Raw genomic sequence first — 121,896 nt, 5'->3', positions numbered from 1 at the left:
CACCTGCAGCCAGGCACTGCGGGGCACAGAGCTCTGCCTGGGGTGGCTGTGGTTGGGGGGGGGACCCTCTGCAGGGATCCTCCTTGGGGACCAGGGACCCCGCATGGAGACTCTCTATGGGTCCCGGGAACGCAAAGACCCTTCGTGAGGACCGGGAACCGTGCACGGGGACCCTGCTCTCCACGGGGGCCAGGGGCCCTGCACGGGGACCCTCTGCAGGGACCCTCCCTGTGGACCGGGCACCCCGCACGGGGGACTCCTCCCCGCGCCCATCCCCGCCGCAGGACTCCCGCAGCCTGGTCCCCTCCCCGGCAACCCCTAGCAGCGGCGGGCAGCCCTGGGCCGGGACCCCGGCAGGGCAGCAGCCGGTAGGCGCCGCCGCGAAGCCGCGGGGCTGGGCGCGCTGGCACCGCCCCGCGCAGCGCCGAGCACCGCCCCGCAGCGCGCAGCATGGGCGAGCGGCGGCCGGCGGCGGGGGGGGCGGCCGCCCCGCGCTGAGCCCAGCCGCTCCGGCCCGGCCCGACCCCAGCCCGACCCGGTCGCAGCAGCCGCCCGCCGCATGTCGGGGCCCGGGGCGCAGAGCCGCAGCCGGCGGCTGCCCGGTAAGTGCCCGGCCGCGGGGTGCGCTTAGCGGGAGGGGAGGGGGGCACCGCACCGGGCGGGCGGGCGAGGGCTCGGGCTGCCCGCATCCCCTCGCATCCTCCCCGCAACACCCAACCGATGCCCCCTGTAAAGCAGCCATGCCCCCCCTTCAACCCCCGGAGCCCACAGCCCCCCCCCAGCCCTAGACGCCCCCGAGGCCCCGCTGCACCAACCTGCTGCGCCGGCACCGCTCCCCGGGCTGCTTTGGGCAAGGGGCTGCCCGGGAAGCTCGGTGCCTGGGATGGGGATGCTTGGGGGGGGCATCTGCCTGGGAAGCGGCTGAGCTGGGGGACCTGTTGGGCCATGGGCTTGTTGCGGAGTGGCACCGGTACCCCTCGGAGCCCCGACGTCCCCGGGAGGAGCGGATCCCCCCGCTCCCGCCGGGGGAAGAGGAGGCTGAGCAGAGCAAACACATCAGCGAGCGCGGCAGGGTGAGCGGCAGCCGGGGTGACAGGGGGCTTGCAGGGGGACAGCCTGCCACGGGTCCGTGCCCGGGGTTTGCACGCCGTGCCTCGGGCACTGCGCTGCCCTCCTGGCTTTCCTGTCCTCACGCTTCTTTCTGCACGAATCGAAGCAGGGCCCTGTAAACAGCAGGGTCTTATGACAGCCTCTGCTGGGGAAGGAGCTCTGGGAGGCAAGGATATTTTTAGTGCTGAGACGCAGGGGATTTGGAGATCGCTCGGAGGAGTGCGGGCGATGAAACCATGGCACAGACAGGGGTTACAAGGTGCCATGTCCTCCCTCTCTAGTTCCCCCCCCGCTTTTCCCAGCAAGAGGCTCTGCCAAAACCACTGCCTCCCTCGCACTCGCCTGGTGCACTTCCTCTCGCCGGGGCTACAGTTATTTTTTGCTGTGCTGCAACACAAGGTCAGATGTGCCGATTGAGAAAAGACCGTGCAGGGAATTCATGCTCAGGTGGCCGGCATGTCCAGGCATCCTGTCTCCGCATGGCCTGACCCTGCACGATTCTCCGGGGCATTCTCAGCTCTCCACACCAGCTGCTTCTCCCAAGGCTAAAGGAGCTGAAAGCCCTTGGGATTTACCCTTGTCCCGCAGCAGTTTTGCTGGGGCAGGGTGACAGGGAAAGGCTTGCGATCTCTGCAAGGCTTCCTGGAAGATGCTGTGGCAGCCGAGGAGCTGCATCTTCCCCCCACCTGAGCTCCTCGCAGCACTGCACGCAGGGACCAGGAGAACAAGGGACAGCCCAGCAAGCCGGGCAGCGGTGGGTTGCCCTGGGCCGCTCTGGAGGAGCTGGGTCAGGGTATCGGGCTCTGGGAAAGTGCAGGGAGAAGGGCAAAATTTGGCTGCGCCAAATCAATTCTTTCATTCACCAGGGAACTGGCCCATGCTTGGAGCGACCCCTCGCTTAAACTCTGCTCGCCTCCCCATCACCCCCTGTCCCTTTCCACAGCCCAGATTGTTTTTCAGGACCTTCTTTAAATCCCTTGAAATCTCTGCAAGGTATTGCAGAGCCGTGGCCTCAAGAACAGGCCATCCTCATCCTCTCTTGGCCTTGTGCCTCCACTAACAAGCCTTCTCCCACCCCCAAATACACCCCTCCTGTTCACCGGCACGGGGGGGGGGGGTGTACTGGGATCCCATGGGCCAAGGAGGAATGAAAAACGCATCCCCTCCCAGTGGAAACGCAGCCAGACAATTGAAACGTGCTCCGCTCCTGGCCCGGACACTGGCTGGAGAGCACCTTCACTGGTGCTCCCAGCACCCTCAAGCCCTGTCTGGCCCTCACCTCATGCTGACTGCACTCCAGGAATTGCTCCTTTCCCAGCCCGCTTCGGAGAGGGTGTGGATGGGAGAGCTCGCAGTGGTTTCCTTCGCAGCCAGCCCTCCCATGCCTTTCCCCACCACGGTGGCGGCCATGAGCCCACGCCATGCGAGGGTTGGCTCCTCGGCGTGCCCTGGCAGGGCAGAGGGACCAGTGGGGCCAGCGTCCTCGCCCACAGCCCACCCTGTGGGCAGCTGCCTGGGAGCAGGTGAGAAGGAAATCCCTGCCTGCACCTCCTGGGGGGGATCCTGCCCTGCCCTGCCCGCCCAACCTCTGCACCAGCATTTGGCCCTGGTTCCTCTCCGAGCTGCGCTGGCTAATAAGCTGTGAGAGCCGGAAGGATTTGAAGGCAGCGGGGAGCTCCGTGCCGTCGCAGCCGTGCTGGGCAGTTCAGCCAGCGGGGAAGAGCCTGGCTCTGAATGCTGATAAGCCTCTGGCCCCTTGGCTGAGCGAGCTGTAGTAATAACCATGACAATAGTAATAAAAGCCAGGCCACCAGCAGGTACCGACAGATCCCCCACGGTGCACAGGGGCCGCATTGTGTGTGCGAACGTGTCCCGCGGTGGGAACATGCCAGCCGGATGAGACAATCCCCACGACTGACAGCCAGGGAGTGTGACTGGCCGTCACATGGGGAAGGGCCGCGGCAGGGAATGCCGCTCTCCTTTATTTCCCCAGCGAGGGTTGCTGAGGAGCAGCTACACTAGCAGGGCTGTTCACTCCCCCCAGGCCCGGAAGAGCCCCGGGAGGGGGGGAAGGCTCCGTCCCCGACTCTCACCGCGGTCATGGGTCAGGCAGGGCCGAGCACAGCCCAGCTGCCGTCTCCCGCTGCCGGCGTTCTGTACATAATGGGATCTCAGTGCTCGTGCCCGACTCCCTGGCGAGAGCTCGAAAACAAGTTCATAAACAGGTCCTGCTAATTTCTCCCCCAAGAGAAATCCCGGCGCCCACAGGAATGCTGCCACCAGCAGCCGTCCTGACTCTCCCCAAGCACCCTTACCTCGAGTATCGGTCACGTGCCGGGGCAGAGATGGGCAGCGATAACATTAATGTCACGGATCAGCCATGCTCACGGCACTCAGGGCAGCGCCTGCCAGCATTTTAGTTTATTTTGTATTCGCACTGCAGGAGGATTTAGAGACCCTCCTCCTTACCTCCACACTGGGGTCCCTTTGGGAAGATGCCGCACAGAGAGCCGGTCTGTCGCCCTGAATCTGGGCACCAGCATGGCCTCTGCCCCGAGCCCAGCTTCCCTACAGCTGGAGCCTGATGGGCTCTCCTCAGTGTGGTGAACCGCGACAGTTTGCTATGGATTTGGCATGGCTGGGCTGGGGGGCAGAGCTCTGCCTGGGACAGACAGGACAGGGCTGGCTCCAGCTGCTGAAGGCAGCCAGCTCCATCATCAGTGCCCCAGTCACCCCCTCCTTGTCCCTGGCTCCGTTCTTTTTTGCAGATAGCACAGGGGAGGCAGGAGGTTTTTGCCTTACCCCAGCAGCACTGGGCTGCAGCCACCGGTCAGCCTCCTGAGGAAACCTTCACCAGCGCGGTGCATCCGCCACCGCAGCTGTTAGCCGCAGCGATGCACAGCACGCTGAGCCTCTGCACCAGAGCAGGCGCCCAGTGCTTAGGTCAGACATACCAAGGCAAAGGCCCCTTCAGGCAGCCAGGATCACCACCCCAGGCATCGCAGGAAGGCGCTGAGCAGCTGGAAGAGGCCCAGAGCCTCTTCCAGAAAGCGTGTGGTGACTGGCCCTGAATCACCACGCTGCATCCCCGCACTGTGCTGCAAGCAGAACCTGGCCTCCTTGGGCAGGGACCTGCAGACGATGGGGTTTAAGCTGAAGGATGCCCCAGAAACGGGGTGCAGAGGAGCCCTGAAAGGGCTCTCAGGAAGATGTGACACTGATCTCCAGGACATCTCACCAGGCCCACCGCCTCTCTCCCATTTGGGTCCTATGCTGCTCTATATTGCTGACAGCCAGCCCCGCTGCTGTCCTCGCCCCGCTCCTGCCAGACAGGGTGGGGATGCTGCTTGCTCTGTTCCCTCATCCCCAGCCCAGAGGAGCGGCGGGTTTGGGCCATGCTCAAGCAGAGCAGAGGATGTTTGTTTGGTTTCCTTGGTTACTGCACTGCCTGCTCCAGTAATCACATTTTCCTTGTGCCGACTGGGCCAAGAGTAGCAGAGAGGAAATCTGGAATGGCTGAGGTCAAACACCAGCCTGGGAACAGCCGGGGCCACGAGCCGCGGCCCCTCTGTGCCATTTGGGTCCTTGCCGTTGCGGGTACCCAACCCAAAAGGGAGGTACCAGGCCTAGGGATGCAGCAACAAGCTCCTTTCAACAACAGCCCAAGGGCTCTCATTACTCCCTCCCGTGCGAGCCGGGGACACAGGCACCGGCGTTGAACTGCGAGAGGAATTACAGGAATGAAAATGTTTGTGCAGGCAGAAGCCAAGCTGGCTGTGCAAGCGGGGGATGTGAATGGAGGAGCCTGCGAGCGAGGGTGCGGCTATATTTATAGCGACAGTGGCGACAGGGGTGCGCGTGTGCAGGGGTGACAGGGTTGCTGATGCCTTTTATTCCTTATGCATCCCTCAGCCCAGAAAGCCTGGAGCACTAACGCCAGTTCTTGTCCCTGAGAGTTTCCACTGCTTATTGGAAGTGGAACCCTCTGTTTTGTAGCAAGGAAACTGAAACTTGAACATGTGCAAACCATGGCTGATCTCATAACAACACCCTTTCCCCTCTTGATAACTCACTTCAGCAGCTGTGAACATAGCATATGAGCTCCCCACTCCTGGCTGCCATGCATCTCGGAAGCAAGATCTGAGTCTCCAGCACAGCAAGTGCTGATGATGCTGCTGTTACGGCGTGTAATATCTATTCACGATGACCAAATCAATACGTGCTGGTAAAGCACGGCCATACCGCGTGAGCTGGGACAGGCAGAAGGGCTTGGACTGCCCTGCCTGGTCCAACCCTCCTCATCTTTCTCCCCAGCTGACATGGAGCAGGCGCAGCGGAGCCTGGATGCAGAGCAGATGCAGCAGCAGCAGCTGAAACTACGGGACCGGCAGAAGTTCTTTGAGGAGGTTTTCCAGCATGACGTGGATTTCTTCTTTCCTATGTCTCACCTGCAGATAGAGCATCGGAGACGTAAGCGCTGCAGGCACTGGCACGGGGCTGGAGGTGTTTCAGGGCACAATGACATGGGCGTTAGAGATCAGTGGGACATCCCCAGTCTAAAGGCAGCCGGGGACACGCATGTCCTGCACTGAGACAGGACCACACACGCTGCGTGTGGGTGTGCTGTGGATTACTCACACCACTTAACTGAAGTCACTGCACATGGGTACCCAGGCTGGCGCCCTGCATAGCCACTGGCTTCAGACAGGCTCCTCCAGACAGCAGTTTGGAGCAGGAACAAGGACTGCAGTGAGGCAGCAGGGGGCTTCCAGAGGGGTGTTTTAAGGAAACGTGATTTTCCTGGGGGAATCTTACCAGCAAGTGGAATTCAGTTCCCCACAGCAAGGCTGTTCTTGCTCGGGGGTTCTGCCTGCACAGGGCTCACGGTGCCCTTTGCCTGGCACTCACCTTTCCGCTGGCCTCTGTCTCTGCAGCTCCCTTAGGCAGCATTTCCTCCATGGAGGTGAACGTGGACATGCTGGAGCAGATGGACATGATGGACCTGTCAGACCAGGACACCGTGGATGTGTTTCTGGGCTGTGGGACAGAGGAGAGCAGTGTTGCTGGGCCCCTGCCAGGTACGTGCAGTCCAAGCCTTTTGCGGGCTGGGCTGGGAGCCCTTCCAGCCCCCAGTGCCCACACTGCCTTTTTCCTCAGCCCTGGCCACCTGCGTGCAGATCCACACACACCCGTACAAAGACAGACACTTGGTGCTGGGATCTGTGAGGTTGGAGGGACCATGCCAGTATCCACCTCCACAGCCCAGAGGTACAGACCCTTGTATATACGCACTGCAGAAGACAGGAGACCCCAGGCACTTTCCAGTGTCTGTGGGGCAAATTCTCTTGTCCTCAAGACCCCCTGGAGCAGCCAGTGTCTTGTCACGATTTCCCAGGTCCCCACTGCATACAGAACTCACTGGGCTGAGCAGGAGCCAGACCCCACCTCCCAGCCAGACCCCAGGGAGCTGGGCTTGTGTCCTGCAGGGAAAGCCTGGGGTGCCAGTACCTTCCTCCCCACACACGCACGCTGCGGTGATTCACCGAGGCCAAGCCAAACGTCTCCTTGCCTGCTGCAGCCAACGGCCTCACGCAGCATGGCTCCGAGCCGTGTTTCATGCGAGACAGAAGAGGCTCCACTGCCAAAAACGGGGAAGGAATGGGCGGCATTGCCCAGAGCCAAGCCGGGGGTGTGAGGTAGGGAGCAGGGGAGCAGCCGGGAGCGGTTGGGGAAGCGCAGCCTGCCAAAGAATAAGTGTTGGGGGGGCTCTCCATGAAGTCTAGGGAGGAAGAAACCTCCAGAAGCCTTTTTCTTCCTTCTCTTACCACTCTTTCCTCCAGGGGCAGATGCCAGCCAGTGCTCAGAGGAAATCACCCTACAAGTGCCCAACACAGCTGAGAGCAAATCACGCATTTCCTCCACGTCCTCTGTCTCCACGGATCTGAACAGCCTGGACACCAGCGAGGAGGGGGCCGAGACCCCCGTGGTGCAGTCGGATGAGGAGGACCTGCAGGAGGACAGTCCCAAAGAGCAGGAGGCAAGAAGCTAGCAGCCAGCTCTGTCCTGCTCCCAGCCTCCTCCATACGGACCTGCCAGCCCGGAGGAAGGAAAGCTGCTGGCGCTCAGTAAACCCCATCCTGGACTGCTGTCCTGCAGGAGGGGAGAGATGGTTTTCCCCTCCTCTCCCTCCACAGGTTCTCCTGGCAGCCAAGGGAGAAGGAAAGGGGTATTGTAGATTCCCAAAATTAACTCTTCAGGCTTTGCTGCTAACACTCCCTGCTTCACTCCCCCGAAATGCTCAGCCATCCCACAGCCCCACCATTCCCAGAAAGCCATCCCTTGGGATCCCAGCTCCCCTCATCCTACTGACAAGAGTCATGTCCAGACAAGCATTTAACGATGGCATACAGAGAAATAACACTCCGATCTAAACAAGCAGCTGGTGTGTGTGTTATTGGGAGAAAACAGCACTGGGGATGAGGGTTAGGTGGGGGTTGTAGGAGGGAGAGCCGTGTAAAGCCAGTGTGCTAAGGGTGCAACGCAGAAGCAAATGAAGCCTCCTGTTGCACAGCCCAGCTCCAGCACAGGGACGGTTCCTGCGCCCAGGGTGGGAGCAGACCGTGCGGACCTCAGCAGAGAAGGGCGGTTGTTAGAGGAGCAGGTCATCACACCCAGCCGCTCGGGTGCTGCCTCCAGGAGGGAGAGAGCCAGCAGCTGCAGTGCAGACACAGCTGATCACAGCAGGGCTGCTGGTGACCTGTAACTCCCCGCCATGAGCACACTGGGGGATTTCCCATGCAAATGGGCTGAGTGGAGAACATCAGCACACGCAGCACCAGCAGCCGCTGCTCCCCCAGCACAGCATGACGGCAGCAGCCCTGGCTTGTGGCTGCTTTAGGAGCATGAAGGAAGAGCGTTCAAAATGAAGCCACTTTGCAGCCTGCTACACTTGCTGCCTGCAGGACAGGTCAAGAGGAGTCAGCACAAAGCAGGCCAGAGGCCCGCTGCCGCTATCAGTGGCTGCAGGCCAGGAAAGCGCTGTCCCTGCTCGGGCTGCATCAGCACAAACCCTGTCACCCCCACGAGGAAAGGAGTCTGGGAGATAAGCGACAGAACGCTCTGCATCCTGGCTGCTTCCCAGGGGGTGTTCAGACCTTGCTGCACGCCCTCCTGCACCAGCCAACCCTTCGTGAGACCGGCTGGAGCACCCCAGTTATTTGGGAATGACCAGCCAGAGCGGGAGGCGTTGTGAGCTCCATCGGACTCCCACCCCCAGCGCTGCCTTGCTGCGGATGCAGTTTGCTTCCTCCTGGGGTGGCCCCAGGCTGGCCGGGGCTGGCAGCCGGTGGAAGCAGGGTGCTTCCGGATGGCTCTGCGCCCGGAGATAGACGCTGCCCTCCGGAAAGGAGACGTCAAGGAGAGAGGGAGAGCAGACAACGGCGGGAAGAGCCGAGAAGAGGAAGTCACCCCGGGGACGGGCACAGTCCTTGCAGAGTCCTCATGCACAGCAAAGCCTTGCAGCGAACCACCCAAGCTCAGGCCGCAGAAGAGCTTCCCCAATTTTAAAAGCCGGGGTAGGGAGCCTTCGGGGAGCACCCCACAAAATGGACGCCCTCGCTCGGATGCCGGGGGCAGTCGCTGCCCGCTGCTCTTCCTCGGCTGGGCGCAGGCACAGCCAGGTGGGCGCTTCGCCGCCCCGGGCCGGGGCAGGCTCCAGGCTTGCTCCTCGCAGCAGCTCCTCGGCTCCCCGGCCGGCTCCAGGGCCCGTGCGGCGGGAAGACCCTGCGGCCCCGGGCCGGGCACCCACAGTGAGGGAGAAGGCGAGGCCGGGCCGGAGCTGCGGAGCCGCGTCTCCATGGCGACCCCGGAAGCGGCCGCCATTGGCCGGCCGGGCCGGAAGCGGAAGTCGGCGGAGGGGCGGGGCGGCGGGATGCTGGCGGCGGCGCTGCTGCTGCTGCTGGCGGCGGGGCCCGGGCGGGCGGACACGGGGCGGGCGCGGCGGGACGCGCTGCGGGAGGAGCTGCTGCTGAGCCCGCTGCCCGCCGGCGACGTGGCCGCCACCTTCCAGTTCCGCACGCGATGGGACGCCGACCTGCAGCGGGGCGCAGGTAGGGCGGGGCGGGGCGGGCCGCTATTGGCTGGGGCGCGGCGCAGGGGGTGGAGCTATTTCGGGGGTGACAACGCCACGGGATGGATTGCTTTGGCGTGATGACGTTACCGCTTTAGGGGATGACGTCAGAGGCGGGGGTGCTGCGATGAGCAGGAACAGGGCAGAGCGAGGCTATGGGGGCTGCAGTGACATCAGCATGAGGCGGCTCGGCGCGCTGATGCAAGCGGGCTGCGTGTGACGACGCAACGGGTAGCGCCAGGGGATGACGTGTTTGGCCAGGCCCTGGTGTGACGTCAGGGGAAGGGCCAGGGGGATGAGATGGCCGGGGCAGGGGCTAACGCTGCCAGCAGTCTCTCACTACAGGCTCTTCCCGAAGGCGCTGGGGCGGCTGGTGGCGGCGCTGGGCGTGCGGGAGCTCCACCTCGCCCTCACCCAGGGCTTCTGGCGCACCCAGGCCTGGGGACAGCCACCCCTCCAGGCACCCGCCGGCGCCGAGCTCTGGGTCTGGTTCCAGCCCACCGTCACCGAGTAGGTACCCCAGCACGAGTCTGTCCTTCCATGTCCCCTCCGCAGCCATCGCTCCCGGGAGCTGTCGCCCTTCTCACATGAGGCAGCCACGGTGTGTGCGGGGGCCTCCTGGGTTGGAAAATGTCCGCTGGAATAAAGAGCCTGCAACCCCAGGAGCAGCTCTAAGGAAAAGCAGAACGTAGCCCCGCTCAGCGTGTGGGGCAGGATGTGGTGCTGAGGGCAAACCCTTGTTCACTAAAGGAACAAGTAATTCCCCTGTGGGCTCTGTGATGACAAACCCCTCGCTGTGCTAATATGATGGGGTTATATCTTGACCTCTCATCCGTGACTCACTTCCTTTGACTCCCATCCACTACCTGTCATCATCTCCCTTCGCACACAGCCCCTGTTCAAGCTGCAGCAGCTCTGCATGGACTCACAGAGTTCTCTCCTCCCTACAAGTGGCCCATTCCAGGTCTGCTGGTCAGGTCAGCCTTCAGAGCTGCACCAAGGTGTTGCTTTAGGTCTTACAGCCCCTTCCCCATATACCGCACGTCACCTCCCGCATGCTCCCGGCTCCCCCTGCCTCCCCCCTCACATACCAGCTGCACCCACTGCTGGGTCCCTGGCTGTGTGAAGCCCTGCCAGCCCGGGGGCTGCCCCTGCGGTGAATGTCCCCCAGATCTCATGTGTTAGAATGAAATACCAAGAGAGGGGGAGAGTGCATGACCAGCAGCCTCTGCCTGCAGCTCCTTGCAGCTTCTGAAAGCCAGCGTGGTCACCCCGGTGTATTTATTGAATGTTACTGACTTAACGCTTGTTGTTCCGAGGATTCGAGCTGCTGAGTAACCTCTGGTATCTGTTCTCACACAGCGTTGACAAAGCCTGGAAAGAACTGAGTAACATCCTCTCGGGAATATTCTGTGCTTCTCTCAACTTCATTGACTCGACCAACACAGTAACTCCAACGGCGTCCTTCAAACCCCTGGGCTTAGCCAACGGTGAGCCTGGCCTGCACGTGGCTGCCTGGCTCTGTCCTCTCTTGCCTCTAGCTTTAGTTCTGCCCTGTGCCACTACAGGGAGTCTGGGCGCAGGTCCTGCAACGACTCTGGGTCTGGGGTGTACAAACAGGGTCTGTTAACCTCCTTCTGGAAGCATTTCCTCTCCCTACGAATAAGGCTTGGATTTGAACAGAGGAAACCCACAAGCAGTACATGGCAGATGCTCCCAGGCCCTCAAATGTCTCTCTGAAAAGTATTTTACAGAACAGTGAGGACTAGAGGATTTAAGGCACTCATGAAAAAAATCTGCTAGAATATACCCTTACCTATTCTTTCCAAATCACTCTGAATGAGTGGGATCTGTTCCTGATTGAATTCGTGGCATTTCGGGCATATTGAGAGGGTGGTGGGCCGTGGGGTACGCTGCAGGGTGGAACAGGTCTGCTTCTGCTCTCGTGCCTGTAGCAGAACCAGCCTGTTGACCCTCCACCTCCCTGCCCAGGGACAGATCACGATCTCCTGCGATACGCCGTCCTGCCCCGGGAGGTCGTCTGCACAGAGAACCTCACGCCTTGGAAGAAGCTGCTCCCATGTGGCTCGAAGGTAACGGCAAGTCCCGCTGCCTCCTTGGGCCACTCGCGGTGGAGCTGGGTTCCCAACAGCAGTCTGGGAGCATGCACTGGGAAGTCTCAGCAGGGCTTTTCTCTCAGTGGGAGCAGGGAACAGACCTGGAGCTGAATTTCTCCTTTTCTCCCTGCAGGCTGGACTTGCTGTGCTGCTGAAGGCCGAGCGCTTGTTCCACAGCAGCTACCACTCGCAGGCAGTGCACATCCGCCCCGTCTGCAGGGTAAGCGTGAGGCTCGGGGCTCCCTCCCTCCTTTTCCCCCAAGAGAAAATCAGAATCCTTCTTGTGGCACTGCAAGGTTTGCCCAGCTCCCCTGCAGTGGGTTCACTGTGTCTAACGCAGCTGTAGTTCTGCTTCTCTGGTCTTGCCTGTGTCCCGACGGGATTCTTGCAGTCCTTGTGGAGTTCCAGCTCCCTCCTGGTGTCCTTCCTCTCCAGGAGGTGTGATCAGAGCTGCCTCTCTCTTATCCAGGATGCCTCTTGCCTGGCTGTGTCCTGGGAGCTCAGGCAGACCCTCACTGTGGTCTTTGACACCTTTTCCAGCGGCCAAGGAAAGAAAGGTAAGCTCGGCGGCAGCGCACTGTGGTCCTCGAGTGCCCCCAGCCTGCAGCACTTCACTCCATCTGCCGCTGCCTTTGCTTCCCACAGACTGGTCCCTCTTTAAGATGTTCTCTCGCACACTTACTGACGCGTGTCCTCTGGCATCGCAGAGCAAAGTCTACGTTGACATCTCCCCTAAGAACAAGGTAATGCTCACAGACCAGAGAACACTCCCTGCTCCCTCAGTTCAGCTGCTTCGTGTAGCTCTGAAACATCCTCGCCTCCACCGCCTGCACGGCCGGGCCCCCCAGGAGCCCTCTGGGGCTAACGAAGGGAGGTGGTTTCCTTCCTCTGAGGAGGGCTGCGGGGATGAGCGTGGTGGTGTTAGTAAGAGCGCCGAGCTGGCTCTTGGGTGGGAAAGCTCAGGGCCAGCCGGAGGGGCTTTGCCCAGCGCTGCCAGTTACTTCAAGGGGCACTTTTCCTTTCACGGTCCATTTGCTTTCTCAGGAAAAGGAGTTGCTGGAAGTGACCCCCCCGCCAGCATCTCTACACGAAGCTATTGTCCAAGGAGACAAGAGAACCTATGCCGTCTATGACCTGCTGAGCCCCTCGCTCTTCAATACATCTCGCAGCCTCAACGTGCAGCTGAAGTGGAAGCGGCCCCAAGACAGCTGTGAGCGACCAGAACTTCATTCCACCTGCACCACTGGTCAGGGCTCCAGGCCTAAAAACCACCTGGCATAGCCACGTGCTTTTCTCTTTTGCAGCGGAACTGCCAATACCGGTACTCCATGCTCAGCGCTATGTGAGCGGGTACGGGCTGCAGACCGGAGAGATCAGCACGCTCATCTACAACACTCACCCGTACCGGGCCTTCCCCGTGATCCTGCTGGAGACTGTGCCGTGGTACCTGCGACTCTATGTGCACACTCTGACTATCGTCACGAAGGGGAAGGAAAACAAGCCAAGTAAGTAAAACCTCCCGGGAGCACATGCCACCCGGTTCCCTTGGCACAAGCGGCTCATTCCAGAGATGGTTTAGTCCCTCCCTTGGGCCCCAGTGATCACTGGGAAACTGGACTGGGAAACAAAACATGTTAGGTTGTTTTCCTAGCCTTCAGTTCAGCACTCACAGCAGATGAGATTTCAAGTCTGTTTTATAAGAGGCACACGGATGGTGTTTCATAATCCTACAAGGGTCTAAACCAAAGTGAATTTTTGTAGTAAAGGAGGTGCAATTTAAAACTGATGACTGGGTCTTATTTTGCATTTGTACCTTTCCTTATGAACATCAGACTTTCATGGGTCATCAACTCGAAAGACCAGCCAGATTTAGCTTTAACACATGCTTTTTGCTACCTCTGCATTTTCATTTGCCCAGAAAACCTCTCCCAGGATAGTGGAAGCAGGAAAACCCACCTCGTTTGTCCAGGCAATGTGAGATTGGACAAGGTCCCCCTGGTGCCACTGACACATCTCTTTGACGTTAGGTTATATCCACTACCAGCCAGCCCAGGACCGGAGACGGCCTCACCTCTTGGAAATGCTGATCCAGCTGCCAGCCAACTCTGTCACCAAGGTCACAATCCAGTTTGAGAGGGCCTTATTGAAGTGGACAGAGTACCCGCCTGACCCCAATCACGGCTTTTACGTCAGGTAACGACATACCTCAGCTCCTCATCCCCTTCTGGGCCTTGTGTAGGACTTGCTGCCCAGGTCTCTGGGGACGGGAGAAACTCCTGCCGTCCCTTTGCTGGCAGGACTGACGCTAGCACGTCCTTTGTCTCCTTAGTTCATCTGTGCTTAGTGCCCTGGTGCCCAGCGTCATTGCGATGAAGGACGTGGATGTGGAGCAGAGCCCTCTCTTCACCTCGCTGTGAGTGTGCCTGTGCTGGGGAGCGGGGCCGTACCGCAGTGCCTGTGGGCTGCTGGCCGCTGTCATCCCGAACGGTGAGCATGAAGCAGCAGTCCTGTGCGGGCTGACGCTCCCTTTCCTGCTTCCGCTCTCCAGGTTTCCTTCTTCTGATGGCTCCAGCTATTTTGTGCGCCTGTACACGGAGCCGCTGCTGGTGAACTTGCCGACGCCAGACTTCAGCATGCCCTATAACGTCATCTGCCTGACCTGCACCGTGGTGGCAGTGTGCTACGGCTCCTTTTACAACCTGCTGACCAGAACGTTTCACGTGGAAGAGCCGAGCCGGGGCGGGCTGGCCAAGCGGCTGGCCAACATCATCCGCAAATTCAGGGGGGTGCCCCCCCTCTGAGAGAAACCAGGGCAGCCGGCGCTGGCCGCGGGGCTCCGTGGGGAGACCCAGGGAGCAGAGCGCTGCTGCCTTTTGTCTTTGCTGGAAGCAACCTGCTCCATTTTGCTGCCTGGGACTCCGAGGTCCAACAAGCTGAGAGATCGCTTCAGTCGTTAGGATGGGAAACAGCTCTAAGCCCATTGACTACTGAACTGCACTGCTATGGGATTGGGAAAGGTGTAAGACTTCTGTTTGGGAGAGGGGTAACTTATGTGCTGGGAACGATGCTGGAAGTAAACTTGAGCTGTTTTGTACATTTGTGCTGCTCCTGGTTGGTTTTACTTTCTCAGCCCCACAGGCAGAGTTGACCCTGTAGGACTCCGTGAGCTCTAAGACTCTAGCACCGTACCCGAGTCAGCTGGGAGGACATGCAGACGTGGTAAAGAGAAGGGGTGATCTGCAGTGAAGAGATGGGTTCATATGCTCTACCATCTCACCTTCCACAACTGCCACATTTCACAGCTCCCTCCTAATTAATTGTTGGCCATGGTGTACGTCTGTCCCCTCAGCCATGGCAAGGGTTTATTTTCTCTCTCAGGAAGAAGCTTCTCTTGCTCCCAGCTTCTATTTACGGCATTTTGAAACTCTTCCACCTGCTCACCCCTCTGCTGCAGCACAAGATCCTCCTCTGCCTCCTGGGTATCATTTCTGCATGTCTGCCCGACGGCTCCCCTGCACCCACGGTGTCCTAAAGCTGCGCGGAGCCTCTGGGCTCAGCAGACCCCGAGTGCTGAGCTGCGGCCAGCCGGGCTTTGCTGGTGGGCGGCAGCCTCAGCCCTCCCAGAGCCCTGGGCTGGGAACGCAGGAACACCGGCACCACTGTGCTCTTCAGCTATCTTCATAAAATACAAGGTACCGCCTTGCTGCGGTTCACACAGAGCAGCGAGAGGAGGCTGGTGGTGCTGCTCGGCTTCCAGCGGTGCTGTTTTCAGGGGTACGTCCTTTGCATCTCGGATGTGGCTTTTGTGATAGGAACAGACAACTGCCTACAACCAGCTAAACAAAGCACAAGGAAATCATTAGAAGAAATATTCCCCAGAATCAAAGCAAAGCACAGCCAGAGGTCCTTTAAAAGCTTCCGCTTGAACAGAAAGACCATAAAAACCCCATCGCCTCCTGTCCCGCACGGAACAGTCTGTTCCCGCCGGCCTGGGATTACCTTTGCCTTCCCTACTGGAGATGCCCTTCTCTTTGCAGTTCCTTACAGGTGCACTCCACTGGATGGCTCCGTGCAGCCTGCAGAGCTGCTGAAATACGTTTGGGACGCTCTCTCTCTGCCCCGGGGCTGGGAGCTCACGCTGCTTTCAGGCACAGGACTGCTGCTGCAGCTGCAGCTCCGCCAGCCAGGCTTCAAGTGCAAAACTGAGTTTCTTTACAGAAAACTAGAACTACAACCAAATGAAACCTGAGCGACCGCGCGGCTCCCACAGCAGTGCGGGGGCAGGAATCTCAGTTTGCAAAAGGATTTGGGAGACCTCAGGTTGTTTCAGGTTGGGTCCAGGATAAATCCTGCAGACTGCAACCATCAGCGTGTGCCGAAGCAGCTCAGAGCACCCGAGGTCCCCCCAGCCCAGCTCCCCGGGCGAAGCCTGCGTACCGCGGGCATTAGGTGGGATCCGGCAAAGGCCCCCGAGCGCTGAGGCCAGCACCCATGGATGCAGCTGGCACCACAAGCCAAACCAGCCAAAAACAGCGCAAGAAACATAGCACTGCTGCAAACCTGGCTGTCGCTTCTGCAGGAAAAAAGGTCCCTGTGCTGAGGATGATGAGGTCAGCCTGTGCCGGGGCTGGCCGGGAGCTGCCACGGGTAAATGGTGCCACAGCTGGCATCAGCCAAAGGCTTTGGGGCCATTCCCATGCGGTGCCATAAACCAGGAATTTAAACAGCCCATAAAGAGGTCATCCTGGAATAACGGCAGCAGGAAACCGTCCCAGGCTGGATTCACGCCTGCCGGGCCATCGAGGGAGTCGGTCTTATCACATCCATCAAATGCACGGGCCAGCCACGCAGAAAACCCTGCAGGAAACGCGGGTGGCCCTGCAGCCATGGCTGGGTGAGTTTTAAATGGCTGGGAAACCCCAAAATCTTAACGTTTGGGGTTTTTTTCCTGGGCTATTTCTCTCCCTTCCCTGTTTGGCCTCCTTGGGAGCCCAGCCGGAGCTGGGCACAGCTGAGCTGTGCTTGTAACCTGCTGCTGGGTGTCTGCAGAGAGAAGGGCTGGCACTGGAGGGCTTTGTAGCAGTCCGGGCTTAGCTGCCAGCCAGCAAGCGGTGTCACAAATAAGTGTTCAAGGGGAGAGGAGCCGTCTCGGCTCTACCGCTCTTTGAGACACAGCACCAGGAAGGGTGCAGGTGCCCACCCTACTGCAGCACGGAAAACCGGGGCCCCTCGGGGCTGGATGGGGCTCAGTCAGCAACAACAGCGCGCTGCCGTGCGTGACAAGGAAGTAGCATGGAAGCAAGCCTAAAAATAGTACGCAGTGGCACGCAAGAAAGCATGGACTCTGCGTGCCACACAGTGCAAACACTGCGAGCATGTGAACAAGGACACGTGCCAACTGCATGCGAAGAAAAGCCTGCAAACAGCATGCAACCACACGAACGAAAGCATGCAAAAAGCAGGCCACGCTGCAGACTCATGCAAGCTGCATGCAAAACTGCAGTGCCCTGCAACCCGCGAGAAAGCATGCGAACAGCCCGCGAAGGTCTATGCGAACAGCCTGCCAGCAGCACCTGCACCGCGCCAGCTGCCTGCAACGGGCGCGCAAGCACGCACGGCGCAACGCCTGCCAGCGGCGTGCAACCCCCCTGCGATGCCACGCAAAACAAGCCTGCCACGCGGTGCAAAGAAGCGTGCAAACAGTACTTGAAATTAAAAAAAAAATACATAGAATTTCGTAAAAAGCAAGCGAGCGCTCAAACTCCACCACCCGAGGCCCGGCCCCCGCCCCCCCCCCCACGCCGCCTGACCCCTCCCGCCGCGCAGGCGCACTGCCCGCCCCCACCCGCCCGCCGCGCAGGCGCACTGCCCGCCCCGCGGGGCTGCCCGCGGCGCCGCCTGACGGAGCGGCGCCCCCCACCCCACCCCACCCCCGGTCGCCGCCGCCGGAGCGCGGCCTCGCGGCGGAGGTGCTGCCCGGCGGGGCCGGGCCGGGCCCGGGACAGGCGGGCGGCGGGCAGCCGCGGCTGGGTCCTGGTGGGACGGCGGCGCCCTGTCGGGGCGCGCAGGCGGCGGGCGGGGGGCGTCCCCCGGGCGGCGCGGCCGGCTCCGAGGGCGGCCTCTCCCTTCCCTCCTCAGGGCGCGACGCGGACGGGCCCGCGGCGGAGGCGGCCCCGGGATGGCGGCGTGAGGCGGCGGCACCGCGCCGTGAGTACGGGCCGCGGGTGGGGAGGGGAGCGGGCCGGGGCCCAGCTGCCTCCGGGCCGGCGGCGGGCGCAGAGGAGCCCCCGTGAAGCCATCCGCATCCCGCCCGGCCTCGGCGCGGCGTTCGCGCTGTCAGAGGGCAAGCGGAGGTCTGCCGGAGCTGGAGGTGACAATTCGCTAACTGGGGGGACCGGGAGGAAGCGCTCGGGGGGGTTCCCGGTGCGGTGAGGGCGGGAGAGCCGCGCTCGCGTAGCCAGGCGTGCGTGGATTACAATGGAGCCGGTTTCAGCCCACGGTGAGCGCGCTTAGATTATTGCCAACCTAACATGGAAATAACACCACTGTGTGCTTCCCCCCAAGACTCTTTTTTCCTCCCCTCTATACCTCAGTTCTCACAGTCAGGCACATCTCACGGTTCACTCTAGCACCTTCCAAAAGCAAACCCAGGCCCGTTTCTCCCCAGAGCACGACAAGTCGGACATCCTTTTGTCCAGCAGAGAACACGGCACTCTGCTGCGCCTGGCCAGGCACCCTCCCTGCGACCCTGCGGACGCTTTGAGCCAGTTGCAAAGCGAGTTTACCAGCCGTTCTGTCCTGTGAACGTTGCTCGTTACATCCCGAACATGCAAGTGCAAGAGAAGATGAAATACAGTGTTCTTAAATGCAGTCCACAACACACTGAACTCTCCTATACTTCACTACCCCTGTACTGAAACATTATAATTGATCTCGCAATACTGTCATAGTGGAGTAACTTTTGCCTTTCCAACCTGTATGCTATAGCTCCCCAGAACCCCTTACTGATACTGCATTTTTGTCTCTCTTTACTTGAGACACAGAAAACTGGCCTTTCTCAGGCTGGACTCAGACTTCTGAAGCCTGTCGAAGGTACAAAAGGTAGAGAAGAGATCCAAATTAAAACTAAAAATAATTGTATTTTTCAGGGAACTTGCAATGGGCCTGGAATTGATGATCTTTGGCAGTTAAACAAAGGCAGAGGGCGGGAATGAGGACTACTGAGAATTAATAAATTAGTACAAATGAAAGGAGCGATACTTCAGATGACAACTGTCGATATTGGCATCTGTTCCCACCACAGAGCTGGCTGACTTAAGGCTCTGCTCCTGTGATTTATTGCGCAGAGAAATAGAGATCATACTGCTGCCTTCCTGCTCGCAGGTGGAGGTTTGTTAGCCCTGGTGCTGTGAGTGCACTGCACTGCCTCTGGATACAGGCTAATCAATTCCCCAATCAGTAAGGAAGCTCGGAGAGCAGCTACGGAAGCGGTGAAAAGAGTGGCTCAACAGAGAGCCTCCGCTTTTCATGTAATGAGTTGCTTTGGCTTGTCTCTAGCTTGAGAAATCAGAACACTTCGTAACCCCGAGGCTTGGTCAGTCAAGGATTTGCTGCTCTTTTGGAAACTGTTTCCAATTATATTGCAGCATTTCTGAGTCTACATCAAGTGTTCAAGGCATGAACTTATCAAAGACTGGGGTAAGGCCTTTGCCAAAAATTGAAGACTCACTTTTTCCAGCTGAGTCATACCAGCAGATAAAGCTTTAAAAAAAATAGAATAAATAGCAGCCAGGCCAAAAAAAAACCCGAAGAAGTTAAATCCCTGATACTGCAAATAGGTCTTAAAGTTTAAACCATTATGGTGTGGGGTTTTTTTGGATTTTTTTTTGTTTGTTTGCTTTTTTTTTTTAAAGAGAGAGGGTTGGCATCTAGAAAGCTGGTCTGCTGTTGCTTTTCTTAGCTGAACTCCTCAAAGTCATCACTCAATGGCTCTTTCATCTCTTTTTTTTTTTCCCCCCATGCTTTGGATATTGTGTATTTTTAGCAGCTGTTTTGGATGCTACGTGGTATTTGAGAGTTGGTTTTGAACATATGCTGGCACTGCCCACACACCTCAGTTCAAGTTACATGGTTGTGACAGGGTTTTTGATTTAAACAATTTTAAGCAAACTGTACTACAGGTGAGCCTTATAGGTAAGAAACTCAGTGCACTGTGTAACTTGAGAGATTTTTATCTAGACACTGTGGCTTTTCATTCCAAGCAGAAACTTTGGCTTCTGGGAAAGGGGGAGATTGGCACCACTTCCCCCCCCATAAAGAGGTTACTCAGTCTTTTATTGCAGACCTTTCGGCTGCCAGCCTGGGTGATTCTTTCTGTAGTATCCACTGGGGAAGTTCCCTGCGGACAGTACTGGTGTAATAGCTGCCTTAGTAAGGTCTGAACAAGCTTACCTTTTAAGTGCTTAGTGAAAGCCGGCTGATTATTCTCCCCTGTCAGGGTAAATGGAGTGTTAAGGAATTAAGACATTCTTGAGAAAGGTACAGACTTGGTGTTGGCATACTGATGTATAAAACCTATGGTGTAGGAACACCTCTCAGCCTCTTAATTGCCAGATTAGCTTGTAGAATATCAAGGAACAGCTTCCTTGCTCCTCAGATGGATTTATTCTAAAATGTGACTGAACAATTGCAAAGCGCTACAGACTTGCGCTGTGCTACTCGTTTTTGACTTGTGGTAATTAAAGTTTTGTTTCTGGCTGGGAAAGGTGTGCCGCTGCCCTTGCACTGGAATTTGAAAATCCTCCCCACAAACCTGTGCCAGTAGGACCTGCTGGTTTTGAATGGTCTTGAGAGGGAAGATGACAGAAGGAAGGGCTGTGAACGTGATGGAAGCCGATTAATAAGCATGTAGAAAAGTATTGGTGTTTGCTTACTAATGAGGTGCACAGGGAACCTCCTCAGGCTGCTCCTCTGCCTGCAGGAACTGGCAGGGAGGAGGCTCCGGCAGCACATGGAGATCAGATGGAGCTGCCGAGCGCTGACTGCGGGGAGAGCAGCGAGAGCGTCGCCTGCTCTCTGCTGCTGAGGGATCTGAAGGTGGCTCTAAGAGCTGCGGAGGAGCGAGAGGAGGCAGTGGTGGTGCGATGAAAAGGAGCCGTCTGGTAAACAGGAGTGGCTGCCAAGTCAGATGACTTGAGCAGGAGCACGAGAGCAGTCTTGAGGATAGCAGGACACCCGGCTGGCTAAGGAAAGAGATGAGTCAGGCAGGGGAGAACAAGAGCAACTGGTTGAGGAAAAGCAGGATGCGGTTGTGAAACAGGGAGCTGGTAGAAATACTGTTGGGTGACAGGTTCTTATTTGCTCTGGGACGTGGTAATCTTTAGCTTGGATCATGAGGAGGGGACAAAGACAAGGTCGGAATTTTTCATTTGCAAGTTTCACCTTGCTTGAGAATCTAGGCAAAACTGAATATTGTTATGGCTTCAAGAAGGGACTGCCTATCCTGGGCACCAAGGGGAGCGATAGCTTCTGGCTCAGTAAAGAGTTGATAGCAGGAGATGCTGTTTCTCTTTGATCGATAGCGTGGAAAGAGAACTCTGTCTCATTGCCAGCTGTATAAAGGAATCTCCAGTGAAGAGCTAGGAAGAATATGTCTCTTACTAGTAGACAGTCCCTCGAGGAAGATAGAGCTGCAGAGGTCTCTGGTAGTAGGTACCTATCTAGGATCAGCTGTGGGATACAGCAAAGGGTCTTCAACCTTTAACTGGTGGGTAGCGAAGGGGCACATGAAAATACAAGCAAACTGACTACAGATATAAGACTAACTGTTCGAACATCTGCATTTGTTAAAGTCCAAGAGATTTGCAGATTGAAGGGCGTTGGCATTGAAACTTCGTAGTAAAAATAATCACTATTAAATGGTTCTTTATTCTGCAAAGTGGTTGCATTGATTGCCACAAGCAACTGGCTCTTCCAGGAAATACCAATATTTAAAAATGGGTAACTTATTCTGAGATGGACTTGTGTGTGTAGGAAGTATTTAGGTAATGCTTACATGCTTGGAATGAACTCGCTGTTTAGAGCATTATCGCTTAAATCTTTGCCGTGGTGAGGAGGCCAGACCGTGGAGTTAAATGCAGCTACGTCACAAATTATAATTATATTCTTAAACTGTAGTCAGTTGTAAAGTTTGGGGGCTAAAGGCTCAATAGTGACATGTGGCCTTATTAAAGCTGAAAGATTTATGACATTAGTCCTGGAAGACTCTACAGCTTTGTTCCAGCCTTGTGCTTTTCTGACAGACACATTGTCTTAGGTTGTTTTTTATCAGTTTCTTTACTCTAGAGACAGAAAGCCCAAAGCAATTGTCTGTAGGTGCTTTAAAGCTTCGAGAAGGGGTGACCCAAAGACTGCAACACGTGTCCAGCTACAGAAGTCAAGCTGATGTGATGTCAGGGCTGGATCTAGCAAAAGTATGACATGATGTTTATGCAGTGATTTGTACTGCTCAGTGTTGGGAGCACTTGGGAGAGAAAGGAAACTTCAAGGAAGGAACATTTCAGGAGGATTAAGGCGGCTGCAGATCATTCATTTGGTACAACTTTGTTGTATTCAATGCAATCTGAACTAAAAAGTTGGGTGGTGGGGTTTAACTACCTTTCTGTTCAAATATTTGTTGTTAAATCTTTTCTTTCCATTCTTCCCCTTGTGAAAAAGTCATCTAATACTTCTGTGGTACTATTACTCCAGAAAAAACTAAGCAATTCACAAAGGCTAGCAGACATCATGTTTTGTTATGAAATTAAGTAATCCTTATTTCCAGTTTATAGATGGGGAGAACAGGCTTGGGACTAGACTTGCCCTTAAAAGACATGAGTGAGTGACCTACATAAAACAGGACTAACATTGGGAGTTTTATTCCTTTCACTTGACTTTATCCATATTGCAACGTAAAATAACTTCTTCCTTATTCTTTGGCTGCCTAACTGCAGCTTAGTTTTACTAATTGAACCCCAGCTGCCCTCTCTGCTGGAGAACAGTCTCTTGCAGGGGCGCCAGCACAACATACTTTCCCCAAATCTGTTTGCCCTCGTGGAGATTTTGGCCTGCATTCTCTGTCACTAACATTAAAATAGATCCTGCTGCTAAGAACACAGTGGATGGCAGCATGCTTCTTGCCTCTGACAACAGAGCCGGTTGGTACCTACGAGCTTACAGAGCTGTAAGACAAGCCTGACCTCCGTGGTTTTTTGGAAGAGAACCATGTGTGATTTTCTCTTGGCTTTTCTGTCCAATCCCTCATTCTCCCTCCTTTTGCCAGGAAATCCCCTCTCCTGCCATCAGGAGCCAGAGGAATGTGCTGTTTGTTTACCTTCTCACTCCTTCATCCTACTAACCTTCCCACCCCTCAGATGTAATCCTAACAGGCTCGGCTCAGCCCTTCATCCTTCTGACAAAGCACGACTCAGTTGAGTATTTTCAGATAAAAGGATTGCTGCAAGAAGCTGTTCTGACCAGGGTCTGCTTAGTGGGGGTGAGGCCGTGGCATTCCGCAAGGCTGGGGCTGTCCTTTCGCCTGTCTTTCTGTGCCCTGGCTGGCAGCTGCTTTGTTCAGTGTCGCTGCATGTCATCATGATGTGCTACAGGATAGCAGGGAAGAGCACGCTTCCCAAGCTTTTCCCTTTTCCAGCATTCCCCTGCGTGGTTTTGCCTTTTTGGGCTAATAAGCTAGGAGTCTTGATGTACCCGCTTCTCATCCCTACTGCATGAACTGAGGGAAATCTTCCCTCTCAACAGTACTGATATGCTGACCTGCTATTGCTATTCCAGACTGCTAAACTCCATTCTTCTGTTCCCTTTCAACAGTTCTGGCTCCGTAAAAACACCTGTAAGGCATTTATTATTTTTAAAGCCATCTGAAATTCTGGGATGAAGATGTCTGAACTGCTTAGAAAGAAAACAACCCCACAGACTTAGCGTAGTTGATGTGCTTGCTAAAGGTAGAAGCTTGTTTTCTGGACTTGTAGTCTGCCACCATCCCTAGTTACAGAAGCCCTTAAACCAGAAACCCTAAACTGTTTCCACAGGGTTTTATAATAATCCAAATGAGGAAATCCAGTGTTTACAGCACTTATGGAAATTGCCATTTTGAAACTGTCCCCTCTTTGATCTATTCACATACTTTTTCTTATCTGACTTTAGCTGATTGGCAAGGATTACAAATCCCTTAAGCAGGGACTGTCCTTTGTTTTGCAGCCTGGACAGCGTCGGGGCTTGCCTGGGTAGCTACATGTATAGCTTGAATTTTACGCCCTGCTGAAGACTTTATAATGGGTCTGTGCCTGGGGAGGAAGCAGTTTGTACGCTTAACAATTCCTAGACGCTTCTTGCACTAACGCTTCCTTAACACTTCTTTGTAGCACCTAATAGTTTACCCCTCAGTTGCATTTCTTTATACCATCACTCAAGTCTTTGGACAATCTCGGATAAATATGTGCATAGGGAAGGCTGCGGCAGCTTGTTTTCCGTTGTTTTCCCCTCTCCCTTTCTGTTCCTGCACTGTGCTAAAGAAAAGGATCTCTCAACTGTTAGCCTGGTAAAAGCCTGAGAAACAGAGCGCATAAGGGTATACTTCTACACCAGCAATAGATCATCGCGTCCCCAGCCACGTGGTTCAGGAGGCAGGAGAGTTTCCACCAGCTCTGAGACACACCAGAATTTAGTATTGGGAGTTCAAGCATCAGCGTACGATGCTCGGGAGTAAATGAAGCTGTATGGGAAAAACGCCTGTTGATCTTTTTGCTGTTTCTCTGACAGTCTGACATTTTACCCCTCCCTACAGAACAGCCTGACCACCTGCCTGCCGGAGGAGCTGCTGGAGACTCTTTTGGAGCACATCCGATCGCTACTGCCACAAGGCCCAGCCAGCCAGCCACAATGTACTGCCTTCAGTGGTTGCTACCTGTCCTGCTCATACCCAAGCCCCTCAACCCAGCGTTGTGGTTCAGTCACTCAATGTTCATGGGCTTCTACCTGCTCAGTTTCCTTCTGGAACGGAAACCTTGCACGATTTGTGCCTTGGTCTTCCTGGCAGCTCTATTCCTCATCTGCTACAGCTGCTGGGGGAACTGCTTCTTGTATCACTGCACAGGATCCCAGTTGCCAGAATCAGCTCATGATCCCAGCATAGTGGGCACCTAGAAAATAATAATCTTCCAGTCTGCTGAGGGCTCTTTCTTTGCTTTTAAAAAGGGGGTGGGCTAGGGAGGAGGGAGGGGGTGTTAGGCATGTGACTGGAGTAAAAACAGCCTGTTTCCTGTAACTTTGTGTGGACTAGAGTGGTGAATTCCTCCCACTCTGCCTGTGAAATTCGACTTGTTTACTGTGTGAACTCTGGCAGCGCCACCTGCTTTTTTAGAAGCAGAAATCTTTTTTTTTTTTTCCTTCCCGTATCGCCGGGAACGGACACCAGCCCTCCTAGCTGAGAACTGGTGGAGGACCGAGCGGCTGGCCTCTGCCCAGCTGTTGCACGGTGGTGGAGTTGCGTGTCACTCACTTGTCTGCATTAGGCCACGGTGGTCTAACTCAGGGCTCTCGGCCCACTGATTCTGCTCAAGTAGCTACGAGATTCTCTCCATCTTTCTCCTTGTGGGGAGCCAGCCTTCCCACCTTGCTGATCAAGGGCAAGCTCGACAGCTCACAGATGCACTTGGCCAAAAGCTGCTGGAGCCAGAGGCAGTTGAGTCAGCTCCTCCTGCTCAGCCTGCCAAAGAGATGTGTGCACTGCCGAAGTGCTTTCTGAACTACTTATGCTCCAAGATCATAGCCTGAAAGCCTCAGTTATGCTGCTGCTTTTATAAAGCCTCACAGGTAGTAGCGACTGTCTCTTCCCCTCCTCCTAGGTTTCCAGGGTTTACCAAGGTATTGACTGTTGGGATAAAGAACCGGTATGCTGCAAGATGTGAGGTTTTGAAAGCCACTGTGAACCTCACCCTATAAAACTCATGCTAGCCCAAAAGGCTGGGTGTGGGCAGGGCGGGAGAGGATCCCGAGGCGGAGGCATGGCTTGAAGCCGTAAATGCTTCAGCTATTTTCAGTGGTAGTGTTTTTGGGCCAGGGGTGACAGAAGGTGCTGGTGCTGCTGACTGGAGAAGGGAGGAGGCTAGCGGAGCGCCTGGTGTCTCCATCTCCCCTGGCAGAAGGATGTCAAGATGCCTAGTGGGTGGTGGGTCAGTCCTACAGCCACAGCTGCGCAGAGCTCCACGCTGCATACATTACTCTCTGCAGCCATGGCTCTTGGGGAGCCCAGCCTGGGGCAGAGGTTTGTTTGTGAGAAACCTTAGAGGTTAACACAAAATACTGTCTCTAAACTTTAAAGGGTTCCCTCCCCTTTGCCATCTGTTTGTCTTTACTTCAGTCTCATTGTGGAGAGCAGCAGAAGTGGCTGTTGCTGTCCTGAGGAAGTTCAAGCAATGAGGTTGTGAAACTTCCAGAGTATTGTTTGTTGATTGCACAGCTGTTCAAAATGTTTAATAAAGCTTTATAAACTTTGGTCTATGGCCTCCTGCCCAGCATGATGCATTGGCTGTTCATTGTGGATGCCTTAGCCCAGCAATCATGTGTCTCTGTATTGTTCTGCTCCCAGCACAGTAACCCCGGAGAGTCTCCAGCGAGAGGCAGAGCCTGTTTGCCCTGTAGCTCCCAGTACTGACTCTTCTCGTTAACTGTTTAACCCGACCGTGGGCAGACTGAGAACCATACTGGTGATTCCTAAACAGACTCATTTTACACACAGCACAGGAGGTCGCTTCTGGTTGCGTTTGCACTTAACGTGACAAATTCCCCCTTTCCTTACCGCTTACGAAATTAAACCACAGAGCCATGTCCTGAAAGCCACTAATCCCCAACGCCAGCCGTGGAAGTGTTATCTGCCAGGTGCCTGCGCAGCGTAAGCCCATCCCACACCACCACATCTTCCCGACCTGTCCCCCCGCTGTCGGCAGGGACCAGGCTACAACCCAACTGCTACGAGCCATCCAGGGGGAGAGTCGGTTGTGTCGGCCCTCCCCAGCTTTGGCCATGACCCCGTGTAGTACCAGGGCGAGAAGGGGGACACTCGCTGCCGCCAGACACGGGACGATCAGCTCCAGTGGCACCCAGGAGCACCTCAGGGAGTAAAGGGCATAGGAGCTGTGCTGCTGGAGCTGAAACTGGCTTCCGCTACCCCTGCTCCAAAGCCCTGGAGACCAAGTCCAAGTTCGAAAGGGTTCAGGGCTTATCAGTGTTTACATGTTTAAAAAAAGTGTACGACATCACCGAGAATAGATACGACAGCTCTGTCACCTGTCAGGCTGAGGGAAATCCCAGTAGCTGTCATACCAGCTACAGCATAAAAAACAAATAAAGGAGAGAGGAAGGCCTCTCATTTGCAAGCTATGGCAAGACTGTTGTCTGCGCTCTGAGCAACTTTTAAGCTTAAATTTATTTAAGCTAATGCAGTCAGCTCCTTTAAGAGTACGTTTTTGTTGCTAACTAGCCAAGTTGCGCTCTACAGCAATTTAAATAAATCCTAGCCACGAAGCCAGACAGTCCTTTGGACAAGAGCAAGCCCTGGCTTTGTACGTGGGGTTCACGACAAGACGCAGCTGCAGGCTTTCCCTTCCACGAGACCCAACTTTGAGAAAACACTTCAAAAGAGGGAGGCTGCCGGTGTAGCGACAGGAGAGATCTCGGCAAACTGACGTGTAAGGAACCTACTTTTTACAGCCCTCCCACCCCAACCATAGTTAAAGAGCAGTCTTTGATATGCACGCAGCCCTCACCAGCACACCGTCTTACCCTCTTTAGGGCACTGAGATACCATCTTTGTTTTAAAGATAGAAAATTAAAGCAACTTCATCATGGTCAGACAAACAGCCTCAGGCAGAGTGAGGAAGCCAACCAGGTCTCACATCCCATGCTAATGCCCTGCTCGTCCTTCTCTATAAAAAGACCATGAAAAACCAGCCTGCAACTGCAGAACAGGTCGAACCCGATGGCTTTTGAAAAGCATCATCACAGCTTCCCTGCTTGTGCACCGCAAATTGGACTGAGCCCGTACAGATGCAGCACTTGTGTTCTCGGGCAGGCGTTTGCTGGCTACGCAGAAGAAAGCTCAGAGGTGTTTTGCCCTGGTCTCAGAGAGCTTCTCTGCCAGAGGAGCAACGGGATGGCTCTGTCCCCTCATATCCCGGAGGCACCGAGGGGTCTCTGCATGGGGACCGCACCAGTGGGCTGGCGCTCCAGTGGGGTGGCTACACTAGCGACTCTGAAAACAGTGGGGTTTAAAACACACAATGCTGTCTTGTGCCAGGTCCCATCAAGCCTCGACACTGCCTGCAAGGGCTTTGGCGCAGAGCGAGTCTCATCACCTTGCTCTATTATAAAGCGTCCATCTGCCTGGTGCTCCCTAGATACAGGGAGCAGGAGCCTTAAGCTGTTCCTTTGTCTTTCCATCTGAAGGAGAGATAATTTTCTTTTCTAGGTCACATAACAGATCAGTGACACAGCAGGGTCAGGAAAGGGAAAAAAACCCAAACCCAGGCTCGGATCCCTAGAAACAGAGACGCAGCGTAGCTCAGGCAGACCTCGGGCTCCTGACTGCAGCCTCGGGGTCCGGGGCCTTCTCACTCCCCTCCTCGCCACTCGTCAGGGGGAGGCAGCATTCCCGAGATGAGCAACTGGGACACCACAAGGCTTCCCAGGGAGAAGGGTTGGCCATAGCTACCAGGCTGGTATGGCTTTTCGAACACTAGATCTGCTGGAGATCCGTGTTCGTGCATCTCATCTCAGGGGCTGATGTTTGGCAGTCGAGCTCCCCAGCACCGCTCGGGGTGCAGGTAGGGAACCAGCCTGCCCTCCCAGTGTCTGCCCGTCCGTCCCCGGATCTTGCCTGGCCATTAGTGCCTCCCGCCTGGATGCTCTCCCTGCTTACCCTGAGACAAGCCCACAACACGGCCCTATGAACTTAGCAGCAGACAGAGGAGAGAGGTTGATCCCAATGAGGAGCCGTTTGGGCTGGAAGCACCCACCAGCCTCAGAGAGGCAGCTAAGTCCAGAGGTGCGGCCCCGCTGCCGATAGCACCGGGCTCCCTCGGCCTCCAACCTCGTCCCCTCGTGCTGTTACCCTGGGGCTGGTCCAGCCAAACACCCAAGCCAGGGAAGCCACAAACATCACTCTGGGCCACCGAGAGCCCTGCCCTGCCAGTGCCCTTTGGTCTTGCCTGTCTCTTGCTCCTTGCAATGGAGCGGTTTCCTAGCCCTCAGCGATGGCGGGAGGTAAGCTACACGTCAGGTGTGGACTTTCGCCCTTCCCTCGGGAGCCTGGAGATTAACCCTTGGCAAGAGGGTTTTGCTACTCCTCTGAGCAAAGGCAAATCCTCTGGCAGCAGGGCAAGGGAGGACGGATGGCTCGGATGCCACCCAGACCTGCTGCTGGAGGGGATGAGATCTGAGTGGCAGAGTCCGCAGGGGACAGAGACAGGCTTTGTCCTCGGAGTCGACATGTGCTGGCAGCCTCCCGTCCACCCCTTGCTACCAGCGAGCAGCAGGCACAGCGGGGGCTGTAGTGGCATGGCCAGCAAGACCAGAGAGCCTGGCACTGGGGCACAGCCCCGCTGTGAGCCAGCCCTTTAATGAACACCACCCTGCTCCTGCCCCAAGAGCCCTTCTGCTGGGTCTGGGCTATGGGAGAGACCCCAGACCCGCAGCACAGCCCAGGATTTGCTCCAGGAGATCCCCAGCCCATGGAGCAGTTCAGCGCTGCCCCTCGCCTACTCACAAGCATATATCCTCTGGGAGCCTGGGTCAAGAGCCAGGACTCGATGTGCTTTGGGATGCTACCACTGAGCTTTGGGGAAAGTGAAGGGAATGTTCAACAACTCATCTTGCCATTTTAGAAACCCGCTGCCAGTACAAACTGCCCAGCACAGGACCCCTACCCCCGCACCAGACCTGCTGTGGGGGCAGCCACAGCCCCCACCCTAACACCCAAATCCTCTACAGGGCGAAACATGAGCATGAAGCCAACAGCAAGATTAAGTCCATTAAAGGAGGCATGTGATGTAATCCCCAGGCGCATCTGCCCGGCTCAGGCTGGGGATGCCTGGCGAGAGTGGACCCCAGCGGTGATCCCCATCTCACACCTCCTGGCCCAGCAAGCCTCTGCCCCCTCCAGGCTAACATCACCCCTTCCCACCCCATTTCACAGGGCTGGCCTCTACAAAGGTCTTGGGAGTTGAGAGGGGTGTCACCAAGGAGGGGTGACTCCATGGCAAAACAGCCACCGAGCATGGCCAGGGTGGGCTGCAGGTCCTGCCGACTGCCCCGACCGTCTTTTTAAGATGCTTCAGTTGCCACCGAGGCTGACAACCAGACACGGAGCAAAGGGGAGAGAGAGAGGAGGCTTGGAAGTACCGAATCCGGCCCCTCATCCCCTGGGCACAACCGACCGCAGACACCCGCACTGCCCCGGGGCTCGGGCTGGACCGCAGCACCCTGCCGCCCCGCAGCACCCTGCCGCCCCGCAGCACCCTGCCGCCTCCTCCTCCGCACGCCCTCCCCGCGGCCGCCCCGCTCCCAAGCGGCGATGCCGAAGGGGCAAAGCCGAGGGCTGGAGGAGCCAGGGGTGACCTCGCCAGCCCACCCATCGCGCACAGACCGAGGAACTTGCTGACGAGAGAGAATCCCTCAATCACTTAATTGCTTTAAAGAGAAGCAAAACATGAAGCATTAAACATTTAGGGTGATAAGACTGAGTCACTTACCAGCCCGAGGAGGAGGGAGCAGCCGCACGCCAGCGCCGAGCAGCCAGACCTGGGGGCTCGGGGCACTAAAGCCACCCCAGACCATGGTGGTGAGGGAGAAGGAGCAGCAGCAGCAGCCACCCTGCTTTCAGAGGGCCTGCTCCCCCCAGCGCCGTGCTATATATCAATTACTTAATCACCGAGTGAGGGATCCCAATCAGCACCCGCTAATTATCTTAACAAAGCAGGTCTGCTTCTTGCAGTTGCTGATGAAGCAGATTCTGCTGAAGGGAGGGCTGTCCCCGTCCTGTCCCCCCCAACCCAGCCGAGGGGGGTTGGCAGTCAGGTCTCCTTGGAGCAGCCCTGCTGGCCCTGGCTTTGGCCAGATCGACGTGCAGCAGGGTCACCGTGTGACTCGCAGCCCCGCGGGGACCAGCGCTCCCTGTGTGCGGGCAGGGACCCGCACATCCCAGCATGCAGAGGCTGGGAAGCAGCGATGGATGCAGCAGAGGGTCCCTGGGGGTCCCTCGTGGCTAAGACCCCGTGCCAGTGGTGCGTGCCACAGCCCTCTGCGCAGCCTTGATGGCTGCAGTTGGGATCCCACCGGCGATGCAGGCTGCATCCCAGCTCAGCTCGGAGCATGTTGGCCTGATTCTGCACCCACCATGGCAGTGCTTCCCCGCTGGAGTGGTCCGGGCACAGGGAGCTCGCCCACCGCCCACCGGCTGGCCCTGGCCCTCGGAGCAGGAGGGACGTGATGGATGAGGCTCCTCTTGCAGGAGCAGGCGCTGGGGCTGCGCTGGACCACGAGCCCATGTGGGGACAGAGGAATGGCTCCAGCAGGACAGAAGTGGCACCAGATCCCAGAAGCATCAGGCAGAAAAAGCCTCTGAAGCACCAGGACCCACACATGGGCGTTCCTCCAGGACCCACCGACTCCTGTAATGGGGATGCTAAGAAGTCCTCTCATACATGAGCTACACTTTTTTTTGTGAGGTCTGTTTGTATTTAATTATCAAATTGCAAAGTATTTACATCAACATTAGAGTTTCAAAGCATCTCCACCCCCCACCACCCACAAAGCTGGACCTTTCAGGTTTTTTTCCAAAGTTTTATTATTATCCAAAAAAAAAAAAAAAAAAAAGGCTAAATATTTTACTTCAACACTGAAAAAGGCAGGTGGGGGAGAGGGAAGCTGGGGAGAGAGAGACACAGATCCACATGTTCTCTGCATAGTCGGTTAGAGATCTTACAAAACACTGTTTAAAAAAATGATAACAGCAGAGGAGCGAAACTTGTAGGGTGTTACTGACCCGGGGAAGCCAAAGAGCATCCTTAGGTGGGGATTCCCCTCTAGAGTTTATTGGCTTAAAAAACAAATTGGCAGACGACAATGGTGATAGAGGAGAGGCTCTCGATCCGCAGGTCGTGCCGGCTGCAGCGGCGAGTCCGGAGATGCTGGGTCCCACCGAAACTGCTGCACAGAAACACGGACGGACACAGGGACACGCAGCCACACAGCCCCAGCGCCCTGCAGGGAGGCTCCTCCAGGATCGCTTTACTGTCTTCTGCCCTGAAATGTCCCCAGCACGTCTCCTTCATCAGAGCTTGCCAAAAGCCACGGGGAATTAAGCCAGCCCAGGGTGTTCCTTGTGCCGAGGGTGCGTTCCTGCTCTGCCGCTTGCCGGGAAGAGCCAGAAAATGAAACCGCCGGGTTAAGCCCGTTCCCGTCCCGCTGCGCTCATGCAAGACCCTGTACGTGCTGTGACAACCTTAACATGTGCTCTTGCCTTCTCTCTCCCCAGCTTTCAGATCAAATCTGGCTTCCGCACGTTACAGTTTTAAGAGGTTTCTCCCAGGGATGGGGATTTTGTATAATTTAGGCAGAGCTATGGCACAGGGCACCCCTCGGACCGGGCTTCTCTGGCAGCACCCACAGGGATGCGGCAGCCGCCCGTCCCGGGGATGCAAACATGGAAAGACTCAGAACATCGAGGTTTGGAGACTCCCTGCCCAAACGCAGAAATGCAGGCACAGCAAATCTGCTAGGAAGGGGGGGAGAAAAGGCTCCGACTCCCAAAATGATTAAAAAAAAAATCCATTAAACCAGTCGCTGTTCTCCAAGCCAGCAAAGGCAGGGTGTCTCCACATCGCTGAAGAGCCCATTCAAGCTGATTTTGAAGGCTTCACTCATTAAAAAGGAGCCACCAACCAACCAAGGGAGCACTTGGTTCACAAATAAGCGGCCGGGGAACTGTGGGAACGAGCGGGAGGCAGCGGCGTGCCTGGGCCCTGCACCGGCAGAGGTTTGGGGAGAGGGTTTCGGCCGCCCCCCAACCCACGCTCTGCTCCCACCCGGCTTTCATGGGACACCAGCACCATGGCGGGAGCTGGCGAGAGGTGGTTTGGGTCTGCTGCCTGCAAGGAGACTGTGCCAGAGGGAAACCCCATCCCACAAGCCATGGGGAGGCAAAGAAAACCCACCGCCCGAGGACCGAGAGGTGGGCAAAGCCTCTCCGGGTCCTTCCCACCGGTGCGTGCCAGCACCCCCGCCCCACAGCACCCCTGCCAGCAGCACCCCCTCGAGCCCCCATCCCACCCCTGGTCCAGGAGAGCATCTGAAGAGCCCCCAGGTCTTTCTGAGCGCGGGTGCCCGGGACCTGAGAGGTGAGGGAGCGAAGCCTCGCGAGCCACCATGGCGAAGTGTTTCCAGCTGGGTACAGCCGCAGGAGGGGGAAAAAACCAACACATGCAATTAAGTCAATGTTTGGGAGGGCGCCGGGACCGCTCCAGGGCTATGTACAAGCAGGTGCTGGGTGGGAGAACGCAGGGGCTGGGTGCCGCCATGCGATGGGCGCGGGGGCAAAACTGGGCACGGATAGCCACCCACCGACGAAACACGGCTGAGGCCTTTGGGAGTGAGCAGGGGGGAGATGAGGATGCAAATGTCTCCCGTGCGGCACAGCGCTTCCCAGGACTCTCCTCCAGGATGATGGCCCATGGCTGGGGATGCTCCCACCGCATGGGGACTGCAGCCCGGCAGTTGAGATGTGAGGGGTGGGGGGAAGGTAGCTAAAAAAGTAGCGGGTGGACAAAAACATCCGTGAAAGAGGAGTATTTCCCCCAAAACACTCCCACACCCTGAACAGCCTCACGTGCCATGCACCCAAGCTCCGTGGTGGCACCAGATTTGGTGGCAGGGCCAGCCTGGGGGACTCTGCCGGTGGGAGAGCTGGCGGCGGAGCCGGGAAGGGGGCGGCTGGGGGGGCTGTGGTGCACGTCCCAGGGGGCCAGCTGGAAGACCAGGAGTGCGCGGTGGGAGAAAGCACAGCCGGGGCAGCAGGGCTGGCCGCAGGCAGGGCGAGGGCTCTGCCGGCACCCCCCCGGTGCCACGGAGAGACAAGAGGGGTGCCTTGCGGGGACAGACGCAGCTGGAAGACTTGAACGTGCGCCCGGGTGCTCCCACGGGACGGGGTCAGTCACCAGAGCCATGAGCAGCCACATTCCATGCTCCCGGTGCCCGCTAGCCAGCGAGGCCGCAGCGAGGCCAGAGGGATGCCCGAGGAAGGGGGACCACCAGCGTTCCGCTGCCATCCCACGCCGGCACCACCGCCCCGGCGCGTCGCCCCGTCCGAATCAGCCAGGGATTGTGCCTTCCCTGTGGCAAAATGTCTCTGCCAGCGCCCTTGGGAGAACCGGAGCCGAGGGGGGGATGGCGGGGAGGGCGAAGGGGCAGGGAAATTTGTGCTGATTTAGAAAGGGGCTGTGTGTCCGAGGTGGGGTGGTACTGTCCCCCAATTCCCCTGGGCTCACCCCAGAGCTGCTGGGGGGGAAATGGTCTCCCGAAAGCCAAGTCTCTCAGCGGGAGATGCTCCACTGGCCCTCCCGAGCTGGCTCTGCCGTCACCCACAGGCTCCTCTCGCCAGCGGGGCGGTGCTGCTTCGTTAAACACAGGCCAGAAGTCTTAATGAGCGATGGGGGAACCCAGCACCTCCCCTGGCTGCATCCGGAGACGATGCCCCGTCCCGCTCTGGGGCTGCTCCACAAAAAACCGGCCCCTGGGCGGGGAGGCCAGCCCTCGGCGCCCTGCGGCGAGGACGGCAGCGTCCCTGGTGCCAGGAGGAGCTCCGGGTCTATAGGTTCTCGCCGGGCTGGTACTGGGGCTCTGTCGAGGTGAAGTAGTCCTCCAGGAAAGCCTGCAGGTACTCGAAGGTGGGTCGCTCCTCCGGGTCCTTCCGCCAGCACTGGCACATGAGGTCGTGCAGGGACTCGGGGCACTCGGGCGGGCAGGGCATGCGGTACCCCCGCTCCACCTGGTCCAGCACCTCCCGGTTCACCATCCCTGCATGCGGCCAGAGAGACGGTGCCGAGTGAGGGACGGGCCAGATCCTGCACCGCACCCTTCCCGGAGGGGATGCTGAGGGCATCGCGCTGGCACAAGCCTTACAGGCAACCCCAGTGACTTGACCCAGGGAAAGAGGGACCCCCAGCCCAACAGCACTTGTCCCCACCAGCCTGTCACCTTGCTCGGAGGAGAGAGCGGGATGGGGCAGCTGTGACCCTGCATCCCGGCCGGGTGCTGCTCGCCCTGCCCCAGCAGGGCAGGATCCAACCTGGGCAGGGGCAACTTACCCCCGAGCCCGCCCTCCCTGCCCAAATCCCAGGAGAAACTTTGCATCAGTTTGCTCCTCCGCAAAGATGGCTCTGAGGGCCACGGGGCCCCAGGGGCGAGCGCTGGGCGAGGGCGGCTGGCATCGGGGCACCAGGGTGGGGACGGGGTTTCTGCCAGCGGGTGCCAGCCCTCACCTGGGTACGGCACTCTGCCCTTGGTGGTCAGCTCGGTCAAGAGGATGCCGAAGGACCAGACGTCCGACTTGATGGTAAACCTGCCGTACAGAGCAGCTTCTGGGGCCGTCCACTTGATGGGGAACTTCGCGCCTGGATGGAGAGGCAGGGTGAGGGGCTGCTCCCGGCCCCACGGTGCCCGAGGGCACAGGGGCTGCGGGTGCTTCCAGGACCCCGGCGCAGCCAGGGCCATGTGCTGGCTTGAGATGCAACGCACGCCCATGGGGACTGGGGACCACAGAGTGGCCATCGCTCCGGTGCCACCTGCCTGGGCACGGTGCCGGCAGCCCCGGGCACGCACCTTGCCGAGCGGTGTACTCGTTGTCCTCGATGAGGCGCGCCAAGCCGAAGTCAGCCACTTTGCACACCAGGTTCTCCCCCACGAGGATGTTGGCTGCCCGCAGGTCCCGGTGGACATAGTTCATCCTCTCCACGTAAGCCATGCCAGATGCGATCTGCAGGGACCAGGACATGGGGCACCGAGGCTGGCAGGGTGACACGAGGGTCCCGCCACAGCGGGAGCCAACGGGACCCAACCCGTGTGGGTGCAGGAGCAGCCGGTTGCTCAAAAAAACCCACGCAGACGCAGGTTTGCTGGCCAGGGAGAGCCGGCAGCGATGGGAATGGGCAAAATGATGGTCCCCGACCGCAGCCCAGCTTTGGGCTGAGCACCCAGCGGGGACAGCGGCACCCAACCCGAGCCGAGCGAGGCTGCGGAGCACCCCACCACCCGACAGGCAACAGCCACGACAGCCCAGTGAGGTGCTTGGGAAGCCAGCGCCCTCGGAAGAGGATGCGGGAGGCCTGGGGATGCACAAACCCACCTGAGCCGCCATATCCACGAGCTGGGGCAGCCGCAGGTACTTGCCCATCTCACCCTTCAGGAAGTCCAGGAGGCTCCCTGCGAGGAAGACCATGGTCATAGCAACCCAGAGGAGCAGAGCCCCTCGGCCGCCCCCCCGGCATCCCTCCCGCGCTCACCCTTGCTCATGTACTCGGTGACGATGTAAATGGGCTCCTCCGAAACCACGGCGTAGAGCTGAACCAGCTTCTCGTGCCGGAGCTTCTTCATGACCTGGGCTTCCTGCAGGAAGGCCTCCGGGGACATGGTGCCGGGCTTCAGTGTCTTGATCGCCACCCGGGTGGTGCCGTTCCAGGTCCCTGCGGCACAGGAGACGCTGCTCAGGACACAAGTACAGGGCAGGGGGCCGTGTCCCTTGCCTGCTCCCCCACCCCACTGCAGGCTCCGGGCACCTGCAGGCGGCTGGGGAGTGGATGCAGGTGGTGACACGGGGGGGGGGACAGCGGGGCGGGAGCCGTCCTTACCCATCCACACCTCTCCGAAGCAGCCCTGCCCCAGCTTGACCTCCAGCCGCAGTGATTCCCGGGGGATTTCCCAGGCATCCTTGGCGAGGCCTTGGGTCTGGGGCTTAGAAGTGGGGCAGACGTTGGTGAGACGGTGGCACAAGCCATCGGCGTGTTCTAGCACAGGAGGGGACAACACCAGGGTGACGCTAGGGCATTTAGGCACGTGATGTCTTTACCCCACATCTTCCCTGCAAAACACCTCGGGGACCCGTACCCAAACCCTCACCCTCTTCCCTAAAACCCAAGCAGCTTTTCACCAGGGTCACCCCCAACTGGTTTGGGGTCCCCCAGCCCCGCACTGGCTTCCCAGCAGCACCCATCCTGCAGCAAGGACAGGCACAGCACCCAGGGTGTCACCCAGACCCCAAGGGGACCCCACGTGGCTACCCACTGGAGTAATAGGCCACCAGCTGCTGCAGGCTGTTGAACTGGGTGCGGGAGGTGATGTAGAAGCCGCCACTGTCCAGCTTGCGGATCTTGTAGTGCTTCACGTTGAGCCCCTTGGCGTTGTCGAAGTCAGAGACGGAGAGGCAGTAGGCACCTGCGGGCAGGACCGAGGGGTTGGGGGGGTGATGCGCCACAGACGGGTGCTCCCCGTGGGGTCCCGCCCGGGGGTGGGCATGGGGGAGCAGGATTGGGCATGCAGGCTGCTGCTTTCACCCAAAAGCAGAGGATGGGGAGCAGCTCCTGGCTGCACGAGCTGGCACCTCATGGCAGGGAGGGATGGCACGTACCCACGGCTACAGCCACGCCATCACAGCCCCCCGCTGCCCCCGTTTGCATGGCAGCTCTGCCAAGCCTTGCCACCAGCTGGGCCGGTGCGGAGGTGGGGGGGTCTCTGGGGGACCCCCCACCACAGAAGAAGGCAGCTGTCGGGTCAGTCATCTGGGCACGGGGGATCCCCGCTGCTCCTCCAGCCCCGGCAGCCGAGAGCCGGCTCAGCACCCCCACGGGATGTGCTAACAAGGGGCATCACCCCCTCCAGCCCCCCCAGCCCTGCCGGGTCCTCCTCTCCAGCAACACGTGGCACACAGCACCGCTGCTCTCGGCCGGGACATGGGGGCCACCGCGGCTCAGAGGGGCCAGCACCGCGGGGACAGGCCGTGCCCCCTCAGCTGGCACTGAGGAAGAGACCCCACTGGGTTTGGGGGGGCCCAGCGGGCGGGAGGGCGAGCAGCCCCCCGGGCACAGGGATGAACACGGCTCTGACGGCGAAGAGGGGACACCGACGCAGGGGAGAGGAGCGGACGGGAGGCAGGCTGGGGGGAGCTGCTGACCCACCACCCCAACATCTCGGCATCTCAGAGGGGAGCCAAGGGGCTGGTGGGCCCGATGTCCTCCTCCAGAAATCCCACCGTGGGCATCGCTTTGGCAGCTTGTCTCTGCTCTGCCCACACAAGAGCAACACCGCGCTGCCGGGGCCACAAGTAACAGAAAGGAAGATTTATGCTGCTGCTTGAACGAGCTGTTTCCACCAGAATAAAATAAATAGTGGCAAGTTCAAGGCATCAAAACAGAAAGGCACATCAAGGAGCTTTTCCCAAAGGTGCATCTGGAGGCAAACTAAACCACATTTCCAGGTAAGAAATAGCATCCTCAGGCAGCCGAACCGTGAAGATCACAACTCGCACTTTTGGGAGGCACAAAACAAGTACAAAGAGTCGTTAGACTTGAAAGGAGGACCTAAAGATTCATCACTACCTCTGCCTGGTTGCCCAGGAAGCACACGTTCAAGATTTCACCACTATATAGGGACCAGGAAAAAACCAAAAAACATCTACTTGGGGTGTAAAAAAAAAAAAGAAAAACAGGAAAAAGAGCATCCTGCCTGGTGGTCCTGCCAGAGCTGGGGGGGCACCCAGCTCCCACCCTGCCGTGAGCTGAACCATCTCTTTGAAGTGGGTCGAGCAGCACGGGGAGAAGCGTCCGTGTCCCGCCATGGCGGGGGAGGCTTGTTGGTGTAATGGTGCGTTCGGCATAGAGATGTCACCGGTGATTTAACGGTGCGTCAGCACCGGCTCCCTGGGGACCAGCACCAGCAGGGGAGACCCCAGGAGGCTGCCCGTGCTGAGGGGCATGGCTCAGCGACCCCAACATTGGCTCCTGCCTACAAGGTGCCACCCTTTTCTCCTTCTCCCTCCCTGTGTGCCTAAGCTGGGGGAACCAGGACCGCGCAGAGTGACCGAGGGGACCGGGGTCCCCGTGTGGATGCCCCCCCCAGAGGGGCTCGCCCAGGCTGGCCCCCCCCAGCCCCACTCACCTTTCGTGGTCTCGCTCTCCCGGACCAGAAAGGTCCCTCGGGGGTTTTCGGGGTTGAGCAGCAGCCGCTCGGACTCCCGGCGAGTGATCTTCCCAAAATACCACCTGCAAGAGCAAGGCAGCGGCTCAGTGCCCGGCACTCACCCTCCGTGGCCTGTCCAAGCAGGGGGCTCAGCCCCGGCCCCCCCCGCTGCAGGTTTCGGAGACCACGGGCTGCGTCTCCGGGCTCGGGCACCCCGGGGTGCACCGTGCCCCCATACAGCCTGGGCTGAGCATCACCCAAGGAGCAACCCTGTACCACAGACCACGAAACGCCTTCGCTCCAAAAGCCTCCCCAAATGAGGGGCTCTGGGGACCCCTCAAGCCCCCCAAGCTCTTGCTGGGGGGGGGGGACACTGTGCCGCTGGCTGGGGACAGGCTGCAGGGACGTAGCTGGCACCTCCTGCTCTGGGACTTAGGGCCGGCTTTGCCCCTGCCTGCTCTCCCCGTGTGACGGCCGCCTCTGCGCTCAGCCTGATCCGCACAGGCGGAGCCGGCAGCATCCTCACGCACGGATGCGTGTCCATGCGGAAGAGTAAAAACCAGACCAAAAGCATCAGGTCCACCACGGCCCCTGCTACGCCACCGCTCAGCCCTCCACCGCGCAAGCACGCCGCACCTCCGCACTTTATGGGCCTTAAAGAAAGGCTGGAAAACACTTAAGGGGTTTGCAAATCCAAAGGGGAAAAATAACAAGAAGGAAAAACCCGGAGGCCTTGCAGGCTTTGCCCAGGAGAGGGGCAGGGGGAGGGAGGAGCGCTCAGGGTGCGTTTGCTATCGCTCGTCTTTAAACTGTCTAAAAGATGGCAATTACTCTTCAGCCTGGATGGAGTCTGAGGGCGCGACATAGTTACTGGGGATGTAGCCCGTCTGTCCTGTAGTGAGGGAATGAGCCAGCCACCAGTCACCTTCCCTGCAAGAGAACCAAAACACACTCAGTGTGAAGCCAGAAGCCCCCCCCGGCCGGCCCCTCTCCCGCCCGCCGGCACCGGGGCCGGGGAGGATGAGCCAGCGCAGAGCCCCGCCGGGAAGGGGTGCAGCCCCCGCAGCCCCCAGCCCCGCCGCCGGACCCCGGCCAGGAGGGCTCCTGCTGCCAGCCCCTGCCCGTGGCTCTGTTTGGGCAAGCTCTCGTTATTGGGGCCACCCATCCACATACGGGATGCTTTAAAATTAAATCAGGCAGGGCAGCCAGCGAGCCAAATTACCTTCAGAGCCACCTGAATGCGAACGGGGTCTGGCTGGAGGTTGAGGGGCATTGGGGACCCAAGGCAGCCGGGCAGCGGGGAGCGACAGGCAAGGGGGAAGGAGGGGAAATGGCGAAAAGCAATAAAATGATGGCAGTGATTAGAAAAAGCACCAGGAAAACCCCAGACAGTTTGTTAAACACAGGCTGCAGAAAAGCAACAGGACGGGGCTGAGGTTTGGGCAGGGGGGGTGAGACCTGCCCCGCAGCGATGCCCAGCTGGATGCAGCGGGCTCCATCCAGCGCGGGTGCCCCGCTCACGGCCCCAGGATGGGCAGGCTGCACGGCTGCAGCCCCCGACCGCGAGCTTCCCCGCAGCCGCAGCAAGGGCTGCGCCTGCACGACCGCGAGCGCGGCTGGCGCGGAGCCACACGCACCCCCTGTGCTGGCCCCACGGCCCCCAGCACGGCTCTGCCCTGCGGGAGCCCCCGTGCTCTCCCCAAAAACCCGGGGCTGACCCACCATCCCTCCAGCCCCAGGCACGTCCCCAGGAGCTGCACGGGCCGGGGCAGGAAAGGACAATAAATAGAGAAGAACAGGACGGCGGGAGGCGGCTTCCCCCTCCCCGCAGACAGCAGGGCTTCCTCCCGCCACCTGCATCTTCTCACCCATCAAAGACGGAGTCACCTAATTTATCCCGACCACGAGGGAGACGAGGCTATGGGAAAACTGCAGATTCGTGGGAACAGCACCGCAAGGATGCGAGAACTTGGCAGGACGACCTCCGCAAACACTTTACAGAAAAACCTTAGTAACCTCAGTCACCACTAAAAGACCCATCAGACCACATCCAGACCCATCCCTGACCCCTGCAGACATGTAAACCTCCATCCGCACTCCAGACACACCAGCAGCTTGTGACTTTTGCTTGTCCCAGCTAAACCAGCGATGCTTCGAAGCAGCCGGGAGAAGCCGGACATGGCCCCTGGCTCCCTGCACTGGTGCCAGTGGTGGGGGGAAGTGGGGACCCTCAGGGCATCTCCTCCCAACCACACAGCCAGGCTCTGCTGCCCACCTGGAGCCCATCCCCAGCCTTGCAGCAACCCCGGCCAGTATTTTAACTTCTCCCAGTCCCAGAGCGTCTTGTGGCAGGTAGCTTGGGCTCCCCAGCCCAAGCTGCTGCCCCAGTCACCTTTACTGGGGTGGCTCCGAAGGGGACAGGAGGCTGGTTGGGCTCCTTTCCCACGGGAGCGGAGAAAACATCTGCTTGAAAAACGCCCAGCTTTTGACTTGTGGCTTTATTCCAGCTTGGGTTGCAAGCTGGGAATTCGGCAAAAACAAACTATTCCAAAAATGTCTCAGCGGGGAAAAAAATAATAATAATCATCATCATCAAAACAAAGCATTTCAACAATTCCCTGCACAATCTTACCCAAAATACCCCACCACATCCTTGCTGGTTGCCAGCTGGCTGGGAGGAGACCTCCTCCTGCTGGCAATGGTACCACGAGAGCCTTTCTGCACTGGGGTGGATGGATTTGGCCCGACCGGGAGGCCGAGGGTCACCGCAGACAGCCTGGGCTTTGCCGGGACGCGGGAGCAGCGAGGTGGGCGACGTGGAGGCTTCCCCTCTCGCCCTGCGCAACCCCAGCCCTGTTAGAGCAGCCGAAACCCGCAGCCACCCTGCAAAGCCGCTGGTGGCCGGTTGGCCCCGGGGCCGTGGGCTCCCACTGTGCCCAGGACCTGCCAGCCCTTCCCAGGGCACCGACTGTGCACCCCAGCACCCTCCCCACAGCCCCGGGGCACCGACCATGCCCTCCCAGGGAGCCCAGAGGAAGGGGACATCGCACGCCTGCCTTCTGCTGTCCCCAAAGCGCAGCAGCCCGAGCTGCTCCCGGACCGTCCGAGCATCTCTGGGCACTCAATGAGAGAGAGATTTACCCCCCCGAGCACTGCACAAACTGCGCAGCCTTCTCCACCGCCTCTCTCCCTGTGGACATCCCACCCACGCAGCCGCAGTGGACACCGGGAAGGTCGGTAGCTGGATCCTGCACCCTCCACCGATGGGCTGCATCGCCAAAAAAAAGCCCTTTTGCTCCCCAGGATGCTGCAGAGCTCATCACAGACGGACTCTTCCCTCTGACCGAGCCTTTCACAAACAGCAGCGGAGGAAAAGGAGTACGGAAACCCCAGAAGTGCTATAAGGCACAAAGAAAAAACCCTCACATATGGGTCCAATCTGGACCCCCAACGGGCAGAGCTCACTTCGTAACAGCGCAAACCAGAACCCAAGCCTGGGGCTAGTAAGCTGCTGAGGCTGTGAAAGTAAGAAGCACCAAACCCCCCAAATTCAGGTTTTTCCTGCAGCGTCGAAGCCCTGCACATCCTGCGCTTCATGGATTAAATGAATCACCATTAACAAACAGCGCTGGAACAAGGAGAACAAGGATCAGATTGAAGATGCGTTTATGCAACACTGCCTGACCCTTGCAGGAGAAATATCAGCCCCGGGACGTTCCCTCGTCTTTCCACCCTTTGCAAAGCTGTTTTGGGTGCCCAGGTTGGAAGGCAGCAGCGGAGGGGCCAGCGGGAGCTGCGGACCCCGGGGACCCCACGGCAGCGCTAGGGACAGCGGCTCTGCCAGCCAGGGCTCCAGCAGCACAGCCAAAGGATGCTGCAGACCACGCATGCTGTGCGTCAGGACAGACCACACGTGGGTTTAATGTAGGAGCATGTTTAGGAGCATCCTCCAGCTCGTCACGCTGCCCTGCTCCACGCGGCAAGCGATGGGTGCGCTGCTACGACCAGCACGGAAAGCAAACAAGCAGGAACCAGACCCCTAAGGAAGCGTTTGAGTCCCCTGAGCCACTCACAAAAAATAAAAATAAAATTAAAAAATGCAAAAATAAATGCAAAAAAGGCCAGGAGGGAGCAGAGAGCCAACTGAAAAGGGACTGCAGAGGGGTGCCAGGCACAGACAAGGAAAGGGGCCAGGTTCAGAGCTCCGGGGTGCAGACACAGCTCTGGATGGAGCCGTGTCCGGCACGGGAAGGGGCTCCGCGCTCCGCCCCGGTCGCTCAGGAAGGACAAACCCAACCAACTGCAAAACCATCGGGCAACCCTCTCCTCCTAGCCCTGCTCCACCCAACCTCACCCTAACGTGGGCAGCAGACGGGCTTTTATCATTTAAGATCATTAACAATAATAATAGTAATAATCTGCAATACACACCTGACGTCCACTTTTCTCCTAAACGACAGCATGGCACAGAGGAGAGAAAAAAGAGTCAAGAGAGAAGCTGAGATCAGAGACACCGTGCAAGCACAGGGGAAAGCACCCGTGAAGTGGAGGAGATGTCTCCAGGCAAACGAGAGGGAGCTGAGCGCTGATGGGGACAGGGGACCGGCGGGGACACGGCCCCGCGTTAGAGGGCACGGACTGGCCAGCAAGCGGAGGAGGTGGCTTGGTGACAAGGCTGCAAGGCAGCGGTGACCAGCAACAGGGCCAGGAGGATGTGGGAGCAGGCAAATGATCGCCTCCAGCGCTGGCGTCCTCGGACAAGTCGCTGTGTCCGTGTGCATCTCGGCAGAGCGGCTCGAAGGGCGGCACCGCTGGCATCAGGCAGTGATCACCCAGAGCATCCCTCCTCGAGCACCCACCCCCGGGGAGAGCTGGGCTTGGGGGCTGCGCAGGAGGGACGAAGGTGGCAGCTCACCCATGTGGGTTTGGCGGCAGGGACAGGGACACTCACGTGTTATTGACGATTTGCAGGCGCTCTCCTTTCTTGAAGGACAAGTCTGTTTCGGTCCGGGACTCGTAGTCGTAGAGGGCCACGAAGGTGGTGACTCCACCTGTGACAGAAACCACTCAGGACAGGCACAGCCACCAGCGCTACCGCGGCACGGCGCTGGGTGCCCCTCGCTGGGGACCCTCCTCTCCCCACATCCTCCCACCGGCCATAAGACACAGATCTGCTCCCCCTCCAGCTGAAAGACAGAGTCCCTCAAAAGCAAGAGACCCCATCATCAGAAGAAGAAGCTGGAACCAAACCCACGAAGACCCCATCGATAAAACCCCCCCACCCCGCCAAGCCCCAGCCCACACCGACCAGCCAGCGCCCCGGCACGCTGCGGCGAGGTGACCGTGTCGGAGGTGTTGAAGCCTCCGAAGAGCTTGGACTCGGGGGCCATGGTCCCGAAAGAGCGGCTGGGGGTGCGATGGGCGTCAGGAGCGGCCGCCTTGCTGGGCGTCTGCGAAGCCGGGTAGCCCCCGTGGTGGGCGTTGTCGGTGGGCTCCAGGCTGCGCCGGCGCTGGCTGGGGTCTTTGGGTTTGCTCTTGCTGCTCCCCATGGTCCCGGGCTGGAGGAGACAGACACACATGCAGAGGGCTTCTTTTATTATTATTATCATCATCATCATCATCATTATTATTATCATTATTATTATTATTATTAAGCTGCTTCCCAGGGCTTGCGCAACAGACGCCTGCCCACTAGGAAACGAAACAACCTCCGGAGTCTTTTCAAGCATCAGCTGCCGGAAAGTCTGGCCATCCTGCCCTTGCCCTGGGATAGCATCGCCCCTCATTAACGCCGAGCCACATCCCGCCTCGCCGCAGCAGCCAGCGAAACGCCGGGAGCAGGGCTGCTTTGGGCACGGAGGGAAGCACGCTCAGGCGCGGGATTGCGGAGCGAGGATGCCAAGCACGGAGCCTGGACCAGTGCTCGCGAGGGCGACTGCGGATGCCCCGGGGCCAGGCGCCCGCCATGGGGTGTAGCTCAGCGCTCCGTACCGCATTTCCTCCTACACGAGGGTTTCTACCAGGGCATGGACAGGAGAAGACAAGACATAGACAAATATTCATGAGTTTGGATTATTCCGACAGCAGAAATTTGGAGAACCTGTAGCTGCATCACTCTCCTTGCTCAGGATGGGGATTTAAATGCTGAGGATGTTCCTGTGAAGTCCAAAATGTGTGGCAAATGGGAGAAAAGTTTAAATCAGGACCAGTTCCAGGCAGTTAGCAGCTAAAGACCAAGGGATCTCGGCTTTATATATAGTCATGCCTTCCTTTCCACTGAAGATCATGCTCTATAAATACCTTCAAGGTAATGATATAAATGAAGGAAGGGAATTATTCGCAGTCTCCAAAGATGGCAGGATATCCAGCAGTGTCCTGAAGCTATGGATGGAAATATTTAGGCTAGATCACGCATGGCAGGAGGGAAAAGGGAGGTGGAGCAACTGGGGAGGAGAATATCTCTGATAAAAAAGCTAGCAGGGGAGGAGCAGAGGAGGCAGCCGCTGTCTGCGGGGTGCGGACCGGAGGGGAACCTGGATGCAGCCGCCTGCGAGGCTTTGCCGAGGGCTCAGCCTCACCCAACAGACCGTTTTTCTTACCCAGCTTTTGACAGAAGCTCGGGCCGAGCCCCCACGAGCAGGACAAGCAGCTCCAGCAGCTTGCACAGCCCCAGTGTCGGTGGGGCAGAGCCCCCTGGCTCCTGCCGCGGGGAAGTTTAGGGGTGCCTGGCACAAGCTCTGCTCCTCTCCCAGCTCCCCTCCCCATGGTGAGGGCTTTGCTTGACGATCAGGGCTTATTTCCCCACTTCCATCTACCATTTTCCAGCTCCCAAATTGCACAGATGACCAGCAACATCCCCTGTCCCACTTCCATGCAAGTTTGCTTCAGCTGCAACCCTGCCGGCAGGATCAGACCCTGCCAGGGTTTGGGAATCGGAATAAACTGATTTTTTGGGCTGGGTACGGCTATGGCAGCCGCTCCGGCGAGGAGCGGAGCCGTCCCTCCTCCTACGTGTGCAGGTGATGAGGAGGGACCGATGCCTCTATCTGCCACGGGACTCGGCCCATGCATATCTGTGCTGCGCTTTGGGGGCCTCGGAGCAAAGGAAAGTCAAATATAAACTTTGCACTTGCAAATTGTCACCGACAGCAATCGGGAGGCAGAGCCCCTGGCGAAGGGGAGGAGGTCTGTCCCGTAAATAAATGCGCTTTTAAAAGCCTGGTGCAGAAGATGCTAAAGCAGAACTGCGGGGGAAAGCAGGACCTTAGAAACAACGAGAAAAAGCCCCCACCGCTAAGGAAAGCGAACCTCCCCGGCCCCCCGGCCAGCCCTTCGCTCACCTCCGCCCGGGGCTCCGGCACCCGCTGGTGCTCCCAGGATGGCAGCGGCAGCGCGGGGAGGAAAGCGGGGGCACGGCGGGGCTCTGACCGCGCGGCTTGTGACTGCCCACGCGACCGTGAGCAAGGGGCAGAGCCGCTCAGAGTTTCCCCTGGAAGCGGCACTTCCCCAGGCAGGAAAACACCCCGGCCGGGGAGGCGGATTTAGCAGCACTTCGGGGACACACGCGTCCCCCGAGCGCACCCCACGGGGCTGCCAGCCTGGGTGGGCAACTGATTTATCAGCGTGCTGAGAAAAATCAGAGTATAAAATAGTCAATATGCCTAGAGATTAGCCAGGAGCAGAGCACAGAAAGGGGAGAGTGGATCCCCCAGGCACTTCCCCAGTGTCCCCAAAGCAGGGGGGGTCCTCGCCTTCACACCCGTTAGCCCGCGGGCACAGGACGTGCATCTTCCAGGCATGTCCTGGCCAGGGACGCCGTGGACGGGGAGTTCACCCCTCCTCGCACAGTGGTTTTGGGGAGGGAGAGCTCTCCAACACACGTCACAAGCTCCCAGCTTGTGCCTGGGGGCTAACCCTCCTCGGCAAGGGCTCTGCTGGGTCTGCGCTGCTCACGGGACGCGCTGCCCTGACGGGGCCCAATCCAGCCAGGGGGCTTTGCTGCAGGAGCCGAAGGTGGGAGCGGAGGAGGCGGCGGCGGCACAAGCCTGCGGTCCTCTGGGGAAGGGGCTGCAGAGCAGCGAGCCCCCGCTCCAAGCTCTTTTGTTGCAAACACCTTTGCACCTAAACACCTGCACACACTAGTTTCATTTTGGCTAGTGCAAAACGTAGGTTGGCAACTCCAAAACGTGCCCAGAGGCACTGGCAGCCTCACACCATCCCCAGGACCTGAGTCCCAGGTAACTCAGCCAACGTAACCGTGCGGCTTTAGCCCTGCGGCCGCCCCGGGGATGACGTTCCCCACCCGCCCCAGGGAGGAGGGGGGGGTCTGAGAAATCCCCTGCAGCCCCCACATCGCTGCCTTGGCAGCCGGCGAGGGAAGGGTGCAAATTCCCCCAGGAGGGTGCTGGGGGTTGTGCAAGAGCCTGGCAGAGGAGTTATTAATGATGGCAGGAATGCGCTGTGCACTCGGGTCTGGGGAGAGACCGGCGACGAAACCCCCCCGCAGCCAAGGGGCAGAGAAGGAAGTGGGTGAACCCACCACCCGGTCACGATGGCTCCCAGCACATCCCAGCAGCATCACTGGGAGCTGTGGGACAGCATCTCAGTGGCCAGATTGCAAAAAATACCCACCACCAGCAGCTATGCTGTATTTATGTCTAATGTACGGTATTTCTACGTGTAACAGGCTGCAGGCATGCTCAGAGCCGCCAGCATCCAGCCAGGGCAGCCCAGCTGATGCCCAGCGGGATATTTCCCTGCTCCCATGCTTCTTGCAGCCAACATTACTGGGATGGGGGGGCTCCCCATCCCGGCCGGTGCCTCGGCTTTCGGCAGGGCTTCCCCTCCCAAGGCTTGTGCGGCGGCGGCGGGCTGGAGCGCTGCCAGCATTCCCGGTGTTCGCCTCCGACTGATGCGAGGCGGCGTACGGAGGGAGGCAGCTTTCCTGCGGCGGGGATTAGCACCCCGGGCACGTCGCAGCCTGCAGGAACTCCCCTGGTTTCCGCTCCGGGGGGTCAGCGCCAGCGGCAAATCGCAAACCATCACGGTGCCGAGTTGCGAGGCCTCAGCTCTGCCCCTGCGGGCCGGCAGTGCCGCGGGGAGCACTAAGGGATGGGAAGGACAAAGGGAGGGTTCTGCCTTTTGCTCCTGCACCCAGCACCCTACCCACCCACGGATGCTCAAGGGCCAAATCCGGCTGTTGCAGAGCACCCGGTACCCCAGATGTGAGCTCCCCCCAGGGGGTCGGGAGGGTTTCCTTTTTCCCGGGTGGGTTCATTCAGCAAAGCAGCCTGGTCCCCCCTCCCGGGGCCATCGGAGATGCCTTACCAGCGCTTTCCGGCTACAGCCTCGCCGCGGGGTGGGGAGGGGCCGCCGGTGAAGTCAGCTCAGCTCCCGCCGCAGCCTGCGAGACAGAGGGGACGTCAGCACCCGCCGCAGCCGCCGCCGTCCCCGCGCCCTGCTGCCCTCTCCTCCCCACGCCATAGTCCGGCGCCCAGGGCTGCCGCTGCCTTCCTCCTCCTCCTCCTCCTCCTCGCCATCCCTCCAGCAGCTCACACCGGCTCGCTCTGATCTCTCATGTGTGAAGAGGGGACGATTCTCTGCTCCACTTCATCAAACCCACCCGGGGACAGGAGAGGAGGCGGCTGAGCGATGCCCCAGGGTGAGAGGGCAGCACAGGCATCCCCAGCCCGCCGAGGGATTTTTGGGGGGAGAAGCGAAGCCGGTTCCTCCAGAAACGCCAGCGTTTCCAGCCCCGCCGCTCCATCTCCAGACAGCCAGGACTGGTGGCAGGGAGGGTCGGCCACCAACTGGGGACCTTGTCCCTAGGGATGAGAGTCGCCTTCTCCATCCCCAACAGCACAGACAGATGCTACGGCATGAACCACGCACGAGGTCTGGGAGCACCTCATGCTGCTCAAGCCCTGACTCAGCCAGAAAAGCACAGTTTGGCCAAATTTTTCCAAAGGGACAGTTTCCTGCTGCAAGTGTGTGTGATGGGGGGACACTTGCCTGGCTCTGCCACCCCCTTCCAGCCCCCAAATCCTGCAGGAACTGCTCCTTCTTCCCCCCTCTCATACTGAAAAAGAAATCTCTCTCCAGCCAGCCCTGCTCACCCGGTGCCGGGCAGAGGCTCCAGCTGCGCCCGAGGGGCTCTGGCTTGCCCAGCACGGAGGGGATTCAGCCCCCACGGCACCCCCAGCTTCACGGCCCTGAGCAGCATCCCAACGGGCTCCTGTCCCGGCTGGAGCCCAGGTTTCACATCTCATCCAGGGGGAACATCCCAGACGGATGGGAATGGGGTGCAGGCAGGTTTTTGCTGCACTGCCATCTAACCCTGCTGGAAGCAAGCCCGGAAGGGAGACCAGCCCGCAGCCTCCTGCTTTCATGCCCATGGCCACCAAGGCGTAGCAAGGGGAGGGCTCGCACAGAGACGGCAGCAAAGGAGAAAGAGCTGCTGCTCCCCCAGCACCGCCGGCTGCCATCGCAGCCTCCCCTGCCCCAGATGCCCCGACCCGCTCAGCCTGTGCATCACCCAGATCACGGCACGCCACGGCACACGCACCGGGCTTGTTACATTGCAAACACCACGGCGTGATGGTGGAAACCACCGAGCAAACCTCGGCGGGGTCGGCGTAACGCCGGGCAGCCGCCTGCCTCCCTCTCGCTGGGTGGGCGCCTGGGGCGGTGGCTGCCACGCAGAGGATGTGCCACGTCGCAGGTTTATTTTGATGGCCTCCCCTTCCCCCTGCTAATAACTTTTGTCACTATTTTTAGTGCATTTGATTAGGATAATAAGCAGCAGCTGATTGACAGCCCTTTAAGACTTTGAATGGTTTGTAATTTGTACTTGACTAATATTCGTCGGCAATAATTGCACAGCGGGATGGAAGGTGGGGGAAGCTGCAGTCTCAACTCCAGGCTGCAGCACATACAAACAAGGCTGCGCCGCGTACGCACGTGGTGCCCCTGTCCCCGCCGCCCGGGCACGCTGTGCCACTGGGGCTCCTGGGCACACGCTGCGAGGCCATGGCCGTGTTTAGACAAAATAGGTCCAAAAAAGCCACCAGGGAAACCCAAATACACCTCAGCCTGGGGTCAGCCATGCGCCGGGGCGGCGAGGTGCAAGGTCCTCCGAAGGGGAAGGGACAGGTCCCCGCGCGGCTGCCAGGCGGATGGAGGCACTTGCATCCCTCACGCTCCCAGGTTTGGGTATCTGGTGGCCCGGCACAGCCCGGCTGTCAGCTCCATTGCAGGGCTGCGATCCCAGCCGGCGCATTGCCGGCACGGCCATGGCTGGGCTTGGGCACCCTCCAGCACTGCCATCCCCGTGTGCTGCTGGGTTCTGCATTTGGGGTCTTCCCGGCTCCCCAGTTCCCCTCGCCAGGCCACGGCTGGGCTGAGCCGCAGCCGGAGGGGAGGGTGCCAGGGCTGAGCCCAGCCGCACACCCTGCCCGGGGCAGAGGCCGCAGCAAGGAGGGAGCTGCAGCAAGAGGCCACCCCCACCCTCCCCTCTCCAAAGCAATTAAAAATGAAGCACACTCAGCTGCACAACTCAGCTCCGATCAGATCAGATCACGGCACGCGAGACAGCGGCGTCCCCGTCCTCCCCCGCCGGCGCTGGAAATGCCGCCTGACCTGCCCAGCATCCCCGCTCCTCTGACACCCGCATCCCCAGGGATTCCCCCCCCCAAAATTAACTGGCAAGTTGGGATGCAGGAAAAGGCTCGATCCTCTCCCCTACCTCCCCACAGCAGAGATGCTCTTGGAAAGACAAGAGCGAGGGGAACCGCTGCTCTCCGGCAGGTCCCGCTCCGGCTGTTTTCCACTGCGCAGGGATCGCTCAAGGATACAATGGCCGTGGTAGCGCCAGGCTGATAGCGGGGCTGGCGGCGGAGGGGGAAGCGATCTTATCTTCTTTTCAAAGACACTAACAAAAGACACTGATTGGGAGCAGACAAAACACAGCAGTTCGGCTTCTGCGAGGCAGAAGCAGAAACCTTGGGAAATGCCGCGACAGGCTGGGGCCCAACACCAGACACTGAGCCTTGAGGAGGGAGACATCTCCGGCAAAACAGGCTCCGTCCTTGGGGCTGCTAAGGAGCCGGGTGGGTGCTGAGCGGCACCGGCGGCAGAGGGAATGGGGCGGGTGCTGGGGAGAGGTGGGCAAGGAGCCGGGGCACCAGTGCCCACCCGCTGTCGGAGGGAGCCGAGCCGCGTCCCCGGCTCACGAAGCCCCGGCGAGATTAATAACGGCACCTGTCTCACGCCAGACTGAAAAATGAAGCGTGCGGGACGGCGAGCGAGACAAAGCAGCCTTGCAGCCCACGGCAGCAGGCACCAGGGATGGGAAGGAGCAGAGAGCGGCGATCCCAAACACACCCCGACCTGCTCCATCCCCCTTTGCACACAACCGACCCCCTCCCAGCAGGACCGGGGTCCAGCCGGGGCAGATTCGTGCTGGACAAACAGAAGCCACCTACGAGGTGTGCCATGAAAAACAGAGATCCCAGGTAGGAGGCAGGCAGGGAAGAGGCAGAGGGCACCGCGCCGTCCCCCCGCGCAGGCAGCACAAAGAGGCGGCAGCGCTGCCCCCGCCATGGCGGCACCCAGCCAGCGGGGTCAGCGCCGCAGCACCGCGCCGCGGGGAGACGGCGGCCTCCGTGCCGGGGGCGATGAATTGCTGCTCAGTCGGTGCTGCCGTAACCACTGCGAGGGTGGTACCCAAACAGCCAGCACCCCAGCCCTCCGTCCCCCTCCCTGCATCGTCCCCCGCTCCCTCCCTGGATTTTCGTAGGAAACGCAGCCCCAGACACGCACGCCCAGCGGTTCCCCCTCGCTCCCAGGGGATGCTACTGAAGTTTTGCCTTCTCCCAGGGCCGGGGGCTGCTGAACGGCAGCACAGCCCCTGGGGCTTTGGGGAAAGCCTCGCTGCCACAGCTCAGCCCACCGTCCCCTCCTGCCACCCCAACACAGCAGCTCAACGCGTCCCCCACGGAAAAAGCGATTCCCGACCCCTGTCCCATGCCCTTGGGCTTTCCTCGGTACAAGAGGCACGTCTGCCAGGCTGGGACCAGCCCCGCTGCAACGAGTCCCAAGGGCTGGTGAAAAAGGGGGGTTTGTAAACCAGGGTTTGATGCTGCAGTTCCTCTCCCCGTCTGGCTGACGCCGTGAAGGCACGCCTGGGTCGCGCCTCCAGCCCTTCTCCTCCGCAAGGACACTCGTTTCTCACCTGCACTGATTCCTAAAACAAAAGGAGAGATGCAGGGATGCTCACTTCATCTTTCGGCTCCAATCTGGGGATCAATTCCACGGGTAGGTGCCCACAATGCCCACCCGGGACCCCCGCTTCTCCCGGCGACTGCATGTCGAAGGCACCTGAGTTAAGGCACCCCAGCCCTCCCCTGGCTCCTCCTGGCTGATGGAAAACTCTCCCAGATGAAAGGAATCGCTGGCGGAGGAGAGGGGAGGGCAGCACGGCTGCTGCACGGGGGCCCGGCTACACGATCCCCACATACATAAGTCCCAGCCCCTCCTATCCGACCCTGTCAACTCCCATTAAATTTAAAACCGTCTTAATTAAAGCTCCACAGCCCAAGCTAGCAGGGGCCAGTGGGTCACGAAAGGGGAAAGGATAATTAAATCAACCATCCAAATTCACCCTCCCAAGCACGGGGGAGAGGCACGGTCGGGAGCGATGCAAAATGAAGAGACATGTCAAATCAGGGAGTTTGAAAGACCAAAACAAACCCCTGAGAAGCACAAACGCAGGTTCTGGATGTTTATCTGGCCAAGAAACTGGGAAACACCAAGCACACACACAGGAGCCATGCAGGGAGCTCGAGCTCTCCCCACCGTTGCGGGGCCGGCCCCTCGACAGGCAGGTTTTGGCTTGCCGGGGCGATGGGCAGCGGCTCTGCCAACACCAGCGGCTGCACACAGCTGCGGTGCCACCCGCAGCACCCCGAAGCTGGGCGAGGGCAGGGGAAGCCCAGCGGCAGGCCCCCCATAAGCATTGTCTTGCATAAGGCTGGCAAGAAAAAGTTGCAGGTCTTATCTCCCCGAAGTAACGCAAGCGGCTGCCCGGGGCGAGCGGGACGTGCGGCAAGTTGTGCTCGCTGGTGCCGAGCGCTTGGTTTTAAGCCTTTTTCTCCCCCAAGGGATGGGAGAAGGGAAGGTGGCCATCGCCACAGCCCCATCACCATGCTGCAGCAGACCTGGGTACAGACGGGGCCACGTCTTCAGAGCCGCCGGCGTGCGGATGCGGGCAGCCTGGGCTGACCCACCGCGGCGCTCGCCCACAGCCCTGCACGCCAGGTCCCTGGAGCTGGCAAAGCTTTCCACACTCAAAGCTTCCTCCAAGGCAGTGGGGTTTTTATGTACGTGGCTGAGTGGCGTGGAGGGCTCTGGAGGGAGCCGGCAGCCGCCTTTCCTGACCAGCGTGCCACCGAGTGAAGCTTTCGGGAGCTCCTGGCACACCACTCCCTGGCATCACACGCAGAGCCGTGCTGCGTGGTGGGTGCTGGGAGCTGCAGCCCCTTGCAAAGGGCTGCATGGGGAGCCGCTGCTGCGCCGACAGAGCATGGGCAGCCAGCGGTGCCCCATCACCCCTTTCCACCCCCGTGCAGCAACAAAGCCACCCCAAAAATCAGGGCTCCTGCAGCTCCACCAGCGCCGTGCCCTGGTCCAAAGGAGATCCCCCGGGTTCAGGGTGCTGCTAGGAAGTGTTTGGGGTCAGGGAGGAAACCAAAGGCGATCGAAGGCTCCTGGAGCCCCCGCTGTTCCCCGTTATCCATGCATGAGTGCTTTAGGAGAGCTTTGGGACAGGCAGAGAACAAGCACACGGATCCTGCAAACCCAGCTCGAGTCTGCTGCTTGCACACACAGAGGAAAGGGGAACCACGGGGGAGAGGGGAGCACCTCGCTTCCCGGCCAGCACACACCCCCCGTCCCTTTCTGCACTGCAAGGGCATCCTGGCAATTAGAGATGGAAAAATAAGCTTTTTCACCACGAGGGTGGTCCAGCACAGGAACAGGGGCTGGAGAGGTAGTGGGATATTCAGCAGGAGATGCTCAAAGCCAGCCGGGCGCTGTGCAGCCTGACCTCACTGGCGCTGCTCCGGGTCGGAGCAGGGATGCCTACCGGTGCTTCCCAGCCCGACTCAGCCTGCGCTTCCAGCATCCCCACTGGGACACCAGCCAAAGCCAGGAATTGCCCAACCAGTTCCAGCAAACGCTTTCCAAAGGCACACAAAGCCTTTGGCCTGCGTTAACCTGAAGCCGGCTTCTCCCAGACAGGTGATGAGGGCAATGCTCTCCTCCTGCCAAGTCCAGGAGAAGGAAACAGAAAGGAAATGCTTCCAAGGGCGGGAGTGCCCGTGGGGCCGGGAAGCGCTAATGCGGAGCCAGGCTGGCACTAGGAGCCGGAGCTCCTGGCCACCGGGACTGCCTGGAGCCATGGGGCGATGCTTCCCCAAAAGAGCCCTCTAGCTCATCACGGGGGGTTCAGTGCCCCCCAAAATGTACATTTTTAATATTAGTCCCCCGGCATGCTGGCATCCATGGGCTCCCAGCGTCCGCCACCTAATTCTCCGGTTTCCCACAGCCCCATCACATCAACGCTGTTCCCGTCCTCCTCCAGGCGAAGCACGGGGAGGAGGGACCGGCCCCGCTGGAGGGGGTGACGGAGACGCGGTGACACCAGCTGGCCTCTCGAGGAGGAGGAGGGAGGATTTCTGTTCCCCATTTCTGCACCACCTCTGCCAGCGCGGCCAGCCTCGGGCTCCAGGAAATGTGAGTTTGCTTCTGCTTCCTGGAAGGAGACATCTGCCCCGGGAGCTCCCCGGGGATGGCCGTGGCACAGCACCCAGCCCGCCCCGTGCCCGGCTCCTGGGGAAGGGGCAGGCGGCAGCGAGAGGCTGGTGTGACTCACGGACGGCTCAGATCCGGCCAAAACGGTGCTGCCACCTGCGCGTGCCTCGGCTCGAGGGCTGCCGCACCCGCCAGCGCCGCAGCGATTTCACCCCCGGGCGAGGACGGCGGCGCAGGCAGGCGGCAAATCTCCAGGGCAGGGGGAGGAAGGGGGCAAGGAACATGCAGGAGGCAGAAAAGCTCCGGATCTGAGCAAGTTACAACCACCCCTTGGCCACGCTGGCGTCACTGCTAAAACATTTCCACTTTCAGAGAAACCAGCCCATCCAGTCCAGCGAGGAGAGGAGCTCCCCACGGCTCCGCCGGCCCTCCGGGGCTGGAGCTGCAGCCCCACCGGCCCTGCAAAGGGGTCCTGCAGGACCCCCTGGGCAGGAAACCTCCCTGCAGCCCTCCTGACACAGAACAGGAACTGAAACGCTCGCTGGTAAAAAAGGGAAAATGCAGGACATGTGCCAGGGTTCACTGCAACGGGAGGGTATGAAGGAGAAACCAAGCAGAGGCCAAGGGTCTTCCATCACCGACTTCCAACACTTCCCACTTTGCAGACCCCTGAACAGTTTCAAATGAATAAGCAGGGTCCCACGCAGCAAATTTATGCTGATTATCACGTTATCTTCCCAGGTTACTTTGGGACTCTGGGGCATCCACCGGACAAAAGCCACGTGCTCCAGGGAACCGTGGGGCCACCAGCCCTAACACACGCATGGTACGGGGGCAGCGGGTGGCTGCGGGTCAAGGTTGCGTGATCAGGATCAGCCTCCAGCAATGCCCGCTCGACTCCCGCTTACACCTTTGCGGGCATGGATGGGACTGGGAGCAGCTCCCGCAGCAGTGGGCACAGCCCAGGACCGTGGCTCTGGTCTCGGCACCGTCAGACCCCATGCCAAGGCATGCCCGGGGGGCCCGCACTTCGCCGGTGGCAGAGCCCCGAGAGATGCTGGTCCCCACAGCCACTCCCTTCTGCACCACCAAAACAAAGCAACTCGCTCAGGATGCGTCAGAGGAAGCAACCAGGGAGGGTCTTGAGGGGCAAACGGAGAAGATCGGCCAGCCCCGGACAGCATTTCCGTACCCAAAAAGCTGTCAGATTCCCCAGCCGCTCCTGGGGTGAGCGGGATGCTCAGCGGCTCTGCCGGAGCCGCCGGGAGAGGAGCCGGCCAGGAGGTGCAGCCCCAGACGGTGCTCGCTTATAAACAGCCCGAGCAGATGAAAAACAAAGAAAAACGCTGAGCTGGTGTCTTTTATCCCTGCCGCTCCTGGAGGGGAGAGCCGGGCTCCGCACACCTCCTGGCGCGGCACCGCTGGCTGCAGCGGTGGTGGGGACCAGAGACAGGCTATGAGCGAGGTGGATGGGACCAGTCCCGAGCTGCTGACACCAGCCAGTGCCGTGGGACGAGCTGCATGTGGACCTTGCACCCTCCCGTGGCATCTCTCCAGCCCTCGCTCGTGCTGCTCTTCCCACCCAAAATAACCACCCCGAGCTGGAGCTGCCCCCCTCCCCGCCCTCGGGCAGAGCCTGCGGGGACGGGATGAAGGGACGAAGGGACGAAGGGCATCTCCTCTGCTTTCCACCACCTGTGGCTCATGGCGGCTTCAGCACAGCCCACCCAGACCACGGCACGAGAGCTGTCCCCATCCCCAAAGCATCAAGAAGGGCTCAGATGAGCGTACGTACACACACGTGCACACACATCCACACATGGCTGTGCACGTGTGCAGGCAGCCGGGGCGGGCAGGCAGCTCCCCGCGTGCTGCTCCCCTTGCCCAGCCCCAGCCGCACACACCGGTCCCAGCACCCTGAGCCTTTCCATCCCACACACTTCCAAACTCAACCGTCCGTAATGTTGGAGTATGAAACTCATCTTGGTCGCGGTGACTTTTGCAGCTACCTATGCACCCTTCCTCGTCCCACGACACCCTCCCTGCCCGGCGCAGCAGGGTGCTCACCGGCAGCTCCCCCTCAGCCGTGCCGAGGTTTCCCGATCCCTTCCCCGGCACAGCGCGGCCCCACCAACGCTCGTCCGATGGGCAGGGGAAGGAAAGGGCCCGGCTGAGCAGGGAGTGACTCCAACAGCCTTTTCGTCTTGGTTTTTTTTGCAGAAGTTACCAAGCGCACGCTTCAGCCCCGGGAGCATCCTGAGCCCAGGATGGCACCGCCCGACCTTGCTGCTGCCAACACCGCAAAACCACCAAGCCATGAGGGCTGGTTTCAACTGGGGAGGTCAGTTCCCAACTGGGCCACGGTCTGGGGAGAAAGTCCTCGAAAACACTTTCTGAAAGGCTGCGGCTGAGCGGGTGAGGAAGGTGGTGGCGATTCATGGAGGTCAGATTATATTTGCCCTGCCTAAGGAAGAGCTTCGCCCATGGTGCGTGCATGGTGGGGCAGTGCAGCTGGGGCTGGTGAAGGAGGGGTGGGAGAGGGGGAAACTGAGGCACGCACTTGGTGTAAAGCCTCACCAACCTCTGATGGCAGCTTCCCAGGCGCTCCCAGGGGAAACTGAGGCACGCAATGCTCCTTACCAGCTGGGGAAGCAAGATGGAGCAGTGAAACCCAGACACAGTGCTGCACCTCCAACCCCAAATTCCTGCTAAAGGGTGCCCCAAGGTGAGACATCTTTAGGATCGATTTAGCACCGACCTGACCCCATCACACTGCCCCCAAACCGGGGCACGGCGTGGGAAGGGGGACGCTGCATGGGAAGGGGGCACATGGCTCGGGACAGGCTGGACTTGTTAACCTCACCCATGGTGGAGGGGGCAATGCAGCAGCGAGCTTTTACCCTCATTGCCCAGGTTTTTGGTGGCCGAGATTGCCAAACACAGTCGGGAAGGATGGGAGCAGCCACGCCGGGTGGAAGCTATTTTTCCAGCACACAGTCAGGTTTTCCTCCGTCCACCCAGCCCTAACGCAGCGGGCTCAGGGCCAGCCGAAACCTCACGGTCACGAGAGCGAGACCACGACAGGTCAAGCATGGGACGGGGCTGGGAAACTCGGGGCCGGCCTCCCAGACTTGCAGCACGGGGAAGGAAGCGCAGCACAGCCCGTGTCACAAGCGTCCCCACGTCATGCGCGGGCAGAGGCGCTGACCCAGCAAAGCCTGCTCGCCCTTTGCTGTGGACCCCAAAGCCATCCCGGTGCCCTCCTGGCGTGGGGGCCCACTCGTGCCAGGCTGCATGCCTTGCCCAAACCTCCGCCGGTTCCCCAGCTGTGAGGCGAGGGCAGGCTCGCTACGCACATGCCCCATTCCTTATATTTTTGCCTTTAACGCCCAGGCGGTTCTGTTCCCCAAATTCCTCCGGACAAGCCCACCAATCCCGCACGCCAGCCTCCAGATATTTCAGATGCTGCATCTCCACCAAAACGACCTGGAGCCAAGGGGCTCGGGCAGATTTCTTTAAAATCTGAATTAAAATCAACCACCGGCCCCCGCTTGCCCAGTGGCCGATGCCCCGCGGCAGCCCTGCCAGCCCCCAGCCCTCCCAAACCCCCCCCCGCTCCGCAGCGAGGGCAGCCAGGAGATCCGTAGCCCGAAGGGAAGTCAGTGCAAGACGCAGATTTGCAGGTCCTGGTTCCTGGCCCAGGTTCAAACCACATTTGTTCCTGAAATCTGTTTCAGGGCTTTATTTTCAAAGCACGCGTGTGCAGAGGCATGTGCAAAGCAGCACCGGTTCCCGCTGCAGCCAGCGCCGAGGTCGCCTGTGCCAACATGGGGCCAAGTCGGGGGCCTGGGTGCCCCCGAGCACCGACTGCAGCCCACGCTCATGTAGCCGTGCTCAGCCAATTAATTATAATTTTTTTTCCCCCTCCTAAGCACACAATATACTGGACTATCTCACAGCTTGCTGCCCATTTAAAGGGTGAAGGACCAAAGGCATTACTATTTTTCTGAGGCCCGCTTTAAAATAGCCCCGCGACACACCGCACATTTTTTGCTGATGGGCAGAAACTTCAGCAAGATGCGAGCCCCGGGGGAGTTAATCTGCACAACCCGCAGCTACAGGTGGTCGAAAAGAGGAGTTTGGACTGGAAACAGCGACAATCTGTGCTCCTGTCCCAGAAACAGCCATGCAAGGATGGTTATTTCTATCCAGAGGTCCGAGCTGCTCTCTGGGCATTGGATTCAAGGGATCTCTCCTGCCCAGAGCAGCGCGGGGACGTGCCGCTGTCTGCCGAGGCCGTTTGCCGCGGCCGATGGGATGCACGCTGGACATGTCTGCAGGCGGGCTCCGGGGCGAGATGCGGAGCGCTGTGGAAGTGAGCTCAGATGGGAAACTGTTCCGAGAGATAAAGGAACAAGTTGGAAACCGAGCAGCAAAATAGACAGTACAGGAAACAATAGCGCTTCAGATAGGCTTTCAAATTTCCCCCAGCGATGCCAAGAGCACAGCGCTTCGTCCCAGTGATGCTCGGGGGTTTTCTCCCCCCCTTAGACATGCCGGGAGGAGGTGCAGACTGTTCGCTCCTACCTTTTCTCTTTCAAGATGTTTGCTCGTCATTAAAACGAGATGTTACAGGCCAAGTCCTTCAGGTCTCATTAGAGAAGAGTTTTAGCTCGGTGATGATCCTGGCACCATCGGCAGGGAGAGGCGGATGGGATTTCGGAGGCATGGGAGCCCCACGGTCCGTCCCCTCCTCACCTCGGTGAGCCTGGTGAAACGACGCTGCTTCCCAGGAGCTGCGCACGCTCCTGAAGGCCATCCCCACCTCGGGACTGCTGATGTCCCCTTCGTGCCAGCAAGGAGCCTCTTGCCTCGGCAGCAGAGCCTCCGCGGAGGTCGGTCACCACAAACTGCAGCTCTTTTCCTCGTCTCGTCCCCCAGCTCCCCGGCCGGGGGCTGGGACGGCCCCTTCTGCCTCCCCGCGGTACCTCCATGATTTTCCATCACTCTGGCACAAAGTCATTAAAGGGCAGAGCTATCGTTAGGGCATCTCCATCACACAGAGAGCACTGCAAGGCCACTAACGATCGAGACAGGGAACATTGGACTTCCCTTAGCTGCTGCTGCACCAGCCCATAAATAACCCCATCTCCAAAAAAATCATCAGGCTGCGTTTTGGCAGAGCCACCGAGGCGAGGTGTTTGGAGAAGCCTCAGCCCTGCTGCTCCCGGGTCAAAGCTTGGAGCCGGGAACCGACCCTCGATCTTTCAAGCAAAGGTGCCCTTCTCTGACAAACGAGCACTAACTGGCTAATGATTACAGAGACGTGGCTCCCTGGGGAGCCGGCACACCAGCCTCGGCTCAGAGACATCAACGGCCAAGGTTTTGCTATGGGCCGGATCCTGAGCCAGCACAAAGTGGCGCAGAACAGCTGGCTTGGCGCCGGGCAGCCCAGGATCAGCCTCTCCGGCTGCAAAAGTGTCAGGAGCAGCCCCACAGTGGAAATAACAAAAAGGATATTGCTTTAAAGTGCAAGATTGCTGATGTCCCCCTGCACGTCCCCATCCTCACGCCTCCCCGAAGAGCCCTGCCAGCCCCCCACCCTCGTTTGACCAACACGTGCTGCACGGGGGGCCCAGGCGGGTGTTGAGCTGCTGGGTGCTGAGGGGGGTCTCTGAGCCTGGCAGGGGTGAACGGCTTCCCACCATTAACGGCTGGACCTTGGGAGAGGTTTGTCATGACTCAGTTCTCCCGCCCGCGCACCGGTCACTGCTGGCAGTGGGTATCTCCTCGGCTGAGAGGAGAGCAACAAAGCCCCCCAGCTCCCTCCTGCCGTACATCTCCTCCTCTGGGGAGCACCAGCCAGGCAGGAGGAAGAAAAATCAAGTCTTTTGTTGCCACCTTCCCGCAGCTCAGTTTGCATACAGCACTGCTGGGTACGTGCTGTCCTGTCCCTGTCCCCGCTGCGCAGGCAGCACCAGCCCCAGGGAGGAGCTCACCCCAGGAACCCCCCGGGTGCCGCACCCTCCACCACCAGCCCCAGCTCCTAATGCCACAGGGTGGTGGGACCTGTCTTGGGGGACCCCCCAGCTGCACTGAGCAGCCACATCATGTCCCTTCCTTCGCATCGCTCCTGGGGAGCCAGGAGGACGGCGAGCCAGCGGCACACGCAGGGTAGCACAACCCACTCCCTGCCACCTATGACCTTTACTGACCCACTGCTGCTCGACAGCATTGGGACCAGGACCAGGACTGGGACCAGGACCGCAGTCACCTACTAGCCCCAGGTGCGGGGGACTGAGCCCTGGCACACCGCAGCAGCGGTGGCTGGGGCGGGGAAGGGCCAGGGAAGGCGTGCACTGCGCGGGGCCAGCAAAACGCGGGGAGATGCAGCAGATCCCCACTCATTTCTAGCGGGTCTGCGCAGCTCCCCAAGACACCAGACAGATGCTCGGCACCAGACAGGAGAACGCCAGGGTCAGGGCCACGAGATGCCACCCCCCTCCGGCCTCTCTCCCCAGCGCACACAGCCCTGTGCGGTGGGTCCCATCCCCACAGGCTGCCCCCCCGTGCCTGTCCCAAACGGCACCAGGACGCAGCACAACCTGCCCAAGCTCCTGCACGGCCCCCGGGCAGCGAGCAGGGATAAAAGCCCATCCCGACCCAGTGTGGCTCAGCAAAACCAACGATGCTCTTTCGTGGCACTGGGGGCTGTGACAGGGACAGTGGGGACAGCCAGTGCCACTGCTCGCAGCCACACATGGGCGTTGGATCACCCAGGCTGCGATGGGGGAACTTCCCGGTTGGATAAAGCCTTTAATCAGGCAACCCGGGGCTCTGCAGCCCCCCAGCAGGCTGGAGCCAGCCAGCCCCGGCGAGGGGCACAGCGAGGAGCCTGGCCGGACACAGCGCTCCAGGCCCACCGGGGCTGGACACGAGCCCCAGAATTACCGGTGAGCAAACACGACAAGGGAAGCGGATCAGGAGACATCAAAGCAGGGGGGCGATGAATATTTCATGTCCTGGCCTACATACAGCCCGGCTCTCCCCGCCCTGCGCTCCCGGGGGTCCCCCCCAGCCCCTGATCACAACAAAGGGGAGTTGCAGGCAGGCGGGGCCGCCCCGCTGGACCCCGCGGTCGCCCCGCTGGACCCTCAGCATCCCCGGCCGGGCCCATATCTGCCCCGCTAGACAGTGGCACCCCCAGCCAGACCCACAGCTGACCCTCCAGACCATGTGCATCCGCCGCTGGACCCATAGCCGCCCCACCGAAACCCACAGCCAGACCGCGAGCATCCCTGCCTGGACCCATAGCCAGCTCACTGGCCTGCGGGAATCCCCCGCTGCCGGACCCACAGCTGCCCCACCGGAGCCTGGGCATCCTCGGCTGGACCCACAGCCTCCTTGCCAAACTGCCAGCATCCCCGGCCGGACCAACAACCAGCTCACCCGACTGTGGGCATCTCCCCGCCGGACCCCACGGGCGGACCCCGGGCATCCCCCCGCCGGACCCCACGGGCGGACCCCGGGCATCCCCCCGCCGGCCCCACAGCCGCCCCCCACCGCCGGCCGCTCACCTTCCGCCTGTGCGCGCAGCGGGGCCGGCCCCGCCGCTCGCCTCCAGTGCTCGGCCCCGGCTTTGTCTCCGCGCCGGGGGCGCGGCCGCCGCCCCCCGCCGCCGCCGCCGCGCTGGGTGCCCGCACCGGGCCGAGCCGCGCCAAGCTGAGCCGCGCCGCGCCGGGCGCTCAGGGCTGCGCCGGCGGCAGCAGCAGCAGCATCGCGCAGCGCCGCGGATCCGGCGCGCTGCTGCCTCGCCCGCCCCCGCTCACCCCTTCTCCGGGGCGGGGGGGGGAACCCACGGGGAGGGGAAAAAAAAAAAAAAAAAAAAAAGAGGAATATGGCAGCAAACCGGAAACGGTGGATGGGGGAAAAAGCAGCAGCCCCTCCCCTCCGTGGGTTTGTTGTTTTTTTTTTTTTTTTTTTTTTTTTAAGGGAGAAGGCTCCGGGCAGCCGGGCTCCGCGGGGCGCGCAGCGGGCGAGGGACCGCCCCCGCCGCAGGCTCTGCCGGCGCACCCCGGCCCGCGGCGGAGGGAAGCGCCTGGTCGCGCCGGAGACACGCGTGGGAGCGTCTGCGGGGCCCCGCGGGTGAGGGGCTGGGGGGGGCTCTGGGCTCCCCGCCGAGTTCTCCCTGGGAGAACCCTCCCTCGGGTTCTCCCTCCCGAGCCCAGCGCTCTGAGCCCTGGCGGGCTGCGTTGTTGTGTTCACCTGGTACCAGAAAAGAGAAGTGATTTTCAGGAGGTTAAAACCTGCCTGGTTTGAGGGTTGCTTTATTAACCACTTCTAACACACAGCGAATAGCAGGGAGAAACGCTGTTTTGTCAGACCCTGCACTTGAATCTGTGCATCTTCATCTCCAGGAGGGACACCTCGCTGTCCCAGGGGGCTGCAATCCCTGTTTCCCCATCTCTGAAGTCAGAAGAAGGCAAAACTTAAGTGTGGAAGGAAAAGCAGGGAAAGATAAACCAGCTGCTGGGGCTCCCTGGGGATCCCCGGGTAGCTGTGAGGGCCTTTGGAGGCAGCACTGGTGGGCAGCGGGCAGCAGTGGTCGTGCCCCGCTGGGGCATCTGTCCCGTCTTTGCTGTGCCCTTCTCTCACCTGTGCTGTGACAAACACCTGGGGGGGTTAATACACCCCCAGGTCACCCCTGCAGCCAGTGCCACCCTCCAAAACAAGGCAGAACGGGGCTGTGGGATTTCCTGGGGTGCCCGGTCCCCGGCTGGCAGCATCACCCCATGCAGGGCCAGGTGAGGTGCAGGTCCCCCTCAGTCCCGCTCGGGCAGGTGGGCACACGGGGATAGTTCCAGCCATCCCTCCCCTCGCTCGTCAGCACCTTCCCCTTCCAGCACTGGGAGGAGGTGGAAAATGCCCAGCTTTCCCCCAGCACAGTGCAGTGCTGGGGCACGCACATGGGCTCAGGGCTCGGCCGGGCGCCCCGCCGCCTGCACCGAGCCCGTCGGGGCTGCCCGACCAGCTCAGTGGCGCTGGCAGCCCTCCCACCTCCCCCATTAGCGATCCACTAAGGCGTTCCTGTCACTTTGTCCTCCAGGAAGAAATGGGGTGAAGCAGTCCACTCCTTAAACCTCCATTTAGCTGGTTTATGAGGCACGCTCGGCTGCTGGCCGGCTCTGGTGACCCATGGGCTGTATTTCCACAGCCAGCACCGCCTCCGTCATCCCCTGCCCATCCCTCCGACCAACCCTTGCAGCCACTCAGCGGGGATTTCTGAAAACCCCATTACTCTGAGCAAGACCTGACACTTCAGAAACAATTTGGGCACTTAACAAGTTTCAGAGAACTATTGTGGCGGAGTTTTTCTTTCTGTTTCCCACTCCCCCTGCCTTGTTCTTTTGAGTTATTAAAAAAATATTTCCCATGACACCGGCGAAGGCCAGCGAATCCATGAGTCACCAGGAACAAGGAGTCACGCACACACGGATCCATCACCCCCGGCCAGCACATCGCGGAGGGGCCCTTCCCTGGGAGGAGCCGCCCGCTGATAAGGTCCCTACAGCCGGGCTGAGCCGGGCAGGGCCGACGCTTTCCCTCCGGCCTCTTGGCTCCCTCCCAGGGCTGGGAGAGGGCGGCCAGGCTCCCCGCACACCCGTGGGGCGGCTGGTGCTGGAGAGTAGCTGGGTTGGGGGTAGCAGCTCTGCTTGCTCCTTGCTGGAGCATCAAACCGCAGCCCGGTTTGTACTGAGGCTTTTTGGGGGTGTTAATTCATAGCCACCCCCTCCCCTCTCCGGCTGACCTGGAGATGTGTAGGGAGGGATTCCTCGACCTAACGTCCGACGTGGGATTAAGGAATTAACCGCGCGGCGTGGGGCAGCCCCGGGGTACCGCTCTGCTCGCTCATACATTCATACTTCGGTCATACCGTAGGCAGATCGATGCCTGGGGTCCCCCACGCCTTCTCCCCGCTGTGCCTGCACAGCAAAACGGCGACGTTCCCCTCTCCCTCCTGATCCCAGGAGCACCCGCTCCGCAGTGCCGGAGCAGGCGTGAGGAGCCGCTGCCGGAGGGGAGAGCACCCCGGGGAGCGGGGACCCGGCCCCAGCCCCGGGTGAGCTGGTTAGGATGACTCAGCCTCTGCTGGATCCAGACCCAAATCTAAGATGCAATTATGACTTATAAATATTTGAATTTTGTTTTCCTCTTTTGCAATCAACTCCTTTTCCACAGGCTGTCCTACAATCGTAGTTTTCATCTCCGGCGGTGCTGGCCTGTTGCTGGAAGGCAAACAGCAAAGGCACTGTGCTTTTAACACGCCGGACCAAGTCCACGACATAATCTCTTCTTCGAAGAAGATGCCAACATGCAAATTTAAAATGGCAAATAGACACTCTCTAAAACCAGCCTCTTATCTTTTGGGCTTGGATTCAGGAATGTGCCCTCAAAGGACTCTGACATTAAACAGGCAGCGCTGGTGATAATGCGATTTAAGACCATTTAAGTTTAAGCAACCCAGCACACCTCAGTGCGTCCCTGGCCCAGCCGTGACGTCCCGAGCCTGACGGACACCCCTCAGCTTTCCTTTCCCTCCTGCCCCACTCCAAGTATTTATCTTTAAACAGTCTAATCCACAATTTTTTTTTTTACCCAACTAGGGATTTCAGTCTCTTCCCTGAAACATTTTCTTGAGATGATTCTTTCTCTCCGCTTTTAAATAGCACCGATAAAAACCACCGCGGGGAGAGGAAGAGGGTTACAGAAACTGAAAACCAGGTACTTTCAAATTTTAAAAAAGTAGCACTGAGTATTTCTGGTGGCTCAGTTATTACAGCACATCTTGAAATGATATTCTAACAAGAAATCAAGACGTGCTCAGGTATTTCTGTGCTTTCTTGCTGACTTTTATGCAAGTTTCATCAGGAAAAAGAAGAATGAGAGTTACTACAGCACTGTCACACTCACGAGCAAGTACGTACGTGGCTCCTTCCCCCTCCAGGTCTGCAGATCGAACTGCTCCACGGGGCTCCTCAAATCTTCCTGCAAGGTAAGAGGGTGCTTTTTGGGTCCAGTAATTGATCTGAGTCCTGACCTCTCCAACGTAGCTGTGGATTTACAACAAAACATCTATTCATCTCCAGCCAAATTTATTTTTAAGCATCCCCTTGGCAAGCATGAATAAGTTTTGTCTAATGGATTCTGTTCCTGAGGCTAGCTGGATTTTGTTCACTGCAAATTCCAAATATATTTGCACGAATTATTACTATTAATAATATAATGGTTGTGTTTGAGATGCTGGACAGACGCAGAAGCAGCCACGGCTCTTGCCCTGAGATTTTACGATCATTGAGCTTTACAGCCCTGCAAATAGTGAGTGTGTGATGGCAAACGATCGGCACCACCAGCCCCGTTAGGGATGCTGCAGTCACGAGCTCGAGAGCTGATTTACTAAGGGGGATTGACCAGAATAACTCCTGCAGTACGAGCCATTTGGCAATATTTCATGGTAGAAATGCTAATTCTGGCCATTATCTCCCACGTTGAGCATCAGGGCTGCAGGAGCCCAGCAGCAAATGCCAGCGTCCCACAGGTTGTAGGATAAAAAGGGACAGCTGGGAAGAAGTCACCAGGAGGGCTCAGGACCCGTCGTGTCCCTCAATGTGGTGACAATCTGCCGTGCAAAAGGGGCTCTGAACCCCAGCACCGAGGCGGCCCCAGCCAGGACGTGTCACTGCAAAATTCCCTGGGGGAAAGGACCACGGGGGAACCACTGACTCGGTGATGTGCGAATGTTTGATACGGAGGCACCAAGTTCAACAGCTGTGGGGGGAAATTATCTGCATGTTCAATAGAGGCACAACATTTCCCGTCTGACTGGTAAAATACGACGTTTGGTACAATCTGAATTAGGTATCTTGGAATAGGTCACTTGGGCAAAAATTCGACACTTTCCGCATCTTGCCTCAGCTCAGCAGAAAAGCCGCACACAAAACGTTAGCATTTCCCAGTGGTGGAAATTCTGTTTTTTGGCCAGTCAATAGAAAAGAGCGGTTCAGAAAAGCCCACGGAAACTTATCCAGATGAGATTTATAGCCCTTGTTCTGGCTTGCTTTGCTAACAGAGCAGCAGAGGGATGGCTGGCTAGTGCAGAGCGCTGGTAGCCACATGCAGGCGACCCTGCCCTGGGGGCTGTGGCATTCCCCGGGCAGCAGGGGAGTCCCAGGCAGCTCCCTGCCAGCACCCGGCTGCTCGCCGGCCCGCAAGCGGCTGCAGCCTGCGCCAAGCGGAGCCGGAGCAGACACAAGGGTGTTTCCCCTTAATCATCCAGTCTTGGTCCTTCGAGCGAGGGATGGGCTAAGGAGGCCAAAGTCTGAATCTGAAAAATTTAAACCATATGACGTTTGGATCCATGCTCAGTTTAAAGTGAGCTAAATAAGAGGGGAGATAGGGAGCAGAAATGGTTGCAGCTTCTCCCCTTCTCTCAAAAACTGCTCCCGTTGCGATTCCCTTCACCGCAGAGGCCGACACTTGGGACATCTGCTTCAGCCACCCAAAGGAGCCACCGCAGCATCACAAGCAGCCGCTCCGCGGGGACCACAGCCATGAGGACCCTCTCCCGCACAGACCCCAGCAGCCGCGGTCCAGCCGTTCGACTACAGCGTGGGCCCACCCAGCACGTGCCGATGTGCAAGAGCTGCCCTCGGGGAGCCGGAGGGACGCGACCCCACAAGCCCCACACTGGCAGCATGGCTCCAGCACGGCTCCTGCCCGCGCTGCCGGAGCAAATAACAGCAGGAAGCGTCTGGAGCCGGTTCCCTGAGCAGAGGGAGCGGTTTTGCCCTGCCAGAGTTCCCCGGTGCCTGCCGTACTCTGGACTTTGGTTTTTGGCAAGATGAATCTGCAAGCTTGGGACGGCTTTTGCAGAAGCAGCGGCCAAAGGGAAGGCAGTAGGAGCTGCCTATGCGATGTCTCAGGCCAGGGCTGATGCCTTTTGTGACCCCAGTCCATGAAGTGGGTCCGGCTGAACTCGACACTTACCGGGGCGGCACATGAGAGGCTCGGAAACCTTCTGGCAAGAAACAAGGGGACGGTCCAGAGTGCAGGTTTCACAAATAAGGAATGCTGCATTTAGCATGTAAATAGGACTATCAGTAGCAGATGGCACTAGGGACACAGCTCCCTGCCCAGAAGATAGGAAGAAGTGAGAGTCCTTCAACCCCCTCCACGCACAGCACCCCCCTTTGGGAGCTGAGCTCTTCAAGTGCGACAAGAGACATCAGCCAGGCAACAGATGTTTTTAAAAAGCAAAGATGTGATCCAAAGCAGGTTTACCTTGTACCTACCAGCCAAAAAGGCTGGACTTGAGCCACGGAGGAACCTGTCAGCCTCTCTGCTCCAACCACCCGCTCTGCGTCGCTGCGGTCCTCGGCGGGACTGCGGTTTCCCGGTGCGTGGCTGCTCACGCCTCCAGCAAGCCTGGTGCAAGAAGGATCAAAGCCACACCAGGGCCTCCAGGCACTAAATGAAACCAGGGAAGCTGGGAGGAGGGAAGCGAGCACTGCGAGAGGTTGGGGATTGCACAAGACAAATGTGCGTGTGCTGGCGAGGAGCAGGATCTGAACGGGTGGTGTAAAGCACGCACGGCACCATAGCGCTCACTTATCGCAAGAGCTTGGAAGCGTAATATTTAATCATTTTAACTCCTCATGGCTCAGGGGTAGGCTGACGTGCACAGCACAGCTTCCCAGGTATACCTGGGGCTCCCAAGGCGGAGAGCTGTCCTTCCCCAGCAGTTACATCTGCTGGTTGAAAAAATCATCAGGGAAGAGAAACACGCTGATGGGGCTGATTTCAAGGGGACACCTTTCTCTATCCTGGATGCTTCTCCACGTGTTCTTTCTTTGTGTCAGTCCTTGTAACAGCAGGTGATACCCACTGAGTCACCAGCAGGTAAAATTTGCCTGCAAGGACAGAAGAATTGCGATGGACATGAGTCTACAGGGTGGAAGCAACAAGAGGGGGCATGGGGGGGAATTACAGTGACAGAAAAGCCACAAATCGGGAAGAATCAACATGAAATGGGAAAATCAACTGAATTTCAAGGGAGAGGCAGGAAGCCGAGTTCATCGCTCTGCAATTGCCAGCCCCAAGCAAGAGACATTTAGACCAGGTACTGCACACTGGCCCGGGTACCAAAAGCCAGAAAACACCCCCACAAACAACCGCTCAAAAGCCTCAAACTACCAGAGGAGAAGAGCAGGACCTTGGACCTGCAGTAACTGCCAATTTAAGAAGAAATGCAAACGTTGATTACAGCCCATGTCTCATGCCAGAGAGAAAGGGAATGCTCCCCAACCGAATCATCCCTTCTGGTTGGATGAGGAAGAGGAGGAGGGTCAGAGCCCTTCCCAGTGCCAAAGCTGCCAATCAACCTAATCACCAAACAAGCAGCCATGCTCTGTACTCCAGCACTCCCCATTCATCATCCCGTTTTCTCGCTGCAGTCAGTCTCTGATGCCTCATGAGATTAATAAACAAACAACGAAATCAATACAGTCATCTCGATCCCTGCAGGCCACAGACTGTGAACAACATAACTGCTGCCTGAAAGAAGTATCAGCGTGTAAGACAGGCTCCCAAGAGAGAAGTCCACCACCCCAGCTCTCAGCTGTCCAAAAATTAAGACACGTGCACAGAGGAACAGTTCAGCAGTGCCCTGGGAAACAGAGATACTGAGCAGGTCCTCCCCTCCTACAGCTTCCTGATGTTCTCCTCGAGCATCATCAGATCCAGTCTTGACCCTCCCTGAAATCCAGGCACCAAAGGAATATTTTCACATTCTTCATGACAGGCTGGGAAATCATCTTCGCTTATTGACTCGACAAGGGGGCTGCTCTGCAAACATCAGTCTTCTTTAAAGATGGCCTCGGGCTCTTCAGCTCCTGTCAGTAGGGAACCTCACCAGAATCTCTCTAAAGCAGAGACAAGCGTGTGTATGAGAATGAAAGTAAATTAGGTCTGAACAAGATTAACAGGGGTTTAATTGAACTATGTGAACTGGAATTCCAGTCACGAGCTACTTATTAGCCCATCTCAAGGGATTGTGCTGCTTGCAGTGGAGGAGCACAAGGATGCATTGTGAGTGTGGGACAGCTCAAGGGGTCGGCGATGGCCACAGCTCTCGAGATGAGCGTGGCCAGAGAGGCAGAGCTGCTTGAACATGATCAAAAACGAAGCAAAGAATTCTCAACTCCCAACCATGTTTCTTCAGAGCTGAGGCTTGGCCTGCTGAGGGAAAGGAACTTCGTAACAAGTATTAGCAGAAGAAACCCAGCTCTCAGCCCAGCTCCTGGGCTTGGGGTGGCAGAGCAAGGTGCTGTTCACCCAGGTGCTGCGTACTGGCTGGTATCTGGAGGCAGACCTTTGAAAACCTCCCCTTCAATAAAAGTGACTTAATGAGGTCTTCAGCTCCCTTTGGGATGTTAATTACAAAACAGCCTGGAGAAAAGTGCTTGGGAATTAAAGGAGTCACCACACTAGTCCTCCTCTTGTTTTGGTTTTCTGGTGAGGGAACCAACAGACGCTTGCCAGAGCTTGGCAACCACACCGGTCTTACCGCAGCCACGAAGAGCCACCAGACAGCTCCACGCTCCAGCCATGTAAACCTGAGCTACAACCACACACCGAGGGGCTACTGAAAATCCCTATTATCAGACTACTGAATCCCCATCTAATCCCCTGCTCGTATTATTAACAAATGATGCCTTATTATTGCTACCTTCATGGGGGCTCTTGGAGCCAAAATCTCTCATGAGAGGCAAATTAATTTAGTCATTGCACTGTTTCCTCCTTCCTGCCAGGAAGGTGAAGCTGTACTGTGAGATAGTTTGCTACTTTCAAGTCAAACACAGATACACACATGCCTGACAGCATTAACTAACCAATTGCTCACAGATTAAAGGATCTGAAAGGCTTTCCCTTAATGGATCATTTTCATGAATAGGTTATTTATTGTCCCTGTGTTTCTATAGTCCGAGAGTTCTGGCAGCTTTCACAATGACTGCACGGAAAGAGGCAGCACAACTTTAAAAAGAGATTTCTTTTTAAACAAGGAGATTCTGATTATATTTATTACACATTTCAAGAGAAACTAAAATACAGGAGATATTGGTAATCTCTAAAAACATACGGTAAGTTCAGCTAACAAGAATATTCAAATAGATATAAAGCTGTTAGGAACAGACTGGGGAATTTATCTTAATCCCTCTTCCCCCCAACAAAAACAAACCCCAATATCCACGATTTCTACTTAGCAATGAGTAAGCCAGCCTGCAAATAGCTAGATGTAGATGTTGATGTAGTAGCCTGCTATTTCAGGTAACAACCACACAGCGCTCATTGCTAACTGGTTCTTAGTTGTAGAAGCGCGTCTGTATTTCAGGTAATGTGTGTGCTACTCTTTCAATGGTTGCAATTCCGTTAAAGCATTAAACCCCCCTTTAGGTAACCTGCAGAAAGCCAGAGTTGTTAGACAAAACAACTACCATCCTCATTTATTAAAATGGAAGAAGTGATCTGCAGTACCTATCCAGGGCAGCGGCAACGCTTTTCTTTCCCCTGCAGATCACAGACAGGAACACAGGTCCGTAATGGAAACTTGTAGCACAGTATTGTTCTTTGTTATTTGCGTGGGAAATTTTTGTAATGTTTCTTTGTACTGTACTTGTACTTTGTACTCAAAGCAACTTTAGAGTGCTTGTGTCTCCCATGCTTTGTTCTGTCCTCCTAGTATTGCCTTTATGTAGCTCAAAAAAAAAGAAGAAAAAGAAAATGCTGAATTTAAAGCAGAACTCTAAACTGGATTTTAAGCAGTGCAACTTGGTGTCAGCATTCTGGTTAAGAGAGGCAGAGAGCCTGGAGCAGGGAAGCAGTGAGAGGTTAGAATCAAACTGGTACTGGGATCCCTCTGCCTCACCCACCAAAAGCAAGAGCGAGCAGAGAACGTGGCTGTTCTCAACACTGATGGTTCCTGTAAACGTGCTGTTCAACTCCTGTTACAGAACACGCAGCACAACACTGCTACCGCATCTGGGCTCTCAAGGCATTTGTGAATTGAAGATGGGAGTCTGTATGCAAAAAGGATCGCAGACTTGCAGCCCTGCCAGAGAACCCTTTCCTTCAAAGCCGCTCTGAACCCTGGGTGCGCCTAAAAGAGCAGGTTCTCCTCCCATTGACTCATTCGTGATCAAACAAACCAAGATGTGAGCTGGCATCAGGAAGCTCGAGCTGCCCTACCGAGACTCTGTGGCTACGTCACCACCTTTCTCTTTCCAGTCCTGTCTAGCCATATTTAAATCTAATACTAGATTGTCCCTGGGCCTGGAGAGCCAGAGCCTGAAGGAACATAGTGTATATGTCTCTTGCTATATAGTCATGCTACACAGCCAGCTTGCCACCCCTTGGATCTTAAAATACCGCATCTCCTCAGGCTGAGATCACATTTAACTTCAGGAAGAATTCAGCAAGAGGAGATGCAGCAGACTATAGCAGGTAAGGCTGGGAGCGAGTTTGCAAATGCAACAAACCCCAGCTGTGTTGAAATGGGGCACATGGTTAGGACTCGGCTGGCCGACAGGAAGGCTTGTCAGCAGCACAGCCAGGCAGTGCTGTTTGATACACGACCAATGCAGCACTCTGAGACTCCCGCCTCAGAGCCGCTTTTCTCCAACATGCGGTACCTGGTCTTCCCAAGTTTCCAAGAACACCCCATTAGCACATTAAATGCTGCACCTTCCAGAATCAAATTGTTCCCTGATCCTTGTAGTCATTGCAGTCCCCACCACAGCCTCAATTCCCTAAAACTTACCTGCTTTCAAAGGGAGGGAATAGAAAAGTGCATGGGTGGGGAATAAGAAAGAGGTAGCGACGCTGGGGAAATGAAAGCTTTCATCTACAGCAGTCTGGAATCTGATGAGTTACTACCTAAAGAATTAAAGAATATGACAAAGACATTATTATAAAGCCATAAAATGCAGCTATGTATTTCAGACTAGATGACAACAGAGATGAATACAAAGCTGTGTAGTGTGGTATCCTTGATCCATTTGATCCCTCTGCCTTCAAAAAATACAACACAAACCGGTATCCAAAGTAGCAAACCCATGCTCCACCTTCCACAGGGACTTTACTACAAATCCTAGCCAGCATGGAGGAGCTAGGACAACAGCCCTCTCTACCCACCAGAAATGACAGAAGTCACTTTAACGGTGACTGACACATTAATCATGTCAAATGAAGTCCTGGATATGTGAAGTCCTCTTTGCTTGTGGGAAATCTATGGCAGAACACTGCCCCTTCCACTCTTGTAAGTTCCTTCTCCCTTGTCCCCGAAAGGTAAAGCATGGCAATGCCAGAAAACCATTTAATATAGTTAGTTGCTTTTGATGTCATCTCCGAGGAAGCATGATTATAGCTGATTATGTTGTCTTTTGAGGCTCATCGGTCATGGCTTTATCGTTTCTTTTTGGTTTCCTTCTTGGGTTTCTTGCTTATCTGTGGAGCAGTTGCCTTTGGTTTCTTCACTGTCTCTGAATTCTTAGGCTCAAAACTGTCCGAGTCCTACAAGAATCAATTAAGAAACAGTCAGGAACTTTTTTTTACAATTTGCTGACAGCTCACTTTGGGAATTTGAGTATAAGCCAAAGGAAGCAAATGCTGGGTATCTCTGTTGGAACACATCTATATCAAACTGAATCCACATTTAATGTGACTTGAGCAGCACCATCTCTGCTTCTTCTGCATGTGCTTTTTTGATGAGCGAGAGTTTATGCACAGAAACAGCTTGTTACCAGACAAGCCGTTAAAAGCTTAAGTGTCTAAAATAGGCTTTGGAGAAGAAAAATAAAACCAACTTTAAAGGCAAGAAGAAAATCAACACTAAATGAAAACTATTCAAATTAGGAAAAGGAGAAGATACCATATAATCACCAGTGTGCGTGGAAACATTCAGCAGGTATTTCTGCCAAATGTTAATCATTATCATGTGCAAGACAAAAAATATTCCCCAAAACAGTAGTAAGAATGTAAAGTTCAGAGCCTCTAAACCAAGCCCAAAATCCAGGGAGGGAATTGCAAGCAAAGCTTTCTTCACCTGGACTAACAAGGAATGCTTAGATATCCTGCTTGTTTCCTTCAGGGGAGATGACAGATAATCTTTCAGCCATGGGAAATAAAGTCTAGCTATCTTGTAAAAACACAAGGGAACAGCGCCAGTCTCATCTGAGAAAGCGCACACATGCAGATTGCCTCCTTTCATTAAATGCATTTGAGTATAAATATTGCTTTAGCATCTTGGTTTCTATCAGTCAGAGTGTGCCAACTGGAAAAGGACACACAAAAAATGGCTGAGCAAGACGTGCTAGTTTCAAGCTTCCAAGACAGCGCTCCAGATAATGGAGGGGGAGGCGAGCATCTGACAGTATCCTTTTAATCAAGGAGCTTGGTTCAAACGTCTCTCGAGTTACTGGGCTATTATAGTTCACATCTGTGTGGCTTTCCAAGGAAGGAGACTTGGCTGGCTTTCCAAAGGCTGTAATCGGCGCATGGGGAGCTGGCAGGCTCTGGAGAAATGGAGCAACATGCAGTTATTACTCAGGGATGCAGTGTGCTGCTGCCGTAAAGTGAACACTGCTGCCTTCTAATGTTCAAACCAAGGTAGACTTCAAAGCCTGAAGCCTCCAAGACAGAGAAGCTCCTCAACATCCTACCCAGACTCAAGCATCATTCCCAAGATCTGCAGGGGTAGCCTCTGGTGTTTATGGTCTTGTATATTAGTCATATGGACAGTAAATCAAGAGGACAGTATACATATGGAGAAAATAAAAAGTAGAGCATGCAAACATCAAAGCATGCTTGCGAACTTAAACAGTAACAGGGCCTTGAGCTTTACCGTTTTAATTGGGGGCCTGGTCCTCAGTTTCCCACTTCAAACTAAAGCTCTCACTCTTTTCAGTTTTCAAGAATCAGGCTACTCCGTATTCATCAGGGGAAACAATGGACTCTGACAGACAGGCGCTGGTGGCTGCAGAATAACGGTGCAAGACTTGCAGCGCCACTGCACCGTGACCAGCAGCCGCCTGCTTCATCTCCCTGCTGGGAGCTGCAGCTCCTGCGGCAGGACTAGCAGCAGGGAGCATGCACGCATGCCAGGGCAGCGTCACTAATCCAGTACATCAACGCAACTTCACATCACACCAACAGTTAAAGGTGAGAGAATTGGGTCATGAACTGTATCCTTCACACTGTACCTCACCCTCAGGCATTCCCTTCCCCAGACAGGCTGAAAATTTCCATGCTTCCTCTGCACAAGAGGGAGCAAACATGGCAATAAAGATAGCCTGAAAACAAAACTTCCCATGCCGAGTTGTTACTGAAAATATACCATACATATTTAGCCAAAATCTGTATCAAACCACCAAACTTGCAGCCTGATCACCAACACGGAAATATCTGTCCCCAGCACGACAGACACTACCAAGCACATGGAGCTCTTTTATCAGAAAAGCCAAGTAGATGCAGGTCATCCCATGGCCCAGTGTAGAGTAATCGGAGACCTGTAATTCACCCCAACCTTTCACTTTAACTTCTCCTGAACTAACCCTCCACTTACCAGCACAGGATTGGGTGTCAGTACTGAAAATTGCCTTCCTCACGTTAGAATATACTAGAAATTTCACCTGTATCTTTTTTCCAAAAATCGCACCCAAACTAGACCCCGAAGTCATTTCCTGAAAGGCAGGTCCTGCAAAGGGGACGCCCTGCCTGGCAATTAATAAAGCAAATCATCAGCAGGATGACAATATGGGGTTGGGACTAAAGCCTTCTCATGTGCATGTACATTTAACACACCTTGCCAGTGCTTCAGGTCACTTTTTTCACTGATATTCAGAGAGACCCTGGCTCAGGTTTTTGTTCCTGACTTTCTAATCTGGGGTAAATCACAAGACAAAAGCTGGAGGTGGGAAAGCTACAAGGAAGGAAAGAGAATGAACAATGAAACTGTCATCAATCCCAGGGGCAGACCGCTGTGTCTCCATTAGCTACTCAAAATTCCCTCCCATCCTATTTTTTCTGACTGCCCATCTATATCAATATTAAAGAGCACTGCTTACTGTCTTATGGGACTTTGAAACCGGCAGGATTATGGCTAGCACACAGATAAGCTGGAAAATGGCTCCAATGAAGAGTCCGTAGCGTAGCACATTCTCCATGAATGTGGGCTCAGGGATCTCAGGTGGGGAGAAATCCAACTCAGCAGCCATCGTGAGCGCACCCTTCTTCTCTAATGCTCTCAAGAAGACTGGTTACTACAAGGGGGGGGAAAAAGAGCAATTATTTGCATCATGCTTTCTGGTATTCATTTTCCATTATCAAAAAATGACAGACTACCTCATGCAGGTTTTTTGAAGACACCCTGAAGATCTACAGACCCAATAACAAAGAGGGAAATGAAAGTTGCATTTAATTTGGATGATTGTTTTTTACCACCTGCCTAAGAAAATAGTCCTCAAATGCTAGTATTAGTCCAGTTGCAGGTGAGGGGAAGACAAACAAAATATGAACAATATTCATGAAACAATAAGCGAAAAGCTTAATAAACAAGAATATATTTCTCCCTGAAGTCGATCATGCATGCAAGATGACTATTATTCATTTTCACTTACATTGTGTATGTGGTCACAGCCTTGTTGTTTTAGATGGTGTACAAAACCAACTACTACTTAAATAAACCACACAGAAGGCAGATCCGTTAAAGACAGAGGAATGAGTTACCTGTTTAAAGTTAAACATGGCTTTAGTGGCTGGTTACACTAAGTCCTATATACCTTGCGACGGTCACACAGGTAGTTTGTGGCAGAGTTCAATATTGATCTCCTGGGTCCCAAGCTAGTTTCTCAGCCACGAGACTATCCTTTCTTCCTTCCTTCATCTTTCGCTAATGGAGTTGTCAATTCATTCTATGAATGACTAATGGCTTTCTACAATAACGGAGAACTCTCCTGCCAGAATTGCTGGAGTATGCCACAGAAAGTCCCAAAAGGGAAATTCAATTAGTCTGAGATGCCATCAGAACTCAGTTGTGATTACTGTCTTCTCAGTTCTGACCTGTACGATCCTGGTGTGTACTTACTGAATCAGCACTACTTATTGATACTTACAATTCTTTGTATTACTACAGCTTGGGTGTGAGATTGCGCTGCACGCACGTTTCAGTTGAATGGTAGTAACCTGCCTCCTAGAAATTATCTCCAAAGCAGACTCAGTATTTCTCAGGCTAAGAGGAGATTCTACAATCTGCAGATGTGACCCATTTCAGAAAGATGGTAAACTTAGAGTATAATTTGAGTAAAGTTATAGTTGATAAATCTGAGAATCAATCAACAACTCAAATGCCCTTGCATAAGAGGCAAATGTCATTTGGGGACATACTAAAAGGAGTGGTATATAAATTACAAGAAATAATTATTTTGTTTTAATTCAGGTAAAGTACAGGATATTATTTTGAATTTTAACAGACAGGAAAAAATTCCCAACCGCACGGACTGCCAGCCACTGGAATACAGAGAATGTGGAATCCCCATTACTGGTGATTCAGAAGAGCAGATCAGATAAGCATTCGCCTGGGATGGGGTGTGAGTATATATAATCCTGCCTTTGAATCAGAAGAGAATAGGTGACCTCTCGCAGTCCCTTCCAGGTCTGTACTTCAGTGAAAGGAAATTTTTCAAATTCTGATTAAAATTCAATAAGCAAGGGCTGCATGGGACTTGTACATGAAACCAGAATACACGCTGGGCCAGGTGTATCAGGCTCAGCAAGTCCCAACGCAGACCCAGAGGCTGCACTGGACACACAACGGCATCAACAAAGCACGTGTAAAAGTGGGTCACCCCTAACTGCTTTTAACTTTTAAAATGCCTTCTCCCCCAATCCACTAGGCAGCAGCTCCTAAGCAAGAAACAGAATCATGGGAAACTTCACCCCTGAGTTGCATTTTAACTTGACTTTATTTATATCTTTTGAAAATGTTATTCTTGCCCACCCCCTTCCTCAAACAGAGCAGGAAGGGATGTTGCTTCATTCCTCACCCGGAGTTTTCTCAGGACAAACTCCTACTGATAATCCTGATTCATACACCGAAACACAACACACAAAAATAAACCAAAAAAGGAAACCGATACAATGAAAACAAAAAATCTCCATCCTCATCTTCCGCAAGTCTCCCCTCCTTTCCCCTTTTCTATCTCAGCTCCCTTGAGGGTATTAGTAATGTTCCAACAAATCCCAGGTGACATGACCAGCATCAAGAGCTCTCATGCAGGCTGGCAGCAGCTGCCACTACCATTTTAAGCACTACCCCATGAAATACGCTCAGAGAAGACCTGACATCGTGCTCCAACTAGTCATAGTAGAGCGTCCTTGCTTGCACAGTAGCCACAGCAGGCAACCCACATTCAGACCACTAGTTTTCCTGCTATCAGTGGAGCTGAACTAATATTAGCAAAATTCTTTCCTGTTTTAAAAAACTCTTGTGGTTAACACAATGCCCAAACCTGCACACGCAAGGAGGCTAAACCTTACGCAAATGAGCAGGCCAAAGCTGAACACTGGGGACGCAGGCTCAGCGTCAGGCACGCCGCCTTCTGCTCCGAAGGCAAAACTTGCAAAGTGAGTTTTCTCACCGAGAGCACTGCCTCTTTACACTTTGCCTTGCAGCTAATCCCACAGGTCCCGGGATGATAACGGAGTCTTCCTCCCTGCTCCCGAGAAGCTAACAAGTTTCACCACTTCTTCCTTGGCTAACATCTCTTCTTCTCCACAGGTTATCAACCACCTTCTTCCTCAGACCGCCTCGCCTATTAACATGGCTACACTCAAAGTAATTGTTCTTAAATTGCATTTCAAGATCAGCACTCCTATTTCAGACCCTGAAGAGCTTCCGCCCTCCAGCTTACTCACTTGGTCTAACAGCAGCTACCACCTCTCCCCACAAGCCTGGCCATCTCACTGGAACGTAACAGCAGAAATAGATCACAAACAGTTGCACTGCACTACAGGGAACTGATTTCGACTCTCTGTTTAACAATAGTCAGTCTTGCCTCTATTAGGGTTTTACAGCAAGCTAGCTACGCCCACACAAAAGGACTTGTCCTGTAGCAAAGCCAGAGCTGTACCAGGGAACCAGCGAGGGGCTACTCAGGGCTGCAGGCTCATGCTTCTGCTCAGTGACAGCACTGGAAGATGATGCGGCTGTCCCCCTGGCAGGATCAGGCCCTACGATAAATAACCATGTGTTTTCAGGATCAGGGCCATAAACTAGCCACCTCAAGAGAGCTAGGACAGACTCAAACCTTTCTTTTTGCTGTCCTGTGTTTCCCAGCTGGCTTCTTCAAGACCTAGCACTGTATAAATAATTAGCATAGGACAAAGCCACAGGAGCAACTTCAGGTAATATATATTGGCTTCCTCTTGGGGTGGAAATAAAGAGCAACAGTATCATGCAGAACATGAAAGCTTCCGTCAAAGGATGAGGCAAAAAAAGCTCATGCTGGATTTCTGTTAGTAGGTGTTGGGGCGGAGACTGGCCAATTCATATTGGCTTCAGAGGGATTTCCGTGTGCTTAACACCGCTGAAAACACGTCCATTAGTGAGGCCGAGGAGCCCGTCTGCAGGCTTATAGGCCCGACGTCGGGCAGCCGGGTTTGCCAGCCGTGCCCGGGGGCTGCAAGGAGAAGCGGCCGTGCAGCCTCAGAGCAGGGGACACCCAGGGCTCCTCCTCCCTTCTCGAGAGAACAGCTCTGTGCCCTTTCCGCCTGCAAGCAGCGGCGGCCAGCCCTAGCTGGAGCAGGAGGAACGGCCGCCACGGAGCCAGGGAGGCTCCCCCGCACCCGAGGCTCTACACCCGCTTCCCGGGGGGGCCGGGGCGATGCTGAAGCCACCGCTCCACCCCTCCCAACAGAGACCCTTCCAGCAGATCCCCGCGCCGCTCCAGACCCCTCCTGCAGCCCCCGAGAGCCCCCCGGCCGCCCGAGCTGCCCCCCGGCCTCCCCATCACAGCCGCCCGGCCCGCTCACCGCCCCTCTCGGCCAGGCCTCGCCGCCCCGGAAGTGATTCCCGCCCGGCAGGAAGTGCTCCCCGCCCCGCCCCTAGCAACCGCCCGCGGCGCCGCGTTGCTAAGGGCGGCCTGCGGGCAGCGCGGGGGCCTGTGGAGCCGGGCGGGCAGGAGGGAGCGCTCCGCCGCCGGGTTCCTCCCGAAAGGTCCCCGAGGCCGCTCGGCTTCACGCTGCCGCCCCGGCTGTAGGCGTCTGTGGGTGCCGACCTCCCGGTGGGTCCCCACGGCCAGGCCCGGGTCGGCCCCTCTGGCAGCGAAGCACCCCGGGCCTTTACGCCTCAGGGTTAATGTACTCGCCCCCTAAATCAGTGCGAGCATTTTAATCCCCACCATCAATAGCGTGGCCTTTCAGTCCTGGCGGGTTTCTCTTTATCCGCGAGGTTTTGATCTGCTGCCTTTAAGTGCTCTGGCAGCAACAATTAAGACTCGTACTTCTGGCTTTGTGCTTGCCAGGGATTTTTTTTTTTATTTTTAATGTCCCGATTCAGCATCCAGCTCTGAAATGGAGATGTCTCGATAAGATGATCTACAAAGGAAAAAATGGCTTGTGCTCTGTTTTGTTCCTCTGTGGTATTTAAAGAATCTGATTTGTTTTGCCCTTTTCCTAACCCTAAAATATCAGTAGTGCCAGGTTAGTTTTGCTGCAGAGCTTTATTATCGGAAAGCCTAAATACTTTGGGGAAAACCTAATCGGTTACTTATCTACTGAGGGAGTAAGGTATGGCATTTGTAATAAAAGGATTTTCTAGGCTGTTACCAAGCATTTGAATTAAATGGGTATTAATGAAAGCAATTTCAAAGGTTTTGAGCAATTGGATTAAAAGCCTTTCATCTTTTTAGTGCAGACGACTTTACAGACAACTGGAGAATGCGCATGGCTGTGAGTTGCAGAGGCCAGAGACACTCGTACAAAGAAATTCTTCTAGCATAAAAATCCTAAGAAAAAAATTACTCTTAAATAATTACCAGAGCTTTCACTGCCCCTGGTGAGTGGCTGTACTGGCTCAGGAGTAAATCCAGAGCTCAGGAAAGGGAACAGATTCTGCCCTTTCAGCGCCCAAACACTGACTGTTTAGGACACAAAAGCACTGAGGAGGGAGAAATAACTCTTGTGAATGTCAGGAGAGATCCTATCAGTATTAAACAGCCAGAATAAATTCTTCCCAATACTAACGGTACACTGAATTTGGTGGGGCCGCTGTCCACACTCACCCTCCCACGGGCTCCGATCCTCACAGTTCGAAGTTTGCAGGCAAAGGGCAAAATACACACTTAGATTGCAACCAGTACCGTACGTTTTCTTCCTCCTCTCCCCAACAGAAATGGCACCACTCATTCTAAGTAGAAATAGGCAGGTGGGGGACCGCTAGTCCCCCCTGAGACTTTCTAACACTTTTACAGCAATGCCCGGCTCTGCACAGGAGAAACAGCCTTTGAACCGCAAGCAGGTGGTGCCATTAGCCTGCTTTGGCTGCCTGCCTTTCACCAGCACCACACTGACCCATTCGTTTCAGCTGATTGTGAAATGAGAAAAAAGGAAGCTATTTCTAAAAAAAACAGGAAGATTTTTCCAAAGCCTACGAGATGCGAGTGGATTTCAAAGCTAAAATTGGTTCAACAAGCAGAAATGGCAATTTTGTCAGCACCCAATTCTGTGTAGAGACAGAGCTCAGGCATGGTCTTTCTCCAAATCCAAATCATCCTTAGCTTTTTTAGTTCTTTCCACATTTCTTCTTCGGTTTGCATTGCAGTATTTCCTGCATGTCTTTGCAGTGAGACCTATTTATTACCATTCATTGTATGTGTAACATATCCTTGTGCACCAAGGTCTTTTCATCCTCAGGTTGCCGGGAAAAAATTAGTAATCACTGCTTTCATTTTTCAGCCCTTACTGGAAACGTGGCCTTCCTCACTCCCTCTCCATGTGTGGTAACACATCTCACTCAAATTCTGTTTTTTATCAGAAGCTTTCAAAGCACTTTCCCGAGGTGAGCAGCAATAGCAGCGTTTGGATTCTGGTGGGAAACCAAGTCACAGAAAATAGGTAGACGAACCCAGCCTGCCCTGACGGGAAGGGATGTCGTTGGGGTAGCCACTAGAGCCCGCGGCGCAGAGGGTGGGCGTTCACAAACCCGTTCCTACACCGCCTCTCCATCCCAGAGTATGAAGGTCTCAGTGCTTCCAAAAATCAGGAGTAGGGTCCTCAAGTGCGGCACCGGCACCCGAGAATCAGCAGCCGAAGGACCTTTGTCAGCCTGGTCACCGTGAGTCGGTGGCAGGGTTAGGACTGAAGCCGGCTCTCCCTGTTCATTGATTCTGGCTGTAAGGTGCTGCGTAACCTTTTAGCCACGGCTCCTTTCCAAACTGAAACGAGAGTGGCAAGACCAAAGACGAACTCCTTAATTACTGAGATTCACTGCTGGCATCTGAGCTCTGTCTGCCAGGGTTGGAAGAGGAAGGAGGTGATATTTAGAGAGCCAGAAATTCAGGAACCAGTAACTTTCAAGCCTACAGCTGAGTGTAACATGCTGACATCTGGCTGGAACTCTTGGCAGTTCACTTGGGCGATGCTGAAACGCTCCAGCAGCTCTGCTAGGAAATAAACAGAGCCAGACAGGTACGGGCTCTATAAATGGATCTCACCCGCAGAGCTCATCAGGCCTCCTGACAGATACACATCTCGCAGGCTGGTGCCATTTGTTCCATTGTAGTCTCAGTGATACATTAATGTTTGAAGATTAAGTAGGCTTTTCAAGCAGGCTTTTAACTCCATGAGACAGTCTTTTCTGATAGCACTTTCTTGCACATTTTGAGTTACTGATTTATTTTGTCTATTTTTAATCTGATCCCTTGCTTCAGACTCATAGTGCAAACTGTGCTTTCGTCCAGAGGGACTCCTTCCTTGAGATTATTTTGATAAATGTTTGTATTCAGCTTCCTACCAATCTGAATTCCTCAAGGGAAAATTCTCCCTGGGAAATCTATTCATGTTCAAAGGATTGAATCTGGAGGATCTGAAGATCCAAATCCCAGCACTTTATCCTTCCAAGGTGGAAAAAACAAGTTTCGTATGATTTTGTAATGGCAAGTCTCACCACACCTGCAGGGTTTAAGTTTTGGGTCCTCTGCTTCTTCCTTAGAAGAAACTGGCAACACAGGCCAAATCTTGTCTTTCTCGTCTCATTTTTGTTTGCTTGCCTTCCACAGAGATGACTGCATTTTTGTAAAGAACTTAGGACTGAAAGTTACCAGTCATAGCCAATGTAATTAAATGATTGATGATCAACTTATTTATAATGTGCCTTAGTTCTGCCTCTTGGGATAAGACATTTGAACAAAAATGTGTCCCATCCTACCTCTAAGATGGCAAACCTAGGCAAAAAAATATAACTTCTAATCTTAGGCAGTTCTGTTTAATTTAGCATTAGGGCATTTGTGTTAAGCTAGTCACCACCACATCTCTCAAGCAAAAGAAAACCAGAGAGAACAGTTGTGGGGGGCTTTCTCAGGAGGGGTGGGGATTGGAGAAGCTGGGGACCAACAGCCACCGTCTGTGCTATTTCGGAGAAGTGCAGAAAAGCTTTTCATAGCTGAGAATACGGGATGGGTTTTTTTGCCATTTGATGAGTTACTTCTTACTGTCATTAGTTTCAGCCTCACAAGGTGAGCAGGACCATTTCACATGCTGCTCAGCCTATGTGAAGCTGTATGTTGTGCACCTCAATAGACAGGGGCAATTTTTTAAAGCATGGCATGGAGACCGGAGGAGGTAAAGCTAAGAGGAAATCAATATCTGGGAAATTGCTGCAGGATCCTAACACTGTGTCCTTTGTCAGCGAAGGATTGGCACTGAAATAAAACTAGCTGGCACGTGCTTCACCCAAGGACCCTCGGGAGGTTAGGTCTGCATGGATGTGACTCTGAAATCCGGCAGTTCCAGCTGCAGAGGTACCTCTGGCAGCTCGTACCTGGCCGTAAACTCCACCGAGCTTGCACTGGTGTAGGCTTGGGTTTAGAGGGCAAATAGACAGCTACCCACTGCGCGTTGCTAACCTGAAGTGATGGTCTGTGGGAGGTAATTTGAGCGTTAGATTCCTCATGTTTTGGGAGCCAGTGGATGCTGACAACACTAGCTGTGGTAGGTAGGAGAGGTGGGGAGAAACTGGGAAGGTTCTAGGGACAAATCGAGAGATATTCTAAAGAGAAAAAGCTGTTAATTTTGCAAACGAAGTTTGTCATCTGTTGTGCCAAATTATTATTGATACTACGCCTAAAATGAAGTTCCCATGAGGAATGCTGTCACACATCTAGCACATTTAGACTTTGAACGCCACTGATACGCACAGAGCAGCTCTCAGGCTGTGAGGAGTGCAGAACTGCAGCCAGAGCCACCCTTCTGCACGTGCAGGGCTACCAGCCCTATCTGCGTGACTACCCTACTGAAAAAGATGACCACGAGAACAAAGACCATAGTTGCCAGCTCAAATATACACTGCAACATGGATGGATGCAAAACCGGCTCCAAACAACACTGGATCCTATTACAGTCTGTAGCATCTTTGAGCAGGGATGTTAGCAGCCAGAGCACCCAGCGTGGGACTCAAGCTGAGGTTGAATTGCCGGCAGCAGTGGGGATCACAGCCATTTCTGCTGCAGCAGAAGCAGCCTCACTAGCCAGAGGGAGAGCTCAAGGAGTCCGGTGGAGGAGCTCCACAAATGACCCTTCTGGGTCCTGGAAAGATACGAAGGTTTTGACTAAAGCTAGGACAGGAAATCCCGGGGACAGAAAGCTGCTCTATTTACGCTATTTCAGAACTCCTAAGCTGTATACACCCGACAGAGCCTGGAGGGTTTTTAGAAATTTCTGCTGCCTCCCGCAATTAATCTGAAGTCATAAAGAGAGCTTGTTGTTGTCTGAGTCTTGCTGGGTCCAGCTGTGCATGACAGGAACCCAAACGAGGCAGCGCAAGGAAACCCCTAGGATGATGGAGCTTTATATAGCCGTCTTTGAAAGCAGCTCACTTGAGATATGAATGCGGATCACAGCCCTCCTAATCCAAGCTGGGCAGCAGGCAGCTATAAACAAGTCAATTGTAGACTGATTCCCCTTGATCTGAGAGATACTGCCTGGTATCTTACAGCAGCTCTGTGTAAGGCAATGGGCCAGGCGGATAGAGAATTAGCTCAAAACCACGCTATAGCATAATACCTTGAAATAGCATTGGCTCTCGACCGGTTTAACAACATGGTCTGATTCATCTGTTCAGCCAGTGTAGCACCAAGACAGTGGAAGAAAAATAAGTCATGCTGAAAAATTGGTGCAACCAGCCTCACACATGAAAGAACACAGATTGTCTCAAAAAAGCAAACAAAAATCCCTTTCCAGTTTGCAGAGACGGTGTGCAGCTGTGTGTACCAGTACAGGGATTTTGGAAAACCTGCTCTGTGCTTCCCAGAAATCCACTTCTCCCGTGTTCATGAGTAGATGATACATGTGATATACCTGCCTGATTTGCATGGCAGCTCCTCTCCCCATGAATAGGCTGGTGCTATTTCTTTTTACAACTGGAGGAAGGCAGTAGTTCTTGCTTCTCTTCACGTTGTTGTTCTGTTTCTGGATTACACTAGAAGGCCCCTGGTCAGCAGCTCAGTTCAGGGTCAGCTGAAGCTCCTGCTTTGGTCCATTCAAATCTTTTTCATGATTTCTCTGTGAAGTGTCCTGGTCCTGATTTGATACCCAAGGGAACATGAGCCCTTACAGCACTCAAAGCAGGGAGAGTCCAAAGGCATCGGTGCATGTCTGTCTAGGTATAGAGCGACTGCTATTTAACTCCACGGAATCATTTGGCGTCCTCAGCTCACTCAAGCCTTTCCGACCGTCGGGTTACTGCTTACTGAGAGCTCACGGTTTGGACGGAGGATATTGCTTCACTAAGAAGTGAGCCATAATCACAGTGCTGATTTCTCACCTTGGCAAGAAGCAAAAGGGCAATGGCAGAGAGTTAGACCAGTGCTGAATGCTTTTGACCCCCTGTGCACGCAGGCACCCATGTACACAGCAGATGCACTGTCCCTTCCCTGCAATCCATCTCTGCCATCGATAGCTGCGACTAGTGCTCTGGTGCAAGATGAAGGTATTCTGCAGCAGGCAGATATGAGTCATCTCAACTGCTGAAACTTCTTCCCAGCATCGAGTCACACAAGCCCTGAGACAGGAAGGTCTGGGTCCCCATCAATTCTGGGCATTATAAAGTCAATACTAAAAATCTGGCAGGTGGAACTCATGCTGGCACCTCATTTTTAACTCCTCTGAGGTGTCCTGGTCTTCTTGGCACCAAGGCTATGTGTACTTTTTAACGGGGCTTTCATAAACCTTGTTCCAGGAATGAAAACATCTGCCAGCGCATGCAGCATGCCAGGGAAGACCCCTGCCTTTTTCCAGAGCGCATGAACAGAGCAGGGCTCTCCAGCTGCTTTGTGTGTTTGAGGTGAAGATGTTTGCGAGGGACTGAAGCATGAACAGCCCCGCTAACGCTAGCAGGTGTGAGTAACAAAGGAGAAGAAGGAAAAGGCTGATAATCAAATAAAAAGAAAATAGCAAAAAGATAAACCCTCCTGAGCAGGCAATGTGAGAAGGTATTAATGGTTAACTCTCTCTCATCATGGAGTAGGAGGAAAAAATGCAATTGCAAAGGGAAAGAGAAGTTTACCTTGCAAAGCAAATTTGTCATTCGCTCTACCAGATTATCGTTGTTATTATTTGCTCTTCATTCTTTGAACGATAAAGAGAAAGCATGCAAATGACCCTCGACTACAGGCATAACCCTCTCCCCGCAACCTCCCTGCCTGCATCCTTGCACACACAAAAAAGAGGATGCTAAACACAGCCTTTGAAATTCAGGAGGATAATTGATTCTCTGACGCGTAGAAGCCCACAGGACTCCTGAGGGAGCACAGGTATAAAAAGAGGAGATGCACCTCCCCGGCAGCCAGAGGACAGCTGGGGGAGATCCGAGAGTGTTCTCCCGGCTCAGCACGCGTCCCGGGTCCTGCCCAGGCGCTGCGCGGAGGGGACAGACCCAGCAGGGCTCACAGAAGCGGCTCTAGAGAAGAAGTTGCGTTCGCAACAGGGGAAGGAAACACCTGAGCAGGAGCCGATCTAGGAAGAGCTTGTTTTCCAAGGGAACAGTAAGTGTGAGTCTCTGCATGTGCATTTAACAAGATATCGTCTATTTGGAAATTGGAGACAATTAAAGTACACTGAAATGCAATCAAAGCTGGCATCAGTAATTAGCTTTGCCAAGTACAATATCCTTTGTACCATACAAGATTTTTTGTACCGAGTTATAGAAAGAAACAATAATTGAACTATAGGATAAGTGCAAATCAATAGAATAGTACTATAGATGAGCCTTGTAAAAACATGTTAGACGTTTACTAGCTGTAGCGCAGTTTTCCTCTTTTGCTATACTGATGCGAGTTCTTTTTATCCTGGAAAATCAATGCTGTTTTACTCAATAAAACTGTGTTTGAGCCAAACCAAAGCGCGAGGAGAAACACAACGGTGTGTTACGGATAACGTGAAGCCAGCTACAGCGAGGCAGAGTAAGGCACTTGAAAGGATTTCTGCTTTTCTAATGTAGTATTTCATAGTATAAAAGTCTGAACTTTATAAAACCGCAGGCACAGTAAAAGCTTCATTTCATCTACATAGTGGTATTTTTAAGACTGATCAGGTTAAGGTTTCAGAAACAGTAAGAGATAGTTACCTCATCTCTCCAACATCATTGTCACAATGCTGCTGCTAGCGTTGCACAGGATGGAATGAAGCCATTACGCTTTATCTGCTGGAATGGCGCTAAAAGCTCTTCATCTTAAGGGGAATTTATTTATTAATCATTTTTTCACATGCTGCCAGAATGGAAAGTAAGGTGTCCCTCAACTCAGCAGAATTTCGAAGGTGATGAGGTTTTGCAGAGCTGTCAAGCTGCGGGTACGCAGGGTGACACTTCAATCCCCTGGCTTCGCCTCTGAAATAGCAGACACTTCGGGGAAGGGGTGTAGGACTTCCATGTCAGGCTCCTTCCCAAGGGAAAAAGGGAGACAGAAATACCCAAGAAGCAGACTGTAGTGAAGGGAGAGAAGACAAAGCAAGACAGGGGAAGAAAGGCAAAACTAGAAACTAAAAAAAAAAAAAAAAAAAAATTTGCAAAGAAACTAATAGCAGAAAAGAGAAAAAAAAAACCTCAAAGGGACAAAAAGTGATTCTGGAGGAAGAGCCAGCATTCAAAGAAGAGAAACCAGATACAGAAGGAAAGTGGTAATCAGGGCTCTATCCTAGGAAGAAAAAAGGGAAGCAGACAACATTGGGCTAGGTTTTCTTTTAATTTACATTGATATTTCACTTCTAGCTCACACAGCAGCTTTCCTGGTACTGATTAAATCTCCTGGTTGGCACTTTCTATAGATAACGGGTGCCACAGTCTCCTGGTACCCCCCGGCAGATGCTTTAGATCACTTCTGTCTAAAAAGAGATCTGATTTGGGATTTGTCTTAGAGATATTTAGGGGAGAGAGGCACAAAAGAGGCATGCTTTTTCAAGTTCAAATGAAAAAGAAGGAAAAAAAAAAAAGCAGGAAATTTGCCCTAAAACCAGGAACCCTGTAAGTCTCTCTCAAAGTCACTTTTTTGCTTCTTCTGAGCATTCCTTGGCTCTCTGAGGGGCCAGAGTGGTCCCGTAAGAGACCAGGTATCGGAGGTAGGGGACGCCACCCATGTGTTTGCAAGGAGCAATGCTGGAGCCAGGAGCAACGGCTGCTCCCCGGGGAACAGACGGGGAAGCTGTTGGTCCCCCGGCTGGAAGCATGAGCAGCTGGAAACAGGGATCGGGCTAAGAATGAGTTTGTGATAAGAAACCCCATTTCTCAGTGTACCACCTTGCCTGTGCCTGTCCATGCACTTCTGACACTGCCACTAATTCTGTTTTTAACTTCCACGGTATCAAGACTGGACCCACTTGCACGAGCACCAGTCCTTAATTAGCGTTCCCTGCTTTCAGAAGGGGACAGCTATGTCCGAGCAGAAAAACAGAGCTCACTGCTGATGTTTCCCATCAGGACGGGCCCCCTCCTGCCACCACCGTCAGTAAAACCCATGGCTTGGAAAGTTCGCTCGGGAAATTAGAAGCCCAACCAAACCCCTTCCATTTGGAAACTGCTCTTTTTGCAACAAAGTACTGTTATAGGTTTGAAAGGTTTTTTAAAAAAACATTCCAAAGTGTTTTTTTCTTTTACGGAGATCAAACATCTTTCTGCTCTTTTCTTGTGTAAAATAAAACAGGGAAACTTGATATTTTAAAGATTTGTATCCACATTCTTAAAGAATCTTTTTTGAGCAAAAGATCAATGGCTTTCAATCAAAACTCAGGAAGAGCATTCACTGAAGTACCTTCCTACCGTTCCTCGCTTCCAATGACAAAAGCATCGCATTCAGCTCCCGAGGGTGTGCGACCTCAGAGGACGCTGTCCTGAGTCATTCGCCGTTTCAGCCAGCCGCAGGACGCGAAGCGCCGCAGCCACCTCTCGGAGGGCAGACACGCGCGGCTCAAGCCCGCCTCACCTCCCACCGAAGCGGGTGCTCAGAGCTGCACGGGCACCTCGCTGAGTGGCGGGGGGGGGCTCCTCTCGACACAGCAGCAGCTCAGCTCTCCTGAAGGGACGTATTTTGGTCCAGTCCCCCCTCTCCCCAAGCACACCGACTAAAGGAGCAGCCTGCATTTTGTTTAGGCTAATCAAGCTCAGCACCGTTGTGTCCAGTGAACGGGTTTGCCAGGGTTACCTCTGGGCCAATATTACCCCTCTGCCCAGGAATTTTGTTTGGATTTCCCTGTTTCTCCCCGATCTCTGGACAGCCAGCAAGGCAGCCCAGTTGGCTGTTGTGCACGGACCCGTGCCGTACAGCCATGTGAGCAGACACACGTCCCCAGGAGAGCGGAGGGCAGGAGAGGTCCCAGGGGCTGGTCACAGGTGGTCCCACGCAGGCAGTGCTGTTGCTTTTGGCAGCCCCTGCCAACTGCTGCCCTCCAGCTTCCAGGTGCTCTGACACTGGTATTTACAGCCCGTGCAGTGGTCCCCGGGGCTTGCCCCAGCCTGAGAGCTCTCCTTCGACCACAGTGGAAGGACAGGTCAAGAAGGGGGTCCCATAGCATGAAACCCTGCTGATCAGCCCTGCCTCCCGACTCAAGGGAGGCACCAGCTCCCTGAGGGGTCACACACAGCCACTGCCTCCAGGAATTGCACGCCCTAGCAATGACTTTGCCGTATCAAGGCATTTCTGCATTGGGAAACACCATAACCACAAACACGAAGGCACACTTCCAGTCTCTTCGTGCCGATAAGTGAGCAGGCGGACTGAGAACACAAAGGTGGCACTTGGCCTCCCCTCCTGGCCCTGAGCATCTCACTGCCGCTGACTCAGCCTGCTCTGCATTTCAGGTGACCCCAAAGGGTGGAAGATGCTGGATAAGGCCACCCTGCTCCTGTTCCTGCATTTAGTTGCATGCTCCGTCTCCTCTCCTCTCTACCCAGCTCTCAGGTAAGTGTTTTGTCCATGCTGTCATTCCCTGCCTCATCTCTGACCTTGCGCAAAATAAGCATGTGCCAAATTAAGGTTGCCAGCACTTCTGAAAGCCAGATGAACTTATGTGCATTGGTAAACCTATTTCTTTACCCTGACTTAATTTTTTGGGAACACTGCTAGCCTAGGGGTGGTTTCCAAAGAAGGCAGGCACCTGACATGGAATATTTCAGCCCAAGCAGTTGGTTTTGGAATTGAATGCTGGGTCCTATAAAGGGAAATCTGGCAATCTCTAGAGCAGCTAGCACCTCCAGCTCCATCACTGATTAAAATTTGTGCCTGCAGGCCACCTGCATTGAAATCAGAACTGCAGATATTCTAGTACGTGAACTCAACAGCTGCCTATTAATATTTCACGTATTTCCTTGTCAACTCTTAGAAGTCGTAATATTACTTCCTGCCACTACAAATCCATGGAAGCACAAAATTGAGCATTGGTTTCTATGATGTGGATTTGCAATGTCCCATAGAAAATGCTTTAGCCTTGTGCCAAAGCCATGGCGTAACGATACCAGAATTGCTGGAATTTTGCTCGAGGATGCCGGGTGCTCAGTGAGGGGGAAGTGTGTTTGGGGCAGCTCTGTCAATCATCTTTTCACTGCTGAAATAGCTTCAGGGCAGTTTCTAGCTGGGGAGAGTGACGGACAACACTTGTCTTACTGATGAGGATGGCAAAAGGAGAAAGAAAAAGCAGGAGAACAGGGAGTAGCCGTCAAGACGACTGATCCCCGACTGGCAATTGGGCATGTCTCGCAGTATGCCTTGGGTTTGTCTTGCAGGTACAGTCCAGGGCCGGTTGCTGGCAAGGCCGTGAACTTCCAGCTACAGCACAGCAGCCCATTGCAGAGCCACAACCCCTCGGCAGAGGAACAGGAGGAGGAGGGTTTGTTATCAGACCCCACCGAGAAAAGGTTTGTACCTCACCTCTCAGCCTCGCTGCAGCAAGAGTACACTGGCTACAATCTTCCCCCAGCCCGGGAACAGACCAGCAGGTCGCTTAGTCCCACCAGCACCACAAAGTCCAGGCTCCCGGGGGAGAACCCAGCTGAGCCCTGCAACCAGAGCAGAAGGCTGGGACCGTGCCAGCTCTCACCATCACCCATGTCCAGAGCCACGTCCTGCTGTCCCCCAGCAGCAGGGACGTACTGACAAGGGCAGGTCACAGGCCCAGCACTCTTGCAGGATTTTCCCCTGAGCTCTGGGAATCTGTCCGTACAGTTGTTAAAGCCTCTCCTTTCCACCCCTGCCAGGAGATGGAGGATGGTTATTTCTGCCTGAAGCACAGAGGACTCATCCTTACGACAGTGGGGACCAGCCAAGTGGCTTGTGCTTCCCTTACCTGTGGATTTTCAGGAGCCTGGGTCTAACCGCAGGCTAGAGACCTGCTGGAGGCTCCTGCCACCCTGTCCCAGACACAGCCCTCCCAGGAGGTGACAGCAGAGCACAGGAATGTCCCAGCGCATGGTTGTTCTCCTCCTTTCCACTGGTTCTCTGACCTCACCTTTGGTTTGCAGGCACTTCTCCTTGCTTGTTTTACTGATTTACAGACATTTTATTTTTCCTGCTGCCTCCCTGTCAGGACTGAGATTCCTCAAATCCTTTTACCCTCCAACACTAACGCAGTCCAATACCAAAAGGTGTTCGCTATGGTTTCCTGCCCCTGATCTCAGCAGTGCTACGTCTGGTGTATTTTGACATCCGAAATGCCCGTTTCTCACCTAGAAGGTTCATTGATAGTTCAGAGAGCAATCTTGTGCTTGTCTTTCACCCCTAGGATGCAGCGCCATGCTGATGCCATATTCACTGACAACTACCGGAAATTCCTGGGGCAAATTTCCGCCCGCAAATTCTTACAGACCATCATTGGCAAGCGGCTCGGGTAAGCCACAGCGCTTTGCTGTCCTACGGCTAATGTTTTGCGTATTACACTGGGCAGTTTCTTTCATTCATGTAGCAGAAATAGCTGCCTTCCACTGCCACAGAAGCAATCTCTCCCACTGTTCTACATCCCGAAGGGCATCCTGCATCCCTATGTCTTGGATTCCCCCTAATTACAACTATCATTAAGCAGCCTAATTAGTCCTTTCCTCCATGACTGTGTCAGATCAGCTGAGACCTCTATCATAATATCACAAGCAATAATATCTGCAAATAATAGTTGCAATGATCATTCACCGGTAGGAAACAGTTATCCCTGGTCTGGTTTGAACACAGAAAACAGCCTCTCCACTACCACTCGGGTAGCTTTGGCTAGATAGATCAGCGACTGCCACTAAATAAGACCAACTAGTCAGATGCGAGCCAGCTCCAATCCCTCTTCTAACACAGGAGCAAATACAGCTGACCAATTTCTTACTGAAATTAAGCAGAATGGCCCCAGGCTCAGATCCAGCAGGCTCCCTCACCATGCTGCTCAGCCTAAGCCAAACTTTGAGTGAGGGACTAAAAAGCATCTCTGAAACAAAGATGTTTCTCATCTTTGCATAGCAGCAGCAGTGAGAGCAGCCCAGGAGAAGGGGTGCACGAATTTCTGACAAGGCGCCAGTCTGACAGCATCCTGATGGACAGCCGCTACCACCAACAGATGGTACTAAGGGACTTCCTGGGAGCCATTCTGCAGAATCAAAGGTAGGTAGGAATCAGTTCATTATCTATTCACCGCAGGAATACAACAAGGTCCTTATTGCTGTCTGGCTTCCAGATGTGAAGCTACTGGATTAAGTATCATCTTTCAGATACACTCAGAGAAAGAATAAAGCTCTTACCTGACCCCATAACCCAGCCCTTCCCTTAAGTGGGCAAGTAGGGTGCAGGTAAGAAACAGCCTGTCCTGAGCCAGCCTGCACCACACACACTGGCACATCACTGTCCTGTATGCTCACCCTCATAATTCAGTAAAATAGCAGTGGAAAAAGAATTCTTCTCTCAATCCCAATTATGCCATCACTGCCCTGTTCTCTTCTTTCACAGGCCTCAGGACATCAACAGCAGTCGGTTAGAAGGCTTTCCCAGCCCCCTGGCTAAGCTCATGTAAATATTTCTCCGTTTTTCATCTCCCCATGCTCTGGTGAGTACCATTCCCTGCTCGATTCTGTACGTAACACACTGCTGCTGCACTGCTCAAGCAGTTTGGAGGCTCTCCTTCAGCAAAGCCAACTCCCACTGCTGTCCATGAAAAAGGGTGCTTGCTGCAACTTAAGGGCAGAAAACTCCCAATCAGTTTTGTCAAGTACCTAAAGTCCTGTTAGTCTGAACAGATAGACCATGAATGTTGAGAAGCTGCATGTGGATGTCTGGGAACAGGCTTGCAGCAACCAAGAGCAGCCTTGTAAAGCTATCTGAGACTGTGTGCCCGAGTGTCTAAGCTAGGCTAAAGGCAGACAAAAGTCTTCCCCCAGGAGCAGAACCTGCCTCCAAATCCCTGGGACATTTCAGGTTTTCCCTGCACTGAATAGGAGAGGAAGTCTTACTGTCTTCTGTACCCCTCACTCCTGAAAGTAGTCACCTGGAACTTGAATCATGCTCTAAATCTTACCGCCCTGGGGACCGAGATCCAGCAGCCAGTCAGTCCATCTTGGGAATACCTTCACTCGTACAAATGTCAGTCGTCCTGTTTGAAGCAACCTCATCTTACTCCTCTGTCCCATAGAAATTAAGCCTGTCCAACCCTAGCCAGCACACTATAAAGGGGTGTGGAGAGGCCTGTGTGCATACTAAACAAAAAGGGGAGATAAGGAAGATCAGAACTTTACATAAATCATGCCTATGGATTCAGCTGGGAGAGCATGGCATTTCAGCATCTCTCTTCCCATGCTTGACTTGGTTACCTTTCCACAAATAAGGTCAGCCAGGAAAAGCCTCCAAAGAATGAAAAAACTTCTGTGTGCGCTCACAAATTTTTCTCATAATTCTCTTTTCCTCCTGCTTCTGTCTAGAATAATTCAGAGCTCATGGATCTAACTGTACAGCAAGCCCTTCACAGCAATGAAGACATTCCCGGATGTGACCAGCTGGAAACTGATGCATACACTCAGATCTGTTCAAAGGAATGCAGTTCTGATGCACTACTTAATTTACTTCAGTCTTTACAATTTAACTCCCCTCTCTAAATACTGGTCTGTGTACCGAATCAGAAAAAAAAATCCCTCTGTGGTTTAACCTCAGGCTGCTTTACATGCAAAGACTACAACTAGTACACTTGTAATCCTGGGGACATATTGTCTACTAATTAAGGCTTTCAAATCACGAAGCATAGCAAAATTTCTGCCAAGTCATCATTCTGTTTGAGGGCCTGATTAATAAACATGAGGCCACCAAAAGGCACCTTTAGGCAACTTAGTAAATTGATTACAGCCTCCTCTAAAGAGATGCTGATGGCACAACCACACAGGCAGCTCAGATCAGGGCGAGGCAAGACATGAATCCACATGTCTACCACCCATTAGAAACGCCGCTGTGGGCTGCTGCTGTCTCGCTCCTTGATACAGAGCTGCGGCAGCAAAACTGAACTCTAAAAAGCTCAGCTACAGTTGCTGCTCAGCCTTGAGGTGTTCAAGCTGAAGCTACAGCTCTGCTCTGCAAGAGGAGATCCCTGTGCATCAGATTGGGCTGTCACTATGTTTTAATTCAAGATGCCATCCAGTGGCTCTGAACTCCACTGTGGCTAGGGTTACAACTGTAAATGTTCTCAAAGAAGTAAGTTATTAACCCAGTGATCTCACACAGCTACTTCCTCCCCCGTCACCCCAATTCTCCTATTGTTTGTGTAATAATTATGTCTTCAGAAATGTAAATAACATCAGGATGGGGTCTGCTTTCCCATCATTAGCGGGAAATAAAAGTTGTTCTAAATAAACCTGTCCAACAGCAGGTCAAGATGGCTCTTTGTCTGTTGAGACGTTAGTTTCTTGATTCTGAGCCCAGAATGGAAGATGTCGCTCAAAGACGCTGGTCAAGTGCACCGAGGATGACTCAGAGCTGTGCCAACGAAGGCACCAGGTCCAGCACCAGTAAACTCATAGACCACGTTGGAAATACAGTGGCATGCAAACATACATTAATGCCTCTGAAACCATCTGTCCTTGCACCCGAACAATTCTTTGATAGTCTGCAGTAGATATCATCTCATTTTTCCACAGGTGATCACGTTTTAGGACAGCAGGCTCCAGCATGCATGGAAATGAGTTCATACTTGCACCAAATCCCTATAGATTACATTTTCTCTGTTCACGTTTTACAATTCCAGCACTATGAGAGTATTATTAACTGCCCAGCAGGATGGGAAACAACGAGGGGATGTTGAGGGAGACCAGTGAAGCTGTGACAACAGCAAGGGCACTAATGGGTAATCTGTTACCCTTCCGCAGGCAGGCAGCCGGCACAGTCAGACACAAGCCATCCTTCTGCTTCACAGTATAGCTGGACAGAGAACCCGCAAAAGAAAAAACAACCTCAGTAGGCCTGGTTCAAAATGTGTTTGTAAACCTGTTCTGTAACAACTAACACACTTGAAGCCATTAGGACTTACTTCCTCCAAGGAAAGGAATTACAAAAAAAGAATCAACTTCCTAAAGTATTAAGTAAACAGGGTAGCAAAAAAAAAAATTCTGTTAAGTGGCGTGAAAGCTATTTGCAAACACTAAATTGGATATTCCAAATAAAATCAAAAGACCTATCAAAAACACTTTGGAAAGACCTAAGTCTGCATGATTAAACAGCTGGGTGAATGCAGCTATATGGGATAAAAGGGACTCCTTTGAAAGTTCAGTTTGCATCAAAATGAGGAAACAAATGCTCAAACTCTGGGAGATTAAATATAAAACCAAATAAAGCAAACCAGAAAATGCCTGAGGAATAAAAGGCCAAAAGAACAAAACCCCTTCCTAACGCATAGCCAAGAAGTAGAAAATCAATAGCAACACGCACAGCTCAGAGAAGATACATCACAGTAGCACTCCATGATTTTCTTTTTGCATCTGTGTTCTCCTTGGATAACGTGCCAGAGCTCTACAGGGAAAGTAGCAGAAGATCTGTCCCAGCACGGAGCATCAGTAGAAAAATAAGTTATAAACCAAAGCTGGTAAGTGAGCAGTAACAAAATATGAGGCTCAAAAATAACTCACCAGGGTGAAAAGGAATTGCAAGGTAAAATACTACAAATAGTAGCTTAACTATTTCTTGCTTAAAACTCCTTTAGTCCCAGAGGACTTTAATGCAGCACGAGATCAGGTTTTTGAAGGAGTGCAGAGGAGGGTAAAGGAGTTCATTAAACCTCTATGGCGTCCAGTAAAATGTTCACAATGAACAAACGGGTAGGAACTATTACAAAGAACAGAAACAGTGAGCTAAGTGTGAACAACGGCAGTGGGGAAGAGGCAAGATGGCTTTTATAAAGTGGAGTCATGTCTCACACATGTGAAGTTCTTGGAGGATTTGGCTCCACACCCTTTATCCACATGCCTGCTGGTTGATATCATTTTCTGGGATCTCCAAAAGACATTTGATAAAGTTCCTTTGCCAAAAGGCCTTTAAAGAAACTAGTCCGACATGGGACAAACAGGAGCCAACACAGAGATGCAGGGGAGGGATCAACTGTTCAGTTTCCCATGTGGAAGTTGCTCATCAGGAGGAGATTTTGGCCTTTGGTTATTACTATCAGTGTGTCCTTCAATAAAGCCCAAGTCTGCTGCCTCAACACTGCTCAGTGGTCTTGAAGGTGGTAATTAATCGAGAAGTTAGAGCTCAAGTAACTCAAACGCGGCCACATGGCAACCAGCAGATTCCCTGCATTCGGTTTCGTAGAACAGAGACAATAACCTCAATCAAACTCGTATTTGGAGTGAAAAGGTTACTTCCAGAGGCTGGAAAGAAAGCGAACCCACCCAAGGGACCCACCAGACCTGCCAGGGTCGGACACAGCCAGGCACGCCAGCACCGCAGCTGGCTCCCCGCAAGGGCCAGGCCCCGAGGACTCCTCCTGCCTGAGCCTCGGGGGCCCACAGCAACTCAGCACAGCCCAGCCGGGCGCCATCCTGAAGCCAGAGAGAACAGCCATTAGTGGAGAAATGCAGATGACAGCGTCACACAGGGGACAGGCAGGAGTGGGAAGTCCCCCCCAATAAACATGTCCCTCTGGGAGAGGACATGAAAGAACAGGAAGCTTCACACAGCAATGACTCATACACAAAATTACCCACCAGAAAAAGCTCTTTTCGTTCTCATGTGAGCCCCACTTCCAATCACAGCCTCTGAGACAGCCAAAAAACACAATTCAGGACCATTCTTTCCTCTTTATTCACAAATTGTTTAGGATGAGGAGAGGGCACCTGGGGAAAGGCAGAATTGTATTTTTTTTCCTCTTTTTCTAAAGGAAATTCAAATGTCCTGGGAGAAAAAGGGGGGAGGATCCAGGGAAGAAAGGATTTTCAGGATTCATATGAAAAGCACTCAAGTAGCATGAACACAACGACAAAAATCAGATTTTTAAAAAAGTACAACTGGCACCCTTCTGACTTAATATTAAAAAAAACCTGCTTCTGCCTTCCTTCTTCTGGTCTTTCAGTTATTTATTCACTTCTGTTCTGAAGGTATTTGCTTTGTTTTTCCCCATTTCTTCCATTCTTCTGGTACTAGTGTGTCCTGGAAAGAAAAATCCAAAAAATTAACTCTTCCAGGCAACAAACCACTTCCTTGCACAGTAAGTGTCCCCTGACCTCTCATTCTCTCTAAAAGGAAGCTTGTCAGATAAGCTTCCTAAAAGAAACTTATTGGAGTGATAAAACCAGTACTGCAATGGAACGGAGGACTGAATTCCAAGGAGAATGGAAATGGTCAGACAAAATGAAGGTTAATTTCTGGTGCAAAAGGGATGAATGAGCCTTGTAAAATATAGAACTGAAGAAAAAAGCAGGGCTGAACGCAAAACCTGCGGGTACCTTAACTGCTCTTCTACTTTAAACAAGGCCAATCTATCCACTTGGAATCAGTTGGCCCACGTAAACACAAAGAAAAGGTCTTCATGTCCCCAGGATGAAGTAATCTAGTGTGGGCACAGCAGACCCATCTTTTTGGGGTCCTTCTCCCTTCAAGATGCCAGACACAGGCATAGCTGCGGATGCTGAGCACTTGACAGTCCAGCCCTAGAAGCTGGTAACAATACAGTCTTAACTGACATATCTGGGGCATCAGAAAACCCAGCAATAAGGAAAAATGCTTGTGACTGCACATGGCAGCAAAACCTAACTTATGGTTTGTGGATAATAAGTTATTTGCAAGATCTTCCAGGATTACTCACAGCCCATGGGGAATTAAGGAGTTAAAGCACCAGGCTGAGAAACAGAAAGCATGAAAGCTGTGGAGAACACACTTATGAGGCATTTGTTAACAGGCCGCTAAAAAGCGGAAAACCACTGGCCCAAAGCTATGGTAAAAAGAAGCGTCCAGGGACCAGAACAGCACCAGCAAACACAGCCAGGGTGCAGCCAGCATTCGTCTACTAGAACAAGCGACAGCCATCTCCAGTTCCTCTCCAGTTACTTGTCATAGCTTGTTCTGCGCTCAAATACCTCAGAACACTCCGGGGAGAGAAGAGATAGTAACAGGGTGCTTTTCTATGGGACACAATGCTAAATTCTCCATAGGTAATTTTCATGAAATGATCCTCCATACTATCTGATCTGCAGACAGGAGCTTATACCACACTGCACATTGTTTCTGCGGCACAGCCACACACGCTGGTTTTGTTTTGCACCACAAAACTGAGCTCCGTCCAACGCACTGCGTGTGTGTGTGCCTGGAGCACCGACTATGAACATGAGAGAAAGCAGATGCTCGTGAGATGTACCAGTGCAGCACGTTGTGATTTCAGTCCCATCACAGGACTTGTCCCAGATGCTCTCTTCTGTCCCCAAAATAAAACAGTGCACTGACCGAGAAATGAAGCCACACACACACATTCAGAATTGGGCAGCATGCAGACCGGCAGGCAGTCCTGCCTCCTACACCAGTGTGGATATAGCAGACTGGGACCTTACCTGCTCAGAATGAAAGGAAACGAAGGGCTTTGCACTGGTAGATGGTAGTGGAGACCTATCAGATGACTGTATTGAATGGAGGGGGCCGGCTGCTGCTGCTGCCGCTGCCTGAGCCATCGTGACCAGTTCAGTCTAATAGGAGGGTGAACCCTGGATTGGGTCGTGTTCTCAGCTGAATGAGGTGGTGCTGACCTGGCTCTGCTGCACACAGAGCTCTCCCCACCCCAAGCGAGGACGTAATTCAGCAGTCAGAGTGCCTTGCAGCTGAATAATCAGAATGCTGCAGATGGGGAGAGGGAGTACCAGCAGCAGGATGGGAACAGCCCAGATATCAGCCATTGTCATCATGTTCTCCTCCAGCCAACATTACTAATAATTTATTTACAGGAACAATACTGCTTAAACTAGGTTTATTTCATCACCTGATAGCTGCTTCGTGCCCAAGACAGCATATTCACATGTGCACATATTACCATACAGACTTCAGATGATTAAGGAAATCACACAAAGGAAATTTAGTCTCAGAGGACTGCTAATATGCAAACCCAGCTGTAGCCAAGGACACTCAAGGACTGATTTAAAGCCCAATAAGCGACTTTGGAAGGAAGCAGCTTCAGCTCAGATATCTTTTTGTACAAGGAATGAGCGATGATACGAAATGAAACAGGCAGCATGCCCAGGAAAGACAAATTCCAAAAAGGCCCTTACTTCTAGAAGAGCTGGTCACTAGCAAAACCCCCTTTTACCGCAGTGTTCTATACTTTGCCAACCTACTGCTCTGCTCTGCAGCGATCCTGCCAAAAGGAGAGAGGAAGAAAAGTTCAGAGAAGATAGGAAGGAGGAAAGCAGCCCTGCTCCAGGAACCAGAGCCAGCGACAGAAAAGCAAAACCAGGCCTTCTGGTAACTTCTGTAAAAAGATGGCTTATGCAGTCCCCCTTCCCACCCCCGCCAGCGATCTCCATAGTGGAACAGCAGCTTTGCCTCAAAGTGCAATCTAGTTAATTATCACCGCACTTCAACATCTGAGACAGGCTAGCAGCACGTTAACAAAAAGATGTCTTTTTGAACTTTAAAGTCATGTACAAAGGGTTTAACTTTAGCCTAAGGTGGAAGTTTTACTTTCAAATTTGCCATTGTAGTTGCAGCTTCATGTCATTTACAGTGAAAAAGCATACGATACCCCCTGCAGTGTTTTGAAGTAGGAACCAACCACCTGCATTTATGTGCTAACAGAAGCCCTGGTTGAGCGAAGACACTTAGAAGTAAGCTTCATTGTATTCTTTTTCCCCAAATCTGTATCCTAGGCAATCTGTAATTAATACTGATTTTATCATTACTCTTTAAATTAAAAAGGAAATATTATTAAATGACGTAACATAGCCCCGTTGGCAACAAAATCCCAGTAGGAACTGTTATGCTAACAAGAGAAAGTGCCACAGTGGAGAGGGCTGGACATCCAAGGGAGTAAGGCTGAGAAAGCTGGGAGGATGGTATGGAAAGGGTTGATTACAATAATCATCCTCCCTGCTACAGCCATGCAGATAGATGTTTTAAAGACAACAAATCAATGCAAAACCCCTGAAAATTATATTCTTGTGGTTTTTTACAGCTCTTGTCCTATTTTAATACAGTGTAATCAAAAAAAGTGAGAACCCAGGGATATCTATGCAAATAGGTACGCAAGGATAAACAACTCCTAGTGGCTCAAAAAGGGGGAAGTAAGAAAAGCACAGGTTTGATGATAAAGCAGGTCAGTAAGATCATCTTCAAAGCCAAATTCTACAGTAGTACAAAAGAGCTAAAACTTAAGTCTCACATGAAACTGTGTGTGGCAGAAGTGAAGGAGAGGGAACGGTCTGACCCCTAATTAATGCACTGTACGGGAAGCTTGGGTCAGCAAACTGCCTGCAGGCTGCCTAAGCCATGGCACATTCACGAGACACTCCATGGCAGAAGACAAGTGTGAAGAATCAGTCCAATGCCAGTACAAAAATGAATGTTGTATCCCTAACATTTACCAGAGTCTTCCCTTTTCTTGCTTGTGTGTGTCACTTTGCCTGTTGCTGCACACCTCTGATAAGCATCTGCTTCCCTTTTCTCTATAATCCCCCTTTAGGTAGGGGAATACAGCAGTAAGATATCCCTGCTGTACCTTCCTCCGCTTAAAACTTATCTCACAAGCACAGCTACGGAAGAGTTGGGCCTCTTCTGCATTTATAGCAGCTTTCATTATCTAACAATATTCTAAGAGTTTGATATATCATGTAGTAAAAAAAATTTGTCAGTAAATGCATCTCGCTAAATGTAGGTTTCCCCATGTCAAAGTGCACATACTTCCACCCTTTGCTTTCTCCGTGTGCCTGATCGCTTCAGCAAGTGGCCACGTGGACCATTCTCCCTGAAGGAGGAGTTAGCCGTGTCTCAGTGAGAGCAGCTCATTGCCCTAGCCACTGGGAAAGAAAGTGGGACCGAGCAGCCCATCCCCACACACAAGATCCAAGAATCAAAAGCAGCATTCATTACTCTATCAGTTACTGACACAGGATAGCATCAATGTGATCTCCTCCCCACTGATTTTAAAAGCAGCTCCCACCAATGCATCCATCCCTGACTTACCGTTTTACTGCTTTCTGAGCCAGCATCCTGTTGCCTGCCAGGAATGTGACACCACCCAAAATCGCCAAGTACTTCAGAGTCTGGAACATGTTGAGCTGAGTCCAGTAGACATACATGAGTCCCAACATGGCTGTGAAAAAAAAGACAGAGCCCATGGCTGAAATTGCATTTTAAAGACCAAGCATTCGTTATCCTCAGAACAATTGTTACGCTGTACTGCCAGGCCTAAGCATTTGGTTTCTGTCTCATCTCTGAAGCTCTGAAATGGCAGATATAAAAACTATAGGTTATTGCCAGGGGAAGAAGGCACCTGGGTCTCCATACTGGAGAAAAATGTGACACTGACGGCTTGCAACCAACCCTCTTACGGCAGAATTACGGACATATTATAGACATTAAGGGCTATTAAAAGGAGGAGGATACTCTGGATTTCAATAGAGGATATTAGCCTTTGCACGTTTGTAGGAGCTTACAGCTTTATAAAGCTTCCAAGGAAACTGGTTTGGATTAAGCAATACACTGTCATTTGGGAAACAGTCGATCCAATGTTCTCCCAACCTGCTATGTTTTTGAAATTCTGTCAAGACAGTAAATAACTGTGCAATCAAGGGTACAATAAAACTGATGAAAAAAATTCGTCCAGCCAAAGAACAAGAGCGGCTTTCACAGGAAAAGCTTTAAAGAAAAGATGTAGACGGCAGTCCTGCGGGTTTCAATCCTCACAGAAACTCCCTGCTTACAAAGGATAAACATACAATAAAGAAAGAGTGACCTCTGGAAATAAGAAGTTCTATTAAGTACAGATAAATGGTGTGTGACAGGAGCCCGGATAATGACCGCTGTTACAAGCTTATGGCGAAACCAGGTTTATCACCATATTAACAGTCATGAAAAGCAGGAAGGCACATGAAAACAAGAGAACAAATGTTATGCTATTATGTCATTATAGTTAATAGACTGCAAGCCCATTAACCACCAGGACTCTCATCTGTAACTCTCAGGTGAGAAGGTCAAACAAAGCAGAAAGCCTCTGACACTTACCAGCATGTCCCATGTGAAAAACAATGGTGCTGGGAGCAAAGCTGAAGTTGGAGATGTTGGCACCTATCTTTAGCCACTAAAAGGAAAAGAAACAAAACCTGAGTTACAACGGCCTTGTAAACACAAGGTTTTATTTTAAACTTCAGTATCTTTCAAGCCTGTTTGTTTTAAGTTCTTCAATGAATACAGTGTATTCTCTATAGAAGCACTTGTTTCCTACTACAGGAGGACAGAGTAGTAATTTTACTAAAGACAGCACTGTTGAGCTCCTTTAGTGAAAATTTCTCCTGCTGCTTCTGACTGAGCAAAGGCAGTTCCGCAATTATTTTTCTTAAACTGATGAGAGGGTATTCTCCAAATCTACGTTTTCCAGAAAAATAAACATTGCTATTTCTATCCAGCTGAATTAATTTTAATTAAAAAGACAAAAAAGGTAAGGTTCTAGTTTTGGACTCAGCGAAAGAACAGCTTTTGAACAGCAAAAGAACACGTCAGATACAAGATGTGTGCTCATAAAAACAATTTCAGTTTTTAGAGTACAAAAGAGAAAGGCATGAAAGATGGAGAACAGGAACAGTAGCAATGACATTTTTCGTTAAAGTGTCATCAACATCTACATTGTGAACTCCAGAGACCAGTGGACACGACTATCTGCATGCCAACTTTCAGTGAGACTAGCTAATGGGAAATTACTGCCAAGCAAGTAAGGGATCAGTTTCATCCTCCAAATAAGGAGTAATTTAACTTGCCTAGATGAGATTTTGTATTGTATTAGGTTTAAAACACTGATCTGATGATACAGTGAGTAGCAGTATATGTTTCAACTACAGACACACAAATACCAATTCTGTCCATAAATGGGAACCAATCTGATAGGATTAAGTAACACAAATGTTGTGATGGATATATTAAGTGCGAAGCAGAATCACTGCTTTTTCTCCTGTAGAAGTCTAATGTTAGTTGTAACTTAATCTGCCCACTGTTATTCAACATCCCTAGCAGAAGCACACCGAAGAAACTCACCCACCTACTTCTACTTGGCAGCAGTGTTTTTCTGTTTTGACTATAAACTCAAAAAAAAAAGTTTAGGAAAGAGGCAATACCAGACCAACGCTCTGCACTGACATTTGCTAGCTACAACTGCAGCACTGCTGTGCTAGTCATGATTAACCAAGAGTTTTAATAAGTACTTTAGCTGGCCAACCTCCTAAGCAACCTTGGACTGGATGGGAAAAAATTTTCTTCTTTATGGCCCAATTCACTCACCAGAATAAGCAGCAAAAGCAGAGGGGAGAGAATCAATGCTGTGAAAGTGTTAGATACCACAGTGGGAGGCCTCTTCTCAGGTTCCCTGAAGAGGTGCTGCAAACAAACAAAACCAACTCGTAAGTAGTATTCCAACAGAGCAGCTTCTCGGCTCCCCAGAGGACCAGCTGCAGCCCTGGTGCTGTTCCCAGACGTTCCTTCGGATGGTACGCATTCCTCTGCCTCAGCACATCTGATCCCTTGCACAGTTAACTTTTCCTTGCACTCACAGAAGCACTTGTTAGCTTGTCATCAGCACAGATGGCTGGAATGAAGCAAGAGAAATCTTCAGAAGCAGAGAGTTTTCTGTGGTGCTTACCTAGTCAAATTTTCATGTTTTGGATCTTCTCAGTGACACCAGTTGCTCTCTCACAGGTAGGACACACAGCTTATTTATTCATACTCCAGAGGACTGCAACAAATTTCTTTCCATTAAGCAGTAACTCTGATCTTCCTTTAATTACATTACTTACACAGTATTAATTTTTTTTAATGAGAGATGACTTTTCAAAAATAAATTACGATGAGAATAAATAATACTAGTAGGACTAGTCCTCCCATCTTCGCACATAATTTTTGTTTTTGACTCTACCTGGATTTCAGGTTTGGGAACAAAGAGGTTCTTGGACTGGACTGTGGATGGCGCATCCTCTTCAGGGAATTTGATCACAACATCAGCCTGAAATGAAATCGTGGAGCTTCATGAAGTTTGATCTTAATGTATTAAATGTTTTATAAAACCCATTCCATTACTGTGGCCTATTTCCTTATTTTTCAATCTACGATTGACATGACTTTTAAAGAAAAATGAGAAAAAGCCACCAGATTTTTTAAGAAGCAATTTATGCTAAACAGGGGCGGTAATGCCATTTACCCATCGCTAAGAATTGGACTTATTTCCAGCATAGCAAGCACAGAAAGGCTAAACCTTGAAGTGCTTGCTGTGAAATTACAATCAAACCCATAAACGTTCTGAAGTTTCTGTTCCACCACATGATGAAATGAATATTCATTTCTGTCTTGCTTTGATGCTTACTTAAAAACTTAAAATGAACAGCAAACCTCAGAGCCCATAAATAGCCAAAAGGATTCTGGTTCACTACAAACAACAAAACATTTCAGCTTTTTTCTTCCAAGCCTGTACCATGCCTCCTGTTAGGCTGCCAGTAATCTCAAAACCACATCACCACACTTCCAGCTACATACCACATTCCACAGGATTGGATTTTCCAGAGTGGCATCTCCAATTATCAAGTAAAGAGTGTAGGTACCAGAGGCAGAGTCAAATTCAGTCTTTCTCTCAGAGGTATCCAGTTCAAACTTGTATACATGCTTGCTATCTGGTTCTGCAACAAACACTACCTCCTGGCCAGTCTTTTGGTTGTGAAGTCGGACAAAAGTCTGAAAGGAAAGATTGTAACATTTCCAGAATATCTCATAGTGCATTTACAAATGCCAGCAAAGCAAGAGATTTACACCCAAAATCGAAAAGCAAACATTAACAAAAGTTGGAGTACAAACTGGGAGCCCTGGTGTCTAGACCCCTGCAAATCAGCAAAGTTCTATGTCTCTTCGAGTAACTACACTAGCACAGGACCAAGACCGTCCAGTGGCCCACTTGAGGTACAGGGCAATATATTGAATGTTACTTGACAGGGTATATGCAACAGGGATGTATGCACATATGGTTTTTGTTGGGTTTTTTTCCCTTTCTTTTCTATTTTATACAGAAAAAAAAATTAAAGAAAGTCTACATTCAAGGACTTTTTAAACAAAGAATCTATAATAAAAAATCAGAAGTGTGCTTTTACAGTGCAGGCTACCTGCACTCATTTTGTTGAGTTAAATAAGACACAGTACCACAGCCAGAAGAGGCTTCATTTAAGGTACAGCCATAACAAACAAATGAACTGAATCCACTTCCCATCTACCAAGATCAGTGATCTTTCACAGTCCATGTCAGAAACATGAGGCTTCTCAAAACCTATCAAATCTTTTCAAGAGCAACTGTCACCTCAGATGCTTCAAGATGGAACATCTCAGTGACACACCAATGACAAAAATTTGTCCTAACCTGGTGAGGGATGAGTTCAGCTCCACTGTTCACGTCTATCAGCTGGAAGGATAAAGCAAAATTCTGATGGCTGTCAGCAGTGAATGAGCCCTTGGCTTTGGCTGGGTAAGCTACCCTAGGAGGAAAAAAACCATACAGAATTGAGGTGATCTTCCACGAGAAGGCCTAGTGTTCAATGAAACCTAGGCATGCAAACCTGTCTAGCAGTATTGCAGTCTACTCAGCACAGATGAGCTATTTTATCAAAAAGGTGAACTAACATGTCTTTCTCTTCCACCATAAATTTAACGAAAAGAAATGAATGGAATTTTTTAGCAGGATTTTTGTGAGCTACATACCTTGCCCATTTTCAAATAAAACAGTTGTTTGTTGTAAGGTTCAAAGGAACACCAGAAGAAGGTTTTGCTAATACTACACCCTGCATTCCATTTAGCCAAGACTATGCTGCAACTAAAGGTGTGATGGCAGCAGAACAGAAAAAACAGACAAACTTCAGCACAGGAAGGCTATATCAACAGACACAGAGGGGCCTCAGTGAGGCTATGCAACCTAAATTCCATACATTACATTCTAACTGATGTCAGTTAAAAAACCGATTACATTAACTTCAAGTGCACCTAGCAATGGTACAGCCACACCCCCCAAATACAGTGTACATGCTGCTTTAGAGCATCTCTGCCAAAGCCCAATAATACCAGAAGCATTAACACAATCATTTTAACTCGCTTTTGCTATGGAGAGGTGCCAACAACGGAAGAGAAGACTCAGGTTGCCTGGCTTCTGTTAGTACTTATTTCAGTATTAAGGAAAACCACCTATAAAAATAATCAGTATTCTTCCAATGAACTCACAGGTTTAAGAGAAACAGCATGGGTATAACTCTGCAGTTATTCCAATACAAGATTCCTCTGGTTTGCCTGAAGTAGGTAAAGCTCAGAAGACCTCCAATCTAGAGTCAGAGTTGCCCCTTACAGGATCACACACTGAGTCGTTTTACCTGGTTGTTTTTGGTGCGATGCTCTGATCTTTATCCACAGTAGAAAGATCTACATTAGTAATCCCAACTTCCGTGGAAACTTTTACTTTCAGCTGTAACAAAACACAATACAAAATTACTCAGAGCGCTCCATGTATACTAATTATGGTCAAGAAGCTTTAGCTCTTCTGTCCCCTTCCCCAAAGAGGGTCTTACACTAAGCCAAAGACAGAACGTAACCTGAAGAGAAGGATCTACAGCAATTTACCTTCTGGCAAAGCTGCTGCACCAGTCACTAACCCTAACCCATCCCCCTCCTCCCTGCACAAGCAGCCAGCTCTGAAGACACCAGCTTCTCGGTCATGCTGGAGTTAGCTGCCCTTTGGAGAAGTTTTTAATGAAACAGTGCAACTATCCAGATCCAACTAGTCTTCCTTTTGAACTAGCAGAAACTAGCTATTAAAGATTACATCACATATGATACAACTTAAAACTGCATGTGCATATGTACTTCTGCTTACTGGATAGCAATTTGAGATGAGAGGCCTCCGGACAGCAACCAGTTATGCCTTTGTGGGCTCCTAAAGCTTAACAGGTTTCTGCTGATTTTATTACCAGCAGGCAAAAGCCAAAGCATTCCTGCAGACCTGCACTTTGTTCAGCAAGCTTTCCTTCGGAGTCACAGCATTTATCACTTAGTGCAGGGCAGCCAATAAGGCCCTGCCATTTATCACGCTCCTTTGTGCTAAGTGCAGTACAAACCCCAAGCAGAGAAATGACTTCCTGCCCCGTCCCCAGTCCCAAACCACAGACCATCCAGGCAGTGAACCTCGGTGGGTTTGACTGATTTCAATCCTTCTCTCAAACATAAGCAGTTACTGCAGTCTGTAGTTTTTAATTAGCACTTTTGTTCTCACAGCTTACAAATGCTGCCCTGGAGAATTAAAGTTTCACTGCTGAGATATTTTTCATCATATACCACAATTTGTTATTACAGGTTTGCTCATGTGAACCAGTCCCATACCCCCACCCTGAAAAATAATTCACAGGGAACCTGTGGGAAAAATATGTAAAAACATAAATCAAAATATTCAGGTCAGACTTCAAACACAACAATTTTGGCAGTTCCTTTACAAAAAAAAGTGTAATTGAAGATAGAGGTTACCCCTGAAAATGGATCCATTAACATGTAGTCTATTCATGCTAACTTTAGTAAAGCCTTAGTTTGTTCCAAGACGGGAGCAAAGAAACCTGGACTAATGAAATACTCAATTTTAAAAAGTTATGTGAAAGCAACTCAGAGCTGCTGCACACAGCCCCTCCAACTGAACAGTACACAAACATCTCTCAAATATTTTAATGCCAGGAAATGTAGTCTCTGCCTGGAGTAATAACCCACTGGTTTAGCTCATTACTGTCAAAACGATGGTGCATTAAGGACAATTAATGCTAATAACAGTAAGGAAAAAAAGCAGTTCCCCCAGCAGTCCTCCCCCATAACAATGTGTCTTATTAGAAGCGGTTCACACAAAGCTGCCCCAGCGTTAATGCATTCCTACCGGTACCTCTATGTGCCAGCAGCGAGCTTAAGCAGGACCAATCAATCCCCTTTTGACACTCTTAAGTGCCATTACTACTACAATGACAACATCAATTTGATACACAGAGTAAAGGTCAGCAGTTGTAAATAAGTTTCTTCCTCCACTCCAAACTGACTACGTTGGAAGACGTTAAAAGCTAATCTTCTCCTTAAATAGCCAATTGAGGGCAAAAACTAACCCTGGGAATAGACATCACTGGAGAAGAGCATTCTCCAGTGATGGGGCGACTATACGAATAGTCACAGAGGTCACATTCTTCTCACTGTAACAAACTTCAGGAAAGTAAAACTGAGTGGTTTAACTCTTCTTCAGAAAGGTGTGGTATAACAGCTTTTGCCACCAAAAAGGCGGTATGTATACATGAAATGAAGACTTCATTTGCATTTGCTTTGGTCACTGTTTCTCCACTACAAAAGCATTACCATATACACAGTTAGGAGACGCCAAAAGAACCCCTTGACTCTTTTCCAGGGCTCTGGAGCTTATATAAACAGACAACAACAAATGCTCAGCTTCCATACATCAGGCAATCACTAGACAACTGCTAGTCAAGTCTTGAGATTTACAGACTCAAATCTTGAACGCTCTGAAGAACATTCTTAGTAATCGTTTTTGCATAGCTACTTGGGGTTGCTATATAAACACTTCCACTGTTAGCCTTTGTCCATAGGCTGTAAGATCAGCATCTAAGTGACAAGTCAGTTTTGAAATTTACACAAATCTCTTTTGATCATATATTAATCTGGTTACTGGTCATAATCCTGAGTCAAAATCCAATGCATTACAGAAAAACATGTGATAAAAATGCCATACAACTGGCAACATCCTTAATGGGTATAAATAAAAAGCTGTTTGAGTGAATAGGCACAGAATTAAAATGCTATCAAAAAGCATACCCACCTCAACTTTGTTAGCAATAAACCGCTTATCTCCATCAACACTGATAGAGAAATCATAATATCCACTTGCAGGTTTCACATTCATGAAGTTCAGCTCAAAGACGTCTCTATAAAAGAAAAAAGCAAGGTGTTAAGTATCCTCTAGGACACTAACAGCAGCCTACGAATAGGTAACATCTTGCTACCAAGAAGTCTCCAAATATGCTAGATTAAGCAGGCAGACAAATGCAGCACAAAACTAACATAGCTAAGTGCAGCGGGAAAAGACTTCTTCAAAGTGCCCCCGAAGTCAGAACAACACTGCAATTTCCCACTCCCAATCAAAAGAAAAAGCAACAGAAATTCACCATCGTTATCAAATGCGCTCAGTCACCCGTTACCAACCAAACGCAACTACAGCATTTTGAGTTTTCCATCATACAAACATTTCTCTGGTGGAAGAACACATAAGGAAACTAACTCCAACACTGTTTAAATAACACCTGTTTGCCTTACAAACTGTAAAAATAAGATTATATTCTTACCCTGACAGAGCAAATGCTGTCTGCTGAAGGACAGCGGCTTTGCTAGATGCAGACTTGGCGTAGTCAAGCTTTACAGAAGCTTGAGTCAGTGGCTGGGACATAACATCGGTCACTTGTAGCTACAAGAGAAAACCAAGAATTTCTGTGAAACCTGTTGTCCCACAAGGAATGCAGGAGCACAGATGACTCACTATCCCTCTGCATTATACACCCAGAATTCTCCCCTGCCCAGCATCCCAGATTCACCTAGTTCTTTCTAACATAACCAGGAAAGCTGAAGTTTGTAATCAGCAGAGCTGGCTTCCACACAGTGCCTTCTCGAGGTAGCGTCTGGTAAGCCCTGCGTAAGCAGAGGTTCCTAAGAATCCCTTCATAAAAGCCCTAAAACCCCACATCTACTGCAACACGAGTCCTGGAGCCAAAAATGAAAGACATCACCTTACTCATTCAGTCAGCCCAGACCTACAGCACTAAAGACTGAGCCAAGAGATGAGTTAAGATTTGGGGCTAAGGACTCACCCTGAGTACGGGCTGATGGTGAGACACAGCTGCAGGTCCATCGGGGACAATAATGACAGGCAAGTGGTAACGGTTCCGAGATAAAGAACCTGCGGCACAAGCAACGCTGAAGGCCTCTGAGAGTGTCTCAAAGTTTTTCTTGCTAAAAATTGCATTCATCAACTGGATAACTTGATCCTGAAAAGAAGAAAAGCAAATCACATATAAGCACCAGTAGCTTACCACAACATTGCAAACTGGCTCAGTATAATGTTATTAATAAAAACATCATTCATAAAGACTGTTTAATTTCCCATTTGCTTTAAAAATAACTCAAGTTATGAGGTAACCCAAAATTAGCTACCTTTTGAATGTCACATTAGCATTCTTATTCTTGCCTGGGAGGTTCCAGCCACAATCGCTGTAATTGTGCTGAAAACTTGCAAAACCAAAATTTGGATCTACCTCTTCAAACTATGTGTTTCAGAATGGAAGATGCTGTCAGCTCAACTATCCAGAGTGCACGCAGCTGCAAAAAGACAATTTGGCTCCAGGAGCTGTACAATTGCCTTCATACAGTGGAGAAGGACTAGGCTAGATGTCCTGGCTACCTGCCAAGCTGGGAAGGCCACAGAAAGGTGATGCAAAGCATCCTAAAGGCTCTGAAAGGAGCCAGTCTAGGCCCATGCAGGCTTATCCCCTTAGGCTCAGTGTCCTCAAGCTAAGAGGATTAGCTTTAAAGCAGTACCACCAGGAGCACAGAGCCAGCTCTGGCTCTGGGATGTGCCAAAGCTAATTTGTTCTCTCCAAAGTAGGAGTGGGATGGAGTCCCCCAGCTGGTTTTCCAGTCTGACTTTGTAGGGTTAATGCATCTGCGCCACATTATGCCATATTATTCAGATTCTTCCATTATTCCCTGCTAGTCTGGAAAACACAGGGTTTGGTTACCTGTACTTTGATCCAGGCAAAGGATTGTGGGCTAAATTCTAATCAGAAATGAGAATAATCAAAGGCAATCCCAAATAAAGCAATTGGCATACAATTTAGTAATCTACAGACAAAGAACACTTTTAAATGAAATTCACTGCATCTCAAATTTTTACCCTCCTACTTGTATTAATGAGCACCAACGCACATGACATAACTAGAGAAAGCATCCAGACAGATGCTACAAAAAACTCCTGCATAGTGCAAATCCTGCAGTGTTTTTCATTTATATGGAGGTCATGGCATAGCTCCAGACTTTAATCGGCAACTAACACTCTCATTTAAATTGTGGGGAAAAAAAAGGGGAGCTATTTTTTCAAATACTACGTGTTAATTTTTAAAGAGAGTTTTGTGGCATTCTGGAGGCACTCTCACCATTCACAAAAGATAAAGCTTTAAGCCCCAACAATAGCACTTCCGACAGCACAATTCTGAAACAACACTAAACAATTTTCCTTAATTGGTCTTTTTTTTAAACATCATTTGGACACTGACAGTTTGAATTGTGTGTAGCAGAATCACCTCCTCAAAAATGACATCAAAATTACTTTGCATTAGTCTGTTTGGCAGCAGCATGGAAGAGAGCCAGGACTGAACTCAGATGTTTTACACTGGCTTCTGTCTCAACCCTGCCACTTTGGCTTGTGCTTTAGGGAGCTGCCACTCTCAATCAAAAGTACGTCTAACTCAGTTAACTTGTTGTGGAAAAAAAAAAAACAAGAAGTGGATAGCTCGCAGTAATGATTTCTAGCTTAATCAAGCTCTAAAGGAATTTCCAGTCTTTCATTTTAGGCAACAAGTTTTTGCATCTGGATTCCTGTAGGCGTACAATACTAATGTTGTCTCCCTTTTGGGCACCCCAAACTAGGGTGCCTGTGTTTCCTCACAGGTAAATAACATTTGCAAAACACTTTGAAATGCTGGAAAGTGCTAGACAAGTGCCAAATACCAGAACAAACTCTGAAACAAGAGGTTTTTTTTCAACAGCTTGTCTCAATAAACAAAGAAAAACTAGGCCTCACTTGCAATTTCCTTCTGTACATTTGAAAAAGAAGAAAAAACAAACTAAATTCAGCCTGTGATCTTGAAGGTGGAATTTCCTCCTAGATTCTGTTACTTAGCATTCCCTCTGAGATGTCCCTTTCAATGAGTGCGCTCATTATTTTTTCCAGTAGAAATTCTTCCCAGTTATACCGGCCTCTTGCGCTGCACAACAGGGACTAGGCAGATCCTTTTTGTGAGCTACAGCGTGCAAGGGAGGAAAAAGCAGATACAGACCTCCTTCATTGCTGGCTCCGTACCCACATGGTCCGACAGCTTATAGGCAGCAGCAACAAACAGTGCAGTAGTCTCAATTCCTTCTTCAAACTGCAGATAAACTCCACCCAAGTCATCCAGGCGAGCAACAAGATCCTGACAGAAAGAGTTACTGACATTTAAATTGCATTTTAGTAGATCCACAGAAGTTAACTCCATTGTTAGGCCTGTAATCAAGAGTATCTATATGGGATCACTGAGGTATTTTGCAATAGTAATTTAGAAACAGGAAGAAAAAGAAACCTTCAGCCTTTAGTGGATTTAATTATATTTAAAAGTCATGACTTTCTGTATCTCAGTCCACTGCAAACCAGTTAAAAGTCCAGAAGAAATATCTGCTGGAAAGGAAGAGCCAACCCAACCCACATCAAGCAGGCAAGGAATTAGCCAGGTTGGTTTTTCATTTTGTATTTCACATTAATACATCTTTTAGTACTACAGAGGTCTAACAAATTCCTGAATAATTAGAGAGCACAGCTTGTTCCTACCTCTATCTCCTCAACAATGGCACTTAGATCTGCCTGCTGGGACAAGTAAGATGCCGTCTCCAAAGCCTGGATGGTTCTTAAAAAACAACAAACAAAACCAAACAATTGTATGATTTTCCTTCCTTAAAAGCCAAGCATCATTCAAATCAAAGCAATTACAGTTTCTATTCTGAATGAAGTGTAAAACAACTGTTACTGCATTCAGTTGACTCAAGGCAATGAATCTGAAGTGATTTAGTGGAAACTTAGAATTTTGATTAGGGAATGCCACTTTAGCTGCATCAGCACTGCAATAAACTCATAGATTCAAAGGCAGAGAAGAAACCAAACTTGGATCCCTGCATAGCAGAGATCCCCAGACTTGTTACTGAGGCTTCCAGGAATTCATTTTTTTGGTCAACAAAGCAAGTTTTAAAGTCTCCCTTTCTTCCCTAGCTTTTAAGGAAATCTCTATTCCCTCCTTTCACAGTAAAACTACTTAACTCTTTGGTGATAAATGCCAAGATTCCTTCTGCTCACTGGCATGTTTTTTCCACCTCACAGTACAGCCATCCCAACCTACAAACAACAGGGCTGAGGAAGAGCATCAAGTCCATTGCAACCATAAACGACACAGAACCATGGCTGGGTATTAAGTAAAAAATTTGTTGTGAATCTTTTTAAAAGAGGAGGCTTCTTTGGGATGACCATTATTCTTGAACTAAACTGAATACATAGGCTTATTTGCAAAATCACACAGAAAATAGCTCAAAACCATATTTTTCATTGCCCCAGAGGGACACCAATGAACTGGACAAATACATGAAATGAAAACACAGCACCTACTCTACTACATCTATATTACAAAAATTAACTGTTAAAATACCCTTTACTCCAAAATCCAATGGCTTAGAAGATAAACATGCGACAGTGAATCATTTCCATCTGAAAGACTTACGCCAGCACATTTTCTTCTTTGCTAAGACGAGCAGTAAGAGCACTAAGTGCTTCCTGAGATGCTAAAGGAAGGCCAAAGCCACTCAGGGCCCCAACGGCGTGGAAGATCTGGGTGATTGAGGAATCCTCACTGACAGCTGCAAGCAGCAGCTCCCTGGTCTCATTTGAAACAGTAACCTGAGGAAGAACACAGGGAATACTCTGATTCACACTTGAAAAAACAAGGCCTTCTAGTCACTACTATTTCTTCCTGGAGCAACACACTTGACTGGTGAACTACTATAAGCTTTTGGAAAAAAAGCCCTTTATCATTCATTACCTTTTAGTTTAATTAAATCCCTACATTTTGCTCTCAACTGTCAATTAGTCAGGATAACCTAATGATTCAGATTTATCCTGGTAACCTGCTACTGCTTTTCATCTGGCACCACATCATTGTGCAGCAGCTGGTGGTACTGATGAAAAATGGGCTTGGATAACCCACCCACAATTCAGCAAGGGTGGGCTGCATTTGTGTCACTGCAGTGTTTCAACACAAGGTTCACATCCAAGCAGTTTATCATCCACCCAAAGAGTTTTTAATTCACAGCTGCTGTGAATTGTATTAAAATGTGCTGGCTCCCTTTTTCTTAGCCACCAATGTTTAATCAAGAAACATCCCCTCAGAATTAGTCTGGACCAAATACTTGCTTTATATCTTTACACTTTGCCTCGTATAGAGTACTCCCAGACAATTCATAAGTTATTTACCAAAGAGACAACACTAAAAGAAAGTAAAGGTGTAAGTTATGCACAAAATAAAACCAATAAAAAGATCAAGGTAAATATTTCCTTGGTCACATCTGTCTTCAGAGCTCAGGGCTCCAAACTCACCTCACAGCCAGACAGGACCTGGATGGACTGTGCAGCGTAGAAGAGGGAATCAACGCTGCTGGAGTCCACGTGAGACTTGATGAAATTGCATGCAGCCTGTGAAGAAAGAGAAGTTGACCTATGGCAACAGTCCTGACCTAAGCCACTGAGAGGCGATTTAAATGACACACTCAAGACAATTTCATGTACACCGCTGTGCATTTTTGTACTGAAAAAAGGCAAATGAAATCCCTAGTAATATTTGTGATGCAGCAGAGCCTAGAACCCCCCAGATCTATTAAGTGCTGCACAGAAACAAAGGTGGTTCCTGCTAAAAGAGATAAGCGATTTTCGCATAAACTCAACTGCAACCAGAATTCAAATTTAAATTGAGTATAATTATAAAACCTATCAAAATAAAAGTCCCATGCCTATATTTAGTAGGGAAAATCTCCCAGGATAGAGAACAGATGAGCAGAAACTCTGTGGGCAAGCTTCCTTCCCAGCTGTATATCACACACAATCATTAATGGATGCAGAATATAGAACTTCAAAGCATACAGAAAGAAAAGCCGGGTAACCAGCTACAGTATGAAGGCAAGCAATGAGACTGCTCATTAATCTGTAGCCAGTTTATTATTAATGATCCATCTGTCTAGTTGTCAGTTAAGATTCCATTTTAACCAGAAAATAATCAAGAATTTAACTGCTCATACTCAAAGACCAGTGATTTGTGTATATGGAGACTAGGTCTTTAAAAGTAGGACAGGACTTTAATGCTACAGTTACCTAGGAATACTGATATATGTTCAAGTGTTATGCCTAGCTATTATTTTTACTACCTCTACCTTTTAAATAGTCTCACCCCATGAAGAGGTACACTGTCCGGAAAAAAGTCTCATCACAAACCTCAAGGAACAAATAAATAATTACTGTTTACCTACAGAAGCAAAGGCTGTAGTATCACTGCCAAAATTAGGAACTACTGAAAAAACCAGCCACACCGACATAAACGAAAGCAGCAATTCCCAGACTAGCCCGCAGATGACCAGTAACCGACCACAGCAAGGTGTGCAGCGTGGTGAACCACAACATCTTCAGGAGCCTCACAGTTAAGATTTTGTGGTGCAAATGCACAACACTCAAGGAGAAACTAAGTCCAAACGGTTTAGAACCACTGAACTAGCTCAATTTATGAGGAAAAAACAAACTTATGTTTACAGCTGAGGTGCATAGGTAAGCACGCACCTGCATGTAAGCAGGTTGTTATAATGACAACCTGCAACATTTAAAGTAGAAATGCTTAAAGACATGAAAGGGCAGTAATGCTGACACCACAAGCCTTTGGTTCTAGTCTGCACACAAGGGAACATATTTTATATATAAAAATAGCAAGATCAAGTGACCTGGCTGAATTCGGCGTTGGAATTGAAACGAAATAAGGAGAGCTCTATTTAACAGGACAGCGAAGCAAACATGCCCCAGGCAGAAAACTTTTTCACAGAACAGTGAAGCGACTTGATAGCTACAGTAATATCACAACAGGCTGCGGAGGAGCGAGCCCTGGAACCACCATTTAGAAACAGTAAGTGTAAGAGAGCTCGTGGCATGTTACTGCCCAAAGATACAATTTATTCAAATAGCACACCTGAAAGATTGTCAGTAATTAGCAACGATGTGCAGCGATGGCTCTAAGAACACAACGCACGTATGCTTTGCATTTTCCTGACAGTACTGTGAAAGCGGAGCACGACAGAGAAACTCATTACGCCTCATCCCTTGCTGCTGTGCCGCGCCTCCAGGCCCTCAGCACAGCAAAGCGCCCGTGCGCGGAGCCGCACGGCCCCGGGCGCGCAGGAAAGCCGGTGCCGGCGGCGGAGAGCGCGGGGCGAGGGCTGGGGGAGCGGCAGCACCGGCGGCCCCGCCGGGCCCTCAACCGCTCACCTTTTCGTCCGCCACCCGCACCCCCAGGCTGCCGAGGCCCACGATGGAGTAGAAGGCGGCCTGCAGGTCGGCGAAGGGCCGCTCCAGCGCCGCCCTCAGCCGGGCCAGGTCGCGGGCGGTGAGGCGGTGGCTGGGGGCCAGGGCCTGGGCACCGGCGAGGAGGAGAAGGAGGTTGAGGGCCGCCGCCAGACGCAGCCGCGGGCCTGCGGAGAGACAAGCGAGTTACCCCGCGGCCCTTCCCCGCCGCACCGAGGGCCGCGCCCGCCGCGTCGCCCTCCCTCAGCCCCCTCCCCGCCGCGGCCCACGCCTCACCCGGCGCCGCCATGATGCCGCCCGCCGCCTGGACCACGGCGCCGCTTCCGCCCCGCGCCGCGCCCCGCCCCGGCCCGGCCCGCACCATCGCGCCACGGGGGAGGCGGGAGGGACGGCGTGTTTTGCGAGGGGGCCTTAGCCCCATGGGCGCCCGCTGCGGACACCGCGAAACTGTGAAAAAGAGCAGACCGCGGCGGGCGGGAGGGGAGCGGGCGGCGGCGGGCCCGCCCGAGAAGCGGCAGCGGCGGCTCCCCTGGGCGGCGGGAGTGGTACGGGCCGCCCGGCAGCCCTCGGCGGCGGGCGGGGGCGGCCCTCGGCGAGGATGTGGGCTGCGCTGATTGGCCGAGCCGTCCGCGGCGCTCAGCGCGCCATTGGCGCCTTAAAGGGGACGCGGCGTAAGGGCGCGCCGGGTGCTGCGCCCATGCTCATGCCATGCCATGCCATGCCATGTTCTGTCATGTTATGCCATGGCATTTTATATCATACCGTATGCTGCCATGCCAAGCCGCTCCATGTCACGTTGTACGACGCTGTGCCACACCGCGGCGTGCCATGCCACCTCCTGCCATGCTGTTTCATTTTGCACCCTGTGATGCGGTGCCGTGCCCTGCCGTGCCGTACCTGCTGTGCCATGCTGCGCCATGGGCCGCGTGCCATGCAGCGCTGTGTCACGCCAGGCCAGCCCAGCCTTTGGGACCTCCCCACGCCGCTGGTCCCAGAGCCGCAGTGCACCATTTCCCCGCTGTCCCACCAGCTCCATGTGTCTCAGCATCTTCCCTGCAGCCCTGGTGGGAAGCGCTTACACCCCCGAGGGAAGGGCAGTGGTCTCCTGGGGCGTCAGCAAACCCCCAAACGCCCTGGGACGCCACAGAACAGCCACCGAGCAATGCGGGGCTGCTCATACACCCGGGATGCAGCTACCTCTGCCACCCCCCGAGTGACCGGCCGCGGGTGTCAGCCTCTCCCGTCACCCCCCCGCAGTAACCTCCTGCTCTTAATTACAGCTGACCGCCACAGCCAGCCTCTGGCAAAGCCACACCGGCTCCACGGCTGCTGTTTGCCAAAAAGCTTTCTCTTCCCAGCAAAGCAGGGGCAGAAAGGGCAATGCCACGCTGCACGCTTCCCCGGGGCGCCCTCCGACAGCCCGGCGTGGGCATTTCTTGTGAGCTTCATCGGCGAGACCCCGGGAGCGGGGCCCTCGTTCCTGGCGCGGGGTTCGTGGCGAGGGAGGGAGCTCCCCGGGGCAGCAGTGAGGCTTCAGGAAGGGCGTTTGCAAGTAAACAAGTAAATCTGTGCAACGCTGCTCGCTCCAATTCCTCGATGGAGACGTGTGAGGTTTAAGGAATTGTTTCGGCAATCCCTGCTTTAGGGGAGTCTTATTTTTCCATCTCTTCATTTTTTTCCCCTTGTTTTTCCCTAAGTACCAAATAAAAGAAGAGACAAAAAAGCAAGTGTAAAGTTAAGCCCCAGCTCTGCTGTGCAAAACCCAAACCTCTCAGTTAACCAAGCTGGATTTCCCCTGGGAATAAATAGCACCGTCTCTTTGCCCCGTGTTGGTTATTTCAGGTGTCTCTTGGGAACAGCCACGGCCACGCTATCGGGGACCCCAAGTTCCTGCAGCAAAGCAACGCACACATCAATGTGCAAAATGACTTCTCCCCCGCAAGCCCCTGGGGACGGGCAGGTGGACCTCCGGGTCCCTGCCCCACGCTGGGCTGTCCCACGGGGGACAGAGCACGCCGTGTGTGACAGACGCCCATCCCGCTGCTCACTGCCCTCCTGGAAGGCCCCAAAATTGGGGGAAAAGGGCTGTGCTTCCTCCTGCAGAGGGCACTGGGAACTTGTACTTTTTGCTTTCCAGGGAAGATCCCCTGGAGCTGGTGCAGCTCCCGCTTACACACCCGTCCCGCCGCCCCTCCGCCTCTGCTCTCCCCGGGCTTTGGGGCATTTGGTGTAACATGGACAAGGCTCTTGGCCTTGCTGAGGGAAAGCAAGGAGCCGTGGAGCTGCTTAATGTGGAAAGCCACCGCTGAGAAGGCAGCCTGCTCCCCGCTCTGCCTAGCCGCCCTTGCTGCTCCCTCTGCGCCGGAGCCGTGACCTGACGTCGGCTCCTCTTTGGGTGACGTCGAGGTGGGGTTGAGACGGCGGCTTTATAAAGCCCAGCCGAGACGTGCTGCCCATCAGCTCTGTTTTGACAGTGCCAAACCACCAATCTCACCTAAATCCCCCAATTACTGAGCCTGAACACGTTTGACCACCTCAACGCAGGAGATGCTCACAGCATGCATGGGTACCCGTATGAGGATACGGGCACCCATCCATCACGGATGGGCATGATGGGATGAGGATACGGGCACCCAACTGTGCCGTGAGCATCTCCCACGCTGAGGATGCCCCCTTGCACTGGGTTATTCCTCTCCCATTTTCCCTTGGGAGATGTGGCTCCTCTGAAGTGTGTTGCAAAATCCTGCCACTGTAGCTTTTCTGGGGGAAGGGAAAAATGTTCTCCATCAGAGCATTTGATTTTGATATTCTGTCCCAGAAAGGGCTTTTGTTTTGCTGAGTTGAGTTTGCATCACCTGATGGCTTGCAGTAACCAAAAGGCACGTTTTGGCCAGCTGCGATGGCATTTCCCATCCCATTGCCCTTCCTGGAGAGAAACTGGGCTGAGGGGAAGATTTGTTGCCCAGGGCTGGAGCGAAACCAAACTAAAATGATCTTAAAATCCTTTACGAGATGGTATTTCTCTTCTGTTCAAGCTATCAGATGAGTCTCTGACCTTGCTCTAGCCCTGCTCTAGTCCATGTCAGGAGATGACCACACAATCCCCAGGGATGCCGGGGACCCCTCCGAGAGGCTGCAGGGTGGTTGACCCCACCACTGTGCCGGGGGAAGGTGCCGGAGCCGGCCGGGCTCAGTGCGGTCCCCAAGGGACTGCAGGGAGCCCCGCTGGCTCCGGCGCCTTCCCCCGGGGCTGAAACACCCCACGTGCACCAGCCCGGCCTTGAGAGGAGGCTGGAGACCCGCAGCCGAGCTCTTCTGCTGTGACAGATGGAAATGGGAAGGAGTTTTTTTATGAGATGAGAGAGAAAAAGCTAAAGGCCACTTGTGCAATTAAGTGCCTTAAATGTGGATTTTATTTCGATGTAATGGGATGGTTATTGCATATAAAAGAAGTGCCAGATGGTTGTTAAAACCACATTTACTAAGTTCTAATAACTGTGCATTTGACCTGTAGCCCATCAAGAACTGCAATCCCTCATTATAAAATAGCTTGGGAGCCCTCGCCCCAGGCAGAGCCTCTGGCTGGTCCTTGCTGGGACCTTTGCACCGCAGCAGCACTCGCTGTTCAGGGCAGGGCTTGGCCTCGTGGTGCAGCTCTGCAGCCGCAGGATGCTTCGCCCGTCTCTATTTGAGTTTCAGTTGGTTGGTGACGGTGACAAGGACAGAGGGATAGGGAGGTGTGAAATAAATCTGCCGCCTTGGGGAGAGGGGCCAGGACCCCTCCATGGGGTGCAGGGCGGTGGAAGGTCCGTGCACGTCCCAGGGCACAGCTCTCCTCTGCTGCCCCAGCTGGTGCAAAGGGGCTTGGAGGAGGGAGCGTGGAGGGTAGAAGATCATAGAATCATGAAATAGTTTGGGTTGGAAGGGACCTTTAAAGGTCATCTAGTCCAACCCCCCTGCAATGAGCAGGGACATCTTCAACTAGATCAGGTTGCTCAAAGCCCCATCCAACCTGACCTTGAATGTTGCCAGGGATGGGGCATCCACCACCTCTCTGGGCAATCTGATAGAAGGTGGAGGGTGGAGGAAGGCCCTAGGAGGAGCGGGAAGCTGGGATATGGCTCCTTCTCCTCCCCCCGTGGGAGCCTTGCTTAAACACGTGCAGGTGCAGGCAGGGAAGGAATGGGGTGAATTTACGGGGGGGACTGCAGGTCTCATCCCCCTGCTGCCTCCCCACACCCACTACACGGGATGCACAGGATCCGGGCGGCTCAGCCCCGCAGCAGCCCCAAGGAGAGCAGTGCATGGCACCAGCCTCCGCACCACCTCTGGGCTGGATCTGGCCCCCGTGCATTCAAGGGGAGCCTGGGACAAGCAGGGGAGTGAGCCCCCAAACCTGTGAGCTGTGCTGCGGCATCCCTCCCCCCGGCTCTGCCTGCCGGCGGTGCAGCCGGCCTTCCTTCTTTGGTAAAGACTCCAACAATTCCCTTTTTAGGCTCAACACCACCAGTCCCG

At 53.4% G+C, this 121,896-nt stretch overlaps 7 protein-coding genes and 1 long non-coding RNA gene across 17 annotated transcripts; 4 read left to right on the top strand and 4 right to left on the bottom strand.

The window, feature by feature from the left end:
- The first annotated feature begins 474 nt into the window (after positions 1 to 474).
- Positions 475 to 7,547, top strand: LOC142089651 (dysbindin domain-containing protein 2-like). 2 transcript variants are annotated; one of them, XM_075166372.1, is made up of 5 exons: positions 479 to 602; positions 5,425 to 5,580; positions 6,045 to 6,188; positions 6,268 to 6,806; positions 6,951 to 7,537. In XM_075166372.1, the coding sequence occupies exons 1-5, from the start codon at positions 560 to 562 to the stop codon at positions 7,053 to 7,055; spliced, it is 987 nt and encodes a 328-aa protein (XP_075022473.1). In that variant the 5' UTR covers positions 479 to 559; the 3' UTR covers positions 7,056 to 7,537. The 2 variants fall into 2 exon arrangements, with proteins under 2 accessions (XP_075022472.1, XP_075022473.1); XM_075166371.1 differs by lacking the exon at positions 6,268 to 6,806 and having other exon boundaries at positions 475 to 602; positions 6,951 to 7,547.
- A 1,478-nt stretch (positions 7,548 to 9,025) lies between these two features.
- On the top strand, positions 9,026 to 14,449 carry PIGT (phosphatidylinositol glycan anchor biosynthesis class T). The gene is made up of 12 exons (XM_075166370.1): positions 9,026 to 9,218; positions 9,571 to 9,748; positions 10,601 to 10,728; positions 11,231 to 11,331; positions 11,489 to 11,575; positions 11,825 to 11,912; positions 12,001 to 12,098; positions 12,400 to 12,565; positions 12,660 to 12,860; positions 13,383 to 13,548; positions 13,685 to 13,768; positions 13,904 to 14,449. Exons 1-12 carry the CDS (start codon positions 9,041 to 9,043, stop codon positions 14,154 to 14,156), a joined length of 1,728 nt encoding a protein of 575 aa, XP_075022471.1. The 5' UTR covers positions 9,026 to 9,040; the 3' UTR covers positions 14,157 to 14,449.
- LOC142089652 (uncharacterized) lies at positions 13,032 to 17,137 on the bottom strand. Its single transcript, XR_012676242.1, has 2 exons — positions 15,355 to 17,137; positions 13,032 to 15,191 (listed from the first exon to the last, which is right to left on the bottom strand). It is a non-coding gene; the product is annotated as an uncharacterized LOC142089652 (long non-coding RNA).
- Positions 17,138 to 17,403: 266 nt separating this feature from the next.
- BLCAP (BLCAP apoptosis inducing factor) lies at positions 17,404 to 25,909 on the top strand. Of its 3 annotated transcripts, XM_075166368.1 has the most exons (3): positions 17,465 to 17,562; positions 18,023 to 18,456; positions 24,197 to 25,909. In XM_075166368.1, exon 3 carries the CDS (start codon positions 24,292 to 24,294, stop codon positions 24,553 to 24,555), a length of 264 nt encoding a protein of 87 aa, XP_075022469.1. In that variant the 5' UTR covers positions 17,465 to 17,562; positions 18,023 to 18,456; positions 24,197 to 24,291; the 3' UTR covers positions 24,556 to 25,909. The 3 variants fall into 3 exon arrangements, with proteins under 3 accessions (XP_075022470.1, XP_075022469.1, XP_075022467.1); XM_075166369.1 differs by lacking the exon at positions 18,023 to 18,456 and having other exon boundaries at positions 17,404 to 17,562; XM_075166366.1 differs by lacking the exons at positions 17,465 to 17,562; positions 18,023 to 18,456 and adding an exon at positions 18,532 to 19,053.
- Positions 25,910 to 30,088: 4,179 nt separating this feature from the next.
- On the bottom strand, positions 30,089 to 63,809 carry SRC (SRC proto-oncogene, non-receptor tyrosine kinase). 2 transcript variants are annotated; one of them, XM_075166364.1, is made up of 13 exons: positions 62,019 to 63,809; positions 47,959 to 48,034; positions 43,940 to 44,218; positions 43,583 to 43,682; positions 39,463 to 39,561; positions 38,611 to 38,714; positions 36,742 to 36,891; positions 36,309 to 36,464; positions 35,964 to 36,143; positions 35,807 to 35,883; positions 35,284 to 35,437; positions 34,944 to 35,075; positions 30,089 to 34,479 (listed from the first exon to the last, which is right to left on the bottom strand). In XM_075166364.1, the coding sequence occupies exons 3-13, from the start codon at positions 44,208 to 44,210 to the stop codon at positions 34,271 to 34,273; spliced, it is 1,632 nt and encodes a 543-aa protein (XP_075022465.1). In that variant the 5' UTR covers positions 44,211 to 44,218; positions 47,959 to 48,034; positions 62,019 to 63,809; the 3' UTR covers positions 30,089 to 34,270. The 2 variants fall into 2 exon arrangements, with proteins under 2 accessions (XP_075022465.1, XP_075022466.1); XM_075166365.1 differs by having other exon boundaries at positions 43,940 to 44,189; positions 62,019 to 63,808.
- Positions 63,810 to 70,808: 6,999 nt separating this feature from the next.
- Positions 70,809 to 75,806, bottom strand: MANBAL (mannosidase beta like). Of its 2 annotated transcripts, none has more exons than XM_075166361.1 (2): positions 75,618 to 75,806; positions 70,809 to 73,065 (listed from the first exon to the last, which is right to left on the bottom strand). In XM_075166361.1, exons 1-2 carry the CDS (start codon positions 75,765 to 75,767, stop codon positions 72,958 to 72,960), a joined length of 258 nt encoding a protein of 85 aa, XP_075022462.1. In that variant the 5' UTR covers positions 75,768 to 75,806; the 3' UTR covers positions 70,809 to 72,957. The 2 variants fall into 2 exon arrangements, with proteins under 2 accessions (XP_075022462.1, XP_075022463.1); XM_075166362.1 differs by lacking the exon at positions 70,809 to 73,065 and adding an exon at positions 73,072 to 75,472 and having other exon boundaries at positions 75,618 to 75,767.
- Positions 70,809 to 117,940, bottom strand: RPN2 (ribophorin II). 5 transcript variants are annotated; one of them, XM_075166357.1, is made up of 18 exons: positions 117,658 to 117,784; positions 117,346 to 117,548; positions 115,423 to 115,518; positions 114,551 to 114,726; positions 113,614 to 113,689; positions 113,087 to 113,221; positions 110,843 to 111,019; positions 110,324 to 110,442; positions 109,801 to 109,906; positions 107,321 to 107,412; positions 106,324 to 106,438; positions 105,456 to 105,650; positions 104,842 to 104,928; positions 104,211 to 104,306; positions 102,945 to 103,020; positions 101,904 to 102,033; positions 75,618 to 75,812; positions 70,809 to 73,065 (listed from the first exon to the last, which is right to left on the bottom strand). In XM_075166357.1, the coding sequence occupies exons 1-17, from the start codon at positions 117,743 to 117,745 to the stop codon at positions 75,797 to 75,799; spliced, it is 1,983 nt and encodes a 660-aa protein (XP_075022458.1). In that variant the 5' UTR covers positions 117,746 to 117,784; the 3' UTR covers positions 70,809 to 73,065; positions 75,618 to 75,796. The 5 variants fall into 5 exon arrangements, with proteins under 5 accessions (XP_075022458.1, XP_075022460.1, XP_075022459.1 ...); XM_075166359.1 differs by lacking the exons at positions 70,809 to 73,065; positions 75,618 to 75,812 and adding an exon at positions 82,905 to 85,588; XM_075166358.1 differs by lacking the exons at positions 70,809 to 73,065; positions 75,618 to 75,812 and adding an exon at positions 97,524 to 97,892.
- Positions 86,547 to 93,288, top strand: GHRH (growth hormone releasing hormone). Its single transcript, XM_075166363.1, is given in 7 exon segments — positions 86,547 to 86,658; positions 86,697 to 86,807; positions 90,113 to 90,212; positions 91,034 to 91,165; positions 92,029 to 92,133; positions 92,745 to 92,882; positions 93,225 to 93,288. Coding segments are annotated over 7 exon segments (717 nt in total). The 5' UTR covers positions 86,547 to 86,591.
- Positions 117,941 to 121,896: the final 3,956 nt, after the last annotated feature.

This window comes from Calonectris borealis, chromosome 17, assembly GCF_964195595.1.
Source record: "Calonectris borealis chromosome 17, bCalBor7.hap1.2, whole genome shotgun sequence".
NCBI lineage: Eukaryota > Metazoa > Chordata > Aves > Procellariiformes > Procellariidae > Calonectris > Calonectris borealis.
This window is presented reverse-complemented; position numbering and strand designations above follow the sequence as displayed.

What these genes read in the sequence shown, in the direction of transcription:
- LOC142089651 (XM_075166372.1), top strand. Translation starts at nt 560, where the DNA reads ATGTCGGGGCCCGGGGCGCAGAGCCGCAGCCGGCGGCTGCCCG. An exon ending in CCGCAGCCGGCGGCTGCCCG is followed by an intron (nt 603 to 5,424) that starts GTAAGTGCCCGG and finishes CTTTCTCCCCAG; the next exon opens with CTGACATGGAGCAGGCGCAG. An exon ending in GCAGATAGAGCATCGGAGAC is followed by an intron (nt 5,581 to 6,044) that starts GTAAGCGCTGCA and finishes CTGTCTCTGCAG; the next exon opens with CTCCCTTAGGCAGCATTTCC.
- PIGT (XM_075166370.1), top strand. Translation starts at nt 9,041, where the DNA reads ATGCTGGCGGCGGCGCTGCTGCTGCTGCTGGCGGCGGGGCCCGGGCGG. An exon ending in TTCCAGCCCACCGTCACCGA is followed by an intron (nt 9,749 to 10,600) that starts GTAGGTACCCCA and finishes GTTCTCACACAG; the next exon opens with CGTTGACAAAGCCTGGAAAG. An exon ending in GGGGAAGGAAAACAAGCCAA is followed by an intron (nt 12,861 to 13,382) that starts GTAAGTAAAACC and finishes CTTTGACGTTAG; the next exon opens with GTTATATCCACTACCAGCCA.
- BLCAP (XM_075166369.1), top strand. Translation starts at nt 24,292, where the DNA reads ATGTACTGCCTTCAGTGGTTGCTACCTGTCCTGCTCATACCCAAGCCC.
- SRC (XM_075166364.1), bottom strand. Translation starts at nt 44,210, where the DNA reads ATGTGTGTCTGTCTCCTCCAGCCCGGGACCATGGGGAGCAGCAAGAGC. An exon ending in GCTGGTGGCCTATTACTCCA is followed by an intron (nt 36,465 to 36,741) that starts GTGGGTAGCCAC and finishes CTCCTGTGCTAG; the next exon opens with AACACGCCGATGGCTTGTGC. An exon ending in CACCGAGTACATGAGCAAGG is followed by an intron (nt 35,884 to 35,963) that starts GTGAGCGCGGGA and finishes TCTTCCTCGCAG; the next exon opens with GGAGCCTCCTGGACTTCCTG.
- MANBAL (XM_075166361.1), bottom strand. Translation starts at nt 75,767, where the DNA reads ATGGCTGCTGAGTTGGATTTCTCCCCACCTGAGATCCCTGAGCCCACA. An exon ending in TTTCAAAGTCCCATAAGACA is followed by an intron (nt 73,066 to 75,617) that starts GTAAGCAGTGCT and finishes TGATTCTTGTAG; the next exon opens with GACTCGGACAGTTTTGAGCC.
- RPN2 (XM_075166356.1), bottom strand. Translation starts at nt 117,802, where the DNA reads ATGGGGCTAAGGCCCCCTCGCAAAACACGCCGTCCCTCCCGCCTCCCC. An exon ending in CTGAACTCATCCCTCACCAG is followed by an intron (nt 105,651 to 106,323) that starts GTTAGGACAAAT and finishes CTTTCCTTTCAG; the next exon opens with ACTTTTGTCCGACTTCACAA. An exon ending in TGCTTTTGCTGCTTATTCTG is followed by an intron (nt 103,021 to 104,210) that starts GTGAGTGAATTG and finishes TTTTCCTTTTAG; the next exon opens with TGGCTAAAGATAGGTGCCAA.